General features: G+C 37.7%; 1 protein-coding gene across 1 annotated transcript; it reads right to left on the bottom strand.

Moving 5' to 3' along the window:
- Positions 1–29,152: 29,152 nt before the first annotated feature.
- On the bottom strand, positions 29,153–116,007 carry LOC149184760 ((1S)-1,7-diacetoxy-luvungin A aldo-keto reductase-like). Its single transcript, XM_089417690.1, has 9 exons — positions 115,859–116,007; positions 115,599–115,735; positions 114,844–115,019; positions 114,191–114,434; positions 113,876–114,085; positions 34,604–34,779; positions 34,028–34,271; positions 33,743–33,922; positions 29,153–29,625 (listed from the first exon to the last, which is right to left on the bottom strand). Exons 1-9 carry the CDS (start codon positions 115,890–115,892, stop codon positions 29,398–29,400), a joined length of 1,629 nt encoding a protein of 542 aa, XP_089273816.1. The 5' UTR covers positions 115,893–116,007; the 3' UTR covers positions 29,153–29,397.
- Between the last annotated feature and the right edge of the window lie 28,172 nt (positions 116,008–144,179).

Raw genomic sequence — 144,179 nt, 5'->3', positions numbered from 1 at the left:
CACTTCTCTTATAAACTACACAAAACTTCCTAGTTGTCCCTCTGTAGCCCGCTCTGTCTTCCCTTTGGAAACTACGCAAAAGTTCTCCCCCTCAGGGTCCCACCTTGTAGCTGACAATGGTGACCTTCACCTCACAATTCTACCTCCCAGTGGTCACTGTGCAATTTTTCCCGACAATGCACCTTTTCCTCCCAAAGTTCCTCATTCTAGCCCGAGTCGCACTCTGTGTTGTTGCAGTAAGTTGTCCTCCCTCCCTGTCACCTGGAACACGAGAACAATGCACCATTGTAGACTAGGAGGTTTTGGATTTGATGTCATCCCGTCATGAGTGAATTGCAGGAACATGTACATTGGTAGATCATGGCGAGACGATGAATAGGATGAAGAAGGAGCACACATGCTAGAATACTTGCTTGCAGCTCGATGAACGTACCAAACATATCAAGCAACAAGCGAAGGGAACACATGTAGTGAACCATCATGCAAGACCAAGACCATCGAAAACCCCACAACACTATGCCATGCAGAGGAGAAGACAAATAACACCAAGAGTACATCCATCACTTAGCAGCACAACATCTTGACATGGAAACCATAGTCAGCCAGTACATGTTAGCAGTGTCATGTCGAGTTGAGTCATGAGTTGTCTTGGCCAAATCACCACTATGGGCCATATCTAGTGTAACTGAATGTAACGTAAAGTGAAGTCCAATGGACGCACACCAGAATTTGAAGAGTCATGTCAATTGAAAATTCATGGGAATTTGAATAGTCATGAGGGTATTCCAAGAGTCACAAGGGTCAAGCATTGCCCTTGGCTATATATACCCCTCCCATTGTATGAACAAGGAATTTTCACCTTGGCCCTTCCCATATAGCCTTAAGAGTCTGTAGTATATTCTTTGAGGAGCGAGGAGTGACTCCAATGTCCCACTACTAGGACTAGTGATGTATGGTGTACAAAGGTGTCTTGGGACTTCTGCTTAATTCAAAAGTCTGTTAAGGCTAGCATGTTTTCACACATGTTTTTTAGATGTTTGTAAGACTACTCTTTAAACATTTGTAATGCATGTTTTCTTAACCTGTACTAATATAGTTGAACTACTTTGGTTATTTTAGCACTTACACTGTTGAATATTTGTTGTATTGTTTATCACTATTGTCCTGTACTTGTGGACTACTGCGTAGGACATTAGACATACCATTCTTATTTACCGGTTATAACGCTTGTCACCTCTATGTGGACTACTTTGATGGATGGTGTATGCCTTTTCCCTTGCATTTTAGTTTTAACAACTGTCGCATCCATTGTGGACTACTCCACTAGATGTTGGACAGACCCTTGTTGGTTCGCGTGTGTCTCTCCCTAGGTGATACTATTACCTCTCATCTAGAGGCTCACTTTACTCTCTCCCTTTACAGTAAGAGAACCCAGACACAAGTTACATTACGCACTCACTAGGCATACTCACCTCACTTTTTGAAGATACAAGCATAACACTCTCATGTGCTGAACAACAAGAGCTAAGGAAAATATCTAAGATAATGGCAACCGATCCATCATACCATATGGGACTCCTACACCAAACGGTGTGAGGTTTAGTTGGGACTTCATACCGGGGAGATCCCCTGAATGTTGGCATGTCGAGCACCATCAACATTTCTAGTGCTAAAAGGAAGGTTGTTAGTAGTTTATGGCTGAATGTCTTACCAACCCCATCCATCTATCATCTAGTCAAGGAAGTAACACACACTCCCTCTCCCCTAGACGTAACTCTGAAGTTGGTTATTCCTTACCTCCCAGACTCGAACAAGAAATATCATATCAACACATCCGTGCTGTTTGTTCCATCACCCGTCAATTTTCTAAAGTTGTTGGACTAATTCCAAGAGTTCACACTCTTCCCTATTTGAAGAAGAAGCAAAATACTACTCCCATAGGAGTGGTAATCTCATCTGTGGAAGAAGAAATCCTTGCCACTCTTGAAGATATGGCAGAAGCTTTTGAAAATGAAGAGGAACCTCCAGTTTTCCAAGAAGGAGAAGAAGACAACCTCTTACTCTTAGGCTTAGGTTCTAGCACACGAGGCAGAGGGGAAGGCAACGAAGGAAGTGGAGATGGAGACAAACTGACAAATTTAGAGGTAGAACCTTTAGATTTAGAAGAAGAGGAGGATGACGAAGAAGAGGACAATATGACTCACAAAAATCTGGAATGGATCACCCAAGGCCCATTGGCACTCACAGCTGTCTTACACAAGATGCCAAGACACACAGGGAATCTATTAACAAAGTATGACCCTGACAAGACAGTGAAGGCAGAAGATCACTTAGACAAGTTCTACCTACATCTGCAGATACTCGAGGTACGTTATGACGACGTTGCATGTAGACTATTTCCATGTACCTTGGATGAAATAGAAACTATATGGTACCACAACCTTCCTGTGAACTCCATTCAGAATTGGGGGTGTTCAAGAGAAATTTCCCTAAAAAATTTTCTGAAGACAAAACCCTAGCCATGTTTCTAAAAGAGTTGGGTAGTCTCAAGATGGAGCAGAAAGAAAAAGTTAAATATTTCAACCAGAGGTTTAATCGTATTTTGAATAAGTTCACAATAGACATCAAACCTCACAACTCCATCACTATTGACTACTACACGTCTGCACTGTCAACCAACATTGCGCATTTCATCAAGCGAGCTGCAAAACCAACACTATTAGAAAATTGCCAAGAGGTCGGTCGCACCACCCCAACGGCCCGCGCCCCCACCCAGTAGGTGGCAGGGAGATTCCAAGAATCGCCCTGCCGCCTGCCGGTCGGGCATCGGCCGGGGCGGGCCGCGGGGGAGGGAGAGGAGGAGGGCGGGGAGGGAGGGGGAGGAGGGAGGGGGTGCAGGCCAGGGGAGGAAGGGAGGGGGCACGGGCCGGGGGTTGGGATGGCGCGCCCGCGGGGGGAGGGTGGGGCAGGTGGGGGGCAGGGGACCGTGGGGGTGCCAAAGGGTGGGGTTAGGTGTCCGCGAGGGGGAGGGCGCGGGCCGGGGGAGGGGGGGGTGAGCGTCGGGGGTTTGGGTGGGCTGTGGAGCGGGCGCTGGGGGGGGGTGGCGGTGGGTGGGGTGGAGTGCCCAAGCGGGGGGAGGCAGGGAGGAAAGGCGCCGGGGCTTGGGATGGCGTGCCTGTGGGGGGCGCGTGGGGTTCAGTGGGGCTAGGGGCGGGTGCCCCGGGGGGGGGTGCTGGTGGGTGAGGTGCGACACCCGGTGTTGGTGTGGGACGCCCAAGAGGGGGGGGGGGGGCAGGTGGAGTGGGGCGCCCGGGGTTGGTGTGGGACACCCGGGAGGGGGGTGGCCAGGTGGAGTGGGGCGCCCGGGAGGGCGGGTTTGGGTGGGGCAGGGGGTGCACGCCCGGGGGAGGGGCAGGGTGCCAGTAGGTAGGGTGGGGCGCCCGGGTGGGGGTAAGCACGGGGGGTTGGGGTGCGGCGCCTCGGGGGGGGGGGGCACGTGGAGTGGGTCGGGCGCCCGACCAGGGGAGGGAGGGAAGGCACCGGGGGTTGGGGTGCGGTGCCCAGGGGGGGGGCTTGGGGGGCGAGCGTAGGTGCGCGGGAGGGTGTTAGGGGGCGGGCGCCAGGGGGGGGTGCCGATGGGTGGGGTGTGGGTGCCCGGGGGGGCAGATGGGGTAGGGCGTCAATGGGTGCTGTGGGGCGCCATTACATAAGATTTTTTTTTGTACTTATTAAAAAAATCAGACATATATTAAATGAAATATTAAAATAAATTGTTTTAAATTTGAAAATATTAGATTTTTGGGTTTTGTAAATATCAAGATGTAAATATCATTTTGAGCGTAAAGTTTAAAAAAATGTTTACATGATTTTTTATTCTTCTACATTTTTATTGAATATAAAATCAAGATAGATCTATGAAAATTTCGACTAAAAAAATAATAAAATGTAAGAATTTTATTATTTTCACTACTTTCATATAATATATACATAGTTAATTTTGGAATGTTTTATTCATGATTTTTTTTTTACACTAGAATGTTAATGCATACCCTTTTAGAATGTGAGGGGCGGTGGGTGAGGGAGGGGGGTGCATACCCAGGAAAATGGCGTCAAAGAAAATTTCAGTGAATCTTTCTGGACCAAAGACTCTTAAAGTTGTATCTTGAAGAAACATTGGTAAATGAACTCCACCTGAGCTCATGGCTACAAATCTTTCAAGTGCCTCAAGTGATAAGAAGATGATTTCGGACTGGAAGAATTCGAAAGAGGTGAAATTTCCATCAAGAATCTGGTATGTGAAAGAAATAGAAAGCACAAATGCGAATATTTATCTATATATTGATATACCGAATGATAATAGAATTTTTTATGTGATGGGAAGAGTCATAAATATGTGTTTGGTACTGGACACTGAAGTTGTTTACATACTTACAAAAGCTCCCAAGTCACATGAAAGGATTAAATACCGACTATCATATTCATTGTATGACACGAGAGAGGTATCTACAAAGTTGTGTAAACAAATCGTAAATGAGATGACACAAAACATCGTAAGTATTATTATTTATATTTGTATTTTGCATTCTTGAAAGTGTCTCCCTATATTTTTTAACTTTGTTTTTTATTGACATATGATATTTTGTTTGACAGAATTTTGTTGAAAGTTGTTCAATTAGGTTGGGAGGCATTCATTTCATAGAGCATGATATCATGAAATTTGTCAGCAGTTTTTACTCAGTGTCAGAAGAAGATATGGAAAATAAGCAAAATGTAGTAATTGACGGTGCTACAAAACTACATCCAAATAATAAAATAAAATAAAAAGGCCTCTGGTGGATAAATTTAGCAAGGGTAAACAAGTTACTTTTGAGGAGATGAAGTTGAAATTGACAGTGAAGCATATGTTGCCATTAATGAAGATGACATTGGAACTGAGAAGAGCCATAAAAGACCAAAAGTAACAATGCCCAAGAATAAATCTGTTGGAAATGTTATGACCAATAAAAGTAAAGTTGAAGATTTTGTAGCAGTCATTACTAGCAGTCAAGAACCTAGTGAAACTTCGAAAGAAAGCAGAGAAATCATTACACTAGGAGCTGATTTAGAGGATGGCATTATCAAAACAAAACAAAATTCCATTCGAGAGAATTTGATAAAGAGAAAATTAATTGATGGTGGTCGTACATTTCAGCTTAATGTCAGGCAAACCTATAAAGCAAGTGAAGGACAATGTCAATATCAAGTTAAAAAGCCACATCATCTGCATGTTCACAACTTGAAGACATTGATAAGGTACAATCCATATGCTCATGTGGTTAGTTATGTGCTTCTTGTTGATCCACTTTAAGTTCCCAACAAAGAAGCATTTGATAAGTCAAAATGTTTTGAATACAATTATTATGTGCTTGGAGGGAACCATTCTGTAGAAGCTCAAAGACAATTGATGGAGGAATATCCTAATAACCCACGTTTTGAAACAATGAAATGTATCATTTATGTTGGTTTATCAGATACAGAAAAAAAGTTAGTGGCATGGGATCATAATTCAGATAATGAATATAGGATGTCTATGACTTTCATCCAAAGGGTTAGATTTATTCATAGTGAATTTGAAGAAAAATATGGTGGGGATAGGATAAATGTTACTGCAGATTTCCGAAAGGAATATTGTATGGAAATAGGCTATCAAATTGAAGAGAAAACCAATTCAAAAGGTGGAAAAGGCAACAAAAATAGTGATTTATTCAGAGTTGTTGATAACATTTTCCAACTGGCATTCAGAACTAGAGATGTTTGGAAGTTGATTGATGAGATTTTTAGCATGTGGGAAGACATTGCCATTAAAAACCAGAGGGTCAAAAAGTTTAAGCCATTGATATGTGGCAATAGTAAATCAGCTCCTGAAATGAAGCAGCTTCCAGACGATATGACTATCACACCTTGGAGGGCGATGCAAGGAGTGAAAGATGAAAAATTGTCAAAACAATATTATCTCGTGTGAGGTCAGGGGAATTATCATTGGAGGAAATGCCTGAAGAATTTCAAAAGTAAGTTTGTTGAATTATTTTTATTTATTTCTAGATTATAATTATATTTTAAATAAAACATGTTGTTCTTGGTAGTATTTGTTATACATATCATTATATTAACTTTTTGTTACTTTATCTATGCAGTCACAAAGTTTACATGAACATCCAAGAACAAATGGTTAGATTGTTGAATGAAAATAGTTGGGATGATGTTGTATGCAACTATCCAGATTCAAGTTCTACATCAACATTCAAAGCTTTTTATCTTGCATTTAAAAAGGTATCTTGATTTATACATTCATTTTTATTCACCTGTGTACTATTTTTAATTTATAACTTACATATATATCTGTTTATTTTATAAAAGATGAGGAAGGATGATAATGGAGCGCCAGATAGTTTCAAAACCTTTATTGAAAAAATAAAGATCGAAAGACTGAGGAAGCAACGTATTAAGAATTTTCAACTTGATCCAACTCTTAATCATTTCATTTGGAATGAGCTAGACACTATTCAATATCAAGTAATACAAGGCAACTGTGAAGACATTGTTAAACTCATACCTAAAAGGGATTATGCCCTAGTCATTGCAGATATTCCCCATGGTTTCAATATTCCAAACATTGACTATGATAGTGACCCTTATACTTATCAAGCTCTTAGTAAAGTGGTTGCGAGATTTGTAGAAGTCACGTCATCACCATTATGGAGATTTGTGACATTTCATTCAGACATACAATTGGCAATGATATTGTCAAGTTTCAAGGGGAAAACAAATTCAAGGATGCAGCTTACATGGTAAGACATTTAAAATGTATATTTGATTAATGTTGAAAAATTTATTTATGTACGAGTTAATTGAACTTTTACTATTTCATCTTACAGGAAAAAGTCAAATCCTCTTAACAATGAAGATCAACAATTTATAAATGATTGTGAGTTCATTCATATTGATAGTTGGGAAAAAGATGATAGCCATATGTCTATGATTTTTAATCGGGTAGATGGAAAGAATCATAGCCAAATACTGACTTATGATGCTGTTGTGAGAAAATTAACATACGAAGACAAAGAAGCAAAAGGAGAGATAGTTAATATTTATCAAAAACCACAATTATTGATTAACTATCTTATAGGCATTTGTTCAAATGAAGAAGATTGGGTTCTGGATTTATTTTCTGGCTCAGGTAAGTTTTATTATATGGAATTGAATTTCAATATGTTATTTTTTAATTAATATGTCATTATACTAATTTAGTTCATTATTTCTTTTGTGCTTGATAATTAGGTACAACACTAGCTTGTTGCCTTCAAAAAGGAAGAAATTGCATTGCAATTGAAAAAGATCTAGTACAGTGCAGCAAAGAATTAATGCTCTTCAATTTCTTCCAGATGCAATGCAAGAAATTGGGTTGAAGAAAGGAGACTTTAGTGAATCACGTGTGGCAAAAAAGGCAAAGGAACCCCAACCACCATTACATGGAATGTTTGGAAAGACATACATTGGGAGATTCGCAGACATCAAAGATCCATTAGAAGAGGAAAATGAGCAAAAGGAAACAGAAAATATTGTGGAAGAAGACAATGATGAAACTCTAGAGGACGAAGAGTTTGGATTACGTGACATTGTTGATTTTGTAAATCAAGCTTTGCAATGTTTTGACTCTGACATTTTATGAGAAGAATAAATACTCAATTAGGGTTGTTATACGTTCAATATTTGTAATAAGTGATTTTCGCATTGATTTTTAAGTTAATCATTATTTTTTGAAAAAAAAAAAATTATTATTATTATTTTTTTGACATAAAATAAAAAAATATTATTTAACCATTTTTAGTTAAAATTATCGTATAAAAATAGTGATTTTGACATGTCAATTCTAGCAAAAAATTATCAAAACATGTAGTTTTTTAGTTATATTTATGTTAAAAATGGTTATTTTTGTCCATTGTTAAAAAATATTTTTTTTTAGAAACAATTATTTCATGTGAATTGAAAAATTAATTATGTATAAATATGTAGAATATCGAAAATTCTAAATATCGACCTTCTAATTTAAAAATACAAAACAATAAAAACCTCACTAAAAAAAAAATTTAAAATCAAAATAAAAAACAAGAAAATATGAAGAAAATGACCACTTCAAAAATTATCAAATTTACAAAATAATTATTTACAATTTATACATTAAAAATCTTAAAGCTAAAAAACAGGTCTTTTAAAAAAAGGGTGTGATGCAGAATACGCACTTTTTTAAATCAGCATGAAAATCACTACCATTCTAAAACGTAATGTACATAAAAAAAATTAAAGTGCCAAAAACTATGCTCTAAAAAAAATATGTGTGTTCTGCATCACCCCTTTTCAAATTCAGGTCATTTTTTTGCTATCTCTATGAAACGGGTAACAGTATCATTTCCCGTTTCAAAGTTTACATTGATAGTATAGGGCATGTTGTGCGTGTAACATGTTTGATGCATTGTACGTCTGCGTGTAATAGAGCTAGCTATGTGTGTAACATGTTTGCTGCGTATATAGCTAGGGCATCATCCACGTATAAGCTATGGCATCATCCAATGTATCTTCTTGTGTGGCTCTCCTTCCCCAGAAACCCAAGACGTGGTGAAGAGAAGATCACATGAAGAGTGTCTCTAATGACTCCAAATCCTCTTTTATTTATACTAAAAGCGTAAGGTTGAATAGACATGACATTTGGGCTTCTTGAGCCTACGTAAGAGTTGGTCGGCTAGATAATAAAACCATAATCTAAATAAATTCATATCTCTATAAATACTTATCGGAATCGGATGATCTTTGGATCAATCCTACACCTCTCGACGAGAGGGATCCAATAAAAATATCAGCTGCCATAAATAAGCTGACCCACATGGAGTTTGGCCTAGTTGCCAATTTAACAGTTCTAACATATTGTACTAAGATTTGGGATAATATTCTTAGTAGTCAAAGGTCTCCTGCCATCAAATCTGTTCTTGGTTTTCATGAAACTCTTAAAGGTGAATCTAGCTCACAAGTTGAAGCAAGCAATTCTAATGCAAAATCTGAAATACTCAACAAAGAGATAAGAAGTCAATCTCATCAATAACCAAGGAAAGAAAGCCTTCAAAGGAAATCATTTACTCCTAACTATAGAAGTCTTAATTGATTTTCTCCTGTGATCAATATGTTGGAAATAATACTGAGAGGGGGGGGGGGGTGAATCAGTATTATCAAATTCTTATCAATCTATCTTCCTTATTTATACTTTGAATAATTCTTCAAATATTGATCATTACTTTGTATGTCGGTATCATAAAATAATGAGCAGGAACAAGAAAAGCAAATAGTCACACAAAAGAACACCAGATATAAGGTGGAAACCCAATGTGGGTGAAAACACCTGCTGCAATATGTCTCTATCTTCTTTCAATTAGAAACTCCTTTTACAATGATTTTGTACTGGTGCAGTCCTTTGCCAGTACGCAGGCTACAACCTGCAGAGAGCTACAACCCTCTCTCGTTCTCCAGCTTCTCCTGGAAGGGAGCTACAACCCCCTTAGCTCTTGTACTAGCCAAGATACTAGTACGTAGGTGCTGGCCTACTGAAGGCTACAACCTTCTCTTTCTTCCAGGGACCACGTTTCATAAATTTTCAGACTGGATCCATGAACATCAATCAAACAATCTCCTTTTCCCAATTAGCACTGAATCAAGTAAACACTTCTCTGACAGCTGTACCCAGAACACAGTAACAGTAACCACACACCAAATTCTGAACCCAGAATATTGCAGCAATAGACAGAGGCAGCTAGATCATAATTTATATACGCTACTTCAACAACCTGAAACCTGCGTGCAGATCTATAAAGGATAATTACTTCTTTCAAATATTCAGACACTAATTAACCCAGATTGTCAGATTTATAGATCAAGCATGCGCCTCATATAACAGATCAAAATCATGCAAAGATACTATTATTCAAGCATAAAGATTATGACCCATCAAAAGAACTTATCCTTCTTTATGCGCTAAGGTTCCTCCTTCATTCAGATCCAGATCTGCACCATAACCCAATCACAAATATTTCAGATCTAGCACTTATTAGATATTCAATTCATTCGATGATGCTTTGCCAAATGATCTCCTTCCTCTTTTATAGTCTTAGGCCTTCCACAATACCACGGTCCAAAACCATAGGATCAAAAAACTGTTGGACTAATACCATGAACCAACCATGAAAGTGCGTGAGATCAACACTTTTGGATGCAATACCACGAGCCAAAACCATAGGATCAAAAACTATAGAACTAATACCATGAACCAACCATGAAAGTGCGTGAGATCAACACTTTTGGATGCAATACCATGGACCAAAACCATAGGATCAAAAACTGTCAGACTAATACCATGAGCCAACCATGAAAGTGCATGAAATTTTCTCTTCATGAAATGAACTTTTCTCTGCATGAAAGTGCGTGAACTTTTTCTCTACATGAAATAAACTTTTCTCTGCATAAAAGTGCATGAACTTTTCTCTCCATGAAATAAACTTTTCTCTGCATAAAAGTGCGTGAACTTTTCTCTAAATGAAATAAACTTTTCTACATAAAAGTGCGTGAACTTTTCTCTACATGAAATAAACTTTTCTTTGCATAAAAGTGCGTGAACTTTTCTCTACATGAAATAAACTTTTCTCTGCATAAAAGTGCGTGAACTTTTCTCTACATGAAATAAACTTTTATCTTCATGAGAGTGCGTGAACTTTGCTGCACTATAATTTATCATCTGAGATGAGTGGGTTGCCATCAAGTACAACATATGTATCATAATGCCAACACAATAATGTTGAATGTTCTATATGTCATAATTTTTGACATGTTGCAGCGAGTTGCAGAAATAGAATGTTTCAAGCTAATAATTGTCTCATAGAAAGATCATCAACTCCCAGGGACTTAAAATGATATTTTTTTGCTTGCAATATGTTTGGTCACAAACCCATTGGTTGCAATAGAAGGAATATGAAACATATAGATGTTATGCTTGTAACAAGTCTAGGCATCTAGCAAAGTAATGCAGGAACAAGTCTATGGATTGCCGCAGACAATATGGTAAGCAACCAAATAAGAACATTGATATCAGAAAACCTGAAAGAGATGGATCCACCACTAAGCAAGAAAATGAAGAACAAATAAGGTGTGGTATTTCTCTCTGCCCGTTCGAAGATGAAGATGAATGGTACATAGATAGTGGATTTTCTCATCACATCACTGGAGATAAGAGTAAAATCGAGTCTCTTAGGAAATACCATCACAGTAATGTTATTCTTCGAACTGATGTTTCAACAAAAATTCTACGACAAGGTAAAGCCAGAATTAATAAAACTAGAGCAACAGTTGATGCTTTGTTAGTTCAAGGGCTAAAGAAGAATATCCTAAGTGTAGGGAAAATGGCAGATAAGGGAAATATAATTGTGTTTACATCAACCAAGTGTAAGGTTATGAATGAAGTAACTGGAAAGCTCATAATAAGAGGACACAGAAATCAAGACAAATTATATGTGTTTGAAGATCGGAATTCTCATAGACATGATAAAGGATCAGACTTAGAGTAAAAGAAGGTTTTTACTATTGCAGTCTCTTATTATTAAATGAATATTTCTAACAATGACTGCAGAAGTGGTGAGAGATACTTGATCTCATGAAAAACAGAAGATGGTTATTAGGTCCTTAGGATTAGTGATGTGTAATATCGGGGGGAGTAATACATATTAATTCCCATGGTTGTTTTTTATTTTCTTATTGGTTATACTATTGACAGTGTCTCTGGTGAAGTAACAATGTACAAGTATAGTCAGAACAGACTCAGGGGCAGTTGAAAGTGTGAAATTTTAGTATTTCACTTTCTGTACGCAAATCTTATGAAGACAAGTCTCGTGTATACACGAGTTCTAAACTGCAAAGTCACGTATATTTTGGTTTGATGAAGAAACAGTGGGAACTGACTCAGGAAAAGGGTCTGATATGGTTCACTCAATTATCAATTGGATTTTATGTTCTGATGGTTGAAGGTTGCAATCTGTTGATGTTGTTTGAAAGTTCTTTTCGCTTGTATAAGTTTTTGATGACTTGATGGATGACTGGTTGACGATGATGCCTTGATGATTCTTACTAATATATGAAATGATCATATCTAACATGAATAGTTGGCACAGGTTCAGGGGGAGCATTTTTTTTTATTCTAAAAATGAACTGTTGGCATTATGTTTGATTCATACATAATGATTCATTGGTGTTGTTGCTTATGTTGATGAAGTTCTTGAATGATAAATTTGTTATGACGAAGAGTTGATTATGTTTCATATTGATGAAGTGGTGTTGGTATAATAAACCTTCTTATGAAGAATTTGGGCCAAGAAAATGATGTTTTGAAGACATAGTCATATGCTACTACTACATTTGTTGAATTATACTTGGAAACATGGAAAATTAAAGAATGATGCTACCTTGTCCTATCTTATGATGATTCTCACTTATGGTGTTGTGAATGCATATCACGTCACAGGGTGATGATAACGAAGCTACATTGTTCTATCTTGTAATTGATGATGAGTTGTCGCCAACAGATATCTATGGTGCAGATCATATATGGTGTATATGACTATCATGGTCTTTTTGGGGTCTTTGGTCTTGGTTATAAATGTCTTATCTAGCATTTGATGTAAAGGTCATGTAAAGACCTATGATACAATAATTGTAAAACTCAATCACGTATGGACTATTGTGGTCAAGACCTTTTGGACATATGATGTAATGATGTCAGACCCACTGTGATTGGGTAATTGATGTTAGTTTGAGTCCTTGGTGTTAGGACAAGTCTTATGAGTCATAGAGTCACGTAATTCAATGTTCATCCTTCAGAAACTTCAGTATGCAATCAAGGGGAGCATGATCAATGTTCATACTTAGCAGTGCAGATATGGAAGTCTTCATTTAGCATTGGTCAGCCCTTTGCCTTTGATGTCAAAGGAGGAGAGTAGCTTGGTGTTTGGCGAGTAGCTTAGTGTTTGACAAGCTTGGTGCTTGGCTTGATGTATTACATGTTGTGGTAACCAAACACCAAAGTGGTTGCCATCAAGTCCAAAGGGGGAGATTGTTGGCATTATGAATTAGGTGTTGTCCTTGATGGCAACCTACGTGATGAGTTGTCCTTGATGACAAGATGAATGACAACCTACTTAATGATTTGTATATTGATGGAAACCTACTTGGTGAATATTTAAATAGGATGTGACATAGTGTATTGACAAAGGCATCGCAGTTCAAAGGCAGGAGAATGACTAAGTTGGAAGTTCAAAAAGTCGCGTACACACGCGATTTTAAAGAAACAAAGGTGCATACATTTTCCGCACCATGGTATTCTAAATACCAAGGGTCCTTACCATGGTATTTCCCTATGGTATTGAGCCCAGTAATGGATGATTTGATCATGTCTAAGAAAACTATCGGCTGGAGTATGGTTTTGACCTGTGGTATTGAAAAAGGCTAAACTATATAAAGTGATGAAGATCAAAGTATGAAATGTGTGCAAGTGATGGAAATCTTATGAATAGTTAGATCTAAAGCAAGTATGCATGTTATGGGCTATTGATGCTTTTCTTGATCTAAACAAAGTATGCACTCGAGAGTTTGATGATTGATCAGATCCAATAAATCTGAGATGACAATTATGATGAATTGATTTGTGTTGATGGTGTCTTAACGCATGACTTGTCTGTGTATGTCGAGATCTGGGTATGACTGAAGTTTTTTGTTGCAACAAAGAAGTGATTCTGAATTTGGAGATATGTACACAGGTTTTATAGCCTGCAAGGCACATACACAGGCGGATGTGTTTATGGTAAGCCGCATACACGTGGGTTTGGTTCTTGAAAAGCGCATACACACGCGGCTATGCTTTGAGGAAAGTGCATACATAAAGTAGGACTTTTGATGAAAGGATGTTTGATCCGTTTTATCAGTTCTCACGTATTTTTGTTGTTTGTCAATGAAATCTTCTTGTTCATCTGGATTTAAACAATGACGTTTTGATTGTGGAATGATTCATTGAAGAATGTTCAGATTACTTGTTGATTGTGATGGAAGATCAAAGAATGTTATGTGATTGGTTCAGAATGTTGCAGTAGATATGAGTATGATTTAGTGTTTGTTTCAGAATGATAGTGGTCCAATTTGTAGTTTGCAGAAGTTTAAGATCTGTACGCGAGTATGCTTTATGAAAGGCGCGTACACACGCAGGATTACTACTGAGAAGTAGTGTATACATTTTGACAGATGGTTGATGAGGGTTTGCAGTAACATAATTTGGTTTCTATGATATGCACTATGATGTTTGATGTTCTGGTTATAGTGATCTAACTATTCAGTTGATTGGTTGAGTTTTGATTGAGTTACAGTGATTGGGTTTCACTGATTGGTTGAGTCAGTTGTGACAAATATTGGTTGATTCAGTTACAGTGATGAGTTACAATTTGATGAATAATATTGAGCTTAAATGTTGGTAGTGGGTCCAGTCTAAAATTTGATGAAATGTGGCCTACAAGTTGTGATGATGTGTAGTAGGTGGATCCAGTATGAAAATTTATGAAACGTAGTCCCCGAGTTGAGGGAGTTGGCGCTTCATTCCAGTAGTAGTTGTTAAATCAAATTAGGGGGTTGGAACTTCCTTCCAGTAGCAGCTGGATAACGAGTGAAGGTTGTAGCCTTCAGCAAGTTGGTGTCTGTGTACTGGTACAAGTTTATGCCAGTACAAGAGCCAGGGGTTGAAGCTCCCTTCCAGTAGGAGTTGGAAAACGAGCGAAGGTTGTAGCCTTCTGCAGGTGGGTGTCTATGTACTGGTATGAGTCTACGCCAGTACAAGATTGTAAAATATTTTATTTATATTAAAAATAAGACAAAGACGACAACGACAGGTGGTTTTTTCCCGCATTTGGCTTCCACCTTAAATCTTGGTGTTCATGTGTGTTTCTTATGTGTGATGATTTATTTTGTTCTTACTACACATGGTTATTTTCTATCTAATGTATAATAAAGTACAAATACACTCGTTGAAGATAACGAAATGAAGAATTAACTGAATCATAAATTTATTGGATGTACGCTAGTTGTCTTAAGAACAGTCGCGTACACACGCGGGTTCCTTTCAATAAAGTAGCATATAGAAATCAGAATATAAAATGAAAAGTTTGTGATTTTGAAAATACTTATTCTTCCCAACTTTGCTTAACCATACCTGACTTTGCCTAACCATGTTTAACCATATCCGGGTATGTACATGACCTTTCTTCACTGGATCTATGTATAATTCTTAAAACATCACTTTTATCCTTCCTCTGTCTCTGAACTGATATTCCTTTGTCCAGTCTCTCTCTTACATATGTACTAGCTTGTATACTCATTATGCTACCATCATGTTGACATATTTATCAAGTAAGTTCCAATTAAGGACAACTCATTAGTCATAATGCCAACATTTTGTTGACATTAGCTTGTTTCTATGAAAATGGCATGTTGTGGATCATATGCTCTATGTACTTGCATTATGACATTGTATTAGACATGCATTGATGAGAATATTTTTAGAATAGCCATGTATGAGAGAGTCTCATTCTTGTATGTTTCACACAGAGTCATAAGCCATAAATGACATGTGTTGTATAGTGATTCATGAGTTGGTGCAACTATGTATGGGATTTTAGTAGTGTTGGTACAACCATGTATTTCATGTATTATCTTTTTACACTCTCATACTTATCATGGCGAGACAGTCTACAGTCATGTATTTTCATTGTCCTATCATGTTTCTCTATTATACATGTAGATACAGATGGAATCGTGCATGCATTAAGAGAGAGTCATGTGATTCATGGTTCAACCATATGTATAGGCTTATGTTTTCATTGTACAATCATGTATTATCATTTGGGAAGCCATGTAATAGGCCTGTGAAGCCCTGTACTTTGTTGCATATCATTTTGTCATAATCATTGGTCCATGTAGAGTAGCCTCTTGCATATGGAAAGGAGGCATTGACAATTATGTATATATATATATATATATATATATATATATATATATCAGTCTACATTCAGCCACGGAGATGTTTACATTCAGTGGAGTATGGTTGGTCATACAGTTGTGACTTGTGATCATATATTTGTTGCTACCATGTCTACTTCAGAGAGATATTGTTTCTGGATAGTCATTGTTGTTGTTGATAAATGAGTTTTCTACTGTTGGAGAGTACATTGTGGAGATGATGTATTTGATGTTGTTGTTTCAAAGTTGGTTGGATATATGTTGTTGCTGCTATGAGTTGATCAGAGTTGTTGCTGCTAGTTGGTCACATTATGTTGTTGCCATTATATGTTGGTGATTTGATATGTTGTTGCTATTATGACATGGATTATGTTGTTGTTGTTTCAGGGGAGAGAACATGTGTTTCAGACATTGTTGTTGCTAAGTGAGAGAGTTTATTGTTGTTGTTGGTAGGAGATGTATATTGTCACTCTAGTGTGTTGTTGTTTGGACATAGCTTGTGTCCAGGGGGAGTTTATTGCACATATCTTTCAGTTATGTGGAGGAGTGTTGTTTCCTTTCATTCTTGCACCCCATTGTTCATCACTTCCATATGATACTGAGTGGAGTATATGTTTTCGTTGATGGAGCCCATTGCATGTAGAGAAGTATATAACATTCATCCTTGACATGTTTAGCCCTTTTCCATTGATGTTAAAAGGGGAGAATGTGAGGATATTAATCGGTTTTCAGATGACAGTTTCATATGATTGTTTCAATTGGGTTGTCATCAATGCCAAAGGGGGAGATTGTTAGTATTAATGTGTGTTGCAGATGTGTTGTTGGTTGGCATTGATGTTAACCTGATTGGGTGGGTTGCAGGGGTTGGTTATATATGTGTATGTGTCACTGCAGGTGGCTTGTGTATGGATGATGTGTAGATGGTCATTGGCATGTCTACTAACTTGGACTAGCTTGGAGATTTGATGATCTCCTTGATCATATTGCCGCATACATGTGTTGGTCGCTGCTACAAGAGTTAGAGTTGAGGAGCCTTGTTGATTAGGTTTCCATGTCACGGTTTAGGTCTCTCATTTTGATGATGTTGTATATTGGGCTTGGAAAGGATCTACAAGTCTTAGTGAATGCTTGAGATGGTTGTACATGTGTTGGAGGATGTCTGACAAGGTACTAGAGTTGCATACTGATGGTAGAGATGTTGTGGAGAAGTTTGATGGCCCAGCTGTTTAGTATGATAGTTGGTTGACATCCTAGTCAACCTGTTTTGACTTGTGATCATGTTGGTGATATGGAAGTGACTTGGTGAAGTGTTGCAGAGGTGTCAGTGACTTCTAGAGGTACTACAAAGGCTTGTCAAGATTTGGAAGAATGTTAAGTAGGATCTGAGATGATTTGACTGAGTTATGACCATCCATGCCCTAGTTGCATGGATGATGGGTCATGGGAGCGACTGAAAATCTCAAGTCGTTGGTAGACAAGCCTCTGGGAGCGACTGAGGAGCTCTAGTCGAATCTACCATGTGTTGTGCGTGCGACTGAGGTTTTTCACGAGAATTTCTCCGTATTCCTCGCACAACTCAACTAATTTGGGTATTTCGACAAAGTTTATGATTGGAATTTTCCAGAAAAAGGTCGAATCAAGTCGTGGGGTCTCCAGAATCTGATCAAGGTTGAAGATATCAAAAGGATAGTGGAGTTAGTGGTTGATTTAGTCAAGAAGCCTATCTCAACCAAATCTGAAGTGTGTGAAAAGAGTTGTTGAGTGATCCATAACCTGTAGCATTTACTGAGTTAATCATCACAAAAAAATGATAAACAAAGAAAGGCTTTAAGTCTATTTAGTTTGTGGTCTTGAGAGTGTTTGAGTATACCATAGTGAGGGCCTTAAGAGTGCGTATAAATTGCAGCGGCTACTCACATTGTTTTGCAGTGTTTTATCAGTGTATTGTGTGCAGAAATTGGAGATAGAGTTGAGAAGAAGATTCAGATTTTATATGTTGATTGTGTTAGAAAATGGGTAGCTTGTGGTGTGTTAGAGAGGAGAGATGATTGTGAGTAGAAGAGAAGAAATAAACCTCTCCAAGAAAAAGTTTTTGATCTAGATTTTATGTGCAGAACGATGGTGTTGTTGGGTTGCCATGTTGAGCGAATTGATAACCCAATATGAAATATTTATGAAACGTGGTTCACATGGAGGAAGTGAAGGCATGAAGGCTTCAAGTAGACAGTGATTTGGCCGATTCAGTAGAAGATATTTCTCTATTTAATAGGAGTTGGATAGTCCAATGGTAATTGGGCGAGGATCATTGATCGTGGGAGCTTCCAGCGGATAGTTTTCCTTAGATCTGTGAGAGAAACAATTTTTCCTTCCTGGTAGGTTCTAGCATACTGTAAAGGAAGCCGAGTCTTCTGGCTTATGGGTGTAAGCTAATCCATGTAAAATTTGTTCAGTAGATTAATAGAAAAATTGGGCAGTGCAACAACAACATGATGGTTTTCTTCTGAAAGGGTTTCCACCAGAAATACTTGGGTTCTTATGTGTGCATGCTTGTGTTTATTTTTCTCATGGTTATTATGTTTTGAATTTATTGTTTCTTTCATATTCAGTTAAGCTAATGTTGTGAATGTGCATGGTTATTTGACATTGTGGTAAAAGAATAAAAATTGATATAAAGGCCAACATTACTGATTCACTACCCCCCCCCTCCCCCCCCCCCCTCCTCTCAATAGTGATCTAGTTTCCAACAGAAATATGGCATAACCCCTTTGAGTGATGAGAATTTTATTGCTTCATCAGGGCCGAGATATTCATAGAGAGTTCCTTTTACTTTGATATGCATGGATATTCTCAAGGACAAGTGGCAATAAGAGGGAGTAGAGCTCATGTTATTAATGAGCTTTTACATGCTTTAAACCTGTTTCGATTCTTTTGCATTTTAACATTTGATTCATGTTCTTTCTTTTCTTACAGCTACATCAATCTCAAGTGTATGCAACCCCTTCTTCTCACTAGATAAAAGAAATAGTGAACCAACACAAGCGATTGACAACAACCAATCAAAAGGTAGGACAATGGAGCAAGGGAATGATGTCAAATGTTAAGTATAGATAACATGGGATGATATTATCATCAAAGCCTCCTATTTGTGCTCCTCCTAACAAGTGAAAGAAAAGGCCTTAAGGAAGGCCGTAGTGGACTAGGGGAAACTGATAACCACCAAGGTGAAGCAAGGAAACAAGTGTACAACCAAGAGTGATCTATCATTTAATTCAACTTGTGATCCGTAATCAAATGTTTTTAATTATTAAATGAAAGCACTTGAATATATAAAAGGTTAATGTACTTCACAATAAATGACCCGCCTTCATTGGATGAGCAAGCTAGATGAATGAATGCACTAACTAGGAAGTGACTCAGAGGAATCTCAGGCTAGCTAACTATGGATCACAATAAGGTTGTTGGTTGGAAAACTGCATCATAAATTTAAGAAAAAAAATAATCTCCCAAGGTTACCCAAACATGTGGGTGGATAACAATCCCAACATGGCATTAGAAAAAATTTGAACCTTTTTCTATTTCACTACTGGTTAAAGTTTTCTTCTAGGTTGTTCATGTTGGTATGGTTTGTGTCTACAATAATACTTTGGGATACCAAAAGCTCTAAATCAAGGAGTTTTGGGGTTATTAATTTTCATGGAATTATTAATGGCTTAAGAAAGGCACTTTGTTTGTGTTTGTTTGGTTGTTTTGTGCACATTTATGAAGATCTTGTCCATAAATTTGTGTGACCAACATTATGGTTTCTATGTTAATTTTTATTTCAATAACTTTTAGTAGCAACTCCAACGCTATTGGTTGGTGCCATTTTGGTTAGTTGTTTTATGTACCTTTATGGAGATCTTGTGCATAAATTGATGTGACCAACATTAGGGCTTCTATGTTAATTTTTATTTCTATAATTTCTAGTAGCAAATCCAAGGCTAACAGTTAGTGGCATCACTATTATTTATGATTTCGAAACCAAGGTTTCATATCACCCTTTTGCGAATATATTTTAAAATATTTTTTTAGTCTAAATGTGTATACATTTTCATCTAGTGGCATTGTTCTAAGGTCTATAGGACTAGGGTTCCCAAACCTATCTTTTCCCTACAAGTGATATGAAGATTTATTTCTAGAAGCATTTTCCTAAGGGTTCCAAACCTAATTGGTGGCATTTTGTTTGTTTGTTTTGTGCACCTTTATAGAGATCTTGTCCGTAAATTGATGTGACCAAAATTAGGGTTTTTATGTTAATTTTTATTTCTATAATTTTTAGCAGCAAATCCAAGGCTATTAGTTAATGGCATTAATATTATTTGTGATTTTGAAACTAGGGTTTCATATCGCCCATTTGTTGATTTATTTTAAAAGATATTTTTAGCCTAAATTTTTATATGTTTTCATCTAGTGGCATCATTCTAAGAACTATGGGACTAGGGTTTCCAAACCTATCTTTTCTTTACAAGTGATATGAAGATTAATTTCTATAAACATTGCCCCAAGTGTTCCAAGCCTAAAGTTTCATGATCATCTCTTAGGGTTTCTCGGGGTTCAAGTCTTTCTTCACAACTCAATTAAACCATATTATCTAAAAAATATTGGCTATTGGCATCATATCTTACAGTGCAAACATAGGGTTTTCTTGGATCATTCTTTTGCAATAATATTTCTCTAGGTTGTGTTTTTTGATAAGCTTTCTTTCAACCTAAATGCAAAAACAAGACATTGTAGGTTTCTTAGAAGCACGAGTATCATTTGCTTCTTTGGTTTATATAAAGGATTCCTTGAAGATTTTATGAGAACGTAATGACCTCAAATTCCCAATTCAACAAGGCTACTTATATTTGGGTAGGCTTAACATAAAAAAACAACATCTGAAATGGTTATTATACAAATATTTATGTCTTTGAGTCTCACTTGATTTGTCTTCAAGGTATTGAAGAGCTTGTAGGAGTAAAAATTTGTGACGGGGATCTTCTAGATGATGATGTTGACACGTTTTACAATGTACATCTAGTTGTGCGCTCTGCATATGGGTTTGACTTATTATGCCAATTCCTTTATCAATGGTATAACTTGGTCACTTTTTTTGTTTTTATTTTTTATGAAGTACATGAGCCCTGTAGTATACCTAGGAGGGATATTATGGGGTACAAAGGGAGGTACCCAAGGGAATAATGTAATAATGTAATGAGCCATAGTTAATAAATAAAGTGGTTAACCTGCATAATGTAAGGGACCACAAGTAGTTAGGAATAATGTGATAAGTTCATTGTATTATATGTATGGTATTGAGAGACTCATGGTAATTACTCATGGTATTGTATGTATCAAACCTATATAGAGGCTAGAGACTCTTCATTGAGGCATGTCAAGGATTATTGTATTGACAAGCATATGGCTTGTGGAGTGATATCCTTCCTTAAGGAGTGATTGTATGGTGTTTCCCTACCTCAAGGGTTTTATCAATAAAGATCTGAAGATTCTATATTTTTTTCTTGTATTGGGCATATTTGGTATTTTTAATATATTTGCAAGTCAAATCTACTACAAGTGGTATCAGAGCGCTTTCTTGGGTGAAGAGGGGAAGCAACCTTGTTTTTCATTTTTTGCAGGTTTTTTTGGGCGACGAGTTTGCAGATCAAATATGAAACTTTTGGTGCAAATTTTGCAAAAAAAATAGTATATTTGGATTCCTTGTCGAAAAATATCCAGATTCAAAAAACAATGGCCGAATGGGAGTCTAGATGAGGGAGATATCACTGATTTAAAATCAGTTGTGTTGCAGAATTTCAGAAAAGAAATTGCAGATCTGAGCTTCTCTTGAAAAATTACCTAATTTCAAAAACAAAATTGATCGAATCGAAGACCAGATGAGGGAAATATTGTTGATTTAAAATCAACCTTTTTTTCAAAAAAAATTGTGACAAGAAGACAGTTGCAGCTCGAATCTAAGTTCCAGAGTGCCCAGATCAAGATTTCAATAGCAAGAGAAGATGCATAATGGTTGTTCCATTTCCGATAACGGGCTATAATAAGGATTTTGCACCATAGTGACCAAGTTGTGGCCATTTTAGAATAAGTAATTTTTTTCAAAACCCTCATTCCTCTTCATGGCTTCTACTAAGAGGAAGTTTACAGGAAAACATGATGGCCCTACCATTGAAGAAGTCCTAAAAATGGAAAAATCAATATATCTGAAAGTTTGGAAAGAGATATCATGACTTAATTTTAGAGATGAAACTGCCATATGGTGGGAATCACTTGACAAAAAGAAGTTGGTAAGTCTTCCTGATGAAGAATTTGAAAAAATCCTTTTGGACAAATGGTCTAATGCTAGAAAACAGGATAATGAGAAACATAAGAGGTTATTTTCTACTGGTATATCCTTATTACAAGTTCACGGATCTATTCAAAAAGAGAAGATCATTATGTCTATCAATCCTAGTTGCAAGCATAATTTTATTAATGTTCATTTGACTAAAATATTGCAAGTCCCAACAAAACAAATGGAGCACACACAGGTTGATAATGAAGATGTGCAAGTTTATAAAGATTTGAAGATTTCCCTGGATAAGTATGTCTTTCATTTTGATTTTTATGCTTTAGATATATGTCTTTCATTTTGATTTTTATGCTTTAGATATGGCTGATGTGGATATTATTTTGGGATACCCTTGGATGGAATCCATTGGTACAGTGAATATTATTGTGCAGAAGAAATTCCTAAAGCTCTGGTATAAAAAGAAGAAAATTACATTGCAAAATATTTCCATCAGTAAACAAGTAGAGTCCAAGGAGGCCAAAGCAGAAAACGTTGCAAATACTAACACATCATATGAAGAGTCCGTGGTGGAAGTAACACTGGAAGACAAGCGAAAATTGTAGGCGCCACAACAGGTACCAAATACCACTCAGGCTCCATCAGATAGTGAATTAAAGAAAGATATATTGTCTATATGAATATATTAGTAAGAGATGTTATACTTGAAGTATTTATCTATAGTATGCTAGGATAATTTCTACTAACTCTATCTAAATCTAGATGGCTTTTTTCCTATCATAGTGGATACTTCTATATTATAGTTTGGCATAACTCTTTAGAAAAATCCTATATGCAATAGTTGTCATATAATGAGTTATGTCTTTGGATCTCATTTGACATGTGTTCAAGGTATCGAAGAGCTTGCAAGAGTAACAATTTGTGATAGGGATCTTCTAGATGATATTTTTGACACATTTCACAATGCACATCTAGTTGTGCACTATGCATACAGGTTCCATTTATTGTGCCAAATCCTTGAGAAAAGGTATAACTTCTTCCTTTTTTGTTTGAGTCTTTTTTATAAAGTACATGGGCCTAGAATCCAGTGTATTGTCTATATGATTATTCTAATAGAGACATTATACTTATGGAGTTTGTTTGGTATGCTAGGATAATTTCCACTACCTCTATCTAAGTACAAATGTTTTTTTTCCTATTATAGTGGATAGACATGTATTGTAGTTGGGCATACCTTACCTCCTCTTATTAATGTACCCTCTACAAAGATTTATTCTACACTTTTGTTAAACTTGATTGATTCTCTTTACAGTGCACATTCAAAAGTGCATTTTTCCTATAAAGCAATTTTATTATTAACCCCACCACATTTGGAGAGTGCCTTTATGTTGTAGAAGTGGGTGGATTTCTAATGGATTAAACTACATTTTTCCTATATAGCCTTACCTATTCAAGGATGTGATGATTTTAATATTAACCCCACCACATTTGGAATGTACCTTTATGTTTTGGGAGTTAGTGGATTTCTAATGGATAAATTGTTTTAATGTGATGCATGGCCTATCTTTGGATAGTGCCTTTATGTTTTAAGGGTTGGTGGATTTCTAATGGATACATTGTTTTGTTACAGTGCAAGGGATACCTCTCAATTATTGAAGTTGGTTTAAAGTGACATTTTTCAACCTATCACTGCTTGTTCTTGTTAGGGAGATAAGTACTTTCTCACCTTATTTGTTATAGTCTCCAATCACATGTTTTCAAGACATTTCCTACTAATTTTTACAAATGATTCTCAACACATCTCACTGAACCTCTTCCTTACACACTATGATGGCTATCCTTTTTAGATGCCCTACACTCTAACATCTTTTGTAATCCTATACAAATTATGCCACCCTTTATATCTTGAATTTGCCATCACGCTCCAATGGATCCTTGTTCTATACCTCTACCAAATGCCACTTTCAACAAATTGTGGAACAAAGTTGGTGTTGGAGATGTGACATTTGCGGGGGAGTTTTTTTCCCAAAGATTTGGGGGTAGTTATATGGTGTGTGTTCAACATTAAGAAGGAAAATTTTAATGTAATGCCTTCTCTCCAAAGCATCTTGCCCAAACTGAGTGGGAGGGGGTTGTGAATAGGGCCAACCATATTTTGAGTTGTGTATTTATATGCCTAATCTCTATTTTGAGTTGTGTATCTATAAACCAAATGAATTTTGTAACTTGTATTTTGTCATGACCAACCTATAAACCCACCCTTATCTGTATTTCGACCTTTGCTAACCCTGTATTGAGTTGATATCTAATAAACCCACTCATATCTATATTCACCAATTCTCTTTGTAGCCTCCTATTCAAACTAAAGGGTGGTGTTGAGAATAGTGCAATCTTCACATGTGGCCTCAACCATCTCATATTGTGTTATTAATGTAATTTGTTAGGAAATGCAACTAAGGTCATTATTTATTGTCATACTAGATTAATGTCAATGTCACCACATTCAATGAATTTTCCCCTCGAAATTCAAAACTCTCCAAATATGACGACAACTCAAATTATTTTGACTCAAATTCGATGAATCTCAATTGGAATGCAAAATCAAGCTCGAATTTGAACTTCAAACTAATAAAATGGGTAAAAAATTGAGGGTTTCCTCATTTTTGGCCCTAAATTTCAACAAAGAAAAAAAACAAAACTTAGCCACCACCCGTTTAACATGGATTTGGCATGAAAACCCCTCTTGCAACTACATACTTTTCCACAAGTCAACTCAACCTAGTTCCAACTTCCTCTACCTGAAGAGTTTCCTCCCTAAAAGTGCATACATTCCTTTGCAAGTGCATCCAACCCAATTCCAAACTCCTTTTCCCTACGAGTTTCCTCCCATAACAACCTTTGAGTCCACAATATACAAACATAAAATTTTAAATTTTGTAGTGTCAAATTTAATGCCACATTTTATGATGGAAATTTGTCAATATTGATTTTTTTATTAATTTCAAAGTCCTCATACTAGAATTCAAACCAAGTGACCTAGATTATTGTTAAGATCAACCTAGTCAACTTTGATATGTAGGATTGATAACCCTCTTGAGGGCACATACTACTTATGTGACCTCATAACCTCTCTTTAGAGTTTAGAGTTTCTTGTTAAGATCGACCTAGTCCCTCTTGGGGACACATCCTACTTATGTGACCTCATAACCTCTTTAGAGTTTAGAGTTTCTTGTTAAGATCAACCTAGTCCCTCTTGGGAGCACATCCTACTTATGTGACCTCATAACCTCTCTTTAGAGTTTAGAGTTTCTTGTTAAGAGCGTCCTAGTCCCTCTGGGGGCACATCCTACTTATCTAACATAACCTCTCTTTACATGCACACCCCCGTTGAGTTTTGTATTTGTAATATCATCTTGAACCCGACTTGAAGCAACCCTCCAACTTGAGTTTTGTATTTGTAATATCATCTGTGTGATCATGTGATCTTGTAATCATTCTTTAACTTGTACACATCAGTTGTAATATCATTCTGTTTTGACGATATCATCTTCTAATCATGCTTTAATCTATAGGCATTATTGTTTTATAATACAAAGAGATTTAAACCTATAGACATTTATCTTTCAAATCTCAGTTGTAATATCATGTTGTTTAATCATATGATGATATTGTAATCATGTCTTAACCTATACACAACATTTTTTATACGAAGTGATATAGGCTTTTTTAACCTATAGGCATCATTCTTTTATGCAAAGTGATTTAAGCCTATAGACATTATATCTTTGGCATTCTGTTTCTCTCTATTGCACTTGTTTTGCGGGTTGATTGTGTAGTTCCATTCAATCCCCTACTTGGCTTGTGATCTCAAGAGCTCAACAATGTTCATGTTAGGGTTCAAGAGAAATAAATATAAAAATCAAGAAATACACATTCAAACCATGTACACCATGATTATCTGGAAAACCCCAATTGGGGAAAAACCAACCAACAATAGATCTATTATTGTCCTTGGCTAAAACACAGCAAGCCGGCCAACAACCTGAGCTTTCACCGCTCAACCATGGCTACCTACAATGGAGAATACACAAGCCTTTTAAGGGCTTCAACTACATGTAATACCATGGGCTCAATACCATGAGTCACCAATACTAGGTGCCCAAAACCTCAACTGTTAACCATAACTGTTGACATAACCTCAACTCCACCATAGGGTCAAGTTTATCTAACGATCCCCCCTTTAAACTTGACTTTGGATTTTCCTTGGCCAAATCTAGCCAAATCTGCCAAATGAGCTAGCCACCACTCACCTCCAGGCCCTTCCTAGTCAATGTTAGGGTATTTGATAATCTCACAAGCTGTCCTAGTTCAACATGTTTCATCATACCACCACATGCATCCCATATCACCCAAGTGGACATTCAGACTTTACCAGTGATTTACTGGGGTACGCATGCCTTACCAGGTCTTACAGTCGTATACCCATTTACATGAAAATTTCCATTTTATTTTTATTTTGTTGCTATCTTGACCCACACACAACTTGAACTACTGCAAGTTTAACCATGCATTTCACCCTGTAAGACTCCTATCCCACTATTTAACCCTTCTCTTGTAACTGAATTTTTATTTAAAAATTCTGTTACTATTTCAGAATAGAAATTTTTCTTTAACCATAAAAGCCCTTCAACAAGTTTCTTTAAAAAAAGAATTACCCGACTTTCTTGATTTTTTAAATTTCCAAAAAATATTCCCAGGGCTTGCATTTTCTTCTTGCTCCTCATCGAACGAGGCCTTGGCAAAGCCTTCAGACTTCATTTTCTTCTTGCTCCTCATCGAACCATCACTCAATGGACATTGCTGGTTTGTGCAACGAGCTATTGCTTCAACCAATGCCACCACTTCGTCGATGGGAACATTTCGAACAGCTATCCAAGGTTCTTGCCAACCAGAGCTTTGATACCACTTGTTAGGGTTCAAGAGAAATAAATATAACAATCAAAAAATACACATTCAAACCATGTACACCATGATTATCTGGAAAACCCCAATTGGGGAAAAACCAACCAACAATAGATCTATTATTGTCCTTGGCTAAAACACAGCCAAGTCGGCCAACAACCTGAGCTTTCACCGCTCAACCATGGCTACCTACAATGGAGAATACACAAGCCTTTTAAGGGCTTCAACTACATGTAATACCATGGGCTCAATACCATGAGTCACCAATACTAGGTGCCCAAAACCACAACTGTTAACCATAACTGTTGACATAACCTCAACTCCACCATAGGATCAAGTTTATCTAATAGTTCAGTGGTTCACCGCTTCACAGCTATTTAACCGACACAAGACAACTCTAATGCTTCTGTTTAATCTTTCTTTAATCTTACAGTGGAAGCACTTTCGGAAAAAGAAGGATACACTATGGGCTACTATTCACTGTAAGGAAAGGAATAATTAGATACAAACCTATCCTTCCACTGTCAAGGACTTAAACAAAATATATGATGTATGCCTGTGCCATGCCACTTCGAAAGCCATCTGGCTTAAAATGTTGCTTAGAAATAAGCGTGAAAATCAGTGAGGCCTAATTCAATTGCATTGTGACAATTAAATTTGCAAAGCTATATTCGGCATCCTTGATTTCATGGAAGGATAAAACAAACTGAAACCAGTAGTATTATTTCAACACAGAGAAGATAGCTGAGGATCAAAATGAACTGAAATTCTGTGATATAATATCACAACTAAGGCACTGTCTAATGATAATTTTTCCATCATAGAGATCAATTAAATACAAGGTAACAGAAATAATAATTAAATGCTAAAGCACTTTCTAGTTCGCTCAATAGGAAAGTTTGAAGTTACAGCTGTACATCTTCCTACTTTAAATTTAAAAGTATCCTTGCATACCATAAATAGCAAGATTAAGAGTATAACCATGCCCAAAATGGTTAGTGACAACAGTATTTATAGTAAAGCCATTGTGGATGAAATTCTGGATAGATAATACATCTAGATATGGATAGTGTCTGATGCAAAGGAGAAGAAAAAGTGAGGATCTATAGTTAAGAAGAAATTCTTCGAGATTTTCTCTAACAAACAAAAACAAGCACAATATAGATAGGGTAACACTTATCAGTAATGTGTAAAAGCATTAATTTTCATACACCATGCCAGCTCTGATTCTCAATGTATGAGATACATAGTTTTCCTATAAGCATTTGAAATATGTGTGCACAGCAACTATAAGCATTTGAAATATGTGGTGTACACAGTTTGTCTGTGGCTTATATAATGTAATGGTAAATATAATGCAACACAGAGAAAGCAACTATAAGCATTTCAAATATGTGGTGTACACAGTTTGTCTGTGGCTTATATAATGTAATGGTAAATATAATGCAACACAGAGAAAATAACAATATAGGTTCTGAACTAGTAAAAAAAACAGAGATATCTAAGGAACTTATGATATACCTATAAAGTCTGTCACCGACAAGCATAAAATCATGTAATAGTACAAAGATAAACTGCTTGCAAGATTAGATCCCAAAGGATATATCGCAGCTTTAATATAATCCATCAGCAGAGAAGGGGAATAGCTAATTACCTAAGCAAATATTCTTCATCTTCTTCATCATTCCCATTCAATCAGGCATGCAATGCACTAGATATTTTAGTAATAGAATGGGAAAAGAATGGAAAACACGACCTGCTTTAGTGGCTATTGAGTGCATAAGTTATAAATAGTACACAAATAAACAGCCATACACTGAGATCTCCAGATTTTCAATGCTAGTTATCCTTCATATGGTTTTGGAACACACAGAATAATATCCTCTATATGCGCATTAACTTATTTAACATCTTTTAGTTTGAGGTTAAAAATATCTTCCTCCATAGTATAGATGAATCAAATAACACTCAGTATACTAATTATCTTGTTAGATCTCTCCATCCCACAATTCTTCAACAGATTTGTAAGGGCTGGTGGTAGAGTTAATCATTTCCTGTGCCCTATTGGCCTTCTTCTGTTCCAGTCTGCTGATTTTTGAATGATCTTCTGCAGTTAAAGACCAGTCAAATACCTGAAAATTCTGAGTTATTCTCCCTTTGTTGTAGCTTTTTGGCAACACACTTACTCCCTGTTCCAAACCCCACCTCAATATAACCTGCAAAGCAGTATCCCATTCAAATTCTAATAGACACACTGTCCCAAGAGTAATTTTATCAAGCAATAACAAAATTTCTACTCATAAAAATCAACCATGGAAACCACCTCCTCATAATAATAATAATCTAATTTTAAAATTAAAGTGAAGTCAAACACCAACTTGGTGTGTGAAACTCCTTGTTTATGAGACAAAGAGTCTGCCTCTGCCGCAATTTAATTGCCAAAATCTAGGTGTATATACTCTACCCTCTGAATTTGAACCTTTGACCTCTTACCTTTGACACATACTCATAACCACTGTATCACTAAATTAAGGCTAAGGCCACTCAACAAATTTCAAACATTAAATACTCATAACCACTACATTAGGGCTAGGGCCACTCAAGCTGTATGAAACATTAAATACAAATTAATACCAAACATTAAATCTTCCCAATTTCAAACAAATTATTCTTGCTACCGCTTGACACAGGTGGAAATTATTAACTTCCATTATGCTTTTTCAGTCAAAATAAACTACAAGTCATCCTAGTAATTTTCTTAAAGAAGTTTGTGAGCATCTTCACAGTTCAGCAAAATTGAATTCAATTTAGGTAAAACATATTTTGACATAATAGTAACTTTTTCATGACAGTGGCGGTCAATGATTGACTACAGGCATTACCGATGGACATTGTGTCGTTTGCCATAAAGCAGAAATGGATGAGCATGTTATGTGAAACTACAGTATTGCTAGCGCTTTTTGGAGCTGGACTGCTGTTGGGTACAGTATTATTCGTTCGTTCCTCCCCTTTATTGGAAAGGGAATCCTTTTGACGGATAAATATATATGATTCGATCTGGAAGGAGGTTGTAGACCTGATCAAATTGTCACGCATTTCCTTCTTACGGAAAATATGATGTCGAGCAATGTTTAACGAGGCAACTGACCAGGTCCATGTGGGAGAAAACTAACAACTTTCAGACCACAGTTGGTTTATGGCTCTTAGTCAAGATGAATATGTATATGAATGATGTAGACTCTCTCGAGGTTGAAGCCAAAAGGAGGATTGACTATAGGCATGCTTTCCCTACTTGCCTATGTGATGAGAGGGTTATTTCTGTAAAGAACCCATGAATCTATCCAACCAAAGTCACGCAGGACGCCATTTAACCAGGCATATCAGTCCACCAACGTCAGGCAGGACTTGCGCCTAGTCTCAAGTGCAATAAATAGTCCTTTTAACCAGGCATATCAGTCCACAAAAGGTAAACATGTCTCTAGTGGAATTTGGAATTTGAACGTGGTGGAAAATTGGTAACATTTCACTTTACCAACCAACCAAAACCCCATTCATTATTCTTACCTTTTTTTCCCAAAAAAATGAAAAAGTCTACAATACTCAAAGTTACAATATTCAAATTTACCCGCTTAGCCTCCGTTGATACAATTTGAAGTCCCCAACGTGCAATTACATTATTGTGTGCAAACAAAACCTGACCACTTGAACCTGAAAATTGTATGCAAACAAAACCTGGCCACTTAAACCTGAAAATTGTGTGCAAACAAAACCTGACCACTTGAACTTGAAAATTGTGTGCAAACAAAACCTGACCGCCCAAACCTGAAATAACCCATTGGGACACAGACCTTCACTCTTGCCAAATCCCTTTGGGTTTTGAAATTCAAAGTTACCGGCTTAGCCTCTGTTGATACAATTTGAAGTCCCCAACATGCAACTACATTATTGTGTGCAAACAAAACCTGACCACTTAAACCTGAAAATTGTGTGCAAACAAAACCTGACCACCTGAACCTGAAATAACCCATTGGGGTGCAGACTTTCACTCTTGCCAAATCCCTTTGGGTTTTAAAATGTTACCTATTTCTTTCTCTATGTCTGAGAATGACAAGCTGTTAACCAACCAGAAACAGTTTTAAGCAGTTCTTTAGATCATACTTCAGTCCTAGCATACAGTTTCAACGGTCAACCTAGTGGTCAACCTAGTATCCGCAAAAAAAGCAAATAACCCTTAAAACTATCATAGAGACTATGACAGTGATATCATGTACTTTCAAGTAGGATGAAACAAGATACTAACACTGAGGAGGCATCTTGATGTATCATGCTTCAGGCTTCTATAATATTTAGTAAAGAAATATTACAGGCATTTTCCCAAACAACACAAAAAGACATATTTCGACATAGAAGAACTCCTTAACGGGTTCCAGAATTAAAATACAGATTTATAATTTTCCAGAAAATTGAACTAGCCCATTAACCTACATGTTCGAAGTGGCCCTGCAAGCAATTGTCTGAAAAACCAATTTTCAAAGTCAATTATTTAAGGCAATCAAACTATGTTTTTTTTATGAAAAAAGAACTTAATAAGCATAATAAGCATGCAATCGGATGCAGTTTAAGCAGTTTCAACATAAATAGTATCTGCTAAAAAGCAAATACCCTTACTACTATAGCAGAGACTATAACAGAGGGAGGCATCTTGATGGATCATGCTTCATGCTTCCTTCTATATTGTTCAGTAATGAAATATTACATAAATTTTCCCAAACAACACAAAAAGACATTTTGACATAAAAAATTCCTTAACGGATTTCAGAGTTAAAATACAGATTTATGTATTTCCAGGAAATTGAATAAAAATACAGGTTTATGTATTTCCACGAAATTGAATTAACCTGATTAACCTACATGTTCTTAGGGGCCTGTGATGCCGGATTTAAATCTAAGAAGTTTTAGAGAATTCTAGATTTTGTAGATTTTAAAAAAATACTAAACTATGTAAGAAGTCTAGAAACGATATGGAAAAAAAAATGAAAAAGAAAAAGAACTGTTTTATTTAGGAAAATAGTTATGATAGATTCTTAAAAAATGAATTTTTCTCAACTTCTTCCAGAATTCTAGGAGAGGAATTATAGATTCTTAAAAAATGAATTTTTCTCAACTTCTTCCAGAATTCTAGGAGAGGAATTATCTCTTGAGAATTCTAGACCTCTCCTTCTCTAAGTCTCTAAGTCTCCAAGTATAAGTAGGAGTGCAATGCATTTGTTGGGCCAAGAAAGAAGGGGCAAAGATCCCAAGCTCTTTAATGAGTAAAATTGTGAGTTCTAAATATTATATTATTTGTTTCAGTTGTTTTGTTTGCAGCTGTATCATTTGGTTTGTGTGTAGCTTCCATTGTGGCACTCTGCCATCACCCTGCAAGCAATTGTCTGGAAAACCAATTTTCAAATTCAATTATTTAAGCCAATCAATCTATGCTTTTTGTATGAAACAAAAGCTTAATAAACATGCAATCTGAAGCAGTTTAAGCAGTTTTAGATCATATTAGTTTAAGCAGTTTTAGATCATACTTCAGACTAACACAGTTTCAACCTACATTGTATCTGATAAAAAGCAATTGCAGAGACTATAAGAGTGGGGTCATGTACTTTCAAGAAAAAGGTACATAACCCTTACTACTATCGCAGAGATGTCTATAAGAGTGGGGTCATGTACTTTCAAGACTTTCAAGTAGCATGAGACAAGTCTCTCATGCTACTAACATGTGTTAGGTTCTACCTCTTGTCTAGAGGCATCTTGATGTAGTAGGTTCTACCTCTTGTCTAAAGGCATCTTGATGTATCATGTTTCTATATTGTTTAGTAAAGAAATATCACATCCATTTTCCCAAACAGCACAAAAAGACATATTTTGACATAAAAGAACTCCTTAATGGATTACAGAATTAAAATACAGGTCTATGTATTTCCAGGAAATTGAATTAGCCTGATTAACCTAAATGTTTGAAGTGGCCCTCTGCAAGCAATTGTCTGGAAATGCAATTTTCAAATTCAATTATTTGACATAAAATAACTCCTTAATGGATTCCAGAAATAAAATACAGATTTATGCATTTCCAGGAAATAGAATCAGCCTGATTAACCTACACGTTTGAAGTGGCCCTCTGCAAGCAAATGTCTGAAAAACCAATTTTTTCAAATTCAATTATTTAAAGCAATCAAACTATGCTTTTCTGATGAAACAAAAGCTTAATAAGCATGGAGTTATGGAGTTATGTTGAAGCCCTAAGCTTCCCCAGTTTAAAAAAACAAAAGCATGCTATATACATACCTGAGGAGTAGTTTTTCCATATTTTTCAGCGATCTCTTTAATAACAGGGTTATCAATAACACCATTTGAACCCTGTGCTTTAGGGGGGCCTCCAAGAGGAGACCATGCACTCACGTGAATGTTCACCTTGCTGCAATAATCTCTCAACTTTTGTTGTTGCCATAGTGGATGCATCTCCACCTGTTAAAGTTGTCTCCCCATGAAAAATCCAATTTTGAGAGCAAACAAAATCAAATATCACATGCTAACATTGCCAGCCGTGGGCTCAAAACAGTAGAAATTTACCTGATTGACAGCAGGTGGAATCTTGGCATGGCTCAACAGATCCCCAATCTTCTTAGAAGAGAAGTTGCTCACGCCAATGGCTTTTGTGAGCCCCAGATGAACACATTGTTCCATTCCTTGCCATACAGACTCAAGATCTAAGGGCAAAAAGTCTTCCTCCTTGGGGATTGGAAAGGAGGCTTCCTTTCTCAACCTTACGGGCCAGTGGATAAGGTACAAATCCACATAATCCAGCTGCAAATTCCTGCATGCAGGTCACTTGATCAACAAAAGAAATAAAACAGAAGATATAAAAACAATTAAATTTTAAGAATGGGAGCAAGGTGAGTTATGATCACGTGGCAAATCTAGTGGTATTTTTTCCTAGAGATCATGTTCAATCCCCAAAAACATGCTGTCGTGTTAATGTGATCAATCGTGTGCTATCTGCTATCTTGAGATAAGCAAGATATCAAGACAAATGTCATTTTGGGTAATTTTGACAGAATAGATACCCTTAAGCCAACTTCTCTAACGAAAGGACAATTTATAAATAAATAAATACATAAATTCAAAAAGGGAACAAGATGCGCAGACTTTAAGCTCGTCCTCAATGCAGATACAGGATCATCGAAATCTCCACACCACAGTTTTGTGGTCACAAAAACCTCCTCCCGTGCCACTAAGCCCTTCAAAAAGGCATCCTTTAGAGCATCTCCCAAGGGACATTCTGACCTGTATATGCTAGCTGTGTCAAAGTGCCTGTAACCCACCTGCCAGTACAAATAATTTCAGTCTCCTTGCTAAATTGCATATCTATAGCTGTAGTTTGATTATAATATCCAATTAGCATTGATCCATCCATCCAAACCAGGGCCTGATCTGATATTCACAGTAAGTTTCGTTAAAAATTTAACTGCCATGAATCATTCTAAACTGGGACATTAGGAAGCTCGAGTTTTACATATATAGATTAAGTTTTGTTATAATATTTTGTTACCATATATACATTTTGACTAATATGCACGGTTGGAAAGCTGGATTTTGCATAATATGCTGCAATTGGATCATAGTATCAAATTAACACAAACCCATTTTAAACTTGAGTTTGATATGCAGACCAAGATTGCAAATTCAGTTTGATATGCAAAGCAAGATTGCAAATACTTTAATGGGTTAACTCCATGGGTTAGATTAAAAGGTTACAAGGTGTATTTAGATGAATCTGGGAAAAATATCAAATTGGATGACCTTCACCTCCACCTCATCTTTATATTTTCCTGGACTGGTTGTAAAATGCACCTTACTTCTCGGTATAGTAATAACTGAGAATAATAAAAACAGAATTTACCTCTATTGCCGTAGCCACTGCTGTCTTAATGTCCTCGGGGTTTTGATTCATGGCAGCTGTTCCAAGACCGACCAATGGTATTTTGGTGCCTGTGTTGAGCTCTAGAACTCTGCCTACACTCCCCATTTTAGAAGACTCTGGCAAAAGGTTTTCTGCAAACTGATCAAAATCAGTAATTTGCACATATGAATATGCAGTTTAAGAAGCAAGAATTGTGTTTGAAACATTGTGAAGGTGGAATTCAAATCATACAGCCTTACATTGGAAAATTTTGAAGCAGTGACCAGTGACGATCAGAGCATCCAACAAGCAAAATGGCTTGGATTCTTTTATTGGAAAAAGCTGGTAGAGACTAATATGTAGCCAGAATAACAGTCGGAAGGACTGTGACGATATTTTGATGAGATATTCCGAACAGGTCTTCCAATAAATTCCAACCACGTTTGTTTCTTTGCGGGACAATTGGCAGAGGTGGCAGGGACAAGTTCACATGATTTCATATTTGAATGAATGAACTTATAACATCTGGTGTTCAAAGGGATTTAGATTCCAAACCAAATAAGATATTTAGATTTCATATTTGAATGAATGAACTTATAACATCTGTGTTCAAAGGGATTTAGATTCCAAACCAAATAAGATATTACAATTTAAAGGATTTTTTTAAATAGCCTTTTGTCATAAATCTTGATTAAGAAATTTGTAGTTTTATGAATCTTTGTTTTCTTAAATAATTTGTTTTAGTATAAAAATAAAAAAAAATGGGTTAAAAAAAAAAAATATGTAAATCAATTTTTTGTTAAATAAAAATTAATAGAATTCAAGATGATGATATCAACCATGACATGATTTACTATTTTTAGGGTAAAAAAGTAAAAAGATTAAAAGATAATAAAATAATAAAACTACTTGATTGTGAACCCTGCTACATCAAAAATAAGAAATATATTTCTCATTTTTCATGTGCCAAGGTTTGCAATCACATTTTTCATATATTTCTCATTTTTCATGTACTAGGGTCCATCGAAAGTATGCGAGATGGGTACTCCTTGGATGAAGAATCAAATTATACATCTAACGAGTGTTTCCACTTGAAATTTGAGTAAACCCATAGGGAGATAAGTTGAAAATACGAGTTGAAAAAATAGTTTTTGTTAGGCCAGGGAGTAACTCCACAAAGCAAAAACTGATTCGTATTATCTATTCCATCAGGTAGATCTGTTATATACATGAGGGAGACACTGTTCAGTTCATCTCCCGATGATTGTTCACATTTCTCATCTATTTATTTATATATATTTACCTAATCACAAGGATTAGGTGTCAACATTCCCCCCCTTAATCTGAAAGGATGTTGGTGAGTCCAAGCATCATTCTGAATCGTTTAAGCTTTTCTCTTCCAAGCGCTTTGGTGAAGATGTTTGCAATTTGCTCATTTGTGGAACAATGACGAAGATGGATTGTTTTGGCCTCAACATGATGTCGAATCAGATGATATTTAGTATTGATGTGCTTTGTTCGATCATGGAACTTTGGGTTCTTGGCCAGCTTTATTGCAGAGGTATTGTCAATCATGAGTGGAGTTGATTGTACTTGTTTTACCTACAAAATCTTCAAGAATTTTCCTAAGCCACACAATTTCTTTTGTTGCTTCAGCTGCTGCCATGTATTCTGCTTCTGTTGTGGAATCTGCTGGAACTGATTGTTTGCGTGATCTCCAGGAGACAGCTCCTGATCCAAGACTCATAGCATATCCTGAAGTTGATAACCTAGTTTCTTTGTCTCCATCGAAGTCTGAATCAGAGTATCCAATCAAGCTGAAGTCGTCCACCTGTGTATACTTGATTCCAAAGTCTTCAGTTCCCTTCAAGTACCTTAGAACTCTTTTTGCAGCAGACCAATGTCCCTCACAAGGCTTTTGCATAAACCTGGAGAGGATTCCAACAGCAAACGAAATGTCTGGTCTGGTAGTAATTAGGTAGTTGAGACTTCCTACAAGCTGTCTATACTTTGTTGCATCCTCAAATTCTTTTCCTTCAATAGATGTGAGCTTTAAGTTTTGTTCCATTGGAGTAGTAATGGGATTGCATTCTGTCATGCCGAACCTGTTCAACAGATCTCCAATGTATTTCTTTTAAGAAAGAAATATGGACTTTGGATGTTGGGTTACTTCAATGCCAAGATAGTAATGAACATAGCCCAAATCAGTGATTTCAAAACTTTTCCCCAATTCCTTCTTTATGGATGCAATGTAACTTTCATTGTTCCCTGTCATCAAAAGATCATCTACATATACCACAAGATATACAACTGTTTTGCCAACTTTCTTGACAAATAAAGTTGCATCATCAAGATCAAAATGTTTGAAATTGAGTTTCAGAAGATGCTCAGTTAGTTTTTCATACCAGGCTCGCGGTGCTTGTTTGAGGCCATACAAGGACTTCACAAGTTTGCATACTTTATGTTCATGTCCTTTCACAGCAAATCCTTCAGGCTGGGACATAAAAACATTCTCTTTTAGATCTCCATTCAAAAAAGCAGTTTTTACATCCATTTGATGGACTTTCCAACCGTTCTGAGCTGCTAGTGCAAAGAGTGTCCGGATGGTAGCCCATTTTATTGTGGGGGCAAAAGTCTCCTCATAATCGACCCATTCCTTCTGTGCAAAACCTTTTGCCACAAGCCTAGCTTTGTGTTTGTCAAGTGAGCCATCAGCTTTATACTTGTTCTTGTAGACCCACTTGCAGCCAATTGGTTTGGTTCCTAATGGAGGATCAACTAGCTTCCAAGTGTCGTTCTTTATGAGGGCATCATACTCCTTTTGCATCGCTTCTTTCCATTCATCATGAAAAGCAGCTTCTTTGAAGGAAGTTGGTTCAAAATCTGTAGACAAGTTCAATTCACAATCATAAGAAACATCCATATCAATAGGTGAATTAGAGTCATCTACATCACCTCCATTTTGCCGGTTTGAATTTCTGGTTCCTGTCTTTCCAACTTCATCAGGATGAACACTTTCAAGTGTCTTTGTCACGCACTTTGGGGGACCTTTCTGAGATGGTCTAGGCTGCTCTGTTGATTGAGTTGGGACCGAATCAAGATTGAGTCTCCCAATTCTATCAATTACATCACTTAAAGCATCATCCGTTGTTGGAGTTTCATGCGGGGGAGAGTGTTTTTAAGAAGAAGATTCCACATGTTGATCTAGTATAGGAATCCCCCCTTCAAGATGTGGAATCTGATTATCAAATTCTTGAAATGATTTTTCTTTTGCGAATCTATCCAAGCGATCAAGTTGCCGCTTAACAACATTGTCAGTTTTGGATGATTCAAGGAAAATTACATCTCTAGATACAACAAATTTCTTATTTACTTCATCATAGAAGCAGTATGCTTTGGAGGTGTTTGAATACCCTAAGAACATACACTTACGATTTCTAGCACCAAGTTTGTTTCTATGTGCCTTTGGTATCAAGGCATAACAGGTGGAACTAAAGACCCTGAGATGCTTTACCAAAGGAACATGTCCATACCACATTTCATATGGAGTCTTGTTTCTTATAGCATTAGATGGACATCTATTCTTTATATATGCAGCACATAGAACAGCATCAGCCCAAAACATTATCTTTACATTTTTGAAGAAGAGCATGGATCGTACCATATTTAATATTGTCATATTCATTCTTTCAGCTACACCATTCTGTTGGTGATTATAAGGCACAGTTGTTTGATGTTTGATCCCATGTTGGCAAAGATAGTTTTCAAATTCATTTGATGTGTATTCTTTTCCATTATCAATGCGAATAGACCCAATATGAGATTGTGCATCATTTTCAATACATTTATGAAAATTCTTGAATGTTTGAAACGCATCAGATTTGTTCTTCAATAAATAAACCCAACACATTTTGGTGTAGTCATCAATAAATGTCATGATATATTTATTTCCATTTGCGGAAGGAACAGGCATTGGACCACATAAATTTGAATGAATGAGTTTAATTTTTCTATGTGCTCTTGAATGTGAATCATGAAAAGATTGTTTGCTATGCTTTCCTCGAATGCAAGCATCACATTGCTTAAGTTTCCTAGGAATTGTAGGCAAACCAGCAACACCATTTTTCTTCAACAAGCGGAGACTGTCATAGTTCAAATGTCCAAATCTAGCATGCCATAATAAACTTGATGGAAGTGTACCTTCTTCATGATGAGAATTGTATGAGAAATGTTGTGCATGAGCAGAGGTTCCTTGCAGCTTGATAAGTCTTTCTTCTTCTATTCCCCTCATGACAAGTGAGTGGTCAGATGCTTTTATTACCTCAAGCTTGCCATCAAACATATGAAAGGAGTGACCTTGCTGGTGGATGTGAACCAAGGACAACAAGTTTCTCTTGAGCTATGGGAGATATAGAACATGATGCAGAAGAAAGTCTGGAAGACCAAGCAGTTTAAGCCTAATTGTGCCAAGCCTTGTTGGCTTGATTTTTGATTGATCTGCAAAGTATACTGCTCCATCAACATTGTCAGTAAAATCTTCAAAAAAATCCTTTCTATGAGTCATGTGGCAAGTTGCTCCTGAATCAAGCAACCAATCATTTTTCCAAGAAGTAAGTGAAGCATTAAATAAATCTTCATTTACTCTAATGTTACATTGTGCCACAACATAGTGAGCAGATTTAGGTGCTTTACCTTTGTCTGTATCATCAGTTTTACCTTTCTGTTGGTTTATTTGCTGCTCAATTTTGTCCCATGGTAGCTTGCAGTGCAAATCTGCCTTTTCTCCTTGAGAGAGTCTGCCCCCCCCTGCCTCTGAAATATCTTCCTCTTCCTCTTGAATGCATACTGTAACAAAAAAATACTTCTGCTGATAGAAAAAATACTTCTGCCAATATACTGTAAAATTGTACTTCTGGTGGTAATTTTTTTTTTTTGACAGCAGAATAGATGCAATATTTATTAGAACTTTAAGAAGCTCAATACTACAGAAGGAGGTGCTCCGAGATCTTTACAAAATGATTCAACTAGAACATACCATACGCCTTAATTTTCAAAGCCAGTGGGCCAATGCAGCATAATATTAGAAGTTTATGATTCCCTAACAAAAGTCTACCACCAGTGGTTTCTAAACAAATACTCGACTATAATAAAACGAAACACCAGTCAGAACAATACTGAAAAATACATCGCTTCTGTCTTTAAGTATACTTTGAAGATTTATCTCTCCTATGTAGCTTTAACTCCAAAAAAAGAACAGTGTGTCTCTTCTATGGATTTCCAACTGCAGATACTTTATATGTCATACGATGGAACTCCAATTCAAACACTTTAAAGAAGCAATGTCATGCGATGGAACTCCAATTCAAACACTTTAAAGAAGCAATGTCATACGCTAAGATACCCCAATACACTGCAAAAAGACATGATTTTAGTCCATTCCTGGTCGGCAAAACGTTGAATGTTCCGTGAACTCGGACGCATGTCAGGGTTTATCGTGCTGATAGCGTTGGCCTTGGCAATGGCCTCATGACCGGCAGCCTTGAAATCGAAGGAGCAGGTATTTCCGCACCCCACATATCTTGTTTGAATGAGCGTTTAAATATTTGTATTCCACGTTTCGAATAGCCAATTTTAAAACTATTTTTTTTTTGTTCGAACTGTACAGTAATTTAATATATCAAACCAGCAAGAAGGCGGAATATAATGCAGGGCTCACCACCACCTCTGTTCGAAGAATCTCGACATTCTTCAAAACAAGAGCAGGAGCGGCGTTATTCCCACAGACGGTAGTATTCGCTTTAGGTCCTGCGCTGGAGTGGAAGGCTTAAGGCATCGACATTGATAATGAAACGCGGGTCTTCTGAAGGCAGCTCGGGCACCAGCAAGTCCGCCACCAATACTCTTACAAGAGATTATTACAGACCTTGACATATGCAAACGAATGCAAATGAAACCTACGCAGCACGCCAATACTACAGGAAACCTTGAAATTGAAGAAAAGTGGCGTCGGAGGACAGGTATGTCTTTGCCACTGCCGAGGGGATTAGCAAATAATCAGAATAGCTACCATGTCAGGGAGAGGTTCATGTGAGAGGCACGGGGTTTGCTACATCGCATCTCCACTAGAAGAAGCAATTCATGCAATGGAGGCGGCAGGTGCAATCAGATTGAAATGGATATGGGAAGCTACAGAAACGCCCTCTTTACAGGAGACAAGGAAAAATACGCCATTTCAAAAAACTTTAACGCACAGGACAATGCTTATTTTATGTCAGTACAACGCCTTTTTTTTTGTGAAACATTTATACCATGTCAGAACAGCAAACATTTATGGACAGTCGCCTTCTGGCAGACAGAGAGCACAGGTAAAGGAATATGGCAGACAGAGCACAGGTAAAGGAATATGGCAGACAGAGCGCAGATAATGGAATATGGCAGACAGAGCGCAGATAATGGAATATGGCAGACAGAGCGCAGGTAATGGAATATGGCAGACAGAGGGCGCAAGTAAAGGAATATGGCAGACAGAGGAGTTACAAGGAGCATAAGAGCTAAAAAAGGAGTTGGCTCTGATACCATGTCAGGCCAGGGAGTAACTCCACAAAGCAAAAACTGATTCGTATTATCTATTCCATCAGGTAGGTCTGTTATATACATGAGGGAGAGACTGTTCAGTTCATCTTCCGATGACTGTTCGCATTTCTCATTTATTTATTTACATATATTTACCCAATCGCAAGGATTAGGTGTCAACAGTTTTTGTTTTTTTCCCTCTAAAATTTGATGATGTAATCTAACCTTATTTTATTATTTCCACTATTATTTTATAATTTTCTTAGGAGGCTCATTTTAGACCTCAAAATTCCCCTAATGAAACTCTCTACCTCAAGATCATTTTCAAATTGATTGCCAATGTCCTCATAGCCGCACATTCCATAATGAAGTGTCATTCAGTTTCTATTGCTCTTGCTCTAAGAAGATACAAGTGCTTGCTTCCCACTTTTCCTTGGGAGTTGTATATCTCCCTGTTTCTCACTTACGATGGTGAGATCGAGTCTTCAACTATGCTATTAAAATTTTAGCCAATAGAGATACTCAAATAATTCTTCTGGTCATGCTAATAAGATAGGTTGAAATTTTTGACATAGTTAAAAGGTTGAAATGTTTGACGAGTGAGATGGGTTGAAATTTTGTGATACTAATGTTATCTCAATTTGGTAGAAGTTTAAATGGGGAAATATATATATATATATATATATGAGATTATCATATTAATTGGATCATATTAAGTATTTTTTAACTCATTGGTATTGTTGTTTTTAAGTTGATATTAAGTATTTTTATTTAATTGGTTAGGTTTTGAATATATATATATATATATATATATATATATATATATATATATATATATATATATATATATATAGATATATATGTTTAAAGTATTTTGGTGTGAAGAAATATTTATTATGTTGTAATTAAACAATTTTGTGAGGTTTTTTAAATTTATAAAAAGTGGAAAGAAAAAAAAATTGTAGTTTATTTGTTAGATGTTTTGGAAGTTTTTTGTTGTTGTCTAATTTGTTTAGAATCTAGTAATATTTGTTGGAACTATAAGTTTGAGTTGTGAACTTTTTATAATCTAAGTGCTCTAGTGGTTTTTCAGCTTGTTAAATCTATATTGCAATAAAAAACTCAGTTTAAACAACACTAATCAAGATTTGACCAAAAAAAATTGTTAGATTCTAATCAAAAAACTCGAAAAAGTTTAATAGCTAAACAACGCCAAAATAATAATTATATTTTGTCATTGAGAAATATGATTATTAGGCGATGTTGATTGCATTTATATTTCTAAATAGTAATTTCTTAACATATAGATTAATGTTATAAATACATTAACAAAAATGATTTGTTATTAAATATTTATATTTATTATATTAAAATGATTATATATATGTGTGTGTGTGTGTGTGGTAGTGATGTTGTAAAAGTTGTAATGTGGGCCCAGAGTATGCCCTAAAACTGCTTCTGCTTGGCTAAGAGCTCGTCTTCCTCAGACGTAAGGAAACAGGTTAACGGCCCAAGACCCAGAGGCATCTGGCAGGAGTGAAAGCCTGCTCCCTTATGGACCACTAGCGGGTTATTCCAGGTGGCGTGGTTTTCCTTGATAACAGTGATGCGTCAACCAACATTCGCGGATAGCAGCCAGAGATGGCTGTCCTCACTGTTGGTTTGACAACTGAGTTTGATAGGTTTTTCCACCTTTTGAAAAAAAAAAAAAAAAGATTGTAATGTATTATGTAATGTAATGTTAAGTTGATTCGAACAAATTATTCAAAATAAAATTAAAATTAAAAAATAATAATTATATATAAGTTTGAGTTATTTATTTGATAGGTTTAGAAGCCCATGGTATTATATAGGTCATGGTATTTGTTATGATAAAGTCTATTTAAAGACTTAAAAAAAATTGTTAGGGAATATAAGAACACCAATTTCAATTCATCTTAATTTTAGACTTCATTCCTCTTATCAATTGGTAGATCCAAATTTAAAATAAATATAGATTGGTCATCACTTTTTTTACTAATTATATAATCTCATGGATACATTAATAAATAAATAATTATTTATTATTAAATATTTATAATTATTATTATTAAAATAGTATTATATATATATATATATATATATATATATAGATATTAAATATTTAAAATAATATTAATATATATATATATATATATATATATATATATATATATATAATCTCTTTTTCCAATGATTGTGACTTTCTTACATATTTATTTATAAAGATCAATTTTCATATTTTCTATATAAATTATTTATGTTTTTTGGACAATCTATACTCTTTGGACAACCCATCACCAACATTGATAATAGTGTTTTTTTTCATTTTTTTTTCTTAATTTGTCACTATTCTATCATCCTAGGGCGGTCAATCTAAAACTCTCTAATGTTTGTAGATACTAGAATTATTTATGCTCTTTGGACAACCCACCCCTCTCATCATCCTAGGACGAGCAATGTAAAGCTCTCTAATGTTTGTAGATACTATAATTATTTATGCTCTTTGGACAACCTACCCCTCTCTTACCAACATTGATTGGAGTGTTTTTTTCTTCATTTTATTTTGCTAATTTGTCACTATCATATTATCTTAAAGCAATATAAAACTCTCTAATATTTGGAGGTACTAGAATTATTTATGCTCTTTGGACAACCCACTATTGAAATTAATAAGGGTTTTGCTTTTTCATTTTATTTTTTTAATTTGTCACTAGTCTATCATCCTATATCAATGTAACATTGTCCAATATTTGGATGTATTTTAATTGAATATATTAGACCCTACCTCCTATAAGTGTTGCATTTAAAAAGAATGATTATTATGTAATAAAGGGTGAATTTAGAAGGAATGATTATTATATAATAAAGGGTGAGACAATTTTCTCCCACATTTATAATAGATTGCTCAGATTAGTATAGCTAGGCAAATATATGTTTTTAAACTTATCATTTCTTTTAAAATTCCAAAAATCTATTATTTATCCATGTTATATATGGATTTCACATTTTTATCATCCATTCATAATCATTACAGTGAATCACATATATGATAATATCACATATATGATAATATCAAAATTTCATCTCATAATGTAAAGAACTATATATCTTCCGATAATATCATTATTAGAAAATATTATAAAATTAATTATTATGTTGTGATAATATCATAATTGGAAAATACAAAAAGAATTCAGCATTATGTCCACCATCACATATATAATAATTTTTGCACATAAATATGTATAATAATTTGTGCATATAAATATGGATTTTGAAAAACATCCATCTATAAAATATTAAAAATCAATTTTTATGATATAAAGAGTATCGTATTACCATTGCTTCAAAATATAGTTAATTTATTTTCATAATTTTAACTAATTAAAAGTCTTCCTTGTGAGATTTAACTAAGGGTATGATGTTAATCTACTTCAAAACCATGATTAATTAGAGATCTTATTGGCTTCAAGAGTATGATTTTTTCCAGAAAAGAAAATGTCAACCTTTTCTATTAATAAAAAAAGATTACATGGTCAACTTCAAAGCAATACTTTTCATGAAAGGAGAGCAGGTATTTATATAAGGTCTTAAATTGTACGGGCTATTGCAAAAAAAAACCATCAACATCAGCTATATACAAAAAAGGACATGTTAGAGTCAGTATTTGCATATTGTCATCAGTGATCAAAACTCCTCTTTCATATCATATTAGTGTCCCATGTTGAAATTTTTATCATTCCACCTAGGTCCTCATGCAAAAATTTACTCATTGATGGTAGCTTAAGTCAAAATCCCACTCTCCCTCAAAAAATCAATATTTGTTGGCCCACCTTCCTATGTACATTCATTATAAAAGCTCATTTCATCATGTCTTAGGTCAGTCAAGTCTACATGAAGTCTGGTTATTCAAGATCCCATTAGGTCACTAGGTTTCATTCCTCCAAGGTCCAATAAAACACCATTCACTGCATAAAGCCAGCAAAAGCATGAGAGTGAAAGAAATAATATCCCTTTTCCATTCAAAGAGGATTCACAAACATGTAACTAGGGTTGCCCGAGCTCTAATTTTCATTCCAAAGTATGAGTTTTGTTTCAAGATTGTAATTTTATTTCAAAAAGAGAGATGTAATATTTTTTATTTATTTATGTAATTTTATGTCCATTATATGTAATAAGTTACTATTCCTAAGTTGTTCACTCAAACTCTATGTGCCAACTTCATCCAAGCAAAATTCAAGAGTAAATATTGCCAAAACTCCAACATCATCCACCTGCAAAGGAAAAAGTCAGAAAGGAAATTAGCAAAGATGTCAAAAAGGTGAAATAAAACATTAGAAAGTGGGTTTTAAAGTTAAAAGATCAAATTCACTCAGCTATAAAGGACTTCTTAGCTTCAAACTCAAATTCATTTGCTTCCTACCACTGATTAAGCAAACCCCAAGAGACCCTTTTCACAATTCTGGGTGAAAATTGGCAGAACAAAGCAAGTGTTGTGTGTTCTCTTCTGGCGCTGCGCGTTCTCTTCATGCTCTGTGCGTTTACTTGGCACTGCGTGTTTCCTTAAGGCATTGCGCGTTCCCTGAAGGCGTTGCACGCTTGCTTGAGGCGTTGCGCACTCCCCATTGGCGTTGTGCGTTTGTCTAGAAAAGGCTACAGTCACCTCCTCAGCTCCCCCAAAGGGAATTTGACCTCCAAACAAGTAAGTAACAACTAAGGATAACGTGTTTCTTCCTCCATAAGTCACTTTCAAAGTGTTTTAAAAGTTTAATTGAAGATTTGGTGTTCATCCTATATCTAAACCCTAGATCTCCCCCAAAACTACCCTTGCACTATCAATTCCTTTTATACACTCCCCTACACCTTTATTCCCTTTCCCTAAACCTTTTATCCCAAATACCCTTTAAACCTTTGTCCCAAAACCCTAAGTCCTAGGTGCACAACTACCTAGGCTCCCAAAATCCCTACATTGCAAACAATTTCCCCCATCTCAAAAGCTATCATACTAGTACCCTATATCCTCCTCCATTACATATATCCCTTCACCCATCTCCTTCATATTTACCCTTCCCCATTTCCTATTCCCAAAAAACTACATTCCCACTACCTTATACCTCCCTAGGTTTGATATTAAACACCATGGCAGATAAGGAATACAAACCACACAGTGAGGAAGAGGAAACAAATAGAGAAGAGACAGACGTCAAGAAAACACACAAAGGAGACAAGATACATAGATTTGAGCCCACAGATCTCAAGGAACTCTTGGCATCTCCTATGGCTGTGACATCCTTCAAATGGCTAGGCTGTTATGATTTCTGTGAGCAAGTTCAGGCAGTCCAACACCATCTTGAGTTGACTAGGCTCTTCGTATCTAAACTCCAAGACAACCAAGTCACTCTAGCAGGTATCACTTTTACTTTATCTACTGCCATTATATCAACTGCCACTGGAATCCCAGATGTTGGGGAGAAATGGTTTAAACAAGGTGATTTGGAGGGACATTATTATGAGCCTTACATGAAACCAAGGTACCAAAATGAAAGAAGGGGTTATTTTCCTTTTTCACACCTCCTTGATAGATATGCCCCAATGATGAAGATTATCATGAAATATTTTTCATGTGAAGGTAGATTTTCTAGGCTCTATTCCTATCACATCTGACTTTTAATGCATTTCACTAGGGTAAAAATGCTCAATATACCCTACTATCTTTTCCGAAGTGTTGAGAAGATGGCCTACATTTCCCGAAAAAGGGAGTATAAATATTAAATGAAGATTCTCTTTCATCATTCCCTCATTAAAATCATGGTCCTTTATCATCTCAAGGAACTCAACATTGCATGGAGAACCTTCATAGCTAATCCCATATTCACGCATTCATCTACTCAAAATGTTCAAAGTATCCCTTCATCATCTCATCCTTCCACCTCCATTCCTCCATCTCAGCCCATAGATCATTCATCCTCATCTGATTAGTCAGCCTCACCATCACCTCCATCATCACCATTTCATGAGCATATTCATTCACCTAACAGAGATGAAATCAGGGAGAAAGAGCACATTGAACAAGTTGAGGTCATCAAGCCTAAAGGGGTTGATTTGGGCACTTTGACACACACTTATCAGAGAGGCCATAGGCAGGTGTTTGCCCCACATATTGTGGGAGGTGCCTTGCCTTCTTCATCAGCAAAGCAGGTACAGAAGGGCAAGGAAAAGATGACAGAGGCAGAGATTAGACATGAGGAGGAGGACCTCCATGAGACATAGCAAGATTTTGCCTTAGTTGACCTAAGTGAGAATGATGACAGTGAGAGCACAAGAATTTTCACTAAAGAAAAGGATGCACTCATCAGGGAGCTCCAAATCAACTTGCAAAGGGAAAAATACATCATCTCATATTATGAGCAAGAAAACAAGCAGTTTGAGGCCAAACATGAGGTCATGGAGATTCAGCTCATCAAGGCAAAGAGGGAGGCTGAAAAGGCCAAGGCTTTACTTGATGAAGCATATGGAGAATATGGTGATCAGCTAGAGGAACAAGTGCCAAGAAGAAGGCCAAGGACCAGAAGCCTAAAAAGAGCATTGGAGCTAGAAAAACAGAAAGAGGCTGAACTAGCTAATGAGCTCACCCTAAATGAACAATTTGCCAAAATGATCAATGAGAATCGGGAGCATTGGCTTGAGAGGGTAAACAATCATCTTGAAAAGCTCCTAGACAAGGCCAAAAGAGACAATAACATTCAGAGAAGGATGGCAAAGTATTATTTCCAAAGAAACCAAATAGCAAGGGCAAAGCTCAAGGCTGCTAAGGAAAAAATTGAAGCCCTAACTCACCAAGAAGAGAAGAAAAAGCTTGATATACTTGCAGAGGCTTCACTCCATGCCTAGCCACACCAAACATCAGCTCCTTGACCAATTTTGTAGACTCTTGGCTCATTTTTTGGTAATACTGCCTTTTCTGTGTTTTTTGAGGCAATTTCATATCAGCTGCATGGTCAAATGCGTAGCGCCCTAGGCGCTGCACACTTTTTTGGGACACTTTTTAGAGGAATGGAAGGCACCAATGGATTCAAAAGGACCAAGACATCTAGTAAAACCATGTTTCCAGCCCTGGAATGCAAAAATGGTAGGTGAAAAAGGAAAAAAACTACCAAAAAATCATGTTTCTACCTTCTTTTTGGACCAGGCACTGCGCGTTTGACTAGTCTTGGGGGAATGGAGTTTTGGGGGGTCAAATCAATCCCATTTTGAAAACCAAAGCAAGTTTTGGAAACTAGACAGGCTAAGCTTTCCAATGAACTATCATGGGCTCAATTTGGACCCCTGGAAGGTAGGAAAAAGTGGGTCTGAAGATGGCGTTGCGCGTTTGACAGTTGGCCTAGTTTTTCACTGTTATTCTCCAAATTTGATTTTTACCTATGGGAAATCAATATTTTACTATTGTAATTCATATGATTGATGTAATTATCATGTTTTCACTATTACCTAGGGTAAGTACATTAGGTAAATGGCCTCCATGAGATGTAATGAATCAGGTTACATGAGTCACTTTGACCACCCTACACTCTAGCTATCAGTTTAGTTTTTGTTGTAACTGGTCCTCCTCTCATGGATTCGACCCCTGAGGCTAGGATGAGTTGGTTTGAGGCCTATATCATGTAATTCTCAGTCATTCTACATGTTGGAATCCATTGGATATTGTATTAGTGTTTCAGACTTTGGCATCGAATATATTGGATGAGTTGCAACTATTTTGGTGGGATTCTTGTGGCATGGTATTTTGACATTGTTTCTTCTTCAGTTACATGTGTGTGAATGTTTTGTATCTTCCATGATCCATTTCACTTCTAAATATGTTTGATTTTCAAGGTGTGATAAGCAAAATTCATCTTCTATGCTCTGTTTTGGGAAAATCATCATAATTTGTTTTATTTCTTCAGTTTAAAAAGAATCCGTGATTTTCATGCTCATTTTAGCACCTCACCAGTCTAAACCATTTCATCACTATTCTGCAAAGTGTTAAAGTAACTTGTATAGCTTGTCTACAATTCTGATTCTCTTTTTCCCTGACCTAGTTCACTCTCTGACCTAATTCACTCATCCAGTGATTACCCCAATCAAATCAAATCAAACAAACCCTGAGCTACTATATCTAGCCTAAAACCCTAATCTATCTAGCCCTCTTTGTTGAAAATAGCAACAAGAAATGCTAAAATTAGCACTGCCATAAATAGCATGTCGAGATACCTTCCTATTTTAGTTAGTCCCTAAACTAAAATAGAGAAGTAAAATTCGAATTTGATCTTAGCAGCTGTTTGTAAAATAATTAATTCATTCATCTTGAGTTAATTAGTTGTAGAAAATCAAACATGAAGTCTATGTGAGGACATGCAACAGTTATCCCATTAATTGAGGAATTTATCCCTTAGTTAACGAGATAAGGATGAGTTGTAATTAGTTAGCTCAGTTAACTGAGTTAAGTCCAGTTAGATTAGTTCAAATAGCTTGTTGAACTAATTGTAAGTTCAGTTAGTTAATGCATGCATGCATATAATTGCAGCACTTTAGATAACTGAATATTCTCTCATAAATAACTCATGCATGTTAGTTCAGACAGAGACCCAGTTGAGATCAGATGATGGGATAGTGTACTATCAGTTGCAGGAATATTTCATGGAGGATATCTCTTGCATGTAGAAGGAATTCATTCTTGGGAGATTGTGCAGTTACTTATTCAGTTTAGTGAGTGTGTGATGAGGCCAATCACACTAGTGGCATCATTGGACCCCAAGAAAAACTGCGCAAGGAAATAGGAGGCTTGGAGGGCTGAGGGAAGGCATATCTTGTGTCTATTTAGTTTGTGAGTTGTATTGTTTGATTGCAGAGAGAGTAGGATAGCTTGTGAGCTGATTCTTTGTGTAATCTGAACATATTTCCACTTGTATGATAATACAGAGATCGGGGTTTTTAGGTGAGGCTTTCCCCAGAGTATTCTTTTGTGTTCATGTGTGATTGATTTCTCTTCATCTGTTATATGTGTTCTATTTGATCTTGCTCATATTCGATTAAGCTTCCACAAGTTTGTTGTAGAAGTAGATCTTGTATTTTGCTTTAGTATATTGCATAATCTGTTGATCTACAGTGGGAATTTCTACATGGTATCAGAGCAAAGGTGATCAAAGCAAAGAAAAGTATACAAGAAGGGAGAAGTTCGAAGTTTGAGGTTCCTGAATATAGAAATCAAGTTCTTATCACATCTCAATTTCACCAATGGCATTCAACGGTTTAAGACTCGAGTATGCCCTTGATGGCAACTCAAATTATATAGCCTGGAAGGATCACATGGAAGCAGTATTAGAGGATAACGGTCTAAAGGACTTCATTGATCAAGAAGTCCCCAAGCCGACAGCAGCTGATGCTACAGAATTGGCGGAATGGAAGAAATGTGTGGCTAGAGCAAGGAGAATATTCCTGGAGGGAGTTCGAGACCACATTGTCTCGAGCCTCCATGGGAAGGAGACACCGTTTTCAATGTGGAAAACATTGAAATATCTATATCAAAACAACAACGATCAGAGGAAGTTGGCGCTGAAAGACAAGCTTCAGAAAATCAAGTGTGAAAAGGGCGACACGATCTCTACATATCTGAACAAGCTCACCACCTACAGGGATGAGCTTGGAAGTGTAGGGATCACAACAGCTGATGATGACATGGTGAGTCTTGCACTCCTCGGTCTTCCTAAGAGCTGGCATAACTACTAAGACTTGGTTAATGGAAGAGAAAAACTGCCAGATTAGGAACGAATTTGGTCAGATCTGATGCAAGAGGAGATAAGAAGAAGCACTAGAGATGGATCATCATCAAAGCAAGATGATGAGGAAAATCTAGCCTTAGCGAGTAAGGCGAGGAAAGGGAAAGGGAAGGCATCCCATCCCAAATCCAGTTCTTCCCATGGTGGGAAGAAGTTTGACAAATCGAAAGTGTGATGCTTTCATTGTCATGAAGTGGGCCATTATGCTACAAATTGTCCACAAAAGAAATCCAAGAAGGGATCCTCAAAGGGATCTGATGGTGAGGCACTGGCCTCACAGTTTGAGTTGGATTTCTCTCTTATCGCATGCATGGTTTCATCCATGGTGGGATGTGTGTGGTACCTGGACAATGGAGCTTCATTCCACATGTCAGGTGACAAGAATCTTTTCAGTACCTTGGAGGAGAAGGATCTCCAGATGCAGATCGAGATGGGCGATGATGGAAAGTACCATGTTTCAGGTGAAGGTACGGTTGTGTTTCAGAGGGAGCATGGAGCTCCTCTCACCCTAACTGATGTAAAGTATGTACTAGGTCTGAAGAAGAATCTTGTGTTCATTGCTATGCTAGAAGATAAAGGCTATGATGTAGTCTTTAGTAAAGAAAAGGTATTCCTGAGGCATATCAGCACTGGACAGACCAAGAGAATTGGGATTCGAATAAAGAATCTCTACAAGCTGGAGGTAGACGACTGTGCTGCATTGAGTTCCAAAGCTGAGATGGTGTAGAGCCAAGATGTTGGCGAGCTATGGCATAGAAGATTGGGCCACTTGCACCATGGAGCCCTGAAGATCATGTAGTAGATTTCTATCGGACTTCCCAAGGGAAAACTGGAGCAGACGAATATATGCAAAGGTTGTACCTTGGGTAAGTATGTGAAATCTTCCTTTCTGGATCGAGACAATAGAGCTAGAGCAATCTTGGAGCGAGTTCACTCAGATGTTTGTGGACCTTTCTCTATAGCCTCCATCGCTAAACAAAGGTACTATGTTATTTTTATTGATGATTTTTCTCGTAGATGCTGGATCTACTTTATGCAAAAGAAGGATCAGACTTTCTTGAGGTTTTGTGAGTTTAATGCCTTGGCAGAGAAAGGATCTGGAAAGAAAATAAAAGCCTTGCGTAATGACAATGGTGAAGAGTATGTCTCCCAACAGTTTAAGGACTTCTGCGCTATAGAAGGAATTAAATGGGAGTTGACGGCACCCCATAACCCACAGCAGAATGGGGTGGCCGAAAGGAAGAACAGATCGATTGTGGGAGTAGCTCGAGCGATGTTGCATGACCAAAGCCTACCACTGCATTTATGGGCTGAGGCATGCAATACAACAGTATACTTGCAGAACAGAAGCCCGCACCGTATACTGGGAATGAAGACACCTATGGAGGCCTTTTCCAAGAAGCGACTAGATGTGAGTCACTTCTGAATCTTTGGATCATCAGTTTATTGTCATGTGACCAAAGATGCCCGGAAGAAGCTAGATCCAATAGCTAAGTTGGGAATACTTGTGGGGTACACTGATACACCCCACAACTATCGGGTGTACCTGCCTACCAGTCAGAGGACAGTGGTACGCAGGGATCTGAAGTTCGACGAGCAGAAAGCCATGCGAGTATCACTTGAGAGGGAGCTCAAGTTGCATGCAGAGGAGGAACTTTCAGTTCCTAAGGAGGAGGAGCCTCAGATTGATGCGGAGCAGCCGCATGTAGAGGATCTGGGAGTGGAGACATCCACTCATTCTGAGACTTCTAGAGATGGGCAGAAACGCTCAAGGGAAGCTGACAGGTTGATGCTGGATATGCGGGAGAATGTGGGACAACCATCTTCTCAGCGCAGACAGAGGAGGTCGCCCAAGCGGTACACTGGGTACATGGCCTTTGTAGAGTCCGAACCTTCTTCATTCAAGGAGACAGTGCAACAACCAGTCTGGGTCGATGCAATGGTAGAGGAGTACGACTCTATCATTCGGAACAGTGTGTGGGATGTTGTCCCAAGACCTCAGGACAAGTCAGTGGTTAGTTCCAAATGGCTTTATAAGGTAAAGCAGGCAGCTGATGGCAATGTTGAGAAACATAAGGCAAGGTTTGTTGCCCAAGGTTTCTCACAGGTCGAGGGGATCGACTACGATGAGACCTTTGCTCCTATAGCAAGGTACTCATCTATCAGATCAATGTTGGCACTATCAGCTCAGATGGGTTGGAAGATCCATCAAATGGACGTGAAGACAACATTCCTCAGTGGGAAGATTGAGGAGGAGGTGTACATTGAGCAGCCAGAAGGTTTCGACACCTTCGATCTGTTAGCGCTCGAATTTGCCTCAGGCTGAGGAAGGCAAAACTCAAGGCAACATCAAACCAAGATCAGCCTCGTAGCTAGCCCTACGAGGACAAGAGAGGGCTCTCTCCGAGTCAATCTCGGCAAAAGGTCTTCGAAAGGGTTGAGATGACTCAAAATTGATACTAATTTTAGGCTAGTAAAGAGATAGGAAAGTTTGATTTAAAATTTTTGAGGTTTTGTTGGAGAAAAGGGAAAGGCAATTTTGGGTGCGGGGATGAGACACAACTTTTGCAGAGGTCTACTTGGGGCAAGATAGGCGATTGTTTTGATGCCTTTAAAGTGATTGAATGAATAGACCTGACAGGTGAGGAGCTAAGGAGAGCAAGTAAGTCTCAAGGATTCTCCTTAAACTGAAGAAAACATGGAAAATTAAACAAACTTAAAGGCAGAGCATAGCAAATTTATGGATTCTACCTTCACACTTCATTTGTTTAATTGCAGAAGATTAAATAAGGAAAATGGTACACATATACAACTTATAAGTACTAAGAGAAACACACCATCAACACATAAGGCCACATGAATCCCAAATAGTGCTGCAAAACCCTGGTCTATCCTTTGCCAAAATTGCAGATAAAATATGTACAATAGTGTATCCAGCTATTCCCCAAGAGTCCAACCCTGAAAATGACTAAGAAAATACATAATATAGGCAATCTAACACATTCCCTTGCCTCTAGGGGTCGAGCTCATCATCCTAGGAGCTGTTTCAACCAATTCTAAACAAAGCACTACAATCTAGGCAGTCAAAACAACTTGCCTCTATAAGCTAGGAAACCAATTCATTCATTAAATTTTTGCTATTTTATGAATGAATCATCTAGAATAAGTAAATAAATGTCAAGTCAACATAAAGTTCCATTAATTACATCAAGGAGGGTGAAAAATCCCATCACAAGTCAAAACTGGTCAAATTGGCTTCGTTTCCTGAGCTGAAGATGAAAACTGTGCAAAAAACCCTGATGCGTAGCGCGCCTGAGCCCTATGTGTAGCGTACCTTTCCACCTACTTTTGGGGCACTTACCTTCATCCAAATTGAACTTAGGTTGGCTTGTTGGAAAGCCCTGGATGTCTACTTTCCAACCCAAGTGGAATTTTCCAATTTGGTGTCCATTTGCCCCTCCAAAAGTGCATTCTCCTAAGCCTGCTTCCTGTGTGTTCAAAAGGGGGCAGTGAGGTCATTTTTTGCAATTTTTTTGACCTTTTGGGGACCCAAACCTTGATGAAATGCCTTGGCAATAGCTGAGCAGGTGTATTTCATCATGAAAAATCCAAAAATGCAAACCTTTTGTGATTTGGACCTCCCAATCTTATGGGTCGCGCGCGGCGCGCTACGCGTTGAGCCAAAAAACCTGTTTTTTAAGACAAAATTTTCTCCAAATTTCTTGAAATTTGGGCTGGGGGTCCCCAATCAAGTACTATGCTCAGTCAAAGAGGCTTCGGCCAAAATCCGAAGACGATCAAGCTCCTTTTGTCTTTTTTGCTTCTTGACCGCTTTCTTCAATTTTGCCTTAAGACTCCTAATTCGCGCCTTGCAAACTAGGTTCCGGACCTTGTAATGCATAGCCATGTGTTTCAATAATGCATTGTCTCTATTGGCCTTTTTCAGCTGTTCCTCCAAGTAGATGTTGACCCGCAAGTGGACAGGCTTGCAATTGACCCAAAGAGGTAGGCTCCTCCCTAACATGTTGTCCACTTTTGCCACCTTTGTGATACCTCCGTGGCACATTAGGTACATTTACCTCCGATGTAGAGTCACTATCATAATCCTGCTCATATACTGACTCGGTCTCTGACATGTTCTTTAAAAACAAGGTAGCTGGAATATATATATGCTGATATACAACTGTGTGCAAAATTGACTATAGACTTTTTCTTTTTCTCAAAATGCTGTGACCAAGGGGACACAAATATACAAGGGAATTGTTAAGAAAGGGAAAACATTAGGGAAATGGGGAAAATGGAAATAAAAAAAGGAATTTAGGGAAGGGAAGGGGCATGGAAATCTTGAAGTTTTAGGGTTTGGGATGAGGTAGGGTAGGAAAAATATGTTTGTAGTAGAAGGGAGGGGTTAGGATTTGAGGGAGAATAGTGTAGGGTTTTATGAGGAATTATTGGAGAAAATATTGGTGAATATAGGGGGTGGGAAACACAGGAAATGGGAAAACCTTGGCAACATTTATGTTTGAAAACCCTACAGCAATCTTGGCATTTAAATCCTCACAGCAAACTAATGGAAAAGGAGGGTTTTTACACTTGGTTTTTCATGGCAAATATAGCATAATTTCTTTACATAAACCTTTCAAAACCAAGAATGAGCCGTGGATATAAAGCCTACCTGTGATTTGATGCGTGAGAAGAGGTGTTTGAGTGTGTTTTAGACAAAGTCTGGGCATAAACTCCAATGCGCCGCGCGCCTCACCCAACGCGCCGCGCGCTCCTGATGCGCCTCACCCGTGTAAAATAACACTGAAATTTGTCGCCTGATGCACCGCGCGCCACTGGTGCGTCGCGCGCCCAACCTGATGCATAGCGCACCCTGGAAACGGCCCAATTTTCTCACAAACTCACAAAATCGCCTTAGAACGATGCTCTTTGCTCTTGGAATGTGGAATGGGTTGCAAATGAGGAGAAATATCTTCATATAGACTCCTTGTTGATTTTTGCTTAACCCAAAACCAATTTTCTTATGTTTGGTTGTTGACACTTTTTCAAAATTAATAGGCTTTGACCTTTTTGGTTTCCCCTTTAAAATTGGTTGAAATAATGATTTTCTCTGATAATTTTTTGCAGGGATAGCTTTGATATGCTCTGGCAAAGGAGACCAATGCTGCACTTGAACGATTGAAGAACTGAAAATTTTGACAATTTTTACAAAAATGAGATAGCGACTTATCTTCAAAACAGAGTTTTGAAGAGAAGTCCTAATTCAGCTGTACAATGATGAAAATTATTGAAGTGATGATCAATCAAAGACATCCCTCTGGCCTGCTGGTCTTCTAAGACTTTTCAAAACAAAATTGACTCAACCCTAGACCTAAGACCTCAAAATTTAAAACATGATTGTAAATTACCTTCGAAGACTTATTTTAATAAACAGGCCTGAACAAGCAATGCCGAGCACGAGGGGAATGAGTGACACAACCCGCTCCATCAGAGTTATGGCATGCCTAACGAAATGTAACTGATCAAAACTGATGGGACACCTAATCATGAAATGCAAAAGAGCTTTGATCTCTGACGGAGGGATAACTAGACCGACTCTAACACGATCATGAGTCGCATGTGTGCCAACTCAAGAGGGCTTTGTATGGGCTGAAGCAAGCACCTCGTGCTTGGTACACCAGGATCGACAGTTATTTCACCGGGTTGGGCTTCACCAAGAGTGAAGCAGATGTGAACCTTTACCACATCATGGTAGAAGGTAAGCCATTGATCATTGTTATTTATGTCAATGATCTGATTTTGACAGGTGATGATCAGTTGATCCAGTCTTGCAAGGAGGACCTTGCAAGAGAGTTCGAAATGAAAGACATGGGTCTTATGCACTACTTTCTAGGCACGGAGGTGTGGCAGAAATATGGTGAAGTATTTGTGTCTCAAGGAAAGTATGCCAATGAGATACTCAGGCACTTTCACATGGAGAAGTGTAAGCCCACACAGACTCCTCTAGCTGGGAACTGGAGGAAGGAGGATGCTACTTCAGGTGAGGTAGTAGCTACTACTATTTATCGGCAGCTTGTGGGTTCACTTATGTATCTGGTGAACACACGACCAGACTTATTCTTTGCGGTGAACCAGCTGAGTCAAGCTACGGTTCAGCCTACCAAGCTGTTTTGGAAGGCAGCGAAGCATGTGCTGAGATACCTCAAAGGCACATCTCAGTATGGATTGTGGTACATACGGACAAAGGGAGTGAAGCTTTAGGGCTTCACAGATGCGGATTGGGTAGGAAGTCCATCAGACCGGAAGAGCACTTCTGCAGGAATCTTCAACCTTGGTTCAGCTGCAATTTCCTAGTACAGTAGGAAATAGAGATCAGTTGCACTTAGCTCAGCAGAGGCTGAATACATGGCTGCTAGTTAGGCTACATGTGAGGCCATTTGGATGTAGAAGATTCTAGTGGGATTGTTTGGTCAGAGCATGGATCCAACTGTGATCTACTGTGATAATTAGAGTTGTATCAAACTCTCTGAGAATCCAGTTTTTAATGACAGGTCCAAGCACATTGATATCCGGTATCACCATCTTCGAGACTGTGTGGTCAAGAGGATCATGTTGTTGCTGTATGTTTCGACCGAGGAACAGGATGTTGATATTTTGACGAAGGCATTGTCAAAATGCAAGTTCAAGTTCCACAGAGACAGGATTGGGGTTACTAATAATCCCTTTCTTGTTGAGATGGAGTGTTATAAATAGCAACAAGAAATGCTAAAATTAGCACTACCATAAATAGAATTTCGGGATACCTTCCTATTTTAGTTAGTCCCTGAACTAAAATAGAGAAGTAAAATTCGAATTTGATCTTAGCAGCTGTTTGTAAAATAATTAATTAATTCATCTTGAGTTAATTAGTTTTAGAAAATAAAACATGAAGTCTATGTGAGGACATGAAATAGTTATCCCATTAATTGAGGAATTTATCCCTTAGTTAAAGAGATAAGGATGAGTTGTAATTTGAGTTGTTATTAGTTAGCTCAATTAACTGAGTTAAGTCTAGTTAGATTAGTTCAAATAGTTTGATGAACTAATTGTAAGTACATTTAGTTAATGCATGCATGCATATAACTGTTGCACTTTAGATAACTGAATATTCTCTCATAAATAACTCATGCATGTCAGTTCAGACAGAGACCCAGTTGAGATCAGATGATGGGACAGTGTACTATCAGTTGCAGGAATATTCCATGGAGGATATCTCTTGCATGCAGAAGGAATTCATTCCTTGGAGATTGCACAGTTACTTCTTCAGTTTAGTGAGTGTGTGATGAGGCCAATCACATAGGTGGCATCATTGGATCCCAAGAAAAACTGCGCAAGGAAATAGGAGGCTTGGAGGGCTGAGGGAAGGCATATCTTGTGTCTATTCAGTCTGTGAGCTGTATTGTTTGATTGCAGAGAGAGCAGGATAGCTTGTGAGCTGATTCTTTGTGTAATCTGAACATATTTCCACTTGTATGATAATACAGAGATCAGGGTTTTTAGCTGAGGCTTTCCCCAGAGTATTCTTCTATGTTCATGTGTGATTGATTTCTCTTCATCTGTTATATGTGTTCTATTTGATCTTGCTCATATTCAATTAAGCTTCCGCAAGTTTGTTGTAGAAGTAGATCTTGTATTTTGCTTTAGTATATTGCATAATCTGTTGATCTACAATGGGAATTTCTACACTCTTGGTTGTGATTATTTGGAGAGAGCCCTCTCTGGCTTGGTAGGGCTAGCTACCAAGTCAAAAGGTTGGTATGCGGTTACCTTAGCTAGACTCTTCCTCAGCCTTGGAGATCCGGAGGAGTGATAACATACTAGTGCCATTGCCAGGAACAAAAGCGTCATTTTCCCTGGGTGTACGACTAGTTTTCATCGAAATTTTGTCCTTGGGTGTACGACTAGTTTTCATTGGAATTTTGTCCTCTAGATGATGGAACTAAGTTTCATAAAGGCTGATTCCATAACTGCAGTGTTGAGGTTGTAGAGCTAGCCTCAAGGAGACAAACAAGACAAAATTTCGCATCCTGATCCAGCTGATTCAGTCGAAGACAATCAGAGTTTGTTCAAAAATTGAAGAAGGTTACAAATCACAAGTTCGATCAGACTTCATTCCATTGGTAAGCTCTCGATCATTACCAATTTAACATTTCTCTATTGAATACTTTCCTTTGAAAATATCTTTGTTCAGCTCAAAGTCTTAGGTATTTTACCTCATATAGTCTGTGACCCTGTTAAGATACTGGCTCCGAAAAGATATACCAGGTCAAACCCTGACCCAAATCCTCCTTCTCTGGTTGATGATCCTAAAAGATTGTTAAGAAAGCCTAAAGTCCCTTTCCCCGAGACTGAAAGTACAAAAAGGACCACTTCCTTGCCAGATCAAATACTTAGTATTGAGGATATTCCATTTGACATTAAATTTGAGCTATCCCTATTTCGTTCGAAATCTGAGTCTTGTCTTACAGAAGAAGTTTTTGATCCCATAAAGTTTGACTCATACCTTCCCGCCTCAAAGTCTTTGTTTAATCAACCTTCTGCTGCTTCTCAGTCTTCAAAACTTGAGCACGAGGTTTGGTCTAATTTTGAGAAACTTCAAAGCCTAGATGATCAATTACAAATCACTGCGGAAAAGGCCTATATTCATTATCATCTTGAAAGCTTATCTTATGCTATATCCCTACTGTGCCTCCAAAAACATCCATATCACCACCTCCATCTTCATCCCAACCAACAGAACCCATTGCAGTTCCCATTCACCATTCCCCAACAGTCATGGCGAGATTTTCACCCTTAGTATTACCTAGTCAGTTGGCAACTTTACCTCAGACCTATGGCTAGAGACTTCCTCTTTTTGATGGCAGCCCAAGAGTCACAGCACAACAGCATATTGATAAGATGGTTGGTTTCATTGACTTAGAGGAGGTTGATGAAGATGATGCTAAAATGAGACTAATGGCTCAAAGTTTTTCTGGAGATGTCAAAAAATGCTTTCGTGGTTTGGCAGCTGGCTCCATTGATACTCCTCGGAGGTTAAATGAGTTGTTCTTAGCCAAGTGGCGGGAAAAGAAGAATCCATTGCAAATCTTGGTGGAATACAATACATTGAAAAGGAATCTACAATTCCATTTTGGATAACATGAAACCTCCACCTGATTTGGCACTTCAACATTACCCAGATGCTTTTGATCCGGAGATGGCTTATCAACTAAGGGAAAGAGATCCTGCAACTCTGGAAGAAATGTAGAATAATGTAGTAAGTGTGGAAGCGAACTTGATGATTAAAAAGTCTCAGTTGAAACATGAGAAACTGGAAAAGAAAGTAACCATCAAAGAAGAACCTTCTTCTTCCACCAATCTTAAACTAGATGTGTTGATCAGAACCATGGAGAGAATGGCTGACTGGATGATAAATTCAGATAGACCTCAGGAGCCACAAGTTATAAATCCAAACTTCAGAAACCAACAACAACCTCAATACAAGATAAAACAAAGAGAGCAGAAAGCTTTTGAAGCATCAACATCTCAGCAACCAATTTGGACACCCTTGCAGCAAAATTATGCTCAAGGAGAATTTGATGATGAAATAGATCCGATTGTCAAGGAAAATCACTTCTTTAGAGAAGATTACCATCCCATTTTCTTGACTGAAAATGAGAAGTATGTCGAGGAGATGGAGGATCCTAAGGATGAAGACTACATACTGGCGAATGACAATGCATTGGAAACTCAATCCGATGATTATCAAAGAGGATACTTAAATGCACTCAGCTCTCAATAGAAGCAATATTCCTTGAGAAATAGAGATGTCCCAATCACTCCCATTCAGAAAAGGACATCACAACAGAAAGATACCCAACAAAAAACAAATCCTCAAGGAAATCAAAGAAAAGGTAAAGAGCTGGCAGCAGCTAACCAAAGAAAAGTAAATCAGCCATCAACAAGCAATCCAAACAAGGATCATGATAGTCAGAAGAAGGATCAGACACCAAGAGATCTGCCCGAGAAAAGAGACATCATCCAAAAAGAGGTAGACAAATCCAACTCATTCAATTTAGAAACTAAAATTTCAAAGTTGAAAGTGTCAATCCCTCTTACTGAACTTGTCAAAAATAGCCATTACAAGTCTGATATAGTTAAAATGCTAAAAGTTGAACCTATGTCCGACATGGTTAATGTTGAAGATGACCAACCTGAATTGATTTTTGGTCCAACCATAGATGGTCAGTCAGAAGATAGTGAGGTTCCTCCATTTTACTTGAGTTTAAGAATCCATCAATACATTCTTCATAACTCCATGCTTGACTCCGAAGCCTCCCATAATTTAATGCCCAAGTCCATCATGGAAAAGTCGGGTCTAGACATTACTCGTGAATACCATGACTTGTATTCTTTTGATTCTGGTAAGGTCCATTGTCTTGGTCTAATCAAAGATTTGGTAGTATCCCTGGACCAAATCCTGACAAAGAATGTTTTAATGGATGTGGTGGTAGCTGACATGCCACCACGGTTTGGAATGTTATTGTCATGATTGTGGGGAGCGAAACTAAGAGGCACATTGTAATTAGACTTCTCCTATGCCACCATCCCGGTTTTTGGGCAATTGAGGAAGTTGTACCGAGAAACCAAAATGAAATTCATGATAACTAGCAAGGAGAAACCCAATAATCATCCTATAAATTATGTACATACAGATTTAGAGTCATTTATATAATGATAGTGGATTGAACGATGTAGATAGTCAGCTTGTGGAAATTAAAGATGTACCAGAAATTTTCAATTGTATAAGGACAATTTCAGATCAAGAAAAAGAAAAGTTGCCAAGTTCATCAGAGAAAGGCTCAGAACAACCATCAGAGAAGGTAATGGAAAATTCAGAACAGTCTGAAGAGAAATTTTAGAAAATTGATCCAAAACAAAAACAAGATTTACAGCCCTTGGAAGAGGAACATGGCCTTTGGACCATGGACTTTGATGGTGCTCTTGGGAAAGATGGAGCAGGTATTCACATTTGGATTCGAAGTCCACATCATCAGCAAGATAAGCTCCCTCAAAATGTTAGATTATGCTCATACAAGTTAGCTTTTGGTTGCACTAACAATGAGGCGGAGTATGAAACGTTGATCACAAGTTGAAAGATCTTGAAAAGGTTAGGTGCACGAAAAATTTCTGTGTATGGTGATTTAGAACTTGTGATCAAGCAAGTTAAAGGTGAATATCAAGATCACCATCCGCGAATGAAATAATATAGATGCAGTTTTAGATATTCTTAGGATGTTTCCTGAATATACACTTTCAGTTGTACCAAGGAGTGAGAATCTTATGGCGGATTCATTAGCTACTGCTGCAAGCAATTTCAAAATCCCTATTTTTTCAAACAAGAAATTTTATATTCATGTGAATTATCGACCCTCTGTTCTAGATAACTTGCGATATTGGCAAGTATTCTAGGATGACAAACAGGTGAATAACTTTCTTCAGAGTGAAGGAGAGTTTGAGAATTGTTCCATGGATGAAGTTTACGATAAGGATGATCAAGTCATCGAGGCAACCCAAGTTGATATATTATAGCTGAAGGACAACAATATTCCGAAAGGTCTTGTACCTTTGGAAGACTTGTTTGATCAAGATGATGTAGCAAGGAAGCCTACATTAGTACCTACTGAGAAAGGTGTGGAAGACGTGAACATTGGAACAACAGACAAACCAAAAATGATCAAGTTTTCCAAAACATTATCTCCCGAGGTAAAAGAAAATATATTCATTTATTATCTGAATTTTCTGATGTTTTTGCATGGGATTATGCAGACTTAAAGGAGTATGACAAGAAAATAATTCAGCATACCATCCCGATTAAGCCCAATCAAAATCCCTTTAGACAAAATTTAAGAAGGATTAACCCAAGGTTGTTGCCATCCATAGAGAAAGAAATTAGCATACTTTTCAAGGCGGGCATCATCTTTCCCATCAGATTTTTTGATTGGATATCAAATCTAGTCCCGACGAGAAAGAAGATCGGAGAAATTAGGCTCTGCGTAGACTTTAGAAATTTAAACAAAGTATCTCTGAAAGATAATTATCCGCTTCCAAAAATGGACCATATCCTTCAGAGAGTTGTTGGCACTTCCCGGCTATCACTTTTGGATGGCTACTCCGGGTACAATCAAGTTTTAGTGCAGGAAGATGATCAGGACAAGACAACATTCACCACACCTTGGGGCACATTCAAATATGAAAAAATGCCATTTGGTCTAAAAAATGCAGGTGCCACTTTTCAGCATGCCATGGACATAGCCTTTTCAGATGAAAAAGATGTTTTCTTAGTTGTATACTTAGATGATGTAACTGTATTTTCGCATTCAGATGATGAACATTTGCATCATTTAAGAGTCATTTTTCAGAAATGTAGAAAGTTCGGGATCTCTCTCAATCTGAAGGAAAGTTTGTTTGCTATGGAGGAAGGCAAACTTCTCGACCACATCATTTCGAAGGATGGCATCCGAATTAACCCTTCACGAGTAGAAGCCATTCAACAAATTGATTTCCCTCGCAGCAAGAAATAAATCCAAGCATTCAATGGTAAGATGAATTTCTTACGCAGATTTATTCCTAATTTGGCTGAACATCTTAGAGAAATGACCAATATGTTGAAAAAGGATAATGAGGTGAAGTGGTCCGAAGAAGCCTGCAAGTCCTTTCATGCAGTAAAGCTTGCCTTAACCACTGCCCCTATTTTAATCAGTCCTGATTACTCCAATGATTTTATTATATTTTCTTTTGCTTCTGAGCATATCATGGTAGCAGTATTAATGCAAAAAAGGGATAAAACTGAGCTGCTAATAGCATTTTTCAGTCGCAACATCAGGGATGTAGCCCTTAAGTACAACATCATTGAGAAACAGGCCTTGGCTTTGGTAAAGGTGGTCAAAGATTTCAAAGTTTACATTTTACATTCGCATACTCTTGCTTATGTGCCTAATGCAGCGGTAAAAGAAGTTCTTGTGCAGAATGACCCGGAAGGTAGAAGAGGTAGATGGATAGCGGAATTATTAGAATATGATCTTGAGATCAAGCCTACAAAGCTGATCAAGGGTCAAGGCTTAGCCAAACTCATGGTCGAGTCAAACCTTCATGCTCTAGATATCAACCTAGTAGTAGCATTGTCCAATAATCAAGAAGAAGTGGATCTCAATCAGGGATCTAAAATCTTTCTATCATACCCTCAATATTATGATATTATTTATGTTTTTCAACATCTAAATCCCCCTCCAGGCATGTCTAAGGCTAAGAGCAGGTCATTGAAGTTGAAGGCTTCAAAATATTGCATTATGGACAACGCACTTTATTGGAAATATCCTGGAGGTGTGTTGCTGAACTGTTTGACTGAAGATGAGTCTAAAGAGGTAATAAATGACTTCCACAAAGGAGATTGTGGGGGCCACTTGTACTGGAATACCACGACCAACAAAGTACTGAGAACAGGTTACTATTGGCCTACACTTTTTGTAGATATCTACAAGGCAGTGATGAGTTGTCACGAGTGTCAAGTTTTCCAAGGTAAAAGAAAACTTCTTCCATTGCCTCTACAACCTATATCAGTTAATGCACTTTTTTCAACAGTGGGGCCTAGATTTCATAGGTGAGATCAATCCATGATCATCCGCACAACACAAGTGGATATTGATAGCTACATACTACTTTACTAAGTGGATCGAATCGATCCCAACCAGGAAAGAAACCGATTCAGTTATCATTCAGTTTTTAGAAACTAATATCTTGTCCCATTTTGGTTGTCCTAATAAGATTATCACATACAATGCGGTAATATTCAAGTCCAAAAAGATGACTGAGTTTTGTGACAAATACAACATTAAATTGGGACATTCTACAACATACTATCCACAAGGAAATGGTCTGGCGAAGTCCTCCAATAAATCCTTAATCAACATCATCAAGAAAATGTTGGAGGCCAACAAAAAGAATTGGCACAAAAAGCTAATCAATGCATTATGGGCAGATCGGGTGAGTAGTAAGAAATCTCTTGGGATTTCTCCTTTTCAGATTATGTATGGAGTAGATATTGTTTTTCCTTCATCATTAGCAGTCCCAGTCATGAAATTGTTACAAGAAGTGGGAAGTGAAGAGAATGATATTCAATGCCAGATCAATCAAATGATTCACCTATAGCAGACACGGGATGAGGTATTTCAAAACACCTCTAAGCTTCATGAGAGGATAAACATAATCTATGACCAGAAAACAAAGGAAGATGATTTCAAAATTAGAGATGTGGTGTTTCGTTGGGATGCCAAAAATGAAGACAAGGGTAAGCATCGTAAATTTGAAAACCCATGGAAATGCCCTTATCATATTTCAGCTTTCCGAGGACAAAATGCTTTCTTGTAGGATGAGATGAATGGAGAACCATGCTTAGGAGGACCAGTCAATGGTATGCTCCTTAAGCACTATATTTTCTGAAATGTCCTGGTTTCATTGTACATACAGTTTAATATTCTGCAAGAGTGAAGTAGAGAATCACTGGGTTCGGAGCCCGAAGTGAAGGCCATGGAGCTTCACTGATTTTCTGCCATTTTCAATATTCAATCGTCAGTTGAGTAAGTCAGTTTGAGTTATTTGAGTTGTCAGCGTTTAGTCATGCATTTCATTTTAAGTTTTTGACCGTATTGGCCCACCTGGTTAGGCAGTTGGTCTATGGTGTTCTTCACACCTCCAAGTAGCTGCCATCCTCAAATAAGGCCGATGTTAGAGTCACTATTTGCATACTTCCATTAGTGATCAAAACTCCTCTTTCATATCATATTAGTGTCCCATGTTGAATTTTTTATCATTCCACCTAGGTCCTCATGCAAAAATTTACTCACTGATGGTAGTTCTCAAGTCAAAATCCCACTCTCCCTCAAAAAATCAATATTTGCCGGCCCACCTTCCTGCATCTTACTGAGCATACATTCATTATCGACGCTCATTTCATCATGTCTTGGGTTATTCAGTCTACATGAAGTCTGGTTATTCAATATCCCATTAGGTCACTAGGTTTCATTCCTCCAAGGTCCAATAAAACACCATTCACTGCATAAAGCCAGCAAAAGCATGAGAGTGAAAGAAATAATATCCCTTTTCCATTCAAAGAGGATTTGCAAACATGTAACTAGGGTTGCCCGAGCTCTAATTTTCATTCCAAAGTATGAGTTTTGTTTCAAGATTGTAATTTTATTTCAAAAAGAGAGATGTAATATTTTTTATTTATTTATGTAATTTTATGTCCATTATATGTAATAAGTTACTATTCCTAAGATGTTCACTCAAACTCTATGTGCCAACTTCATCCAAGAAAAATTCAAGTGTAAACATTGCCAAAACTCCAACATCATCCACCTGCAAAGGAAAAAGTCAAAAAGGAAATTAGCAAAGATGTCAAAAAAGTGAAATAAAACATTAGAAAGTGGATTTTAAAGTTAAAATATCAAATTAACTCAGCTATAAAGGACTTAGCTTCAAACTCAGCTTCATTTTCCTCCTACCACTGATTGAGCAAACCCCAAGAGACCCTTTTCACAATTCTGGGCGAAAATCGGCAGAACAGAGCAAGCGCTGCGCGTTCTCTTCATGTGTTGCACGTTTACCTAGTGCTGCGCGTTTCCTTAAGGCGTTGCGCACTTGCCTGAGGTGCTGCGCACTCCCCATTGGCACTGCGCATTTGTCCAAAAAAGGCTACAGTCACCTCCTCAGCTCCCCCAAAGGGAATTTTACCTCCAAACAAGTAAGTAACAACTAAGGATAATGTGTTTCTTCCTCCTTAAGTCACTTTCAAAGTGTTTTAAAAGTTTAATTGAAGTTTTGGTGTTCATCCTATATCTAAACCCTAGATCTCCCCAAAAACTACCCTTGCACTATCAATTCCTTTTATACACTCCCCTACACCTTTATTCCCTTTCCCTAAACCTTTTATCCCAAATACCCTTTAAACCTTTGTCCCAAAACCCTAAGTCCTAGGTGCACAACTACCTAGGCTCCCAAAACCCCTACATTGCAAACAATTTCCACCATCTCAAAAGTTATCATACTAGTACCCTATATCCTCCTCCATTACATATATCCCTTCACCCATCTCCTTCATATTTACCCTTCCCCATTTCCTATTCCCAAAAAACTACATTCCCACTACCTTATACCTCCCTAGGGTTTGATATTAAACACCATGGCAGATGAGGAATACAAACCACACAGTGAGGAAGAGGAAACAGATAGAGAAGAGACAGAGGTCAAGAAAACACACAAAGGAGGCAAGATACACAGATTTGAGCCCACAGATCTCAGGGAACTCTTGGCATCTCCTATGGCTGTGACATCCTTCAAATGGCTAGGCTGTTATGATTTCTGTGAGAAAGTTCAGGCAGTCCAACACCATCCTGAGTTGACTAGGCTCTTCATATCTAAACTCCAAGACAACCAAGTCACTCTAGCAGGTATCACTTTTACTTTATCTACTGCCATTATATCAGCTGCCACCAAAATCCTAGATGTTGGGGAGAAATGGTTTAAACAAGGTGATTTAGAGAGACATTATTATGAGCCTTACATGAAACCAAGGTACTGAAATGAAAGAAGGGGCTATTTTCGTTTTTCACACCTCCTTAATAGATATGCCCCAGTGATGAAGATTATCATGAAATATTTTTCATGTGAAGGTAGATTTTCTAGGCTCTATTCCCCTCACATCCGGCTTTTAATGCATTTCACTAGGGTAAAAATGCTCAATATACCCTACTATATTTTTTGGAGTGTTGAGAATATGGCCTACATTGCCCAGAAAAGGGATTATAAAGATCAAATGAAGAGTCTCTTTCATCATTCCCTCATTAAAATCATAGTTCTTTATCATCTCAAGGAACTCAACATTGCATGGAGTACCTTCATAGCTAATCCCATATTCACTCATTCATCTACTAAGAATGTTCAAAGTATCCATTCATCATCTCATCCTTCCACCTCCATTCCTCCATCTTAGCCCATAGATAATTCATCCTCATCTCATCAGTCAGCCTCACCATCATCTCCATCATCACCATTTCATGAGCATATTCATTCACCTAACAGAGATGAAATCAGGGAGCAAGAGCACATTGAACAAGTTGAGGTCATCAAGCCTAAAGGGGTTGATTTAGGCACTTTGACACACACTTATCAGAGAGGCCATAGGCAGGTGTTTTCCCCACAGATTGTGGGAGGGGCCTTGCCTTCTTCATCAGAAAATTAGGTACAGAAGGGCAAGGAAAAGATGACAGAGGCAGAGATTAGACATGAGGAGGAGGACCTCCATGAGACATAGCAGGATTTTGCCTTGGTTGAACTAAGTGAGAATGATGACAGTGAGAGCACAAGAATTTTCACTAAAGAAAATGATGCACTCATCAGGGAGCTCTAGATCAATTTGCAGAGGGAAAAATACATCATCTCATATTATGAACAAGAAAACAAGCAGTTTGAGGCCAAACATGAGGTCATGGAGATTCAGCCCATCAAGGAAAAGAGGGAGGCTGAAAAGGCCAAGGCTTTACTTGATGAAGAATATGGAGAATATGGTGACCAGCTGGAGGAACAGGTGCCAAGAAGAAGGCTAAGGACCAGAGGCCTAAAAAGAGAATTGGAGCTAGAAAAACAGAAATAGGCTGAACTAACTATTGAGCTCACCCTAAATGAACAATTTTCCAAAATGATCAATGAGAACTAGGAGCATTGGCTTGAGAGGGTGAATAATCATCTTGAAAAGCTCCTAGAAAAGGCCAAAAGATATAATAACATTCAAAGAAGGATGGTAAAGTATTATTGCCAAAGAGACCAAATAGCAAGGGCAAAGCTCAAGGCTGCTAAGTCAAAAATTGAAGCCCTAACTCACCAAGAAGAGAAGAAGAAGATTGATATACTTGCAGAGGCTTTACTCCATGCCTAGCCACACTAAACATCAGATCCTTGACCAATTTTGTAGACTCTTGGCTCAATTTTTGGTGATACTATCTTTTTTGTGGTTTTTGAGGCAATTTCATATCAGCGGCTTGGTCAAACACGCAGTGCCCTAGACGCTGCACATGTTTTGGGACACTTTTCGGAGGAATGGAAGGCACCAATGGATTCATAAGGACCAAGACATCTAGTAAAACCAAGTTTCCAGCCCTGAAATGCAAAACTTGCAGGTGAATAAGGAAAAAAAAAGTACCAAAAAATCATGTTTCTGCGTCATTTATGGACCAGGTGTTGCGCATTTGACTAGTCTTGGGAGAATGGAGTTTTGGGGGGCAAATCAATCCCATTTTAAAAACCAAAGGAATTTTTAGAAGCTAGATAGGATAGTCGTTCCAATGAGCTATCCTAGGATCAATTTGGACACCAAGAAGGCAGGCAAAAGTGGGTTTGAAGATGGCGCTGCGCATTTGACAATTGGCCTAGTTTTTCACTGTTCTTCTCCAAATTTGATTTTTACCTATGGGAAATCAATATTTTATTGTTTTAATTAATATGATTGATGTAATTATCATGGTTTCACTGTTATATATCATAGTTACATTTTTTAAATGGCCTCCATGAGATGTAATGAATCAATTTACTCAAGTTAGGGATGAGTCACTTTGACCACCCTACACTCTAGCTATGAGTTCATTTTTTGTTTTAACTGCTCCTCCTCGCATGGATTCGACCCCTGAGGCTAGGATGAGTTGGCTTGAGGCATATATCATGTAATTTATCAGTCATTCTACAGGTTGGACTTCAATGGATATTGTATTAGTGTTTCAGACTTTGGCATCGAATATATTGGATGAGTTGCAGTTGTTTTGGTGGGATTCCCGTGGCATGGTATTTTGACATTGTTTCTTCTTCAGTTACATGTGTGTGAATGTTTTGTATATTCCATGATCCATTTCACTTCTAAATATGTTTGATTTTCAAGGTGTGATAAGCAGAATTCATCTTTTATGCTCTATTTTGGGAAAATCATCATAATTTGTTTTATTTCTTCAGTTTATAAAGAATCCATGATTTTCATGCTCTTTTTAGCACGTCTCCAGTCTAAACCATTTCATCACTACACTACAAAGTGTTAAATTAACTTGCCTACCTTTCCCCATCAGAAGTCTACAATTCTAATTCTCTTTTGCCCTGACCTAGTTCACTCTTTGACCTAATTCACTCATCCAGTGATTACCCCAATCAAATCAAATCAAACAAACCCTAAGCTACTATATCTAGACTAAAACCCAAATCTATCTAGCCCTCTTGGTTGTGATTCTTTGGAGAGAGCCCTCTTCGGCTTGGTAGGGATAGCTACCAAGTCAAAAGGTTGGTCTGTGGTTACCTCAACTAGACTCTTCCTCATCCTTGGAGATCCGGAGGAGTGATAACAGGACATATAGATAACTAATATAAAGAGCAACAAATATTTCCTGAAATGTCTAAATTCAAGTTCAGTGCTAGTGATACTGGACATGATGTAATGTACAATTAATTTGATGATACCTCAGAGTGTAGAACAAACAAAATGCAACCTTCTTATATTTGTAACAAAACAGGACATGGTTAATCCACAAGAATTTCCTAACCCGTGGACAACAAAATTCTCCCTCACCTCTTTAATATGCTTCCATGCATTTTTTTTTAATATGGAGCCTTCGTTGGCATATAAGGCCTTCTTAGATAATAAATATGATATATTCATTCCCTATGAAGTGTTGGGTGTGTGTTATATTCTTTCCATGACTAGCCCCACACGCAAGGTGGTTAGAGGGGGGGTGACATCCCCCCTTTGTTGCGTCAGGTGTAGCGGGGGGGTCACCGGGGGGCGCAACCCCCCCCTATCGGGGGGTTTGCAAGGGGACAGTAGCCCCCCAGGCACCCAGGGAAAAAACATTTTGGACCCTATATTAGGTGGGTGTGCCTACTTATGGTTTTGTGCATGGATTTTGCACATGGTTTTGGGCATGGTGGTTTTCTACCCATGGTATTTTGTAGATCTGCTCAAGGGAATTAGAGTTATGTTCTAATATAGGGTTAATTGATTGGGGTTTATGAATGCTTCCACATGTATATATATGTATTATAACATTGAAAGGAACATAATGAAAATTCAATCTAGTAGTCCTGATTTTGGGATCCAAGGGAAAATCTTTGTGTATTTGTTTTGTGTTTCTCGCCATTGTATATTTTCTGTCTTTTAGGAATTCGTTTACAGGTAATTTTTGTACAGGGTTAAAACCTACATGAAGATGATGGAAAGAGAGGAAATGAAATTTTTCCTTTAGATTTAAGATCTTGTCTTGTCAATTTATCAGATTTAAAACTTCAATATCATCTTCCAGCTAACCAATCTATATAATGCACATTGAGTCCCCATAAACCTGCATAGAGCCAATTTTATAATGTGAGGCAAAGAACAAGAGTGCCCAACATGCAGTAATATTTTCCTTGGTGTTTGTGCCAAGACCTAGGTTTAGCCAAATATGGAAGGAAAGTGCCCCCTGGTAGCGTAAGTGTGTGCCTCCACCACACTTGCCATATTTTATTGCACCATTAAAAAAAACAACATTACAAGATTGAGGGCTCATTGGAAACCTGGAAGACCAACCGAAATTTTGCTTCAAAGGTCTCAAGAAGTCTTTAAGGAAGCCAAGGATCTGTGCAAGAATAATCAGATGATAGATAAGGCGATTTTCAAAGATTATCTTGTTTCAGACCTTCCATATGCCCCATGCGATGAATACAGGTATATATTTGTAAATATACTTCTTTATATCCCACCAGTGGACGCAAGTCTCAAAGGAAGGATGAATTCCATCAACCTGTATATTTAGAGAAATGAAAACATCATACCAAAGAGCAGAAGAAAAGATGCAATTGAAAAAGAGGTGATCTATCGATTCAAATCCTCTAAGGCATAGACAACAGATATTTGGACCCATGAAGCCCTTGTGTGACAAGATATCCCAAGTAAGAATACACTTCTCCATAGTAAGCCATGCAAAACATATGAGCTTTAGCGGTAAGGTCCATGCCCATATCTTCTTGTGCCACCAAATATCCTTTTGGTCAAAGGAAGGAGGAATAAATGGAAACATAGGCCTATTTGGCAATGGATTTCCTTGAAGTGGTATTCCAGATCCAAATGATAGAATATTCTTAATTTTTGAGATAAATCCTGCTAGACGATATATTTTTTATAAAAGTCTCCCAATTTACAGCAAGGAAGCCCTGTAAACCCAAAACTTGTGAACTTGTCCAGCAACAGAGTGATACAGTCGAAAAGTTAGAGGAAGAGGCATGGAAAAGATGGGATATGATAGAGGCATTAAGTCTAGAAATAAGCTCCAGAGAGAGATGATAGTAAAAATTACCCCCGATAAAAGGGCCCTTCCCAAGGATTACCTTGTGATTGTTTCCCACCTTCCAAGCAAGCCATTTGGAAATCTTGGGGAATGCCTCCGAAAGACCCCTCCAAGTAATTGACCCCAAATGGGATCTTTGTGTATGAAAGGACCTCATCCACTCTGGAAAAGACATGTTATATGTGTGTGTGTGTGTGTGAAAGAGATAAATAATTTGGTTCCAAATTTCATTACTCGAAACAACCCTCCAAATGCTTTCATAGCAAGTGCAAGGCCAAACCAATGAAGGTTTTTGAAACCCCACCCCCCTAGGACCTTTGACTGCGAGAGTAGTTTCCATTTGACCAGGTGAAAGCCAATGTTTATCTTCTTACTAGACCAAAGAATATTAATCATACACTGGCAGATCCTTCTGATGATTTCTTGGAAATATCTCATAAAGTAAGCTAATAAATTGGTATACTTTCTAGAATATATTTAACTAGTGTCATTCAACCACCTAGAGAGAGCCACCTATAGCACGAATTATTGATCATGCCTTCAATATTTTTTATGAGCCATGACCAGTCTTTAACTTTGTAGCAATTGGTTTGATATGGTAACCCAAATAAATGAATCCATTGTATAAAGGTGCCACCTTGAATGGAAGAATAGAGGTCATGGAATCAATGGTCTACTCTTGTACATTTCACTGGAGAAAAGATGCTTTATGCATGATTATCTCCATTCCATTTGCAGAACAAAAGGTAGAGAAAATGGGATGAAAATGAGTCCATTCAGAAACAAAATTTTCCACAAAAATTAAAACACCATCTACAAAAAGTAGATGTGTTAAGTAAATAAGCCTAGAAAGTTTGACCCCTTTAATTATCCCATCACCTTTAGCCTTAGATAACATCCTATTGAGACCTTCGATAATAAGAAGAAATAAAATGGGGTATAAGGGACACCCTTGATGCAAGCCTCTGGGACATGAGAAAAAAATAGTGGGGGTGTCATTGAGCAAGACATCAAAATTAGTAGACGCAATGCATCTCGTGATCCAGTTGGTAACCTTAAGATCCATACCTATGTGAATGAGCAACAACCGGAAAAAGTCCCAATTCACCATGTCATAGGCTTTGAGCAGGTCCATTTTGAGGATCATTGCACTTACTTTTTTGTATTGATTAAATGAAGAGCCTCTTGAGCCTCTCTAATAGCGTCATGAATCATGCATCTATGGAGGAAGTCTAATTGTTTAGGGGATAAAAATGAGTATAGAATTTTTTTGAGTCTATTAGAAATGATTTTAGATATGATTGCGTATACCAAGTTACATAAAGATATTGGCTGAAAGTCATTATAAGTGAGGTTTTTTGAGAATTTAGGTATAAGAGTTATGAATGTAGCGTTGATTTCTCTAGACACCCTCTCCAATGTCCTAGTCTCTTCCAACACCTACAATATATCATTCCCAAAAGGGTCAAACAATTCTAAGTGTTGGGTGTGGAGCCTAATTATCTTCTGTATTCAAAGGTATTGCCGCATTGGACCCCAGTTCGTAATGGGGTAGCAACATTGCCCGTAAAATATTCGCTGCAAGGGGGGTCCACGGGGGGGCGGCTGCGACCTTTGGGAGCCCCCCCCCCCCCCTGGCGAGGGGATCGGGGGCAGTGCCCCCGAAGCTAAGAATAGATGTAAAATTGCCTTGTAAAATGTTGTAATTTCGTAGTCAATTTGGTCCGTTCATTAGGCGAAGATCTGATGGTAGAAGTTATGTTTAATTTAGGGTTTTTTCCCTAGAAGGCAACCCCTTGCTATATATGAGGGAATTGTATTGCGTCTATGTATATATGTATTCTGAGTGAGGAAGAGAAAGGAGATTGAGAGTGAAGAGGGAATTACAGTGGATCTGTTGTAGGTTGAATCTCTTTAGTTTACTGGATAATATAAAAGGAAGGACTGACTGTTTCTCCGTGGACATAGCCCAAACTGGGTGAACCACGTATATCTGTGTCAAAGTCGAAGGTCTATTTGGTTGATAAGCTCGCAGGAGAGAAGGGTTCCTAGTTCAAGTGGGAGCAATGGCGGAAGATGGTAGATTTAGGGTCAAAAAATTTAACAGCCAAAACAACCAGTTGTGGAAGATGTAGATGGAAGATTATTTGTATCAGAGAGATTTGTACCAACCATTGAGTGAAAAGACAAAGAAGCTAACGAGTATGATAGACACATAATGGGATATTCTTGACAGAAAGGCACTTGGAACAATATGGCTGTGCCTAGCGGCATCGGTAGCATTTAATATTTCAAAGGAAATGACAACAGAGGGTTTAATGTTGACATTGGCCAAAGTATATGAAAAACCCTTGGCATCAAATAAGGTATTTCTTATGAAGCGTTTATTTAATATGAAGACGTCAGAAGGTGGATCTGTCGCTGATCATTTAAATGAATTTAATACAGTTACCAATCAATTAAGTTCTATAGGGGTAACTTTTGATGATGAAGTTAGGGCTCTGTTATTTTGGTGCTCATTGCCAAAAAGTTGGAATGGTTTAGTTATGGCCATTAGTAACTCTGTCTCTAGATCTAGTACTTTAAATTTTGATGATGTTGTTGGTGCAATCCTTAGTGAGGAAATGTGACGGAAAAGCTCTGGTGAGACATCAAGTAATGCTTTGACTGCAAAGACTAGGGGAAGAAAAATGGAAAGAGGAAAGAGCCCTGGATATCGCAGTAAGTCAAGAAAAGGCAGATCCAAGTCTAGATCGGGGATAGTGTGCTAGAAATGCGAGAAGAAAGGACACCTAAAGAAAGACTACAAGTCTTGAAAGGGAAAAGAAGGAGACGCACAGCAAGAAACTAATCATGAAGTGAATGTAACAGGTGATGTGTTTCAAGATGCTTTGATTCTTTCATTAGAAAATATTATTGATGCTTGGGTGGTAGATTCAGGGGCCTCATTCCATGCCACACCTGATAGGAAACATTTTTATGATTATGTTCAAGGAGATTTTGGATAGGTTCGATTGGGTGATGATAAACCCTGTAAAATCATTGGAATGGGTACAATTTTCATAAAACAGCAAAATGGAAATCAATGGCTATTGAAGGAGGTAAGGCATGTTCCAGATCTGAAGAAAAATTTGATTTCAATAGGGCAGTTGGGAGGTGAAGGTTGCGTAACTACTTTCACAAATAAAACCTAGAAGGTCACTAAAGGATCCCTGGTAATAGCGAAAGGAGGAAAGGTTGGTACATTGTATTTATGCAATGGTATTTCTAATTCTGTTAATGCTTTAACCTCTACAGGAGAAGATACGACATTGTGGCATCATAGGCTCGGGCACATGAGTGAGAAGGGTATGCATATTCTTCACTCAAGAAATTTGTTGTCGGGTTTGAAGCATGTTGATTTAAAATTCTGTGAGAATTGTGTTTATGGAAAACAGAAGAGAGTTAGATTCCTTAGAGTTGGGAAAGAAAAGAAGAGCGAAAAATTAAAGCTTGTGCATACAGATGTATGGGGACCTGCTCAGGTATCATCTCTTGGTGGCTCTCGTTATTATGTTACTTTTATTGATGATGCAACCAGAAAAACCTGGATTTATTGTATTCGAAATAAATCTGATGTATTTGATATTTTCAAAAAATGGAAAGCTTTGGTTGAAAATGAGACAGGAAAAAGGTTGAAGTGTCTCAGATCAAACAATGGAGGTGAATATTGCAGCAAAGATTTTGATAGGTACTATTCAGAGAATGGAATTCGTAGAGAGAAGACAGTTCTAGGAACACCACAAGAAAATGGTGTGTCAGAAAGGATGAACAGGACAATCATGGAGCGTGCAAGGTGCATGAGATTGCATGCAGAATTGCCTTTACAATTTTGGGCAGATGCTGTAGATACTGTTGTTTATCTAATAAACAAAGGGACTTCAAGTTCCTTGGATGGTGGTATTCCAGAGGAGGCATGGACAGGTAAAAAGGTAAACTACTCTTTTTTAAAGACTTTTGGTTGTGAAGCCTTTGTCCACATTAATAAAGAAAATAGAACAAAGCTTGAGGCAAAATCAAAGAAATGTACCTTTATTGGATATGGTGTTAATGATTTTGGTTATCGTTTTTATGATTATGAAAAACAGAAAATCATTAGGAGCAGAGATGTCATATTCAATGAAAAGGTTTTGTATAAGGATCTGCTGCAGGAAAAGAAACAGGGAAAAGAAAATAGAGAATACACAGTGCTTGACGAGATCACAAAAAAAGTGATGGTGCATGAAAATCATAATGATCAACAGGCAGAACAAAAACCAAAACAGTAACAAGCACCTCAAACACCTGAAAGTGGTGTTAGAAGATCTACCAGGATAAGTAGACCCCCTGAACGATACTCTCCTTCAATATATTATGTATTGTTGACTGATTTTGGTGAACTAGAATGTTATGAAGAAGCAGTGTAGGTAGAAACCAGGAAGAAGTGGGAGTAATCCATGAGAAAAGAGATGGACTCCTTAGCACATAACCAGACTTGGGACTTAGTCAGGTTTCCTGCAGGTAAAACAGCATTGCAGAATAAATGGGTTTACAAGTTGAAGGAAGAAGATGGAGGTAGAAAAAGGTATAAAGCTAGACTTGTGGTGAAAGGGTTTGCATAGAAAAAGGGTATAGACTTTGATGAGGTATTTTCTCCTGTTGTTAAAATGAATTCAATCAGAACTATTTTAAGTCTAGTAGCAGCTGAAGATTTGCATCTTGAGCAGTTAGATGTAAAGACAGCCTTTCTCCATGGGGATTTGGAGGAAGAGATGTATATGCAGCAGCCACAAGGATATGAGGTAAAAGGAAAGGAGAAACTAGTGTGCAGGTTGAAGAAGAGCTTGTATGGCTTAAAATAGGCTCCAAAGCAGTGGTATCTAAAATTTGACAGGTTTATGTCTGAACAAGGTTATATTAGATGTCACTCTGATCATTGTGTTTATCTCAAAAGGCAAAATGATGGCAGCTATATTATATTGTTATTGTATGTAGATGACATGCTTGTTGCAAGTTCTAACATGCAGGAAATAAATGCGCTCAAAAGAAAATTGGCAAACTCATTTGCAATGAAGGATTTGGGTGCTGCAAAACAAATCCTTGGTATGAGAATAACTAGAGACAGGAAGAATCGCAAATTAACATTGTCTCAAAGTGATTACATAGAAAAGGTGTTGAAAAGGTTTAATATGCAGAATGCAAAACCAGTTAGTATATCTTTGGCTAGCCATTTAAAATTAAGTAAGGAGAAGTGTCCCAAGACTCAGGAAGAAATGGCTCATATGTCTAAAGTTCCATATGCATCAGCAGTTGGAAGCTTAACGTATGAAATGGTCTGCATAAGGTCTGATATTGCACATGTAGTGGGAGTTGTAAGCATGTATATGAACAATCCAGGAAAAGAACATTGGATGGCGGTGAAGTGGATTCTCAGGTATTTGAGAGGTACCACAAATCAAGAATTATGCTTTGGTGGTTCAAACATTTCTCTACAGGGAGATGTTGATGCAGATATGGAGGGTGAAATAGATAACAGGAGAAACACAACAGGGTATGTGTTTACTGTAGGTGGAACAACTGTCAGTTGGGTCTCAAAACTGCAAAGTGTTGTTGCACTCTCAACAATAGAAGCAGAGTATGTTGCTGCTACAGAGGCTAGTAAAGAAATGATTTGGTTACAAAGGTTTCTAGATGAATTGGGTAAGAAGCAGGAGTTGGGCAAGTTATACAGTGACAACCAGAGTGCCATACATCTTGCAAAGAACTCTGCATTTCATTCCAAGACTAAACATATACAGCTCAAGTACCATGTCATATGATCAGCATTGGAAGATGGATAATTGAAGCTGGAAAAGATACACACTAGCCAGAATCCTGCAGATATGTTAACAAAAGTTGTAACCAGGGAGAAACTGAGAATTTGCTCAGTTTCAATTGGTCTTCAAGTATGATGAAGAAGATGAGAAATAGCCAGGTCCAAAGTGGAGTCATTGTCCAACAAATGAAGCAGCGATGGAGTTGCTATAATCAATCTCCAAGTGGGAGATTGTTGGGTGTGGAGCCAGATTATCTTCTGTATTCAAAGGTATTGCCGCATTGGACCCCAGTTCATAATGGGCCGGCAACGCCACTTGTAAAATATTCGCTGCAGCGGGGATCCACGGGGGGCAGCTGCGACCTTTAGGAGTCGCCCTGGTGGGGGGATCGGGGGTAGCGCCCCCGAAGCTAAGAATAGATGTAAAATTGCCTTGTAAAATGTTGTAATTTCGTAGTCAATCTAGGTCGTTCATTAGGCAGAGATCTGACGGTAGAAGTTATGTTTAATTTAGGGTTTTTTCCCTAGAAGGCAACCCCTCGCTATATATGAGGGAATTGTATTGCGTCTATGTATATCTGTATTCTGAGTGAGGAAGAGAGAGGAGATTGAGAGCAAAGAGGGAATTACAGCAGATCTACTGTAGGTTGTATCTCTTCAGTTTGTTGGATAATATAAAAGGAAGGATTGGATGTTTCTCTGTGGATGTAACCCAAACTGCGTGAACCATGTATATCTGTGTCTCTCTTGTTTTATGCGTTTTTTGTGTTTATATTTCTGCAATATTTTATGTGTTCCATTGCTCTATAATATATAATTCTCTAACACCAAGAACAATTCAACTGTCCACCCATCAGGTCCAGGGCTTTTGTCCTTAGCAAAAGAGTGAAGGACACCTTTAATCTCCTCCAGTGAAACAAACCTCCCTAGAATAGAAGAATATTCCTTCGAGAATAATTGTGGAGAATCTTGAATAACCTAAAGCTAGTCCTATATCCTGTTGACACCAAGATCCCTGTATATACTATCAAAATGAGCCTTGGATGAATTTTCCAAATCATGTTGGGAGCAGAGAGAGGAACCTGAATCATCCTATAAGTCCCATATGGAATTTTTAATCCTCCTATGATCAACATACTTATCCAAAAATTTAGTATTGTCGCTCACTTCCCTCACCCAAATTGCCCTGCTTTTTAAACACCACCTTTTCTCTTCAACTTTGAGAACTGAAATTTCCTTATGGCTAGGGCACAGAGATGTCCTTTAATGAACTCTGAAAAACCTAAGGATGTAAAAGCATTTTGAGAGGAAATGAAAATAGATTCTATTTCTTCCAACTCCCTTCTTATCTCAAGTATATGGTCTCTGGCTTATCGTTTGACACATATTTTCAATGCTTTCATTTTATATGTCCAAGAATCCATTGCAAACATCGATGAATCCAATGGTATATGATTCTAGCAAGAGTGTATCAAAGATTTAAAAGAGGCCTCCTTAATCCATGAGTGGTTGAATTTAAATGGGTATCTAGAGACAGAGATGTTAAAATCTAGTTGGATAAAGAAAGGGAAGTGGTATTGTTGTAGCGATTGCAACACCCTCCAAATTTTGGCCTGCATCCAAATTTCGGAGCCTTCCTTGATTTTTCCTTTGATGGTTGCAAACACTCAAGCTCACCCCATGAGATATTGTGAAGTCTTTTTCACCTTTTTCTTGTTTGACCAGTGGTTGTTTTTTGGCATGTTGATTGCTTTTCATGCTTGCGATCTTGTTCTGGTGAGTTTTAAGGTTTGTCTCTGTGTGTTTGGGTTGTCTTTGCTATGTGAACCCCCGTTGTACTCACACACAAAGTTGTAAGCACTATCGTCATGGTCGTCCGAAGGTCTATCACAAGTGTCGCGCTTGTTGCTCTTAGCTCTAAGATAGTCTCACCGAGGGCATGTTTTGTCTTGTTGTCATGGTGGTCTATGTTGTCTCATCGTAAAGTATGCTAAGTGTATGATCACAATGTCAAGTCTGCACAAGTTCACTTGCTTTCGACACTTAGCCATTTTCCTGAAAATCTGTCCAACTGAACAACTCTCTTCCACGGACCCTGACTAAGTTGCACTGCGCAGCCTCAGCCCTCAACGACCCTGCTCTACTGCCCGGAACTACACAATGCTTAAGGTTGTCTCCCAAGTCAGCTGCACTACGCAATCCCAGAGTTGAGAAACCTATTTTCCACCCAAAACTGCGCAAAAACTGCCTCCATGTCCAAACTGAACTTTGCATTTCTCAATCATAGTAAACATGCCTCCTCCTTTCCTGTCAGAAGCCTGCACTGCTCTAAGACTCAAGTATGCACTATTCTCCAAAACTACGCAGACATGCTCAGTTGATCCTCTGCTGCCTTGCTTTTCACTGTTCTCAGAAATTGCGCAGAACTGCCCAACTCACCCTTGTTGCCTTGCTCTACACTGGACCTTCAAAAACTGCACGGACATGTCTAGCAGTTCCCCTGTTGCCTGTCCTTCACTTTCTCCAAAATTGTGCAGTCAAGCTTAGTAGGTCCCTTGCAACCCTGTCCTACACTTCTCTTATAAACTACATAGAACTTCCCAGTTGTCCCTCTGTAGCCCCTCTTTGTCTTCCCTTTGGAAACTACGCAAAAGTGCTCCCCCTCAGGGTCCCACCTTGTAGCTGACAATGGTGACCTTCACCTCACAATTCTACCTCCCAGTGGTCACTGCGCAATTTTTCCCAACAATGCACCCTGTCCTCCCAAAGTTCCTCATTCTAGCCCGAGTCGCACTCTGTGTTGTTGTAGTAAGTTGTCCTCCCTCCCTGTCACCTGGAACACGAGAACAATGCACCATTCTAGACTAGGAGGTTTTGGATTTGATGTCATCCCGTCATGAGTGAATTGCAGGAACATGTACATTGGTAGATCATGGCGAGATTATGAATAGGATGAAGAAGGAGCACACATGCTAAAATACTTGCTTGCAGCTCGATGAACGTACCAAACATATCAAGCAACAAGCGAAGGGAACACATGTAGTGAACCATCATGCAAGACCAAGACCATCGAAGACCCCACAACACTATGCCATGCAGAGGAGAAGACAAAGAACACCAAGAGTACATCCATCACTTAGCAGCGCAACATCTTGACATGGACACCATAGTCAGCCAGTACATGTTAGCAGTGTCATGTCGAGTTGAGTCATGAGTTGTCTTGGCCAAATCACCACTATGGGCCATATCTATTGTAACTAAATGTAACATAAAGTGAAGTCCAATGGATGCACACCAGAATTTTAAGAGTCATGTCAATTGAAAATTCATGGGAATTTGAATAGTCATGAGGGTATTCCAAGAGTCACAAGGGTCAAGCATCACCCTTGGCTATATATACCCCTCCCATTGTATGAGCAAGGAATTTTCACCTTGGCCCCTCCCATATAGCCTTAAGAGTCTGTAATATATTCTTTGAGGAGCGAGGAGTGACTCCAATGTCCCACTACTAGGACTAGTGATGTATGGTGTACAAATGTGTCTTGGGACTTTTGCTTAATTCAGAAGTCTGTTAAGGCTAGCATGTTTTCACACATGTTTTTTAGATGTTTGTAAGACTACTCTTTAAACATTTGTAATGCATGTTTTCTTAACCTGTACTAATATAGTTGAATTACTTTGGTTATTTTAGCACTTACACTGTTGAATATTTGTTGTATTGTTTATCACTATTGTCTCGTACTTGTGGACTACTTCGTAGGACATTAGACATACCATTCTTATTTACCGGTTATAACGATTGTCACATCTATGTGGACTACTCTGATGGATGGTGTACGCCTTTTCCCTTGCATTTTAGTTTTAATGACTGTCGCATCCGTTGTGGACTACTCCACTAGATGTTGGATAGACCCTTGTTGGTTCGCGTGTGTCTCTTCCTAGGTGATACTATTACCTCTCATCTAGAGGCTCACTTTACTCTCTCCCTTTACAGTAAGAGAACCCAGACACAAGTTACATTACACACTCACTAGGCATACTCACCTCACTTTTTGAAGATACAAGCATAACACTCTCATGTGCTGAACAACAAGAGCTAAGGAAAATATCTAAGATAATGGCAACCGATCCATCATACCATATGGGACTCCTACACCAAACGGTGTGAGGTCTAGTTGGGACTTCACACTGTGGAGATCCCCTGAATGTTGGCGTGTCGAGCACCATCAACATTTCTGGTGCTAGAAGGAAGGTTGTTAGTAGTTTATGGCTGAATGTCTTACCAACCCATCCATCTATCATCTAGTCAAGGAAGTAACACACACTCCCTCTCCCTTAGACGTAACTCTGAAGTTGGTTATTCCTTACCTCCCAGACTCGAACAAGAAATATCGTATCAGCACATCCGTGCTGTCTATTCCATCACCCGTCAATTTTCTAAAGTTGTTGGACTAATTCCAAGAGTTCACACTCTTCCCTATTTGAAGAAGAAGCAAAATACTACTCCCATAGGAGTGGTAATCTCATCTGTGGAAGAAGAAATCCTCGCCACTCTTGAAGAGATGGTAGAAGTTGTTGAAAATGAAGAGGAACCTCCAGTATTCCAAGAAGGAGAAGAAGACAACCTCTTACTGTTGGGCTTAGGTTCTGGCACAGGAGGCAGAGGGGAAGGCAACAAAGGAGGTGGAGGTGGAGACAAACTGACAAATTTAGAGGTAGAACCGTTAGATTCAGAAGAAGAGGAGGATGACGAAGAAGAGGACAATATGACTCACAAAAATATGGAATGGATCACCCAAGGCCCATTAGCACTCACAGCTGTCTTACACAAGATGCCAAGACACACAGGGAATCTATTAACAAAGTATGACCCTGACAAGACAGTGAAGGCGGAAGATCACTTAGACAAGTTCTACCTACATCTGCAGATACTTGAGGTACGTTATGACAACGTTGCATGTAGACTATTTCCATGTACCTTGGATGAAATAGCAACTATATGGTACCACAACCTTCCTGTGAACTCCATTCAGAACTGGGGGTGTTCAAGAGAATTTTCCTTGAAAATTTTTCTGAAGACAAAACCCTAGCCATGTTTCTAAAAGAGTTGGGTAGTCTCAAGATGGAGCAGAAAGAAAAAGTTAAATATTTCAACTAGAGGTTTAACCGTATCTTGAATAAGTTCACAACAGACACCAAACCTCACGACTCCATCACTATTGACTACTACACGTCTGCACTGTCGACCAACATTGCGCAGTTCATCAAGCGAGCTGCAAAACCAACACTATTAGAAAATTGCCAAGAGGTCGGCCATGCCAACCCGGCGGCCTGCGCCCCCGCCCGGCAGGCGGCAGGGCGATTCTGGGAATCGCCCTGCCACCTGCTAGTCGGGCGTCGGTCGGGGGCCGGCCGTGGGAGGGAGAGGAGGAGGGCGGGGAGGGAGGGGGAGGAGGGAGGGGGCGCGGGCCGGGGGAGGAAGGGAGGGGCGTGGTTCGAGGGAGTTAGGGAGGGAGGCGAGCCGGGGGTTGGGGTGGCGCGCCCGCGGGGGAAGGGTAGGGGAGGTCGGGGGCGGGGGCCCGAGGGGGTGCCGGTGGGTGGGGTGGGGCGCCCGCGGGGGGGAGGGCGTGGGCCGGGGGAGGGAGGGGCGAGCGCCGGGGGTTTGGGTGGGGCGTGGAGCGGGCGCTTGGGGGGGTGCCGGTGGGGGGGGGGGGTGGAGCGCCCGGGCGGGTGGAGGGAGGGAGGAAAGGCGCCAGGGGTTGGGGTGGTGCGCCTGCGGGGGGGCGGGGGAGGGGGTTCGGTGTGGCCGGGGGCGGGCGCCCGGGGGGGTGGGTGGGGCGGGGGGTGTTGGTTGGTGGGGTTTGGTGGCGTGCGGCGCCCGGGTGGGGGGAGGCGCCGGGGGTTGGTGTGGGATGCCCGGGAGGGGGGGGCGAGTGGAGTGCGGCGCCCGGGAGGGCGGGTTTGGGTAGGGCAGGGGGTGCACGCCCGGGGAGGGGGACGGTGCCAGTGGGTAGGGTGGGGTGCCCGAGCGGGGGTAGGCGCGGGGGGTTGGGGTGCAGTGCCTGGGAGGGGGGGGGGGGGCGCGTGGAGGGGGGCGCTGGTGGGTGGGTCGGGCGCCTGGCCGGGGGAGGGAGGGAGGGAGGGAAGGCGCCGGGGGTTGGGGTGCGGTGCCTAGGGGGCTTGGGGGCCGGGCGCGGGTGCCCGGGAGGGTGTTGGGGGGCGGGCACCAAAGGGGGGGGGGGGCGCCGATGGGTGGGGTGTGGGTGCCCGGGGGAGGCGGATGGGGTAGGGCGCCAGTGGGTGCTGTGGGGCGCCATTACATATAAATTTTTTTTGTACTTATTAAAAAAATCAGACATATATTAAATGAAATATTAAAATAAATTGTTTTAAATTTGAAAATATTAGATTTTTGGGTTTTGTAAATATCAAGATGTAAATATCATTTTGAGCGTAAAGTTTAAAAAATGTTTACATGATTTTTTATTCTTCTACATTTTTATTGAATATAGAATCAAGATAGATCTATGAAGGTTTTGACTAAAAAAATAATAAAATGTAAGAATTTTACTATTTTCACTACTTTCATATAATATATACATAGTTAATTTTGGAATGTTTTATTCGTGATTTACTTTTTTTACACTAGAATGTTAATGCATACCCTTTTAGAATGTGAGGGGCGGTGGGTGAGGGAGGGGGGTGCATACCCAGGAAAATGGCATCAAAGAAAATTTCAGTGAATCTTTCTGGACCAAAGACTCTTAAAGGTGTATCTTCAAGAAACATTGGTGAACGAACTCCACCTGAGCTCATGGTTACAAATCTTTCAAGTGCCTCAAGTGATAAGAAGATGATTTCGGACTAGAAGAATTCAAAAGAGGTGAAATTTCCATCAAGAATCTGGCATGTGAAAGAAAGAGAAAGCACAAATGCGAATATATATCTATATATTGATATACCGAATGATAATGGAATTTTTGATGTGATGGGAAGAGTCATAGATATGTGTTCGGTACCGGACACTGAAGTTGTTTACATACTTACAAAAGCTCCCAAGTCACATGAAAGGATTAAATACCGACTATCATATTCATTGTATGACACGAGAGAGGTATCTACAAAGTTGTGTAAACAAATCGTAAATGAGATGACACAAAACATCGTAAGTATTATTATTTATATTTGTATTTTGCATTCTTGAAAGTGTCTCGCTATATTTTTTAACTTTGTTTTTTATTGACATATGATATTTTGTTTGGCAGAATTTTGTTGAAAGTTGTTCAATTAGGTTGGGAGGCATTCATTTCATAGAGCATGATATCATGAAAGTTGTCAGCAGTTTTTACTCAGTGTTAGAAGAAGATATGGAAAATAAGCAAAATGTAGTAATTGATGATGCTACAAAACTACATCCAAAGAATCAGAAAAAAAGGCCTCTGGTGGATAAATCTAGCAAGGGTAAACAAGTTACTTTTGAGGACGATGAAGTTGAAATTGACAGTGAAGCATATGTTGCCATTACTGAAGATGACATTGGAACTGAGAAGAGCCATAAAAGACCAAAAGTAACAATGCCCAAGAATAAATCTGTTGGGAATGTTATGACCAAGAAAAGTAAAGTTGAAGATTTTGTAGCAGTCATTACCAGCAGTCAAGAACCTAGTGAAACTTCAAAAGAAAGCAGAGAAATCATTACACCAGGAGCTGATTTAGAGGATGGCATTATCAAAACAAAACAAAATGCCATTCGAGAGAATTTGACAAAGAGAAACTTAATTGATGGTGGTCGTACATTTCAGCTTAATGTCAGGCAAACCTATAAAGCAAGTGAAGGACAATGTCAATATCAAGTTAGAAAGCCACATCATCTGCATGTTCACAACTTGAAGACATTGATGAGGTACAATCCATATGCTCATGTGGTTAGTTATGTGCTTCTTGTTGATCCACTTCAAGTTCCCAACAAAGAAACATTTGATAAGTCAAATTGTTTTGAATACAATTATTATGTGCTTGGGGGGAACCATTCTGTAGAAGCTCAAAGACAATTGATGGAGGAAAATCCTAATAACCCACGTTTTGAAACAATGAAATGTATCATTTACGTTGGTTTATCAGATACAGAAGAAAAGTTAGTGGCATGGGATCATAATTCAGATAATGAATATAGGATGTCTATGACTTTCATCCAAAGGGTTAGATTTATTCATAGTGAATTTGAAGAAAAATGTGGTGGGGATTGGATAAATGTTACTGCAAATTTCCGAAAGGAATGTTGTATGGAAATAGGCTATCAAATTGAAGAGAAAACCAATTCAAAAGGTGGAAAATGCAACAAAAATAGTGATTTATTCAGAGGTGTTGATAACATTTTCCAATTGGCATTTAGAACTGGAGATGTTTGGAAGTTGAATGATGAGATTTTTAGCATGTGGGAAGACATTGCCATTAAAAACCAGAGGGTCAAAAAGTCTAAGCCATTGATATGTGGCAACAGTAAATCAACTCTTGAAATGAAGCAACTTCCAGACGATATGACTATCACACCTTGGAGGGCGATGCAAGGAGTGAAAGATGAAAAAATTGTCAAAACAATATTATCTCGTGTGAGGTCAGGGGAATTATCATTGGAGGAAATGTCTGAAGAATTTCAAAAGTAAGTTTGTTGAATTATTTTTATTTATTTCTAAATTATAATTATATTTTAAATAAAACATGTTGTTCTTGGTAGTATTTGTTATACATATCATTATATTAACTTTTTGTTACTTTATCTATGCAGTCACAAAGTTTACATGAAAATTCAAGAACAAATAGTTAGATTGTTGAATGAATATAGTTGGCATGATGTTGTACGCAACTATCCAGATTCAAGTTCTACATCAACATTAAAAGCTTTTTATCTTGCATTTAAAAAGGTATCTTGATTTATACATTCATTTTTATTCACCTGTGTACTATTTTTAATTTATAACTTACACATATATCTGTTTATTTTACAAAAGATGAGGAAGGATGATAATGAAGCGCCAAATAGTTTCAAAACCTTTATTGAAAAAATAAAGATCGAAAGACTGAGGAAGCAACGTATTAAGAATGGACTTGATCCAACTCTTAATCATTTCATTTGGAATGGGTTAGACACTATTCAATATCAAGTAATACAAGGCGACTGTGAAGACATTGCTAAACTCATACCTAAAAGGGATTATGCCCTAGTCATTGCAGATATTCCCCATGGTTTCAATATTCCAAACATTGACTATGATAGTGATCCTTATACTTATCAAGCTCTTAGTAAAGTGGTTGCGGGATTTGTAGAAGTCACGTCATCACCATTATGGAGATTTGTGACATTTCATTCAGACATACAATTGGCAATGATATTGTCAAGCTTCAAGGGGAAAACAAATTCAAGGATGCAGCTTACATGGTAAGACGTTTTAAATGTATATTTGATTAATGTTGAAAAATTTATTTATGTACAAGTTAATTGAACTTTTACTATTTCATGTTACAGGAAAAAGTCAAATCTTCTTAACAATGAAGATCAACAATTTATAAATGATTGTGAGTTCATTCATATTGATAGTTGGGAAAAAGATGATAGCCATATGTCTATGATTTTTAATCGGGTAGACGGAAAGAGTCATAGCCAAACACTGACTTATGATACTGTTGTGAGAAAACTAACATATGAAGACAAAGAAGCAAAAGGAGAGATGGTTAACATTTATCAAAAACCACAATTATTGATTAACTATCTTATAGGCATTTGTTCAAATAAAGGAGATTGGGTTCTGGATTTATTTTCTGGCTCAGGTAAGTTTTATTATATGGAATTGAATTTCAATATGTTATTTTTTAATTAATATGTCATTGTACTAATTTAGTTCATTATTTCTTTTGTGCTTGATAATTAGGTACAACACTAGTATGTTGCCTTCAAAAAAGAAGAAATTGCATTGCAATTGAAAAAGATCCAGTACAGTGCAATTTCATTCAGCAAAGAATTAATGCTCTTCAATTTCTTCCATATGCAATGCAAGAAAATGGGTTGAAGAAAGGAGACTTTAGTGAATCACGTGTGGCAAAAAAGACAAAGGAACCCCAACCACCATTACATGGAATGTTTGGAAAGACATACATTGGGAGATGCGCAGACATCAAAGATCCATTAGAGGAGGAAAATGAGCAAGAGGAAACAAAAAATATTGTGGAAAAAGAAAATGATAAAACTCTAGAGGACGAAAGTTTGGATTACGTGACATTGTTGATTAAATTTAAGTTATGCTTGTAAATCAAGCTTTGCAATGTTTTGACTTTGACATTTTATGAGAAGAATAAACACTCAATTAGGGTTTTTATACGTTCAATATTTGTAATATGTGATTTTCGCATTGATTTTTAAGTTAATCATTATTTTTTGAAGAAAAAAATGATTATTATTATTTTTTTGACATGAAATTCATAAAAAAAACTATTATTTAACCATTTTTAGTTAAAATTATCGTATAAAAATTGTGATTTTGACATGTCAATTTTAGCAAAAAATTATCAAAACGTGTAGTTTTTTAGTTATATTTATGTTAAAAATGGTTATTTTTATGTCCATTGTTAAAAAATATTGTTTTTTAAAAACAATTATTTCATGTGGATTGAAAAATTAATTAAAGATGTATAAATATGTAGAATATCGAAAATTCTAAATATCGACCTTCTAAGTTAAAAATGCAAAACAATAAAAACCTCACTAAAAAAAAAATTAAAATCAAAATAAAAAACAAGAAAATATGAAGAAAACGACCACTTCAAAAATTATCAAATTTACAAAATAATTATTTACATTTTATACATTAGAAAACTTAAAGCCAAAAAACGGGGCTTTTAAAAAAAGGGTGTGATGCAGAATACTCACTTTTTTAAATCAGCATGAAAATCACTACCATTCTAAAACGTAATGTACATAAAAAAAATTAAAGTGCCAAAAACTATGCTCTAAAAAAAACATGTGTGTTCTGCATCAGCCATTTTCAAAATCATGTCACTTTTTTGCTATCTCTACGAAACGGGTAACAGTGTCAGTTCCCGTTTCAAAGTTTACATTGATAGTATAGGGCATGCTGTGCATGTAACATGTTTGCTGCATTGCACGCCTGCGTGTAGTAGGGCTAGCTGTGTGTGTAACATGTTTGCTGCGTATATAGCTAGGGCATCATCCACGTATAAGCTATGGCATCATCCAATGTATCTTCTTGTGTGTCTCTCCTTCACCAAAAACCCAAGACATGGTGAGGAGAAGATCACATGAAGAGTGTCTCTAATGACTCCAAATCCTCTCTTATTTATACTAAAAGCGTAAGGTTGAATAGACATGACGTTTGGGCTTCTTGAGTCTACGTAAGAGCTGGTCGGCTAGATAATAAAACTATAATCTAAATAAATTCATATCTCCATAAATACTTATCGGAATCGGATGATCTTTGGATCAATCCTACACCTCTCGACGAGGGGGATCCAATAAAAATATCAGCTGCCATAAATAAGATGACCCACATAGAGTTTGGCCTAGTTGCCAATTTAATAGTTCTAACATTTTGTACTAAGATTGGGATAATATTCTTAGTAGTCAAAGGTCTTCTGCCATCAAATCTGTTCTTGGTTTTCATGAAACTCTTAAAGATGAATCTAGCTCACAAGTTGAAGCAAGGAATTCTAATGCAAAATCTGAAATGCTCAACAAAGAGATAAGAATTCAATCTCATCAATAACCAAGGAAAGAAAGCCTTCAAAGGAAATCATTTACTCATAACTATAGAAGTCTTAATTGATTTTCTCCTATGATCAATAATGTTGAATGTTCTATATGTCATAATTTTTGACATGTTGCAGCGAATTGCAGAAATAGAATGTTTCAAGCTAATAATTGTCTCATAGAAATATCATCAACTCCCAGGTACTTAAAATGATATTTTTTTGCTTGCAATATGTTTGGTCACAAACCCATTGGTTGCAATAGAAGGAATATGAAACATATAGATGTTATGCTTGTAACAAGTCTAGGCATCTAGCAAAATAATGCAGGAACAAGTCTATGGATCGTCGCAGAAAATATGGTAAGCAACCAAATAAGAACATTGATATCAGAAAACCTGAAAAAGATGGATCCACCAATAAGCAAGAAAAGGAAGAACAAATAAGGTGTGGTCTTGCTCTCTGCCCATTCGAAGATGAAGATGAATGGTACATAGATAGTGGATTTTCTCATCACATCACTGGAGATAAGAGTAAAATGGAGTCTCTTAGGAAATACCATCATGGTAATTTTATTCTTCGAACTGATGTTTCAACAAAAATTCTAGGACAAGGTAAAGCCAAAATTAATAAAACTAGAGCAGCAGTTGATGCTTTGTTAGTTCAAGGGCTAAAGAAGAATATCCTAAGTGTAGGACAAATGGCAGATAAAGGAAATATAATTGTGTTTACATCAACCAAGTGTAAGGTTATGAATGAAGTAATTGGAAAAGTCATAATAAGAGGACACAGAAATCAAGACAAATTATATGTGTTTGAAGATCGGAATTCTCATAGACATGAGAAAGGATCAGACTTAGAGTAAAAGAAGGTTTTTCCTATTGCAGTCTCTTATTATTAAATGAATATTTCTAACAATGACTGCAGAAGTGGTGAGAGGTACTTGATCTCATGAAAAACAGAAGATGGTTATTAGGTCCTTAGGATCAGTGATGTGTAATATCAGGGGGAGTAATACATATTAATTCCCATGGTTGTTTTTTATTTTCTTATTGCTTATACTATTGACAGTGTCTCTGGTGAAGTAACAGTGTACAGGTATAGTCAGAACAGACTCAGGGGCAGTTGAAAGTGAGAAATTTTAGTATTTCACTTTCTGTACGCAAATCTTATGAAGACAAGTCTCGTGTATACACGAGTTCTAAACTGCAAAGTCACGTATATTTTGGTTTGATGAAGAAACAGTGGGACTGACTCGGGAAAAGGGTCTGATATGGTTCACTCAATTATCAATTGGATTTTGTGTTCAGATGGTTGAAGGTTGCAGTCTGTTGATGTTGTTTGAAATTTCTTTTCGCTTGTATAAGTTTTTGATGACTTGATGGATGACTTGGTTGACGATGATGCCTTGATGATTCTTACTGATATATGAAATGATCATATCTAATATGAACAGTTGGCACAGGTTCAGGGGGAGCATTTTCTATGATTCTAAAAATGAACTGTTGGCATTATGTTTGATTCATACATAATGATTCATTGGTGTTGTTGCTTATGTTGATGAAGTCCTTGAATGATAAATTTGTTATGACGAAGAGTTGATTATGTTTCATATTAATGAAGTGGTGTTGATATAATAAATCTTCTTATGAAGAATTTGGGCCAAGAAAATGATGTTGTGAAGACATAGTCATATGCTACTACTACATTTGTTGAATTATACTTGGAAACATGGCAGATTAAAGAATGTTGCTACCTTGTCCTATCTTATGATGACTCTCACTTATGGTGTTGTGAATGCATATCACGTCACAGGGTGATGATAACGAAGCTACATTGTTCTATCTTGTAATTGATGATGAGTTTTCGCCCACAGATATCTATGGTGCAGATCATATATGGTGTATATGACTATCATGGTCTTTTTGGGGTCTTTGGTCTTGGTTATAAATGTCTTATCTAGAATTTGATGTAAAGGTCATGTAAAGACCTATGATACAATAATTGTAAAACTCAATCACGTATGGACTATTGTGGTCAAGACCTTTTGGACATATGATGTAATGATGTCAGACCCATTGTGATTGGGTAATTGATGTTAGTTTGAGTCCTTGGTGTTAGGACAAGTCTTATGAGTCATAGAGTCACGTAATTCAATGTTCATCCTTCAGAAACTTCAGTATGCACTCAAGGGGAGCATGATCAATGTTCATACTTAGCAGTGCAGATATGGAAGTCTTCATTTAGCATTGGTCAACCCTTTGCCTTTGATGTCAAAGGAGGAGAGTAGCTTGGTGTTTGGCGAGTAGCTTAGTGTTTGACAAGCTTGGTGCTTGGCTAGATGTATTACATGTTGTGGTAACCAAACACCAAAGTGGTTGCCATCAAGTCCAAAGGGGGAGATTGTTGGCATTATGAATTAGATGTTGTCCTTGATGGCAACCTACGTGATGAGTTGTCCTTGATGACAAGATGAATGACAACCTACTTAACGATTTGTATATTGATGGAAACCTACTTGGTGAATATTTAAATAGGATGTGACATAGTGTATTGACAAACGCATGGCAGTTCAAAGGCAGGAGAATGACTAAGTTGGAAGTTCAAAAAGTCGCGTACACACGCGATTTTAAAGAAACAAAGGTGCATACATTTTCCGCACCATGGTATTCTAAATACCAAGGGTCCTTACCATGGTATTTCCCTATGGTATTGAGCCCAGTAACGGATGATTTGATCATGTCTAAGAAAACCATCGGCTGGAGTATGGTTTTGACCTGTGGTATTGAAAAAGGCTAAACTATATAAAGTGATGAAGATCAAAATATGAAATGTGTGCAAGTGATGGAAATCTTATGAATAGTTAGATCTAAAGCAAGTATGCATGTTATGGGCGATTGATGCTTTGCTTGATCTAAACAAAGTATGCACTCGAGATTTTGATGATTGATCAGATCCAATAAATCTGAGATGACAATTATGATGAATTGATTTGTGTTGATGATGTCTTAACGCATGACTTGTCTGTGTATGTCGAGATTTGGGTATGACTGAAATTTTGTGTTGCAACGAAGAAGTGATTCTGAATTTGGAGATATGTACACAGGTTTTAAAGCCTGCAAGGCACATACACAAGCGGATGTGTTTATGGTAAGCCGCATACACGTGGGTTTGGTTCTTGAAAAGTGCATACACACGCGGCTATGCTTTGAGGAAAGTGCATACATAAAGTAGGACTTTTGAAGAAAGGATGTTTGATCCGTTTTATCAGTTCGCACATATTTTTGTTGTTTGTCAATGAAATATTCTTGTTCATCTGAATTTAAACAGTGACGTTTTGATTGTGGAATGATTCATTGAAGAATGTTCAGATTACTTGTTGATTGTGATTAAAGATCAAAGACTGTTATGTGATTGGTTCAGAATGTTGCAGTAGATATGAGTATGATTTAGTGTTTGTTTCAGAATGATAGTGGTCCAATTTGTAGTTTGCAGAAGTTTAAGATCTGTACGTGAGTATGCTTTATGAAAGGCGCGTACACACGCAGGATTGCTACTGAGAAGTAGTGTATACATTTTGACAAATGGTTGATGAGGGTTTGCAGTAACATAATTTGGTTTCTATGATATGCACTATGATGTTTGATGTTCTGGTTATAGTGATCTGACTATTCAGTTGATTGGTTGAGTTTTGATTGAGTTACAGTGATTGGGTTTCACTGATTGGTTGAGTCAGTTGTGACAGAGATTGGTTGATTCAGTTACAGTGATGAGTTACAATTTGATGAATAATATTGAGCTTAAATGTTGGTAGTGGGTCCAGTCTAAAATTTGATGAAATGTGGCCTACAAGTTGTGATGATGTGTAGTAGGTGGATCCAGTATGAAAATTTATGAAACGTAGTCCCCGGTGTTGAGGGAGTTGGCGCTTCATTCCAGTAGTAGTTGTTAAATCAGATTAGGGGGTTGGAACTTCCTTCCAGTAGCAGCTGGAGAACGAGTGAAGGTTGTAGCCTTCAGCAAGTTGGTGTCTGTGTACTAGTACAAGTTTATGCCAATACAAGAGCCAGGGGGTTGAAGCTCCCTTCCAGTAGGAGTTGGAAAACAAGCGAAGGTTGTAGCCTTCTGCAGGTGGGTGTCTATGTACTGGTATGAGTCTACGTCAGTACAAGATTGTAAAATATTTTATTTATATTAAAAAGAAGACAAAGACGACAACAACAGGTGGTTTTTTCTCGCATTTGGCTTCCACCTTAAATCTTGGTGTTCATGTGTGTTTCTTATGTGTGATGATTTATTTTGTTCTTACTACACATGGTTATTTTCTATCTAATGTATAATAAAGTACAAATACATTCGTTGAAGATAACAAAATGAAGAATTAACTGAATCATAAATTTATTGGATGTACGCTAGTTGTCTTAAGAACAGTCGCGTACACACACGAGTTCCTTTCAATAAAGTAGCATATAGAAATCAGAATATAAAATGAAAAGTTTGTGATTTTGAAAATACTTATTCTTCCCAACTTTGCTTAACCATACCCGGCTTTGCCTAACCATGTTTAACCATATCTGGGTATGTACGTGACCTTTCTTCACTGGATCTATGTATAATTCTTAAAACATCACTTTTATCCTTCCTCTGTCTCTGAACTGATATTCCTTTGTCCAATCTCTCTCTTACATATGTACTAGCTTGTATACTCATTCTGCTACCATCATGTTGACATATTTATCAAGTAAGTTCCAATTAAGGACAACTCATTAGTCATAATGCCAACATTTTGTTGACATTAGCTTGTTGCTATGAAAATGGCATGTTGTGGATCATATGCTCTATGTACTTGCATTATGACATTGTATTAGACATGCATTGATGAGAATATTTTTAGAATAGCCATGTATGAAAGAGTCTCATTCTTGTATGTTTCACACAGAGTCATAAGCCATAAATGACATGTGTTGTATAGTGATTCATGAGAGTTGGTGCAACTATGTATGGGATTTTAGTAGTGTTGGTACAACCATGTATTTCATGTATTATCTTTTTACACTCTCATACTTATCATGGCGAGACAGTCTAGAGTCATGTATTTTCATTGTCCTATCATGTTTCTCTATTATACATGTAGATACAGATGGAATCGTGCATGCATTAAGAGAGAGTCATGTGATTCATGGTTCGAACATATGTATAGGCTTATGTTTTCATTGTAGAATCATGTATTATCATTTGGGAAGCCATGTAATAGGCCTGTGAAGCCTTGTACTTTGTTGCATATCATTTTGTCATAATCATTGGTCCATGTGGAGTAGCCTCTTGCATATGGAAAGGAGGCATTGACAATTATATATATATATATATATATATATATATCAGTCTACATTCAGCCACGGAGATGTTTACATTCAGTGGAGTATGGTTGGTCATACAGTTGTGACTTGTGATCATATATTTGTTGCTACCATGTCTACTTCAGAGAGATATTGTTTCTGGATAGTCATTGTTGTTGTTGATATATGAGTTTTCTACTATTGGAGAGTACATTGTGGAGAGGATGTATTTGATGTTGTTGTTTCAAAGTTGGTTGGATATATGTTGTTGCTGCTATGGAGTTGATCAGAGTTGTTGCTGCTAGTTGGTCACATTATGTTGTTGCCATTATATGTTGGTGATTTGATATGTTGTTGCTATTATGACATGGATTATGTTGTTGTTGTTTCAGGGGAGAGAACATGTGTTTCAGACATGGTTGTTGCTAAGTGAGAGAGTTTATTGTTGTTGTTGGTAGGAGATGTATATTGTCACTCTAGTGTGTTGTTGTTTGGACATAGCTTGTGTCCAGGGGGAGTTTATTGCACATATATTTCAGTTATGTGGAGGAGTGTTGTTTCCTTTCATTCTTGCACCCCATTGTTCATCACTTCCATATGATACTGAGTGGAGTATATGTTTTCGTTGATGGAGCCCATTGCATGTAGAGAAGTATATAACATTCATCCTTGACATGTTTAGCCCTTTTACATTGATGTTAAAAGGGAAGAATGTGAGGATATTAATCAGTTTTCAAATGACAGTTTCATATGATTGTTTCAATTGGGGTTGTCATCAATGCCAAAGGGGGAGATTGTTAGCATTAATGTGTGTTGCAGATGTGTTGTTGGTTGGAATTGATGTCAACCTGGTTGGGTGGGTTGCAGATGAGTTGGTTATATATGTGTATGTGTGACTGCAGGTGGCTTGTGTATGGATGATGTGTAGATGGTCATTGGCATGTCTACTAACTTGGACTAGCTTGGAGATTTGATGATCTCCTTGATCATATTGCTGCATACATGTGTTGGTCGCTGCTACAAGAGTTAGAGTTGAGGAGCCTTGTTGATTAGGTCTCCATGTCCTGGTTTAGGTCTCTCATTTTGATGATGTTGTATATTGGGCTTGGAAAGGATCTACAAGTCTTAGTGAATGCTTGAGATGGTTGTACATGTGTTGGAGGATGTCTGACAAGGTACTAGAGTTGCATACTGATGGTAGAGATGTTGTGGAGAAGTTTGATGGCCCCGCTGTTTAGTATGATAGTTGGTTGACATCCTAGTCAACCTGTTTTGACTTGTGATCATGTTGGTGATATGGAAGTGACTTGGTGAAGTGTTGCAGAGGTGTTAGTGACTTCTAGAGGTACTACAAAGGCTTGTCAAGATTTGGAAGAATGTTAAGTAGGATCTGAGATGATTTGACTGAGTTATGACCATCCTTTGCCCCAGTTGCATGGATGATGGGTCATGGGAGCGACTGAAAATCTCAAGTCGTTGGTAGACAAGCCTCTGGGAGCGACTGAGGAGCTCTAGTCGAATCTATCATGTGTTGTGCGTGCGACTGAGGTTTTTCACGAGAATTTCTCCGTATTCCTCGCACAACTCAACTAATTTGGGTATTTCGACAAAGTTTATGATTGGAATTTTCCAGAAAAAAGTCAAATCAAGTCGTGGGGTCTCCAGAATCTGATCAAGGTTGAAGATATCAAATGGATAGTGGAGTTAGTGGTTGATTTAGTCAAAAAGCCTATCTTAACCAAATCTGAAGTGTGTGAAAAGAGTTGTTGAGTGATCCATAACCTGTAGCATTTATTGAGTTAATCATCACAAAAAAATGATAAACAAAGAAAGGCTTTAAGTCTATTTAGTTTGTGGTCTTGAGAGTGTTTGAGTATACCATAGTGAGGGCCTTAAGAGTGCGTATAAATTGCAGCGGCTGCTCACATTGTTTGGCAGTTTTTTATCAATGTATTGTGTGCAGAAATTAGAGATAGAGTTTAGAAGAAGATTTATATTTTATGTTTTGATTGTGGCCTAAAATTGGCAGCTTGTGGTGTGTTAGAGAGTAGAGATTGTTGTGACTAGAAGAGAAGAAATAACCCTCTCCAAGGAAAGCTTTTTGATCCAGATTTTATGTGCAGAACGATGGTGTTGTTGGGTTGCCATGTTGAGCGAATTGAGAACCCAATATGAAATATTTATGAAACGTGGTTCACATGGAGGAAGTGAAGGCATGAAGGCTTCAGAGTAGACAGTGATTTGGCCAATTCAGTAGAAGATATTTCTCTATTTATTAGGAGTTGGATAGTCCAATGGTAATTGGGCGAGGATCATTGATCGTGGGAGCTTCCAACGGATAGGTTTCCTTAGATCTGTGAGAGAAACAGTTTTTCCTTCCTGGTAGGTTCTAGCATACTGTAAAGGAAGCCGAGTCTTCTGGCTTATGGGTGTAAGCTAATCCATGTAAAATTTGTTCAGTAGATTAATAGAAAAATTGGGCAGTGCAACAACAACATGGTGGTTTTCTTCCGAAAGGGTTTCCACCAGAAATACTTGGGTTCTTATGTGTGCATGCTTGTGTTTATTTTTCTCATGGTTATTATGTTTTGAATTTATTGTTTCTTTCATATTCAGTTAAGCTAATGTTGTGAATGTGCATGGTTATTTGACATTGTGGTAAAAGAATAAAAATTGATATAAAGGCCAACATTACTGATTCACCCCCCTCCCCTCCCCCCTCCTCTCAGTAGTGATCTAGTTTCCAACAATAATATGGCATAACCCCTTTAAGTGATGAGAAGTTTATTGCTTCATCAGGGCCGGGATATTCATAGAGAGTTCCTTTTACTTTGATATGCATGGATATTCTCAAGGACAAGTGGCAATAAGAGGGAGTAGAGCTCATGTTATAAATTAGCTTTTACATGCTTTAAATCTGTTTCGATTCTTTTGCATTTTAACATTTGATTCATGTTCTTTCTTTTCTTACAGCTACATCAATCTCAAGTGTATGCAACCCCTTCTTCTCACTAGACAAAAGAAATAGTGAACCAACACAAGCGATTGACAACAACCAATCAAAAGGTAGGACAATGGAGCAAGGGAATGATGTCAAATGTTAAGTATAGATAACATGGGATGATATTATCATCAAAGCCTCCTATTTGTGCTCCTCCTAACAAGTGAAAGAAAAGGCCTTAAGGAAGTTCGTAGTGGACTAGGGAAAACTGATAACCACCAAGGTGAAGCAAGGAAACAAGTGTACAACCAAGAGTGATCTATCCTTTAATTCAACTTGTGATCCGTAATCAAATGTTTTTAATTATTAAATGAAAGCACTTGAATATATAAAAGGTTAATGTACTTCACAATAAATGACCTGCCTTCATTGGATGAGCAAGCTAGATGAATGAATGCACTAACTAGGAAGTGACTCAGAGGAATCTAAGGCTAGCTAACTATGGATCACAATAAGGTTGTTGGTTGGAAAACTGCATCATAAATTTAAGAAAAAAAATAATCTCCCAAGGTTACCCAAACATGTGGGTGGATAACAATCCCAACATGGAATTAGAAAAAATTTGAACCTTTTTCTATTTCACTACTGGTTAAAGTTTTCTTCTAGGTTGTTCATGTTGGTATGGCTTGTGGCTACAATAATACTTTGGGATACCAAAAGCTCTAAATCAAGGAGTTTTGGGGTTATTAATTTTCATGGAATTATTAATGGCTTAAGAAAGGCACTTTATTTGTGTTTGTTTGGTTGTTTTGTGCACATTTATGAAGATCTTGTCCATAAATTTGTGTGACCAACATTAGGGTTTCTATGTTAATTTTTATTTCAATAACTTTTAGTAGCAACTCCAACGCTATTGGTTGGTGCCATTTTGCTTGGTTTTTTTATGTACCTTTATGGAGATCTTGTCCATAAATTGATGTGACCAACATTAGGGCTTCTATGTTAATTTTTATTTCTATAATTTCTAGTAGCAAATCCAAGGCTAACAGTTAGTGGCATCACTATTATTTATGATTTCGAAACCAAGGTTTCATATCACCCTTTTGCGAATATATTTTAAAACATTTTTTTAGTCTAAATGTGTATACATTTTCATCTAGTGGCATTGTTCTAAGGTCTGTAGGACTAGGGTTCCCAAACCTATCTTTTCCCTACAAGTGATATGAAGATTTATTTCTAGAAGCATTTTCCTAAGGGTTCCAAACCTGATTGGTGGCATTTTGTTTGTTTGTTTTGTGCACCTTTGTGGAGATCTTGTCTGTAAATTGATGTGACCAAAATTAGGGTTTCTATGTTAATTTTTATTTCTATAATTTTTAGCAACAAATCCAAGGCTATTAGTTAATGGCATTAGTATTATTTGTGATTTTGAAACTAGGGTTTCATATCGCCCATTTGTTGATTTATTTTAAAAGATATTTTTAGCCTAAATTTTTATATGTTTTCATCTAGTGGCATCATTCTAAGAACTATGGGACTAGGGTTTCCAAACCTATTTTTTCTTTACAAGTGATATGAAGATTAATTTCTATAAACATTGCCCCAAGTGTTCCAAGCCTAAAGTTTCATGATCATCTCTTAGGGTTTCCCGGGGTTCAAATCTTTCTTCACAACTCAATTAAACCATATTATCTAAAAAATATTGGCTATTGGCATCATATCTTACAGTGCAAACATAGGGTTTTCTTGGATCATTCTTTTGCAATAATATTTCTCTAGGTTGTGTTTTTTGATAAGCTTTCTTTCAACCTAAATGCAAAAACAAGACATTGCAGGTTTCTTAGAAGCACAAGTATCATTTGCTTCTTTGGTTTATATAAAGGATTCCTTGAAGATTTTATGAGAACGTAATGACCTCAAATTCCCAATTCAACAAGGCTACTTATATTTGGGTAGGCTTAACATAAAAAGACAATATCTGAAATGGTTATTATACAAATATTTATGTCTTTGAGTCTCACTTGATTTGTCTTCAAGGACAGGGATCTTCTAGATGATGATGTTGACACGTTTTACAATGTACATCTAGTTGTGCACTCTGCATATGGGTTTGACTTATTATGCCAATTCCTTTATCAATGGTATAACTTGGTCACTTTTTTTGTTTGTATTTTTTATGAAGTACATGAGCTCTGTAGTATACCTAGGAGGGATATTATGGGGTACAAAGGGAGGTACCCAAGGGAATAATGTAATAATGTAATGAGCTATAGTTAATAAATAAAGTGGTTAACCCGCATAATGTAAGGGACCACAAGTAGTTAGGAATAATGTGATAAGTCCATTGTATTATATGTATGTTATTGAAAGACTCATGGTATTGTATGTATCAAACCTATATAGAGGCTAGAGACTCTTCATTGAGGCATGTCAAGGATTACTGTATTGACAAGCATATGGCTTGTGGAGTGATATCCTTCCTTAAGGAGTGATTGTATGGTGTTGCCCCACCTCAAGGGTTTTATCAATAAAGATCTGAAGATTCTATATTTTTTTCTTGTATTGGACATATTTGGTATTTTTAATATATTTGCAAGTCAAATCTACTACAAGTGGTATCAGAGCGCTTTCTTGGGTGAAGAGGGGAAGCAACTTTGTTTTTCATTTTTTGCAGGTTTTTTTGGGCGACGAGTTTGCAGATCAAATTCCTAAGAGGTCACAGGTTCAAAACCAGAGGGGGGTAGAGTATGTATGCCTTCGTAGACTTAGCAGTCAAATCGCTGCGCGGAGGTGGGTCCCTTGTCCCACAAACAAGGGGGTCTCATACACCAATATTGGTGTCTGGCTTGGCTGTGACCTTAAAAATGGATATTATTATTATTATTATGAAACTTTTGGTGCAAATTTTGCAAAAACAAATAGTATATCTGGATTCCTTGTCGAAAAATATCCAGATTCAAAAAACAATTGGCCGAATGGGAGTCCAGATGAGGGAGATATCACTGATTTAAAATCAGTTGTGTTGCAGAATTTCAGAAAAGAGATTGCAGATTTGAGCTTCTCTTGAAAAATTACCTAATTTCAAAAACAAAATTGATCGAATCGAAGACCAGATGAGGGAAATATTGTTGATTTAAAATCAACCCTTTTTTCAAAAAAAATTGTGACAACAAGACAGTTGCAGCTCGAATCTAAGTTCCAGAGTGCCCAGATCAAGATTTCAATAACAAAAGAAGATGCATAATGGTTGTTCCATTTCCGAAAACGGGCTATAATAAGTATTTTGCACCATAGTGACCAAGTTGTGGCCATTTTAGATTTTTCGCATCAAATAAGTAATTTTTTTCAAAACCCTCATTCCTCTTCATGGCTTCTACTAAGAGGAAGTTTACAGGAAAACATGATGGCGCTACCATTGAAGAAGTCCTAAAAATGGAAAAGTCAATATATCTGAAAGTTTGGAAAGAGATATCATGACTTAATTTTAGAGATGAAACTGCCATATGGTGGGAATCACTTGACAAAAAGAAGTTGGTAAGTCTTCCCGATGAAGAATTTGAAAAAATCTTTTTGGACAAATGGTCTAATGCTAGAAAACAGGATAATGAGAAACATAAGAGGTTATTTTCTACTGGTATATCCTTATTACAAGTTTACGAATCTATTCCGAAAGGAAAGATCATTATGTCTATCAATCCTAGTTGCAAGCAAAATTTTATTAATGTTCATTTGACTAAAATATTGCAAGTCCCAACAAAACAAATGGAGCACACACAGGTTGATAATGAAGATGTGCAAGTTTATAAAGATTTGAAGATTTCCCTGGATAATTATGTCTTTCATTTTGATTTTTATGCTTTAGATATGGCTGATGTGGATATTATTTTGGGATACCCTTGGATGGAATCCATTGGTACAATGAATATTATTGTGCAGAAGAAATTCCTAAAGCTCTCGTATAAAAAGAAGAAAATTACATTGCAAAATATTTCTATCAATAAACAAGTAGAGTCCAAGGAGGCCAAAGCAGAAAACGTTGCAAGTACTAACACATCATATGAAGAGTCCGTGGTGGAAGTAACACTGGAAGACAAGCGAAAACTGTAGGCGCCACAACAGGTACCAAATACCACTCAGGCTCCATCAGATAGTGAATTAAAGAAAGATATATTGTCTATATGAATATATTAGTAAGAGATGTTATACTTGAAGTATTTATCTATAGTATGCTAGGATAATTTCTACTAACTCTATCTAAATCTAGATGATTTTTTTTCCTATCATAGTGGATATTTCTATATTATAGTTTGGCATAACTCTTTAGAAAAATCCTATATGCAATAGTTGTCATATAATGAGTTATGTCTTTGGATCTCATTTGACATGTGTTCAAGGTATCGAAGAGCTTGCAAGAGTAACAATTTGTGATAGGGATCTTCTAGATGATATTTTTGACACATTTCACAATGCACATCTAGTTGTGCACTCTGCATACAAGTTTGATTTATTGTGCCAAATCCTTGAGAAAAGGTATAACTTCTTCCTTTTCTGTTTGAGTCTTTTTTATAAAGTACATGGGCCTAGATTCCAGTGTATTGTCTATATGATTATTCTAATAGAGACATTATACTTACAGAGTTTGTTTGGTATGCTAGGATAATTTCCACTACCTCTATCTAAGTACAAATGTTTTTTTTCCTATTATAGTGGATAGACATGTATTGTAGTTGGGCATACCTTACCTCCTCTTATTAATGTACCCTCTACAAAAATTTATTCTACACTTTTGTTAAACTTGATTGATTCTCTTTACAGTGCACATTCAAAAGTGCATTTTTCCTATAAAGCAATTTTATTATTGACCCCACCACATTTGGAGAGTGCCTTTATGTTGTAGAAGTGGGTGGATTTCTAATGGATTAAACTACATTTTTCCTATATAGCCTTACCTATTCAAGGATGTGATGATTTTATTATTAACCCCACCACATTTGGAAAGTACCTTTATGTTTTGGGAGTTAGTGGATTTCTAATGGATAAATTGTTTTATTGTGATGCAAGGCCTATCTTTGGATAGTGCCTTTATGTTTTAAGAGTTGGTGGATTTCTAATGGATACATTGTTTTGTTACAGTGCAAGGGATACCTCTCAATTATTGAAGTTGGTTCAAAGTGACATTTTTTGACCTATCACTGCTTGTTCTTGTTAGGGAGATAAGTACTTTCTCACCTTATTTGTTATAGTCTCCAATCACATGTTTTCAAGACATTTCCTACTATTTTTTACAAATGATTCTCAACACATCTCACTGAACCTCTTCCTTACACACTATGATGGCTATCCTTTTTAGATGCCCTACACTCTAACATCTTTTGTAATCCTATACAAATTATGCCACCCTTTATATCTTGAATTTGTCATCACACTCTAATGGATCCTTGTTCTATACCTCTACCAAATGCCACTTTCAACAAATTGTGGGACAAAGTTGGTGTTGGAGATGTGACATTTGCGGGGGAGTTTTTTCCACAAAGATTTGGGGGTAGTTATATGGTGTGTGTTCAACATTAAGAAGGAAAATTTTAATGTAATGCCTTCTCTCCAAAGCATCTTGCCCAAACTGAGTGGGAGGGGGTTGTGAATAGGGCCAACCGTATTTTGAGTTGTATATTTATATGCCTAATCTCTATTTTGAGTTGTGTATCTATAAACCAAATGAATTTTGTAACTTGTATTTTGTCATGACCAACCTATAAACCCACCCTTATCTGTATTTCAACCTTTGCTAACCCTGTATTGAGTTGATATCTAATAAACCCACTCATATCTATATTCACCAATTCTCTTTGTAGCCTCCTATTCAAACTAAAGGGTGGTGTTGAGAATAGTGCAATCTTCACATGTGGCCTCAACCATCTCATATTGTGTTATTAATGTAATTTGTTAGGAAATGCAACTAAGGTCATTATTTATTGTCATACTAGATTAATGTCAATGTCACCACATTCAATGAATTTTCCCCTCGAAATTCATAACTCTCCAAATATGACGACAACTCAAATTATTTTGACTCAAATTCGATGAATCTCAATTGGAATGCAAACTCAAGCTCGAATTTGAACTTCAAACTAATAAAATGGGTAAAAAATCGAGGGTTTTCTCATTTTTGGCCCTAAATTTCAACAAAGAAAAAAAACAAAACTTAGCCACCACCCGTTTAATATGGATTTGGCATGAAAACCCCTCTTGCAACTACATACTTTTCCACAAGTCAACTCAACCTAGTTCCAACTTCCTCTACCTGAAGAGTTTCCTCCCTAAAAGTGCATACATTCCTTTGCAAGTGCATCCAACCCAATTCCAAACTCCTTTTCCCTACGAGTTTCCTCCCACAACAACCTTTGAGTCCACCATATACGAACATAAAATTTTAAATTTTGTAGTGTCAAATTTAATGCCACATTTTATGATGGAAATTTGTCAATATTGATTTTTTTTATGAATTTCAAAGTCCTCATACTAGAATTCAAACCAAGTGACTAGATTATTGTTAAGATCAACCTAGTCAACTTTGATATGTAGGATTGATAACCCTCTTGAGGGCACATACTACTTATGTGACCTCATAACCTCTCTTTAGAGTTTAAAGTTTTTGTTAAGATCGACCTAGTCCCTCTTGGGGACACATCCTACTTATGTGACCTCATAACCTCTCTTTAGGGTTTAGAGTTTCTTGTTAAGATCGACCTAGTCCCTCTTGGGGACACATCCTACTTATGTGACCTCATAACCTCTCTTTAGAGTTTCTTGTTAAGATCGACCTCGTCCCTCTTGGGAGCACATCCTACTTATGTGACCTCATAACCTCTCTTTAGAGTTTAGAGTTTCTTGTTAAGAGCGTCCTAGTCCCTCTTGGGGGCACATCCTACTTATCTAACATAACCTCTCTTTACATGCATAACCCAGTTGAGTTTTGTATTTGTAATATCATCTTGAACCAGACTTGAAGCAACCCTCCAACTTGAGTTTTGTATTTGTAATATCATCTGTGTGATCATGTGATCATGTGATCTTGTAATCATTCTTTAACTTGTACACATCAATTGTAATATCATTCTGTTTTGATGATATCATCTTCTAATCAATCTTTAATCTATAGGCATTATTGTTTTATAATACAAAGTGATTTAAACCTATAGACATTTATCTTTCAAATCTCAGTTGTAATATCATGTTGTTTAATCATATGATGATATTGTAATCATGTCTTAACCTATACACAACATTTTTTATACGAAGTGATATAGGCTTTTTTAACCTATAGGCATCATTCTTTTATGCAAAGTGATTTAAGCCTATAGACATTATATCTTTGGCATTCTGTTTCTCTCTATTGCACTTGCTTTGCGGGTTGATTGTGTAGTTCCATTCAATCCCCTACTTGGCTTGTGATCTCAAGAGCTCAACAATGTTCATGTTAGGGTTCAAGAGAAATAAATATAAAAATCAAGAAATACACATTCAAACCATGTACACCATGATTATCTGGAAAACCCCAATTGGGGAAAAACCAACCAACAATAGATCTATTATTGTCCTTGGCTAAAACACAGCAAGCCGGCCAACAACCTGAGCTTTCACCACTCAACCATGGCTACCTACAATGGAGAATACACAAGACTTTTAAGCGCTTCAACTACATGTAATACCATGGGCTCAATACCATGAGTCACCAATACTAGGTGCCCAAAACCTCAACTGTTAACCATAACTGTTGACATAACCTCAACTCCACCATAGGGTCAAATTTATCTAACAATCCCCCATTTAAACTTGACTTTGGGTTTTCCTTGGCCAAATCTAGCCAAATATGCCAAGTGAGCTAGCCACCACTCACCTCTAGGCCCTTCCCAGTCAATGTTAGGGTATTTGATAATCTCACAAACTATCCTAGTTCAGCATGTTTCATCATACCACCACATGCATCCCCATATCACCCAAGTGGACATTCAGACTTTACCAGTGATTTACTGGGGTACGCATGCCTTACCAGGTCTTATAGTCGTATACCCATTTACATGAAAATTTCCATTTTATTTTTATTTTGTTGCTATCTTGACCCACACACAACTTGAACTGCTGCAAGTTTAACCATGCATTTCACCCTGTAAGACTCCTATCCCACTATTTAACCCTTCTCTTGTAACTGAATTTTTATTTAAAAATTCTGTTACTATTTCAGAATAGAAATTTTTCTTTAACCATAAAAGCCCTTCAACAAGTTTCTTTAAAAAAAAAAGAATTACCCGACTTTCTTGATTTTTTTAATTTCCAAAAAATATTCCCAGGGCTTGCATTTTCTTCTTGCTCCTCATCGAACGAGGCCTTGGCAAAGCCTTCAGACTTCATTTTATTCTTGCTCCTCATCGAACCATCACTCAATGGACATTGCTGGTTTGTGCAACGAGCTATTGCTTCAACCAGTGCCACCACTTCGTCGATGGGAACATTTCGAACAGCTATCCAAGGCCCTTGCCAACCAGAGCTCTGATACCACTTGTTAGGGTTCAAGAGAAATAAATATAACAATCAAGAAATACACATTCAAACCATGTACACCATGATTATCTGGAAAACCCCAATTGGGGAAAAACCAACCAACAATAGATCTATTATTGTCCTTGGCTAAAACACAGCCAAGCCGGCCAACAACCTGAGCTTTCACCGCTCAACCATGGCTACCTACAATGGAGAATACACAAGCCTTTTAAGGGCTTCAACTACATGTAATACCATGGGCTCAATACCATGAGTCACCAATACTAGGTGCCCAAAACCACAACTGTTAATCATAACTGTTGACATAACCTCAACTCTACCATAGGGTCAAGTTTATCTAACAGTTCAGTGGTTCACCCCTCCACAGCTATTTAACCGACACAAGATAACTCTAATAGGACAACTCTAATGCTTCTGTTTAATCTTTTTTTAATCTTACAGTGGAAGCACTTTCGGAAAAAGAAGGATACACTATGGGCTACTATTCACTGTAAGGAATGGAATAATTAGATACAAACCTATCCTTCCACTGTCAAGGACTCAAACAAAATATATGATGTATGCCATGCCACTTCGAAAGCCATCTGGCTTAAAATGTTGCTTAGAAATAAGCGTGAAAATCAGTGAGGCCTAATTCAATTGCATTGTGACAATTAAATTTGCAAAGCTATATTCGGCATCCTTGATTTCATGGAAGGATAAAACAAACTGAAACCAGTAGTATTATTTCAACACAGAGAAGATAGCTAAGGATCAAAATGAACTGAAATTCTGTGATATAATATCAGAACTAAGGCACTGTCTAATGATAATTTTTCCATCATAGAGATCAATTAAATACAAGGTAACAGAAATAATAATTAAATGCTAAAGCACTTTCTAGTTCGCTCAATAGGAAAGTTTGAAGTTACAGCTGCACATCTTCCTAGTTTAAATTTAAAAGTATCTTTGCATACCATAAATAGCAAGATTAAGAGTATAACCATGCCCAAAATGGTTAGTGACAACAGTATTTATAGTAAAGCCATTGTGGATGAAATTCTGGATAGATAATACATCATTGTGGATGAAATTCTGGATAGATAATACATCTAGATATGGATAGCGTCTGATGCAAAGGAGAAGAAAAAGTGAGGATCTATAGTTAAGAATAAATTCTTCGAGATTTTCTCTAACAAACAAGAACAAGCACAATATAGATAGGGTAACACTTATCAGTAATGTGTAAAAGCATTAATTTTCATACACCATGCCAGCTCTGATTCTCAATGTATGAGATACATAGTTTTCCTATAAGGATTTGAAATATGTGTACACAGCAACTATAAGCATTTGAAATATGTGGTGTACACAGTTTGTCTGTGGCTTATATAATGTAATGGCAAATATAATGCAACACAGAGAAAATAACAATATAGGTTCTGAACTAGTAAAAAAAACAGAGATATCTCAGGAACTTATGATATACCTATAAAGTCTGTCACCGACAAGCATAAAATCATGTAATAGTACAAAGATAAACTGCTTGCAAGATTAGATCCCAAAGGATATATCGCAGCTTTAATATAATCCATCAGCAGAGAAGGGGAATAGCTAATTACCTAAGCAAATATTCTTCATCTTCTTCATCATTCCCATTCAATCAGGCATGCAGTGCACTAGATATTTTAGTAATAGAATGGGAAAAGAATGGAAAACACGACCTGCTTTAGTGGCTATTGAGTGCATAAGTTATAAATAGTACACAAATAAACAGCCATACACTGAGATCTCCAGATTTTCAATGCTAGTTATCCTTCATATGGTTTTGGAACACACAGAATAATATCCTCTATATGCGCATTAACTTATTTAACATCTTTTAGTTTGAGGTTTAAAATATCTTCCTCCCTAGTATAGATGAATCAAATAACACTCAGTATACTAATTATCTTGTTAGATCTCTCCATCCCACAATTCTTCAACAGATTTGTAAGGGCTGGTGGTAGAGTTAATCATTTCCTGTGCCCTATTGGCCTTCGTCTGTTCCAGTCTGCTGATTTTTGAATGATCTTCTGCAGTTAAAGACCAGTCAAATACCTGAAAATTCTGAGTTATTCTCCCTTTGTTGTAGCTTTTTGGCAACACACTTACTCCCTGTTCCAAACCCCACCTCAATATAACCTGCAAAGCAGTATCCCATTCAAATTCTAATAGACACACTGTCCCAAGAGTAATTTTATTACGCAATAACAAAATTGCTACTCATAAAAATCAACCATGGAAACCAACTCCTCATAATAATAATAATCTAATTTTAAAATTAAAGTGAAGTCAAACACCAACTTGGTGTGTGAAACTCCTTGTTTATGAGACAAAGAGTCTGCCTCTGCCGCAATTTAATTGCCAAAATCTAGGTGTATATACTCTACCCTCTGAATTTGAACCTTTGACCTCTTACCTTTGACACATACCCATAACCACTGTATCACTAAATTAAGGCTAAGGCCACTCAACAAATTTCAAACATTAAATACTCATAACCACTACATTAGGGCTAGGGCCACTCAAGCTGTATGAAACATTAAATACAAATTTCAAACATTAAATACAAATTAATACCAAACATTAAATCTTCCCAATTTCAAACAAATTATTCTTGCTACCGCTTGACACAGGTGGAAATTATTAACTTCCATTATGCTTTTTCAGTCAAAATAAACTACAAGTCATCCTAGTAATTTTCTTAAAGAAGTTTGTGAGCATCTTCACAGTCCAGCAAAATTGAATTAAATTTAGGTAAAACATATTTTGACATAATAGTAACTTTTTCATGACAGTGGTGGTCAATGATTGACTACAGGCATACCGATGGACATTGTGTCGTTTGCCACAAAGCAGAAATGGATGAGCATGTTATGTGAAACTACAGTATTGCTAGAGCTTTTTGGAGCTGGACTGCTGTTGGGTATAGTATTATTCGTTCGTTCCTCCCCTTTATTGGAAAGCGAATCCTTTTGACGGATAAATATATATGGTTCGATCTGGAAGGAGGTTGTAGACCTGATCAAATTGTCACGCATTTCCTTCTTATGGAAAATATGATGTCGAGCAATGTTTAACGAGGCAACTGACCAGGTCCATGTGGGAGAAAACTAACAACTTTCAGACCACAGTTGGTTATATGGCTCTTAGTCAAGATGAATATGTATATGAATGATGTAGAATCTCTCGAGGTTGAAGCCAAAAGGAGGATTGACTATAGGCATGCTTTCCCTACATGCCTATGTGATGAGAGAGTTATTTCTGTAAAGAACCCATGAATCTATCCAACCAAAGTCACACAGGACGCCATTTAACCAGGCATATCAGTCCACCAACATCAGGCAGGACTTGCGCCTAGTCTCAAGTGCAATAAATAGTCCTTTTAACCAGGCATATCAGTCCACAAAAGGTAAACATGTCTCTAGTGGAATTTGGAATTTGAACGTGGTGGAAAATTGGTAACATTTCACTTTCCCAACCAACCAAAACCCCATTCATTATTCTTACCTTTTTTTTCCCCAAAAAATGAAAAAGTCTACAATACTCAAAGTTACAATATTCAAATTTACCCGCTTAGCCTCCGTTGATATAATTTCAAGTCCCCAACGTGCAACTACATCATTGTGTGCAAACAAAACCTGGCCACTTAAACCTGAAAATTGTGTGCAAACAAAACCTGACCACTTGAACTTGAAAATTGTGTGCAAACAAAACCTGACCACTTGAACCTGAAAATTGTGTGCAAACAAAACCTGACAGCCCAAACCTGAAATAACCCATTGGGACACAGACTTTCACTCTTGCCAAATCCCTTTGGGTTTTGAAATTCAAAGTTACCAGCTTAGCCTCTGTTGATACAATTTGAAGTCCCCATCGTGCAACTACATTATTGTGTGCAAACAAAACCCGACCACTTAAACCTGAAAATTGTGTGCAAACAAAACCTGACCACTTAAACCTGAAAATTGTGTGCAAACAAAACCTGACCACCTGAACCTGAAATAACCCATTGGGATGCAGACTTTCACTCTTGCCAAATCCCTTTGGGTTTTAAAATGTTACCTATTTCTTTCTCTCTGTCTGAGAATGACAAGCTGTTAACCAATCAGAAACAGTTTTAAGCAGTTCTTTAGATCATACTTCAATCCTAGCATACAGTTTCAACGGTCAACCTAGTGGTCAACCTAGTATCCGCAAAAAAGCAAATAACCCTTAAAACTATCATACAGACTATGACAGTGAGATCATGTACTTTCAAGTCGGATGAAACAAGATACTAACACTAAGGAGGCATCTTGATGTATCATGCTTCAGGCTTCTATATTATTTAGTAAAGAAATATTACATGCATTTTCCCAAACAACACTAAAAGACATATTTCGACATAGAAGAACTCCTTAACGGGTTCCAGAATTAAAATACAGATTTATAATTTTCCAGAAAATTGAACTAGCCCATTAACCTATATGTTCGAAGTGGCCCTGCAAGCAATTGTCTGAAAAACCAATTTTCAAAGTCAATTATTTAAGGCAATCAAACTATGCTTTTTTTATGAAAAAAAAACTTAATAAGCTGAATAAGCATGCAATCGGATGCAGTTTAAGCAGTTTCAACATAAATGGTATCTGCTAAAAAGCAAATAACCCTTACTACTATAGCAGAGACTATAACAGTGGGAGGCATCTTGATGGATCATGCTTCATGCTTCCTTCTATATTGTTCAGTAATGAAATATTACATAAATTTTCCCAAACAACACAAAAAGACATATTTTGACATAAAAAATTCCTTAACGGATTTCAGAATTAAAATACAGATTTATGTATTTCCAAGAAATTGAATAAAAATACAGGTTTATGTATTTCCACGAAATTGAATTAACCTGATTAACCTACATGTTCTTAGGGGCCTGTGATGCCGGATTTAAATCTAAGAAGTTTTAGAGAATTCTAGATTTTGTAGATTTTAAAAAAATACTAAACTATGTAAGAAGTCTAGAAACGATATGGAAAAAAAAAATGAAAAAGAAAAAAAACTGTTTTATTTAGGAAGAAGTTATGATAGATTCTTAAAAAATGAATTTTTCTCAACTTCTTCCACAAGTCTAGGAGAGGAATTATCTCTTGAGAATTCTAGATCTCTCCTTCTCTAAGTCGCTAAGTCTCCAAGTATAAATAGGAGTGCAATGCATTTGTTGGGCCAAGAAAGAAGGGGCAAAGATCCCAAGCTCTTTAATGAGTAAAATTGTGAGTTCTAAATATTATATTATGTGTTTCAGTTGTTTTGTTTGTAGCTGTATCATTTGGTTTGTGTGTAGCTTCCATTGTGGCACTCTGCCATCACCCTGCAACCAATTGTCTGGAAAACCAAGTTTCAAATTCAATTATTTAAGCCAATCAAGCTATGCTTTTTGTATGAAACAAAAGCTTAATAAACATGCAATCTGAAGCAGTTTAAGCAGTTTTAGATCATACTTCAGACTAACACAGTTTCAACCTAAATAGTATCTGATAAAAAGCAATTGCAGAGACTATAAGAGTGGGGTCATGTACTTTCAAGTAAAAGGTACTTAACCCTTACTACTATCGCAGAGATGACTATAAGAGTGAGGTCATGTACTTTCAAGTAGCATGAGACAAGTCTCTCATGCTACTAACATGTGTTAGGTTCTACCTCTTGTCTAGAGGCATCTTAATGTAGTAGGTTCTACCTCTTCTCTAGAGGCATCTTGATGTATCATGTTTCTATATTGTTTAGTAAAGAAATATCAGATCCATTTTCCCAAATAGCACAAAAAGACATATTTTGACATAAAAGAACTCCTTAATGGATTCCAGAATTAAAATACAGGTCTATGTATTTCCAGGAAATTTAATTAGCCTGATTAACCTAAATGTTTGAAGTGGCCCTCTGCAAGCAATTGTCTGGAAATGCAATTTTCAAATTCAATTATTTGACATAAAAGAACTCCTTAATGGATTCCAGAAATAAAATACAGATTTATGGATTTCCAGGAAATAGAATCAGCCTGATTAACCTACACGTTTGAAGTAGCCCTCTGCAAGCAAATGTCTGAAAAACCAATTTTTTCAAATTCAATTATTTAAAGCAATCAAACTATGTTTTTCTGATGAAATAAAAGCTTAATAAGCATGGAGTTATGGAGTTATGTTGGAGCCCTAAGCTTCTCCAGTTTAAAAAAACAAAAGCATGCTATATACGTACCTGAGCAGTAGTTTTTCCATATTTTTCAGCGATCTCTTTAATAACAGGGTTATCAATAACACCATTTGAACCCTGTGCTTTAGGGGGACCTCCAAGAGGAAGCCATGCACTAGGGGGGCCTCCAAGAGGAGACCATGCACTCACGTGAATGTTCACCTTCCTGCAATAATCTCTCAACTTTTGTTGTTGCCATAGTGGATGCATCTCCACCTGTTAAAGTCGTCTACCCGTGAAAAACCCAATTTTGAGAGCAAACAAAATCAAATATCACATGCCAACATTGCCAGCCGTGGGCTCAAAACACTAGAAATTTACCTGATTGACAGCAGGTGGAATCTTGGCATGGCTCAACAGATCCCCAATCTTCTTAGAAGAGAAGTTGCTCACGCCAATGGCTTTTGTGAGCCCCAGATGAACACATTGTTCCATTCCTTGCCATACAGACTCAAGATCTAAGGGCAAAAAGTCTTCCTCCTTGGGGATTGGAAAGGAGGCTTCCTTTCTCAACCTTACGGGCCAGTGGATAAGGTACAAATCCACATAATCCAGCTGCAAATTCCTGCATGCAGGTCACTTGATCAACAAAAGAAATAAAACAGAAGATATAAAAACAATAAATTTAAGAATGGGAGCAAGGTGAGTTATGATCTCGTGGCAAATCTAGTGGTAATTTTTCCTAGAGATCATGTTCAATCCCCAAAAACATGCTGTCGTGTTAATGTGATCAATCGTGTGCTATCTGCTATCTTGCGATAAGCAAGATATCAAGACAAATGCCATTTTGGGTAATTTTGACAGAATAGATACCCTTAATCCAACTTCTTTAACGAAAGAACAATCTATAAAAGACAAATGCCATTTTGGGTAATTTTGACAGAATAGATACCCTTAAGCCAACTTCTTTAACGAAAGGACAATCTATAAATAAATAAATACATAAATTCAAGAAAGGAACAAGATGCACAGACTTTAAGCTCGTCCTCAATGCAGATACAGGATCATCTAAATCTCCACACCACAGTTTTGTAGTCACAAAAACCTCCTCCCGTGCCACTAAGCCCTTTAAAAAGGCATCCTTTAGAGCATCTCCCAAGGGACATTCTGACATGTATCGGCTAGCTGTGTCAAAGTGCCTGTAACCCACCTGCCAGTACAAATAATTTAAGTCTCCTTGCTAAATTGCATATCTATAGCTGTAGTTTGATTATAATGTCCAATTAGCATTGATCCATCCATCCAAACCAGGGCCTGATCTGATATTCACAGTAAGTTTCGTTAAAAATTTAACTGCCATGAATCCTTCCAAACTGGGACATTAGGAAGCTCGAGTTTTACATATATAGATTAAGTTTGGTTATAATATTTTGTTACCATATATACATTTTGACTAATATGCACGGTTGGAAAGCTGGATTTTTGCATAATATGCTGCAATTGGATCATAGTATCAAATTAACACAAACCCATCTTAAACTTGACTTTGATATGCAGACCAAGATTGCAAATTCAGTTTGATATGCAGAGCAAGATTGCAAATACTTTAATGGGTTAACTCCATGGGTTAGATTAAAAGGTTACAAGGTGTATTTAGATGAATCTGGGAAAAATATCAAAATGGATGACCATCACCTCCACCTCATCTTTATATTTACCTGGACTGGTTGTAAAATGCACCTTACTTCTCGGTACAGTAATAACTGAGAATAATAAAAACAGAATTTACCTCTATTGCCGTAGCCACTGCTGTCTTAATGTCCTCGGGGTTTTGATTCATGGCAGCTGTTCCAAGACCGACCAATGGTATTTTGGTGCCTGTGTTGAGCTCTAGAACTCTGCCTACACTCCCCATTTTAGCAGACTCTAGCAAAAGGTTTTCCGCAAACTGATCAGAATCAGCAATTTGGACATATGAATATGCAGTGTAAGAAGCAAGAATTGTGTTTGAAACATTGTGAAGGTGGAATTCAAATCATACAGCCTTACCTTGGAAAATTTTGAAGGAGTGACCAGTGACCATCAGAGCATCCAACAAGCAAAATGGTTTGGATGAGACTAATATGTCGCCAGAATCACAGTCGGAAGGATTGTGACGAGATTGTGATGAGATATCCAGAACAGGTGTTCCAATAAATTCCTTGCCCGACAATTGGCAAGGTGACAGGGACAAGTTTACATGATTTCATATTTGAATGAATGAATTTATAACATCTAGTGTTCTAAGGGATTTAGATTCCAAACCAAATAAGATATTACAAATTTAAAGTTTTTCTGAATAGCCTTTTTGTCTTAAATCTTGATTATGAAATTTGTAGTTCTATGAATCATTGTTTTGTCAAACAATGAATTTATAACATCTAGTGTTTTAAGTGATTTACATTCCAAACCAAATAAGATATTACAATTTAAAGTGTTTTTTTTAAATAATTTTTTTTTCTTAAATCTTGATTAAGAAATTTATAGTTTTATCCATCTTATTGAAATCTAAAATGTTCTTCTAAAAAATATAAAACAAAAATTAATTATTATAAAATTAATAGAATTCAAGATATTTTTGAGGTTTAAAATGGCTTCTTAAAAAATGTAAAACAAAAATAAATTTTATAAAAATTAATAAGATTCAAGATGATGATATCAACCAGGGAATGATTCACATTTTTAGGGTAAAAAACTAAAAAGATTAAAAAATAATAAAATAATAAAACATTTTTTTTAATTGTATTTTCAACTTATCTTTCTAAGGTTTTACTCAAATTTTGAGTGAGAGTACTCGTTGGATACAAAATTTAATTCATCATCCAAGGAGTACCCATGTTGCATACTTTCAATGGACCCTATTACATGAAAAATGAGAAATATATGAAAAACGTAATTGCGAACCTTGCTACATGAAAAATGAGAAATTCTCATTTTTCATGTAGCAAGGTTCGCAATTACGTTTTTCATATATTTCTCATTTTTTATGTAGTAGGGTTCACAATCACGTTTTTCATATATTTCTCATTTTTCATGTAACATGGTCCATCGAAAGTATGCAACATGGGTACTTCTTAGATGAAGAATCAAATTTTACATCCAACGAGTGTTTCCACTTGAAATTTGAGTAAACCCATAGGGAGATAAATTGAAAATAAGAGTTGAAAAAATAGTTTTTTTTTTTTTTTTTCCTTTAAAATTTGATGATGTAGTGTTTTAAGAAATTTAGATTCCAAACCAAATAAGATATTACAATTTAAAGTATTTTTTTTTTTTCAAATAGCATTTTTGTCAAAAATCTTGATTAAGAAATTTGTAGTTTTATGAATCTTTGTTTTCTCAAACAATGAATTTATAACATCTAGTGTTCTAAGGGATTTAGATTCCAAACCAAATAAGATATTACAATTTAAAGTTTTTTTTTAAATAGCCTTTTTGTCATAAATCTTGATTAAGAATTTTGTAATTTTATGAATCTTTGTTTTCTCAAACCATTTGTTCTATTAGAAAATTTTTGAGATTTAAAATGAGCTTCTTAAAAAATTATAAAAACTAATAGGATTCAAGATGATGATGTCACTCATGGGATGATTTACCATTTTTGGTGTAAAAAAATAAAAAGATTAAAAAATAATAAAATAAGAAAACTACATTTTAAAATTGTATTTTCAACTTATATCTCTAAAGTTTTACTCAAATTTCGAGCGGGAGTACTCGTTGGATACAAAATTTATTTCATCATCCAAGGAGTACCCATGTTGCATACTTTCGATGGACCCTGTTACATGAAAAATGAGAAATATATGAAAAAATGTGATTGCGAACCCTGCTACATGAATTCTCATTTTTCATGTAGCAGGGTTCGCAATCACGTTTTTTCATATATTTCTGATTTTTCATGTAGTAAGGTTCACAATCATGTTTTTTCATATATTTCTCATTTTTCATGTAACAGGGTCCATCGAAAGTATGCAACATGGGTACTCCTTGGATGAAGAATCAAATTCTACATCCAACGAGTGTTTCCGCTTGAAATTTGAGTAAACCCATAGGGAGATAAGTTGAAAATAAGAGTTGAAAAAATAGTTTTTTTTTCCCTTTAAAATTTGATAATGTAATCTAATCTTATTTTATTATTTCCACTATTATTTTATAATTTCCTTAGGAGACCCATTTTAAACCTCAAAATTCCCCTAATGAAACTCTCTACCTCTAGATTACTTTAAAATTGATTACCAATGTCCTCATAAGCCGCGCATTCCATGATGAAGTGTCATTTGGTTTCTATTGCTCCTGCTCTAAGAGGATAGAAGTGCTTTCTTCCCACTTTTCCTCAGGAGTTGTCCATCTACATGTTTCTCACTTAAGATGGTGAGATTGGGTCCTCAGTTATACTATTAAATTTTAGCCAATAAAGACACTCAAATAATTATTCTCATCATGCTAATAAAATAGGTTTAAATTTTTGACATAGTGAGATGGGTTGAAATTGTGTGATACTAATGTTATCTCAATTTGGAAAAAGTTTGAATGGTGAAATATATATATATAAGATTATCATATTAATTGGATCATATTAAGTATTTTTTAATTCATTGGTCTTGTTGTTTTTAAGTTTATATTAAGTATTGATGATTTGCTCTCCCTATTTAATTTGTAGCCATGATCTGATTCTTCAACTTGTCCTGACGATGATCCACACTAGTTGGTTTGAAATGCGTTGACAAATGAAATATCATGTGATTTACGCCGAAAAACCTTTTTTCATAAACTTGATATGGATCACAGAAGCCTCAATTCAACAAGTAAAGGAATATATATATATAACTTAAAGTATTTTGGTTTGAAGAAATATTTATTATGTTGTAATTAAACAAGTTTGTGGGGTTTTTTAAATTTATAAAAGGTGGAAAGAAAAAAAAAAATCGTAGTTTATTTGTTAGATGTTTTGGAAGTTTTTTTTGTTGTCTAATTTGCTTAGAATATAGTAATATTTGTTTGAATTATAATTTTGAGTTGTGAACTCTTTACAATCTAAGTGCTCTAGTGGTTTTTCAGCTTGTTAAATCTATATTGCAATCAAAAACTCAGTTTAAACAACACTAACCAAGATTTGACCAAAAAAAATTGTTAGATTCTACCCAAAAACTCCAAAAAAATTTAATAGCTAAGCAACGCCAAAATAATAATTATATTTTGTCATTGAGAAATATAATTATTAGGTGATGCTGATTGCATGTATATTTCTAAATAGTAATTTCTTAAAATATAGATTAATGTGATAAATACATTGACAAAAAAATATTTATTATATTAAAATGATTATATATATATACGGTAGTGATATTGTAAAAGTTGTAATGTATTAAGTAATGTAATGTTAAGTTGATTCGAACAAATTATTCAAAATAGAATTAAAATTAAAAATAATAATTATATATAAGTTTGAGTTATTTATTTGATAGGTTTAGAAGCCCATGGTATTATATAACTCATGGTATTTGTTATGATAAAGTCTATTTAAAGATTTAATAAAATTCATTACGGAATCTAAGAACACCAATTTCAATTCATCTTAATTTTAGACGTCATTCCTCTTATCAATTGGTAGATCCAAATTTAAAATAAATATAAATTAGTTATCACTTTTTCTACTAATTATATAATCTCGTAGATACATTAATAAATAAAAATTTATTTATTATTAAATATTTATAATTGATGATGATGATAGTGGTTAACGTCCACTAAGACCAAATTGGTCTATCGGACCTATAATTTTCTTAGTTTTTAATTGTCTGGCTCCTCGTCTTTCTTGGTGAGATTGATGTTGTAGCTTTCTTTTTTTTCTCTACGGTCTTCCAACTTCCTGTATCTTGCATCTCCTTCATCTCTTCTGGTTCTTGGGACATTGGTGTCTTAGCTTCGCGATCTATTGTGTTCGTCCTCTTGAAGATAGACGGAGAAGAAGTTTGGTCTAGGAGATCTGCTTTGCTGTTAAATGAAGATTTATTTTGTGCGGTATCCAAATCCTCATAACTATTGATGCTTGAGGGGTTGTCGAGTTCACTTTTTTGTTGCTGGGTGGGGCTTTCTCCCTGCTTGTCTTGAGAGTTGTTTCTTTCTTGTGATTCAGAGTTTTCTCTACAATATTCTTCTTTGATGACAATGTAGTGTTCTTTTTGTGCTCCTTCCCACCATATAGATCTATGGTGGTTTTTTCTAGCAGAATTTTTCTAGGAGGCTTTTAGGCAATTTTTGGCTAGATGGCCCGTCTCAAAGCAAGATCGACATCTGAAGAGGACACTTTCATAATCGAGTTTCTGGTTCCACACATAGTCTTTACTTGTTAGGTTTATTTCAGCTGGGAATCCGGCGCTGAAGTCCATTTCCACACAGATGCGTGCATAGGTGGTTCTGGCATATTCCTCTGTTTTTGGGCACCTGCAGTAAAATTTCCCAATTGCATTTCCAATGGCTTTTAGCGAGGAGAGATTCCAGAGATGCAAGGGTAGGCTTGGCAATCTCACCCAAACTGGTGCTGAGGTTATGATTGCTGTTGAGGGATCGAATGATGGGTCCCATGGCTTCATGAATAGCCCTGAGTTTTCCCAAAACCAAGGGCCGGAATCTAGAATACATTGTCTGCTTTCATGATTTTCAAAATCTACTATAAAGAAACCCCTAGCACAGGGGTAGATATTAATTTCATCAGAAATGACAGGCTTCCATACATCCGAGATCCAATTGTGGAGAGCTGTCAACCGCGACCAAAAACCATTGAACCGACAGATTAGGGCACTTTTGGAAAACTTAAAAGCCTCATCGAGTGAGCCCTGAACCACCTGGACAGTGGGAGCTGGGGCTTCACTGACGATATGGGCAGGAGCTTGCCCTCCAAAAGCGAACGAAACTGAGCCAGCAGCTATTTTCGCGAAGCTGGGAGCCATATTTGCCCGTAGAAAGCCAAGACCCAGCCACAGAGAAATAAGGCAGAAGATTAGATCTAGATCTAGCCGCAGAAGATTAGATCTAGAACCCAGCCGCAAAGAAGATTAGATCTAGATCTAGATCTAGCCACAGAAGATTAGATCTAGAACCCAGCAGGAAAAAATAAATCACCAACTTTCGCTTCATGAACCACTCGATCCGGAGATGCCCACATAAAGGAAGACTTGCTCACAGATCTATTTTCGCAGATCTGAGATCGGTGATCGTTATGGAGAATGCCGAACGCAGCCGCAGACGGAAGACGGAAGAACTAACAATTGAATTAGAGTGATAACTAAGAACCGCAGACCGAACTAAGAATTAGAGTGAAGAACTAACGATTGAATTAGAGTGAAGAACTAAGAACCCAGCCGCAACTTAACGGCATGCCTTCATAAACTTGTTTACTTTATGCTAGAGATAATCTTATGTCGCAGCCGCAGACGGAAGAATATATATATATATATATATATTATTAACTATTTATAATAATTATTATTAAAATAATCTATATATATATATATATATATATATATATATATATATATATAAATAATTAGATTCATAAATATATATAGTAATTATCCCTTTTTCTAATAATTGTCACTTTCTTACCTGTTTGTTTATAAAGATCAATTTTCATATTTTCATATTTTCTATATAAATTATTTATACTTTTTTGGACAACCTATGCTATTTGGACAACCAACCACTAACATTGGTAAGAGTGTTTTTTTTTTTTCATTTTTTTCCCTTAATTTGTCACTATTCTATCATCTTAGTGTGGGAAATGTAAAGCTCTCTAATGTTTGTAGATACTAGAATTATTTATGCTCTTTGGACAACCTACCCCTCTCTCTTACCAACATTGATTGGAGTGTTTTTTTCTTCATTTTATTTTGTTAATTTGTCACTACCATATTATTTTAAAGCAATATAAAGCTCTCTAATGCGTGCAAGTACTAGAATTATTTATGCTCTGTGGACAACCCACTATTGAAATTAATAAAGGTGTTTTTTTTTCATTTTATTTTTTTAATTTTTCACTAGTCTATCATCCTATATCAATGTAACATTGTCCAATATTTGGATGTATTTTAATTGAAGATATTAGACCTTAAGTGTTGCTTGCATTTAAAAAGAATGATTATTATGTAATAAAGGGTGAATTTAAAGGGAATGATTATTATATAATAAAGGGTGAGACAATTTTCTCCCACATTTATAATAGATTGCTCAGATTGGTATAGCTAGGCAAATATATGTTTTTAAACTTATCATTTTTTTTTAAATGCCATCTTTTATATTGAAAAATCCATTATTTATACATGTTATATATGGATTTCACATTTTTATCCTCTATTCATAATTATTATAGTGAATCACATATATGATAATATCAAAATTTCATTTCATCTCATGATGTAAAGAACTATATACCTTCTAATAATATCATTATTGGAAAATATTATAAAATTAATCATTATGTTGTGATAATATCATAATTGGAAAATACAAAAAGAATTCAGCATTTTGTCAACCATCACATATATAATAATTTTTGCACATAAATATGTATAATAATTTGTGCATATAAATATGGATTTTGAAAACATCCATTTATAAAATATTAAAAATCAATATTTATGATATAAAGAGTATTGTATTAGCATAGCTTCAAAATATAGTTAATTTATTTTAATAATTTTAACTAATTAAAAGTCTTCCTTGTGAGATTTAACTAAGGGTATGATGTTAATCTACTTCAAAACCATGATTAATTAGAGATCTTACTTATTGAATTTAAGAGTACAATTTTTTCCCAAAAAAGAAAATGTCAACCTTTTCTATTAATAAAAAAAGATTACATGGTCAACTTCAAAGCAATACATATCATGAAAGGAGAGCAGGTATTTATATAAGGTCATAACTTGTACAGGCTATCGCAAAAAATAACCATCAACATCAGCTATATACAAAAAAGGACATATAGATAACTAATATAAAGAGCAACAACTATTGCCTGAAATATCTAAATTCAAGTTCAATGCTAGTGATACTGGACATGATGGAATGTACAATTAATCTAATGATACCTCAGAGTGTAGAACAAACAAAATGCAACCTTCTTAGATTTGTAACAAAACAGGACATGGTTAATCCACAGGAATTTCCTAACCCATGGACAACAAAATTCTCCCTCGCCTCTTTAATATGCTTCCATGCCTTCTTTTTTAAATATGGAGCTTTCATCGGCATATAAGGCCTTCTCAGATAAGAAATATGATATATTCATTCCCTATGAAGTGTTGGGTGTGTGTTATATTCTTTCCATGACTAGCCCCACACACGAAGCAAGGGGGTTATAGGGGGGTCGACATCCCCCCTTTGTTGCGTCGGGTGTAGCGGGGGAGTCACATGGGGGTGCAGCCCCCCCTGTCGGGGGGTTTATAAAGGGACAGCAGACCCCCCAGCACCCAAGGAAAAAACATTTTGGACCCTATATTAGGTGGGCGTACCTACTTATGGTTTTGTACATGGATTTCACACATGGTTTTGGGCATGGTGGTTTTCTTCCCATGGTATTTTGTAGATTTGCTCAAGGGAATTATGGTTATGTTCTAATCCTGGGTTAATGGATTAGGGTTTATGAATGCTTCGACATGTATATATATGTATTATAACACTGAAAGGAACATAATGAAAATTCAATCTAGTAGTCCCGGTTTTGGGATCCAGGGGAAAATCTTTGTGTATTTGTTTTGTGTTTCTTGCCATTGTATATTTTCTATCTTTTAGGATTTCGTTTGCAGGTAATTTTTGTACAAGGTTAAATCCTACATGAAGATGATGGAAAGAGAGGAAATGGATTTTTTCCTTTAGATTTAAGATCTTGTCTTGTCAATTTATCAGATTTAAAACCTCAATATTGTCTTCCAGCTAACCAATCTATAATGCACATTGAGTCCCCATAAACTTGCATAGAGTCAATTTTACAATGTGAGGCAAAGAACAAGAGTGCCCAACATGCAGTAATCTTTTCCTTGGTGTTTGTGCCAAGTCCTAGATTTAGCCAAATATGGAAGGAGAGTGCCCCCTAGTAGCGTAAGTGTGCGCCTCCACCACACCTACCATATTTTGTTGCACCATAAAAAAAACCAACATTACAAGACTAAGGGCTCATTAGAAACCTAGAAGACTAACTGAAATTTTTCTTCAAAGGTCCCAAGAAGTCTTTAAGGAAGCCAAGGATCTGTGCAAGAATAATCAGATGATAGATAAGGCTATTTTCAAAGATTATCTTGTTTCAGACCTTCCATATCCCCCATGCGATGAATACAGGTATAGATTTGTAAATATACATCTTTATATCCCACCAATGGAGGCAAGACTCAAAGGAAGGATGAATTCCATCAACTTGTATATTTAGAGAAATGAAAAAATCATACCAAAGAGCAGAAGAAAAGATGCAGTTGAAAAAGAGGTGATCTATCGATTCAGACCCTCTAAGGCATAGACAACAGATATTAGGACCCGTGAAACCCTTGTGTGACAAGATATCCCAAGTAAGAATACGCTTCTCCAGAGTCAGCCATGCAAAACATATGAGCTTTAGCAGTAAGGTCCATGCCCGTATCTTCTTGTGCCACCAAATATCCTTTTGGTCAAGGAAGGAGGAATAAATGGAAACATATGCCTCTCTGGCAGTGACTTTCCTTGAAGTCGTATTCCAGATCCAAACGATAAAATCTTCTTAATTTTTGAGATAAATCTTGCTAGATGATATATTTTTTATAAAAGTCTCCCAATTTACAGCAAGGAAGCCCTGCAAACCCAAAACTTGTGAACTTGTCCAGCAACAGAGTGATATAGTCGAAAAGTTAGAGGAAGAGGCATGGAAAATATGGGATATGCCATAAGAATTAAGTCTAGAAATAAGCTCTAGAGAGAGATGATAGTAAAAATTACCCCCAATAAAAGGGCCCTTCCCAAGGATTACCTTGTGATTGTTTCCCACCTTCCAAGCAAGCCATTTGGAAATGCAGGGGAATGCCTCCAAAAGACCCCTCCAAGTAATTGACCCCAAATGGGATCTTTGTGTATGAAAGGACCTCATCCACTCTGGAAAGGACATGTTATATATGTGTGTGTGTGTGTGTGTGTGTGTCATAAATAATTTGGCTCCAAATTCCAGTACTCGAAACAACCCTCCAAAAGCTTTCATAGCAAGCGCAAGGCCAAACCAATGATGGTTTTTGAAACCCCATCCCCCTAGGACCTTTGACTGTGAGAGTAGTTTCCATTTGACCATATGAAAGCCAACGTTTATCTTCTTACTAGACCAAAGAATACTAAGCATACATTGGCAGATCCTTTTAATGATTGCTTGGAAATATCTGATAAAGTAAGCCAATAAAATGGTATACTTTCTAGAATATATTTAACTAGTGTCATTCGGCCACCTAGAGAGAGCCACCTATAGCACGAATTATTGATCATGCCTTCAATATTTTTTATGAGCCATGACCAGTCTTTAACTTTGTAGCAATTGGTTTGATATGGTAACCCAAATAAATGAATCCATTGTATAAAGATGCCACCTTGAATGGAAGAACAAAGGTCATGGAATCAATGGTCTACTCTTGTACATTGCACTGGAGAAAAGATGCTTTATGCATGATTATCTCCATTCCATTTGCAGAACAAAAGGTAGAGAAAATGGGATGAAAATGAGTCCATTCAGAAACAAAATTTCCCACAGAAATCAAAACACCATCTATAAAAAGTAGATGTGTTAAGTAAAGAAGCCTAGAAAGATTGCCCCCCTTAATTATCCCATCACCTTTAGCCTTAGATAACACCCTATTGAGACCTTCAATAATAAGAAGAAATAAAATGGGGTATAAGGGACACCCCTGATGCAAGCCTATGGAACATGAGAAAAAAACAGTGGGGGTGTCATTGACCAGGACATCAAAATTAGTAGACGCAATGCATCCCATGATCCAGTTGGTAACCTTAAGATCCATACTTGTGTGAATGAGCAACAACTAGAAAAAGTCCCAATTCACCATGTTGTAGGCTTTGAGCAGGTCCATTTTGAGGATCATTGTACTTACTTTTTTTTCTTGTTTGAATGAAGGGCCTCTTGAGCCTCTCCAATAGCATCATGGATTGTGCATCCATGGAGGAAGTCCAATTGTTTAGGGGATAAAAATGAGGATAGAAACTTTTTGAGTCTATTAGAAATGATTTTAGGTATGATTGTGTATACCAAGTTACATAAAGATATTGGTTGAAAGTCATTATAAGTGAGGAGTTTTGAGAATTTAGGGATAACAGTTATGAATGTAGCATTGATTTCTCTAGACACCCTCCCCAATGTCATAGTCTCTTCCAACACCTGCAATATATCATTCCGAAAAGGGTCAAACAATTCCAAGAACAATTCAACTGTCCACCCATCAGGTCTAGGGCTTTTGTCATTAGCAAAAGTGTGAAGGGCACCTTTAATCTCCTCCATTGAAATAGACCTCCCTAGACTAGAAGAGTATTCCTTCGAGAATAATTGTGGAAAATGTTGAATAACCTATAGCTAGTCCTATATCCTATTGACACCAAGATCCCTGTATATACTAGCAAAATGAGCCTTGGATGAATTTTCCAAATCATGATGAGGGCAGAGAGAGGAACCTGAATCATCATATAAGTCCCATATGGAATTTTTAATCCTCCTATGATCAACATACTTATCCAAAAAATTAGTATTGTCACCCCCTTCCCTCACCAAAATCACCCTGCTTTTTAAACACCACCTTTTCTCTTCAACTTTGAGAACTGAAATTTCCTTATGGCTAGGGCACAGAGATGTCCTTTAATGAACTCTAGAAAACCTGAGGATGTAAAAGAATTTTGAGAGGAAATGAAAATAGATTCTATTTCTTCCAACTCCCTTCTTTTCTCAAGTATATGGTCTCTAGCCTATCGTTTGACACATATTTTCAATGCCTTCATTTTATATGTTCAAGAATCCATTGCAAAAATCGATGAATCCAATGGGATATGATTCTAGCAAGAGTGTATCAAATATTTAAAATAGGCCTCCTTAATCCATGAGTGGTTGAATTTAAACGAGTATCTAGAGAGAGATGTTAAAATCCAACTGGATAAAAATAGGGAAGTGGCCATATATGACCTCAGGCTTGATCCAAGAGTAGTATTGTTGTAGCGACTGCAACGCCCTCCAAAATTTTGGCCTGCATCCAAATTTCGGAGCCTTCCTTGGTTTTTCCTTTGATGGTTGCAAACACTCGAGCTCACCCCATGAGCTCTTGTGAAGTCTTTTTCACCTTTTTCTTGTTTGACCAGTGGTCATCTTTCGGCATGTTGATTGCTTTGTCATGCTTGCGATCTTGTTCTAGTGAGTTTGAAGGTTTGTCTTTGTGTGTTTGGGTTGTCTTCGCTATGTGAACACCCATTGTACTCACACACAAAGTTGTAAGCATTGTCATACAAGTGTCGTCACAGTCGTCTGAAGGTCTATCACAAGTGTCGCGCTTGTCGCTCTTAGCTCTAAGATAGTCTCACCGAGGGCATGTTTTGTCTTGTTGTCATGGTGGTCTATGTTGTCTCTTCATAAAGTATGCTAAGTGTATGATCACAATGTCAATTCTGCATAAGTTCACTTGCTTTCGACACTTAGCCATTTTCCTGAAAATCTGTCCAACCAAACAACTCTCTTCCACCGGACCCCAACTGAGCTGCACTGTGCAGTCTTAGCCCTCAATAACCCTTCTCTATTGCTCGGAACCGCACAGTGCTTAAGGTTGCCTCCCAAGTCGGCTACAGTGCGCAATCCCAGAGTTGAGCAACCTATTTGCTCCCATAACTGCGCAAAAACTGCCTCCATGTCCAAACTAAACTGTGCATTTCTCAAGCACAGTAAACATGCCTCCTTATTTCCTGTCAGAAGCCTTCACTGCTTTGAGACCCGAGTATGCACTATTCTCCAAAACTACGCAGACATTCCCAATTGGTCCTCTACTTCGTTGCTTTTCACTGTTCTCAGAAATTGCAGAACTGCCCAACTGACCCTTGTTTCCTTGCTTTGCATTGGGCCTTTAGAAACTGCACAAACATGTCTAGTAGTTCCCCTGTTGCCTGTCCTGCACTTTCTCCAAAATTGTGTAGTCAAGCTTAGTAGGTCCCTTGCAGCCCTATCCTGCACTGCTCTTAGAAACTACACAAAACTGCCCAATTGTCCCTCTGTAGCCCCGCTTTGTCTTCCCTCTGGAAACTGTGCAAAAGTGCTCCCCCTTAAGGTCCCACCTTGTAGCTGAAAATGGTGACCTTCACCTTGCAATTCTGCCTCCCAGTGATCATTGCGCAATTTTTCCCAACAATGCAGTTGTCCTCCCAGAGTTCCTCATTCCAGCCCGAGTCGCACTCTACGTTGTTACAGTAAGTTGTCCTCCCTCCCTGTCACCTGGAACATGAGAACAATGCATCATTCTGGACTAGGAGGTTTTAGATTTGATGTCGTCCCGTCATGAGTGAATTGCAAGAACAGGTACATTGGTAGATCATGGCGAGACGACAAATAGGATGAAGAAGGAGCACACATGCTAGAAGACTTGCTTGTAGCTAGATGAATGTACCAAGCATATCAAGCAACAAGCGAAGGGAACACATGTAGTGAACCATCATGCAAGACCAAGACCATCGAAGACCCCACAACACTATGCCATGCAGAGGAGAAGATAAAGAACACCAAGAGTACATCCATCACTTAGCAACGCAGCAGCTTGACATGGACACCATAGTCAGCCAGTACATGTCAGTAGTGTCTTGTCAAGTTGTGTCATGAGTTGTCTTGGCCAAATCACCACTATGGGCCATATCTGTTGTAACTGAATGTAAAAAGTGAAGTCCAATGGATGCACACTAGAGTCATGTCAATTGCAAATTCATGGGAAGTTCAATAGTCACGAGGGTATTCCAAGAGTCACAAGGGTCAAGCATCACCCTTGGCTATATATACCCCTCCCATTGTATGAGCAGGGACTTTTCACCTTGGCTCCTCCCACATAGCCTTGAGAGTCTGTAGTCTATTCTTTGAGGAGCAAGGAGTGGCTCCAATGTCCCACTACTAGGACTAGTGATGTATGGTGTACAGATGTGTCTTGGGACTTTTGCTTAATTCAGAAGCCTGTTAAGGCTAGCACGTTTTCACACATGTTTTGTAGATGTTTGTAAGACTACTCTTTAAACATTTGTAATGCATGTTTTCTTAACCTATACTAATATAGTTGAACTACTTTGGTTATTTTAGTACTTACATTGTTGAATATGTGTTGTATTGTTTATCGCTATTGTCTCATCCTTGTGGACTACTCCGTAGGACATTAGACATACCATTCTTGTTTATTGGTTATAACAATCGTCACCTCTGTGTGGACTAATTTTTTGGATGGTGTACGCCTTTTCCCTTGCACTTTAGTTTTAACGACTGTCGCATCCGTTGTGGACTACTCCACTAGATGTTGGACAGACCCTTGTTGGTTCGCGTGTGTCTCTCCCTAGGTGGTACTATTACCTCTCATCTAGAGGCTCACTTTACTCTCTCCCTTTATAGTAAGAGAACCCAAACACAAGTTACATTACACACTCATCAAGCATACTCACCTCGCTTTTTGAAGATACAAGCATAACACTCTCATGTGCTGAACAACAAGAGCTAAGGAAAATATCTAAGATAATGGCAACTGAGCCATCATACCAGATGAAAATCCTACATTAAACGGTGTGAGGTCTAGTTGGGACTTCAATTCCAAGGAGATCCCCTGAATGTTAGCGTGTCGAGCAACATCAACATTTCTGGTGCTAGAAGGAAGGTTGTCAGTAGTTTATGCTGAATGTCCTACCAACCCCATCCATCTATCCTCTGGTCAAGGAAGGAGCACGCACTCCCTCTCCCCTAGGTGTAACTCTGAATTTGGTTATTCCTCACGTCCCAGACCCGAACAAGAAATATTGTATTAGCACATCCGCAATGTTTGTTCCATCACCTGTCAATTTTCTAAATTTGTTGGACTGATTCCAAGAGTTCATACTCTTCCCTATTCAAAGAAGAATTAAAATACAACTCCCATAGGAGTGGTAATCTCCTCTGTGGAAGAAGAAATTCTTGCCACTCTTGAAGAGATGGAAGAATCTACTGAAAATGAAGAGGAATCTTGACTCTTTCGAGAGGGAGAAGAAGAAAACATCTTACTCTTGGGCTTAGGTTCCGGTGTAGGAGGCGGAGGCGGAGACAAACTGACAAATTCAGAGGTAGAACCATTAGATTCAGAAGAAGAGGAGGATGAAGAAGAAGAGGAAAATATGACTCACCAAAACCTAGAATGGATCATCCGAGGCCCATTGGCACTCCTGGGTGTCTTACACAAGATGCCAAGACACATAGAGAATCTATTAACAAAGTATGACCTTGACAAGACAGTGAAGGTGGAAGATCACTTAGAGACATTCTACCTACATCTACAGACACTCGAGGTACGTTATGACGACGTTGTATGTAGACTGTTTCCATGTACCTTGGATGACAGAGCAACTATATGGTACCACAACCTTCCTGTGAACTCCATTCAGAACTGGGGGTGTTCAAGAGAATTTTCCCTGAAATGTTTTCTGAAGACAAAACCATAGCCATGTTTCTAAAAGAGTTGGGTAGTCTCAAGATGGAGCAAAAAGAAAAAGTCAAATATTTCAACCAGAGGTTTAACCATATCTTGAACAAGTTCACAACAGAAACCAAACCTCACAACTCCATCACTATTGACTACTACACGTCTGCAATGTCAACCAACATTGTGTAGTTCGTTAAGTGAGCTACAAAACCAACACTATTGGAAAATTGCCAAGAGGAAATTATTGTGGAGAAAGACCTGCGTGCTATCGGAGTCATTGTGGATGACGAATCAACTAAGGACTCCAAAGACATGGTCAGGAGATCTCAGACCATTGTGAGTAAGGCAAAGGAAAAGGAAGCAAGTGAAATTGAGAGCCTTACTTGTCTCGTCAAATCCTTGACAACCAAAATTTTCGAACTCAAACACCGGATGAGAAAGACAACCGGGAATAGTAGGCCTCCAAAGTTCGCGTAGAGGAAGAATATGACTTCAAGAAACATTAGTAGCCACCTAGCCAAATCTGCATAGAGCTCTAACCTTGTGCTCAACCTGGATGCGATTGCAACAAATCATTACTACAAGTTCCATGACGAACGACATTCAGAGAAGACTTGCCCAGGATGGAACCAAGGAATGAGCACTTTGGCTACACAGTTGACCGACCAATTCACGACGAGTGAGCAAGCTTGGCCTGAGGAGGAAGACAAAGAAGAAGTTGTTGCATCTAATGATGCTCAAAGTGTTGGGCATGTAATCAACATGTATCAATGCGCTCGCACTACCTAGAAGACAACCACTGAGAAAGAGCCTTCGAGCGACCATCGAGCCCCAAATCAAAACAATCGATACAACCTGAGAATTCAAGGGGGCCCCACTATGTTTGAGATACTGAAATAAAAAGTAAGACAACATCTGCTTAGAGAAGTTGATCCTCTGGTCAACTCAACAGAGAAAACTAAAAGAAAGTCTGGGAAGACAGCTCTAGCAAAAAGTAAGTCTATGAGCAGCAAAGACAAAAGCATCCCACCGGACAACATGAACATAAGTCTACCCTCAGAAATCTTAGTGAGCCTTCTCACTCTGAAATACAACATTGTTGAAGACCTGAAAAATACCCATGCAAACATATCTTTGTATGAGTTAACCAAGATCACGGGTTAACGAGATATTCTTTTGCGCACACTAGGGAAAACCTCCACAGACAGTGTTGTCTCTTCCACCAAGGGACCAAGTAAGTATCCCGAATCACTCGTATTCGTGCTCAACGCGCTCCGTATGGAGGAAGAAAACTTGCTATGCCCACCGTTTTTGTTGTCATTCGAAATATTCAACTTCAATGTCCACAACTGTTTGGTTGATTTTGGTGCGTCAGTCAATGTCATGCCACTCTCCATTGCTAAGAGGATCAATTCTCAATGGAGTAGCACAACTGCACAGATCATCCAACTTGACAAAACATGTGTGCCAGCCATTGGTGAACTCTAGGATGTGATCATCCGGTTATCATTTGACGGATGAGTTCATCAGTGCATTAACATTGTGATTGTGGACATCCCGGAAGCATATGGCTTACTACTCAGCAGAGACTGGTCTAGCAAGATGCAAGGATACTTTGCTACAGACTGGTCACACTTATGGCTTCTGCACAAGGGAAAAAACAACCAGATCTGGGTGTTGTCAGAAAGATACATGAAACACAATGTGACTCCCTTGGATGGTCAAAATGAACCGTTGGCTTTCACAGAACTCATGTTCGACAATTGCTTTCTGGAAACACAACTAGGGTGTTATCTTGCACAGCCAACCCCCACCCCACCAGACACATAGTTGGGTCTCCTTCCTTGCCCAACTGGCGAAAATGAAACCTATATAGTACATTGTAACAGTAATAGTAGTAGAGATAGTAGTACTAGTGCGGCAAGCAGTCCTTGTACAGATAATATGTGGACCTTATACTTTGACGGATCCAAGACACAGGAGGGCTCTAGAGCCGGTTGTGTTTTGACAGACCCGTTGCAAAGGAAACATTTAGTCTCTAGCCGCTTGGAGTTCAAGTGCACGAACAACACCGCCGAGTATGAAGCACTCGTTTTGGGCTTACAGAAAGCCATCAGCCTCAATGTTGCTGTGCTAAAAGTGGTAGGTGACTCATAGATTGTGGTACGTCAGGTACGTAACACTATACATTGTGTCACCTCGTCTTAAGAGTTATCAACAAGAGGTATGGTGACTTATCTCTAACTTCAAAGCTTTCAATATTATTTTTGTACCAAGAATGCGTAATGCAGCTGCAGATGCTCTAGAAAATGCAGCTGCTAGGATGACACCGTTGAGGGATAGATTTTCAGTTGAAATTTTGTATAAGCCATCTATCCCTGATAACATCACTAATTTACGTGTTTTTGATGATGACCAATAGATACTGCATTTCATGGCTAACGTTGACGTCTTCAAAGATGCAACAATAGATGAAGACGAGCATGAGAAGTCTCTGCAGAATGAAGCTGATGACAGTAAAGGAAACCTCATCCCCAAGGGTGTGGTATCACTCGAGAAGTTGTATGACCTGCAGAACCACTTTCAGGGGCCCGTGAATGCCAAAACCCACAGTTCCACAATGTTGTATGAACAGATCAATCTAGGAACAGACAAAGATCTGAAGTTTGTGAATCTCAATACATGTTACACACGACAAGAGCTACAAGCTTTTGTCCGCCTGATCAGACAATACCGTTATGTGTTCGCGTGGATGTACGATGACTTGAAAATGTTGATTTGGGGTAGCATCAGATGTGCTATAGCCACAAAATTTGGTGGAGAGGTTGGGGCACATGAGATTTCCAATACCCAGAAAGGGTTTCAGTAGATTCTAAATAGTTCAGGAGATATTAAAATAATTAATATTTTTAATGGAGTCCCTAAGTCTAAACTTAGGGAAATTAAAATATTAATGTGAATTAATATGAAACTGTGTTAGAATGGTCCAAAAGACATGGATCAAGCCAGATCTAATATTAGCCGTTGATTAGGGACTTAATCTCGATCGTTGATATGTTAATGAGAAAAGTATAAGAGGGGGCTTGAGGGTCACTTGGAGAGTACACCAGAGTGACTAGTCATTCTATTCTCTAGAGCGAGGTTTGCTAAGAGAGATAGAATCAATGATCGAAGTTGCAACTGAGGGGCATTGAGTATAGAGAGACATAGAGGCAGAGATAGTGCCGAGAGAGCAGCGCAATATCCAGAGATAGGGACATAGAGCCAGCCAGGGCTCACACAGGGCCACATAAAGGTAGCCGGGAGCTACACAGAGCTTCAAAGAGGCTAGTGTCGCTGACGCAGAGCGCCAGAAGGCTGACGCAGGGCCTCCTAATGCTGATGCAAACCCATCCGGGGTGACGCAGGGCTAGTGCTAGGTAGAGAGGGGCTGACGCGGTTCAGGAAGGCTGATGCTGGGGTTTCTGGGGCAGATTGTAGCTAAGGAGCTGCCAGAAGGATTATCCGGGGTTTCAGCCAGGAAATTTGTCTCAAATTGAGAGGTATTAATGCCAAGGAAATTCTTTGTTGGGTAGGCCAGTTTTGGCACTTAGATTATACTATGAAATTTCCTAATAAGAAAACCCTCAGATAGCTGCACCGGTTTTCCCACATTGGGTTTTTCCGGGGACATTGGTTTAAAAATAACGGTGTCATTTGGTGTGATTGTTTATGTTTCCTTCAGTTGTTGATCTATAATACGTTGAGCATGCACTAGTGTTTATTTTCATTATTTACATTGTAAATAACTTGTTAAGTAACGGAACAAGTAGGTAGGAATAAATAAGATAAAGTGCATAGAGGGTTTCTAACTAAGTAGACTTAAAAAATTCAAAAGAAAACATATAACATGTGAATAATCTGGCATGTCATTCCAATCAAGTAAGGGGCCATGCTTTTTCTGCAGAAGCTAAGAAAAGTGCATCCATCACTTGAACCCCTCATACAAAAATAATTGACTAAGCTGATGGGTGCTCGAACCATCTAGAAGGTTTGTCATTCCACACGGGTTTCAAATCTAGTCCTTGTTAGAAAGAATTTTGGGGAGATCTACCTGTGCATTGATTTCTGAAATCTTAACCATGCCTCAGACAAAGATAACTACTCAATGTCGTCTATGGAGCACATATTGTAGACAATATCTAGAGCAGAGATGTTTTCTTTTTTAGACGGTTTTTCAGGATACAATCAGGTTCTGGTAGAAGAGCCTGATAGATTAAAGACAACATTCTGTACCAAGTGGGGTATGTTCACTTACCATAGAATTCCATTTGGGCTGGTAAATGCAGGAGATACATTTCAGTGCGCAATATACATCACTTTCTGTGGGCTCATTAGACAAAGCGTAGTGGTCTACCTCGATGATGTGACAGTCTTCTCTAGACAGTGGTCAGACCACCTGTGCCATATTAATAAAATATTTAAGCGATGTCAGAAGTACGGGATATCCTTGAATCCCAAGAAGAGTGTCTTCACAGCGTTTGATGGTAACCTGCTTGGGCACATCATTGCTAAGAGTGGGATGAAGGTAGATTCAGACAAAGTTTGGACCATCACGCATGATTCCTTATCCCGTGAACAAGAAATCTATGCAGTCCTTCATGGGGAAGATCAACTTCCTCATAAAGTTCATCTCTGATTATCTGCAGATTTCCAAACCCATTCAAGAGATGACTAAGAAGGATGTAGTATACAGTTGGGGAAAAAGGAAAAGGAAGTGTTCGCCCGGACTAAGAAAGCTATAGCAAAGGCGCCTGCAATGTACAGAGCAAACTTCAACAAATATTTCTTTCTCTTCACGTTTGCTTCTGACATTTCACTCGTTGTTGTGCTCACTTAGAAAGATGAGTTGAACAATGAACGACCTATATTTTTCATGAGCGTGAGCTTGCAAGGACATGAACTGAACTATCTGGTCCTAGACAAACAAGCATATGTAGTGTACAAGGTGGTTAAACACTTCAAACCCTACCTCTTGAAAAATCATTACATTGCCTTTATGCCTCACCCAACAGTCAGATCATTGTTTTTTCAGCAAGAGCTCGGTGAGAGAAGGGTGGTCTGGATGACAAGATTGCAAGAATATGATCTTGACATCAAGACAGTTCACACCATAAAGGGTCATGGTCTTTGCATACTAGCAGTGGAAGCAGTACATGCGCAAGAGGAAGAAGAAGAGCTCGCTAGATGGGAGCAAGAAATTGAAATTGAAATGTATAATGTTGAGTGAGCCCCCCCCATTTTGCACGAAAAATATTGATACGTAGACATGCACTAGTACCTTGAGCATGACACCATGCCCTCTCATTTCTCTATGTAGCAGAAGAGGGCACTCCGACCCAAAGATTTATCTTATCAGTTGGTGCATGGAGTTCTTTACAAAAAAACATCACAAAAACGTTTTGCTGAGGTGTCTGGAGGCACAAGATTCAGAAAGGGTGTTACATGATCTCCATGATGGACCAGCCAGGGGTCACTTCACAGGAAACAAAACAATGCACAAGGTCATGCGGGCCGGTTTATACCGGCCTACATTATTCAAATATGCACATGAGTGTCCACTTTGTCAGAGATGTGCCGGTAGAAAATGAAGGTCAGCAGCCCCGCTGCATCCTATTGCAATGGATGAACCATTCCAACAGTGGGGCTTGGACATCATTGGGGAGATTTTCCCACATTAGTCAAAGTGGCAACACTACATATTAACTGCTGCAGATTACTGTAGGCAGTGGATAGAAGAAATTTCGCTGAAACAAGTGAATGACCAAGAAGTCATCATCTTCCTAAGGCAGAACATCATCTCGAGGTTTGGCATTCCTGTATCACTTATTTTTGACAATGCAACGTACTTTTCTTCGTTAAAGCTTTATGAATTTGCATCGCAAAATGGAATTGTGCTAAATCATTCTACTAACTACTACCCGCAGGGAAACGATCTTGCCGAGTCTAAAAGCAAAAATCTTATCTGCATCATAAAGAAGGCCATTTACTCTGAATAGTGAAACTGGCACTCTACTCTGATGAATTCTCTATGGGTTGACTGAGTCACACCTAAGCCCTCTCTGAATACCTTCCCCTACTTCCTGGTATACGAAAAAGAAGCCATCCTCCCACTGAATATCTACTTTCCTGCTCTCCAGTTATCCCAAGAATCCCAAGGCAATCCGTGTCTATTAGTTTAGCGTAGGGTGGACACGTTACACAAGCTACAGGAAGAAAGGGTGAAAGAAAAAGAAAATTTTACACTTTTCCAGAAACATACCAAGAGATGGTTTGACAGAAAGTCTACAGGGAGTACCAGCTTCACTGTGGGTGAATTAGTCTTGAAGGGGATAAACCCCACGAAGACAAAGGAAAACACACAAAATTTAAGTCCCTATGGATTGGCCCATTCATCGTGCATGAGAAGCTTGGACAACACACGTATCATTTACAATCACTTGACTGGAAGACTGACACTCTCCCTATCAATGGCGAAGACTTAAAATATTATTTTCAATGATTCGGGGCTGCGCCCCACACTGTGTACATACTCCTTTTATTGTTGTTCTATTATTTTCTTTGTTATTTTGTTTTGCTTTTCTTTGTTGTTCTATCATTTGCTTTGCTTTGTTGTTCTATCTCTTTGTTCTGTAAATAAGTGTTGTCCTGCATTATGTTTTGGCTTCTGAATGTGTATGTCACTGAATTTCAAAGAGCCTTGTGACACTATAGGGCTTGGCCATTCCTGTGTCTGTCTTCTTTGTTCTTGGTTGTAACTTTTGGCTGACGAAGCCTTGATGGAAAATACAATCCGTCTGTAAGGAAACCTCATGCCTATACTCAGTTTTATGCTTTGTGTGTTCAAGCTTATCCAACTAGTAGAAATAGACAAGGAGGAAATATAAACAAGAAAACCTGAATCAGAGGTCTTGACAAGCTCCTTTAAAGGAAAAGCCTCTCCTGCTCTCAATAAGTCGGGATCCCTCTGCTGCCCAAAAATAAATAAGTGCCTATGCATAGTCCTCTTTAAAAGAAAACAACAAAGGCAAAAGAAGAGAAAGGCTTCCTTCGCAGAGAGGTCAAGCAAGCAACTCCATAGGGGTATTGTCGAGGCTCGCTAGCAGTGGAGCAATGCTTGTGTTCCTGCGTGACTTCGCCGGGGTACTGTTCAGGGTTGCTGGCAGTGGAGCAACATCAGAGATGAAAAAATATACTCTAAAAATCTTAAGCTCGCGAGCCAAATTACCTTTCTCGATTTGAAACATTATGATCTGGTTGAATTTTGTGTTGTGTTCAACCGAGTCCTTACAAGGTGAACCATGTCTATCCATGGGGCAAGTGGGGAAACCGAAGTGATCTACAAAATGAATCAATACTTCCCGAAAGGCCAAGGCCCTGCGTTGAAATGAACCAAAATAGAGAAGCTAGTATTCAACCAATGTGTCACCAAGTGTTGTAGCGGCTGCAAAACCCTCCAAAATTTTGGCCTGCATGTAAATTTTGGAGCCTTCCTTGGTTTTTCCTTTGATGGTTACAAATGCTCGAGCTCACCCCATGAGCTCTTGTGAAGCCTCTTTCACCTTTTTCTTGTTTGACTAGCGGTCGTCTTTCAACATGTTGATTGATTTTTCATGCTTGTGATCTTGTTCTGGTGAATTTGAAGGTTTGCCTTTGCGTGTTTGGATTTTCTTCGCAATGTGAACACCCATCATACTCACACACAAATTTGTAAGCACTGTCACGCAAGTGTTGTCACAGTCGTCTGAAGGTCTATCACAAGTATCGCGCTTGTTGCTCTCAGTGCTAAGACAGTCTCACTGAGGGCATGTTTTGTATTGTTATCATGGTGGTCTATGTTGTCTCATCGTCAAGTATGCTAAGTGTATGATCACAATGTAAAGTTTGCACAAGTTCACTTGCTTTCGACACTTAGCTATTTTCCTGAAAATATGTTTGACCGAACAACTCTCTTCCACTGGACCCCGAATGAGCTATACTGCACAGTCTCAGCCCTCAGTGACCCTTCTCTACTACCCATAATTGCACAGTGCTTGAGGTTGTCCCCTAGGTATGCTGCACTATGTAAGCCAAAAGGTAAGCAACCTATCTGTCTCCCAGAATTGCGCAGAAACTGCCTCCATGTCCAAACTGAACTGTGCATTTCTCAAGCACAATCATCATGCCTCCTTCTTGCCTACCGGAAGCCTGCATTGCTCTGAGACCTAGATCTGCACTATTATCCAAAACAATGCAAACATGCCCGACTAGTGCTCTACTGCCTTTATCTGCACTATTCTCATAAATTGCACAGAACTTCCCAAATGACCCTTGCTTCCTTGCTCTCCACTGCCTTCAAAAACTGCATAGACATGTCTAGCAGTTCCCCTACTACCTGTCCTACATTTTTCTCCAAAATTGTGCAGTTAGGCTCAGTAGGTCCCATGTAGCCCTATCCTACACTACTCTTAGAAACTATGCAGAACTACCTAGTTGTCCCTCTGCAGCCCCGTTCTGTCTTCCCTCTGGAAATTGCACATAATTTCTCCTCCTCAGGGTCCCACCTTGCAGCTGACACTAGTGACCTTCAATGTGTAATGTTGCCTCCCAGTGGTCACTGCACAGCTTTTCCTGACAGTGCAGGATGTCCTCCCGGAGTTCCTCATTCCAGCCTGAGCCATGCTTTGTGCTATCTCAGTGATTGATCCTCCCTCCTTGTCACCCGGAACAGAAGAACAGTGCATCATGCTAGACTAGGAGGTTTTGGATTTGATGTCATCCCATCATGAGTAAATTGCAAGAATAGTTACATTGGTAGATCATAATGAGATGACGAACGAGATGAAAAAGGAGCACACATGCTAGGAGACTTGTTTGCAGCTGGATGGACATACCGATCAAATCAAGCAACAAGCGAAGGGAACACATGTAGTGAACCATCATGCAATACCAAGACCATCGAAGACCACGCAACACTATGCCATGTGGAGGAGAAGACAAAGCACACCAAGAGTACATCCATCACTGAACAATGCAACAACTTTACATGGACACCAAGTCAACTAGTACATGTCAGTAGTGTCATGTTCAGTTGTGTCATGAGGTATCTTTGGCACATCACCACTATGGGTATATCCGTTGTAATTGAATGTAACATAAAGTGAAGTCCAATGGACAGACACCAGAATTTGAAGGGTCATGTCAGTTGAAAAGTCGTGGGGAGTTGAACAGTCACGAGGGTAGTCTAAGAGTCACAAGGGTCAAGCATCACCCTTGGCTCTATATACCCCTCCCAATGTATGAGCAAGGACATTTCACTTTGGCTCCTCTCGCATATCCTTGAGAGTCTGCAGTTTGTTCTTTAAGGAACAAGGAGTGGCTCCAATGTCCCACCACCGGGAGTAGTGATGTATGGTGTACAAATGTTTCTTGGGACTTTTGCTTAATTCAGAAGCTTATGAAGGCCAACACATTTTCACACATGTTTTGTAGATGTTTGTAAGGATACTCTTTAAACATTTGTAATGCATGTTTTCTTAACCTGTACTAAGATTGTTGAACTACTTTGGTTATTTTAGTACTCACAATATTGAAGATGTGTTGTTATCACTATCGCCTTGTCCTTGTGGACTGCTCCAGAGGACATTACACAAACCATTCTTGTTTACTGGTTATAACAACCATCACATCCATGTGGACTACTCTACTAGATGGTGTACGCCTTTTTCCTTGTACTTTGGTTTTAACGACTGCTGCATCTGTTGTGGACCACTCTGCTAGATGTTGGACAAACCCTTGTTGGTTTGCGTGTGTCTCTCCCTAGGTGGTACTATTACCTCTCATATAGAGGCTCACTTTACTCTCTCCCTTTACAGTAATAGAACCCAGACACAAGTTACATTACGCACTCACCAGGCATACTCACCTCGCTTTTAGAAGATACAAACATAACACTCTCATTTGATGAACAACAAGAGATAACGAAAATATCTAAGATAATGGCAACTGGGCCATCATACTGGATGGGACTCCTACACCAAACGATGTGAGGTCTAGTTGGGAATTCATACTGGGGAGATCCCCTGAATGTTGGTAGGTCCATCATTATAAGCAAGTATCTACTTAAAGAATCAACTCAGGAATATACCATCAATAATCGATTTAATCGCTTGACAATCCCCTGTTTACCCACCCTTCCATTTTTCCAGGTTGTAGTTATGGGAAAATGGAAAACATCAATGAGATTTGGGTCATGAATGGGTTGGGAAATGAAAGGAGTGAAGGGATCAAGTTTGGTACTATCTCCCCACACCTCAATAGATTAGGTGGTGAGGTTAAAATCCCCATCTAGGATGAGAGAGCATTCTCACATCAAACGATTGTCATGTAAAAGTCTCCAAAATACCTCTCTGTCTTCATAGGGATGATAGTAGTTTACAAGGGTAATTGAGTGGGCCAAACCTCTAATATGTCCTTCCATTATAATATTATCCTTCGAGGAGAAGGGGTTGAGGGATGCATATCTTAGGTTCCATAAGATAATGAGCCCTCTAGAGTGCCCCACTGCTTCAACTTAGCAAATGCACCAATCAAGATAGATTTTAAGAAGTTCATCCCTGGCCTTTTCACCAGGGACCATGGTTTCCTAAAATAATATAATAGAGGTATGTTGGAAGAAAATCAAGTGACAAAGAGAATTTTTTTTTTAAGGTCCTTTGACCCCACATATGTTCAGGGACATAAGAATTTGACAAAGTTGCTATAAGAAAGGCCTCCTAATGATGAAAAGGTAGTAGAGGAAACTCATGATGAGAAAAAAATAAACGTTAATCATGATTTCGTAGAATCTAACATTGGATTGAAGACCCACCATATTCCAAAGATCGATATGAGGAAGTTTGATGGCAAGGATCCCATAACATGGATACTACAGATGGAGAAATATTTTGATCTACATGATCTGAAACTGTTACAAAAGGTATGTGTTTCATCTTTATATTTAGAACCGAATCAATTTTTATTGTATAAAGGGATTTGTTCTCATAAACCACTTAGGTATGTGTTTCATCTTTATATTTAGAACCGAATCAATTTTTATTGTATAAAGGGCTTTGTTCTCGTAAACCACTTGTCACTTGGTCAATTTTCACGGAGGAAATGATAGCACATAATGAGGATACAAAGAGAAACATCTTTTTTAGCCAATTGATAAATCTCAAACAAAAGGGTTCAATGGCAGAGCACATTGAGGACTTCTAAAAATTGAATATGTTGGTAAATTATATTCCAGAGAAGAAGAGGATTGATGTCTTCATAAGGAGTTTAAAGGATAACATTCAACATGAGGTTTGTCTTTGGGAACCTGATTCATTGGAGAAGGCATTTAGGCTGGAAAGAAAAATTGAAAGAAAAATTATGGCAAAAAGAAATCCTACCACTCAATTATAAAGATGGAAGTGTTGTTTCTCCTAGCCTTCCACAACCTTCAAGGTTGACACCACAACGATTGGAAGAAAAAGGAGAAAGAGGCCTTTGTTACAGTTGTGATAGAAAATACATGAAAGGTCATAAGTGTGCTGAGAAGAAATTATTTTACGTTGATGGTGAAGGGGAGGAAGAAAAGGATCAAGAAACGTCAAAAGAAGGGGATATACACCAGGAACCAACCCCAGAGAAAGAAGAAATGAATTTGACCATATCTTGTAATACATTAGCAAGAATTACCACTCCTAAAACTGTCAATATAGAAGGACATATCAAGAAGTGTTGGCTTGTTGGGGCCTAACCCAAGTTCGGAGTTAATTAGCCAAACAAATCCCTGTACTACTGGCCCTTTCGGAAACAGTTCGCGGAGCGTGGACTAAGGTCTCACCCGAAGCAGTATGGGGGGATGCTGGAACCAGGTTTCTGCACCCTTGAGATGTCTGAGGGGTTGATTTAGTCCAACTGTGAATACCTTCATGCAGGTTACTTCGCACACTTCCCTGACTTGCGGGGCCTTCGTGCCCTGTTATATTTGCCTTCGCGCAGCCCTAACCAGGGGTTGTGGGGCTTTCGCACTGTTGGAGCAGCGATCTACACTATTTCCCCAAGTCACACCATGGATCTTACTTATCTTCTTATAACAATTAGTTATCTTCGCATAAACAGATACCTTATATTATATTCACTTACTCAGCACATTTATATAAGTTCGCGCAGTAAATAAACAGTAAACTTGCAATTCATACCCAATATACTTTAATGCATAAAACAGGAAAAGATACATAGAAATATGGTAAAACTTCTCTTTATTAATGCTTCCAATGGTTATAGACTCAACCTGCCCTGCGCACTCAACTGCAGGGGTTCGCGCACTCAGCTGCGGACTACTAGGCCTCTGCGCACTCAGCTGCAGAGCCTTCTCCTACTCTACAACCCAAAACTAGACTTTACACTTTAGATACTTTGCTATTCTTCTCTTCCATGATCATCATTCCATTTCTCTATTCTATATATTTACACTTAGAGCCTCGCTCTATTTATACAATCCCACGGTCTGCGGACCATGGGTAGATCTCTTAAACTGACATTACATTAAAAATATGAGGGCAGACAACCCTATGACTTTATTACAACTTCGCACTCCGTGCCCACAAATCGCAAATTCTTTATAATGGACTTAGTCAAAACTTGGGCTTTAAGCCTCAAAACTTTCCTTGGGGGGATCCACGCCCAACAGGCCCCCAACACAAACATCGTGACTCGCCCTCGAGTCACTCTGTCGGTGTGGAGATCTTCGCATGGATACCTCCCAACTCTGCTCGGATGGCTGAAAGGTTGTCAGCGCACTGAGCAGCTACCTGTTGTATCTCCTGTACGTGTTGTTCCGAGACCGCGGTGTCGGAACTGCTCCCCTGTATTTGTTCCTGCGTCCCCTACATCTGTGCGAGCTTGCCTTCAATTCTTGCTGTGATTACGAAGGACTCATCAATCCAAGGCTAAACACGCACCTTCAAAACTACTTCTTTGTGTCACGCTGCATCTACTTGCTCTTTAAGCGATTTGGCCTGTTGCATTCATGCGAGCCTCTGAGTAAGGGCCACCGTCTACACGGTCCATTTGACGTTGTCGTACTACTAATGTAGCTCATGTGCCTCTATTTCTAAGTGTTGTATGTTCGGGTCCTCTTGCATATTGGTGAGGACCTCGAACAATTCTTCCAACATTCTGGTGTAGTCCCTTACTGCACTGCTGATCTCCTCCATCCCCAATGTAATGGTGCTGGTGCGTTATTCCCTTACTTCTGGAGGAGTTGAAGGTTGTGCCTTCAACCGTAGCTTTTCTATCTGAAGGTTTAGCTCTAGCTGAACCTTGGCCATTTCTTCTCGCGCCTCACACACCCCTGCTGCTAATCTCTGGATGCGCACCTCTGTTGGTGCTTCTGCTGGGATGGCTAGCTTAGGGATCATCTGGAAGGCTTCTTCAATTACCTGCACCATCTGCCTATTCTGAGACATGACCTCGTCACGCTGCAAGCTCAATTACTCCATGTTGATCCTCTGTTCACTCAATACCTGCAGTGTGTGACTCTCCCTAGCCCGTAGTTCTGCAGTAATCCCATCCTGCAGAACATAGAGCATCTCCCAAGGGAG

Source organism: Pinus tabuliformis, chromosome 3_2, assembly GCF_031772625.1.
Source record: "Pinus tabuliformis cultivar Carrire ecotype Pingquan chromosome 3_2, CPIR1, whole genome shotgun sequence".
NCBI lineage: Eukaryota > Viridiplantae > Streptophyta > Pinopsida > Pinales > Pinaceae > Pinus > Pinus tabuliformis.
Note: the sequence above shows the minus strand (reverse complement) of the source record. Positions and strands in the feature narration are given on the sequence as shown.

Bases quoted from the DNA above. Each gene is read 5' to 3' on its own strand.
- LOC149184760 (XM_089417690.1), bottom strand. From the start codon at position 115,892: ATGGTCACTGGTCACTCCTTCAAAATTTTCCAAG. The intron at 114,435-114,843 runs GTCTGTGCATCT...ACCTGCATGCAG, and splicing joins GCATTGAGGACGAGCTTAAA to GAATTTGCAGCTGGATTATG. The intron at 34,272-34,603 runs GTCTGCGCATCT...ACCTGCATGCAG, and splicing joins GCATTGAGGACGAGCTTAAA to GAATTTGCAGCTGGATTATG.